Raw genomic sequence first — 144179 nt, 5'->3', positions numbered from 1 at the left:
TCTCCAAGAACAAAAAAGGTTTTGTTTGCAAAATACTGCAGTACCAAAAGTTACACAGAAAACGAACCCTGTCCTTTCCATTGTGTTATCCCCCTATGTGTTTGTGCACCCTTGTGTATTTGTTTTCTTCCTGTCTCTGTGTACTGTTTCATAGAACTTTTTTCTCTTCTAATACTAAGTTACATTCACTATGATGAGGAATACTGTTATCCTCAAATACAATTGGCATTAATAATATGTTATTTACTTTGTAAAGATGTTTAGACATTATTTATTCTGTTTTGTGTTAATGCTCATGTGTGAAGTTGATGTTTCGAAAGCTATTCTGATCTTTTATGTATGTACTCTTGTCATAACTCCTGTAACACTGACATATATGTCTATTTCTATTCTTTTGTAACGCCTGCTTTGCTACAAATGTTATCTGTATTGTTATGTTCTTTAATGATGTATTTTGTACCTTTGTAATTGTATTCTCATGTTATAAAATTGTAATTGACACCAGTTCATCTTATTATTAACTTGTAAGTTACATTTCACTGCACACGTTTCTGTTGGTCATAGTATATGGACAATATGTGAGAAGTAGGGACTGTTAGTGTTTGCACGTGTGTTAATAATTCAGCAAGGGACTGGGTAACAGCATTGCTGGTTCTAAGGACATTTCAAAAAAAAAATTTTTTTGAGTGCACGAGTGGTGGTTTATGGACTTGCTATATTATCGGCAAGACTCTTCAATGGTGATTGTGCACCTGCACAGTCACAACAGATGGCTGCTGGCCATCTCTACAGGGACTACAGTGGGTCTGCATCTTTGATGACCCACCAATACCATTATTTCTACAAGGACTACAGTGGGTCTACACCTTTGATGACTCACCAGTACCATTATTTCTACAAGGACTGCAGTGGGTCTGCACCTCTGGTGGCCCACCAATACCGTAATCTCTACCAGGACTACAGTGGGTCTGCTCTGTGACGACCTACCAAACGATATTCTTCAAAACTTCGATTGACTCCGCTGTGGGTTTGCTCTGTTGTGGCCCATTACCTGTCAGCATGTCAAGCGTCAGCACTGTCTTTTCGTTGGAAGGGCAACACTACTTCTTCAAGACTGGATGGAAATCCACTACTTCCGTGTGCATTTTCTTTTACTGCTCAGAATTTGAGAAAAACACTGATATTTTACCTTGATGAACGATTAGGACTGTCTTTATGGACTGTGAGAAAGTTTAGCTTTTGACCAACATTGTATCAATAAGTGTGTGCATTTGATTTCTTTGTTATTGTAATTATGAAAATTTTTTTAAAAATCTGTATTGGCCACTGCCCAAACCAATTTGTAAAATTTTTTGTGGGTAGCATGGGGGCTATGTAAGTAGGCTGTTTAGGTTTTTTTATTGGTAACGCCACCTCTGTATGAAAATCACTGGCTGTGCTGTGTGCAGTCTGTGGCTGCTTTGCATTGTTGTAATACTCGCCATTGTAGTGTTAGGCAGCTGTCTGTGAACAGCGCGTAGCCTTGCGCAGTTGGAGGTGAGCCGCCAGCAGTGGTGGATGTGGGGAGAGAGATGGCGGAGTTTTGAAATTTGTCATGAACTGCTATATATATATATATATATATATATATATATATATATATATATATATATATATATAGCAGTATAAAAGTGAAGTAACGAAAGAAGTACAGCAACGTATAACAAATGCTAATCGCATGTTCTTTAGCCTGAACAATCTTTTCAGATCTCGGCTGATATCGCAAAAAAACAAGATCCACCTATACACGACACTGGTGAGACCAGTACTTTTATACGGCTGTGAAACTTGGGCAACATCAGCAACAACAGAAGAAGCAATATGTGCATTTGAAAGGAAGGTACTTCGGAAGATATATGGACCCATCTACAATGCCATGGAAGGTAAATGGGAACGAAGAAAAAAAGAAGATTTATACCAGCGGTATGGAAAGCCACACATTGGACGAATATTGGCGCAGAAGAGACTCCAATGGTTTGGCCACATCCTACGGGCAGACGGATCCCTTCCAAACAGAGTCCTCCACTCTCAACCCACAGGAAAACGCCCTAGAGGACGCCCAAGAACTCGATGGAAGGATAGGATAACAACGATCCTGAAAGAAGTGGAACCAGCAGCCGTGGAGGAGGACGCCAACGACCGGATGAGATGGACTGCCATCTGCAACAGCTCCCTCCTCTCGTGTAATTGACAGACACTGCGTGTGTGTTTTTTGTTTCTGTAATGTATCCCTCTTGCCTTTTAAACCTTTGATTGAATGCCCTGTTTATTTTTCGTTTTTCTTTAAGCTGTAATGTATATATGTAACTTTTTACTACTGTATAGTGTACTTTTGTAAGTCATTTTTTTCTTTAATTTTCCGTTTGTTCTTCTTGCTGTAGGCCTTAAAGGCCCGATAAGGCAATAAATGATGATGATGATGATGATGATGATATATATATATATATATGATATCAAGGTAAATACATTGTTTGTTCTCTATTAATATCTTTCATTTGCTAACTATCCCTATCAGTAGTTAGTGCCTTCCATAGTTTGAATCTTTTATTTAACTGGCAGTAGTGGCGCTGGCTGTATTGCAGTAGTGGGAGTAACCAAGATTTTTGTGAGGTAAGTGATTTGTGAAAAGTACAGGTTAATGTTAGTCAGGGCCATTCTCTTGTAGAGATTATTTAAAGTCAGATTGCGTTGCGCAAAAAATACTGTGTGTCAGTATAAGCACAGTCTAGTAAAATTGTTCAGAAGGGGACGTTTCACCCTCTTCCCACTTAGCAACACGTTCGATGGCACCCACTCGCCTTTACTGAGAATTTGAAAAAATACGTTTACAAAGAGAACTTTTAAAATAGTGCCAGGCACCTGCAGGAAAGCAGCTGGCATTTGTGGGGTATCAATAGGTTGCCTGTTTACAGGCAGGAAATATCATGTGCACACGAAAATCCAGTTTTGCCAATAAATATTTGTTTTGGTGGGACGTAATCATTTAAACGCTTTGTACGTAAATCAAATATTTTATTATTTTCTAAAAATCGTAATCTTAAAAACATTACACTACTAACAAAAAGTTGTTGAATAATTATTGAAAATTTTAGAATGCAGACTTTTCAAAAATGTAGCATTACTATCTTGCATCTCAAATTTACGTATTCAAAACTGTATAGTTTCACTAGAAGAAACATGTTAGCTGAAAAAGTACTATTAATATAAAAGTAGATTGCACCTGTGATGTAGCGGTAGCATCCTTCATTGGTATTCAAGAATCAGAAGAAGAGGAGTTGTACTTTGAAAAGAGTTTCAGTTAGATTCCATCAGGATCAGACAGACATTCCGAAGTCAGATAGTGAATTGTAAGGCGTACCCCGGAGCAGATACAGACGCAGATCAAAATATATAATAGGCTGAAGTTTAAGACACTAATCAGGAAGTATCAGTACGCAAAGAAGTGGGATGCGGAAATACTAAGGAATGAAGAGATACGCTCGAAGTTCCTTATGGATATAAATACTGCGATAAGGAATGGCTCACAGAGCATTTCAGTTGAAAAGGAACGGACATCTCTAGAAATGGCTATCACAGAAGTGTGAAAGAGAAACATAGGCACAAAGAACGTGACTGCGAAGAAACCATGGCTAACAGAAGAAATACTTCAGCTGACTGGTGAAATAAGGAAGTACAAAAATGTTCAGTGAAACTCAGGACTTCATAAATACAAGTCACTTAGGAATGAAATAAATAGGAAGTGCAATGAAGCAAAGGTGAAATGACTATATGAAAAAAATGAAGAAATAGAAAAAAGAGTGATTGTTGGAAGGACTGATTCAGCATACAGAAAAGTCAAAAAGAAGTTCCGTGAAATTAAAAGCAAGGGCGAGTAAGAGAGAGATAGGGGTTCCAGTATTAGAATAAGAATTTGAAACAGCTTTAGAAGACTTATGGCCAAATAAAGCATAAGGGATAGATAACATTCCATCAGAATTTCTAAAATCATTGGGGGAAGTGGCAACAAAACGACTATTCACGTTGGTGTGTACAATATATGAGTCTGGCGACATACCATCTGACTTTCGGAAAAGCATCATCCACACAATTCCGAAGACGGCAAGAGCTGACAAGTGCGAGAATTATCGCACAATCAGCTTAACAGCTCATGCATCGAAGCTGCTTACAAGAATAATATACAGAAGAATGGAAAAGAAAATTGAGAATGCGCTAGGTGACGATCAGTTTGGCTTTAGGAAAAGTAAAGGGACGAGAGAGGCAATTCTGACGTTACGGCTAATAATGGAAGCAAGGCTAAAGATAAATCAAGACACTTTCCTAGGATTTGTCGACCTGGAAAAAGCGTTCGACAATATAAAATGGTGCAAGCTGTTCGAGATTCTGAAAAAAGTAGGGATAAGCTATAGGGAGAGACGGGCATATACAATACGTACAACAACCAAGAGGGAATAATAAGAGTGGACGATCAGGAACGAAGTGCTCGTATTAAGAAGGGTGTAAGACAAGGCTGTAGCCTTTCGCCCCAACTCTTCAATCTGTACATCGAGGCAGCAATGATGGAAATAAAAGAAAGGTTCAGGAGTGGAATTAAAATACAAGGTGAAAGGATATCAATGATACGATTCGCTGATGACATTGCTATCCTGAGTGAAAGTGAAGAAGAATTAAATGATCTGCTGAACGGAATGAACAGTCTAATGAGTACACAGTATAGTTTGAGAGTAAATCGGAGAAAGACGAAGGTAACGAGAAGTAGTAGAAATGAGAACAGCGAGAAACTTAACATCAGGATTGATGGTCACTAAGTCAATGAAGTTAAGGAATTCTGCTACCTAGGCAGTAAAATAACCAATGACGGGCGGAGCAAGGAGAACGTCAAAAGCAGACTCGCTATGGCAAAAAAGGCATTTCTGGCCAAGAGAAGTCTACTAATGTCAAATACCAGCCTTAATACCAGTCTGGAGTACAGCATTGAACGGTAGTGAAATATGGACTGTGGGGAAACCGGAACAGAAGAGAATCGAAGCATTTGAGATGTGGTGCTATAGACGAATGTTGAAAATTTCGTGGACTGATAAGGTAAGGAATGAGGAGGTTCTACGCAGAATCGGAGAGGAAAGGAATATGTGGAAAACACTGATAAGGAGAAGTGACAGGATGATAGGACATCTGCTAAGACATGAGGGAATGACTTCCATGGTACTAGAGGGAGCTGTAGAGGGCAAAAACTGTAGAGGAAGACAGAGATTGGAATACGTGAAGTAAATAATTGAGGACGTAGGTTGCAAGTGCTATTCTGAGATGAAGAGGTTAGCACAGGAAAGGAATTCGTGGCGGGCCGCATCAAACCAGTCAGTAGAAAAAAAAAAAAAAAAAAAAAAGGCAGCAAAATAACCCGTGGCGGAGGGAGCAAGAACGACATCAAAAACAGAGTACCACTGTTAAATAGGGTAATCCTCGTCAAGAGTAGTCTACTAGTGTCAAACATAGGCGTTAATTTGAGGAACAAATTTCTGAGAATGTACGTTTGGAGCACAGCATTATAGTAAAACATGGACTGTGAGAAAACTGGAACTTACGAGAATCGAAGCATTGGAGATGTGGTGCTACAGACGAATGTTGAAAGTTAGATGAACTGATAAGTTAGGCAGTGAGGAGGTTGTGCGCAAAATCAGAAAGGAAAGGAATGTATGGAAACACTGGGAAGAAGAAGGGACAATGTGATAGGAAATTTGTTAAGACATCAGGGAATAACTTCCATGGTACCAGAGGGAGCAACAGAGGGTAAAAGCTGTAGAGGAGGACAGAGATTGGAATACTTCCAACAAATAATTGAGGACGTAAGTTGCAAGTTCTGTCCTGAGGTGAAGGGGTTGGTATAGGAGATGGATTCGTGGTGGGCCGTATCAAACCATCCATAAGACTGGTGACTAAAAAGAAAAAAAAATTGTCCTGGCAGGATGTTTCTCTTTACAGCTCATTAAAACAGAACCTTGTTTCAACTACTGACGACATATGCCGTGCGTATACAGATCAAGTTTAACAAAGTACGTTCGTGGTCGTTTCCATCTTTGCCTTTTATTGTGTTATATCCACTTATTTTGTATTTAGATATTTTGTAAAACACTGCTACGACAGTCATTAAATAGTCACAGTTGACAATGCCAAAGTCAGTCGCCATTTAGTTTTCAATGAAAAATGTCCAGTTTGTGTAATATGATATTTTTCGTTTATTACGCAATTGCAACAATTTTGGAAATTTTTCGACACCATTCCGCCCATAAGAGTCCTAGGACTGCCTTATCTAACCAGTTCATTTTGTCCAGATGGCTGAAATTGTCCTAGCCGTTCCGGAGGTGTGGAAAAAGGTTACCACTGTACTACCTCTTTCCTCACAAATATTAGTACTTCGAGTATTTTACTCGCACAGCAATTGTCTTTTAATGCTCAGTCGGATATATGTTTATATTTTAGGAAGACTTTTCTCAAGGCATTTGTCAGAGTGTTGCTTTGTACGGAAGTGAGACAAGAAGAGAATAGCAGCTTTTGGAATGTGGCTCTACAAAAGAATGATGAATATTACATGGGTGGATCGTAAACTAAAGATGAGGTAGTGAACTGAATTGGGAAGAGAAGTAATGTTTGGAAGAACTTTACTAGTTTTTACAGGACACATCCTGAAGCATCAAGAGATTGTTAGTTTAGTATGTGAGAGACCTGGGGCCGGCCTGAGTGGCCGAGCGGTTCTAGGCGCTACAGTCTGGAACCGCGCGACCGCTACGCCTCGGGCACGGATGTGTGTGATGTCCTTAGGTTAGTTAGGTTTAAGTAGTTCTAAGTTCTAGGGGACTGATGACCTCAGCAGTTAAGTCCCATAGTGCTCAGAGCCATTTTTTTGAGAGACGGGGGGGGGGGGAGGGGGGAATGTCGAGGGGGTTGTTGTGGGGTGGGACCAAGGCTTGACCACAGCGATCAGGTTCAAATGTGTGTTGGCAAAAATAAATGGTGTTGCACGGGACGGAACTGCTTGGATAGCTGCACAATCCAGTTACCAGACTGAAGACAAATACAACACTAACTCAAATGAATACGAATTTTGGTTTAAAATGCTGCAGGCATTTAAGAGCAGTCCTGGAATACCTCGACGAGTGCAGTCCTCACAAAGGTGTCTCCAAATCAACCCAGTGGTTACAGCTGAAGCAGAAAGGCGAAATCAGCCCTATGACGTCCGTAGACAACTAGGAGAATTACGCTGCATGTAAGATAACGTAATCTAGTATAGGGTACTTAATGGTTCTTTGCAAGTAAAGTGAAACCACCAGTCAGCGCAGAGAGGTATAACGAGTGTGTTCCCTAGAATTCCTATTGAACAGTATTAAAAAAAATCCCCCAGAATGGATTCGCAAGTAATAAAAGTTTGAGTAGTCCACCCTTCGCACCAGTGAACGAATTTAAGCGAAACATGCGGCTATTGTTGTCCGATCTAATTTTCTGCTGAAATTTAATACCCTCGGCTGCTGCATATTAACAGCGTTATAAAGTAAATGCAATGAACAAGCAATCTGTAGCGCCTGTCCACACGCAACTGCGTGAACCACGTCAAAGCCGCCGGGGTTAAAAGCCGGAATTCTCATTTTAACTGCGGCATTTGAATAATTGTGACACACGCAGCTCCGTGTCGCAATTAACTTTGCCGCTCCTGTAACCGAAATCTGTTCCTGTAATTACTTCATCATGTCCCTACTTTGCCTGGCAGCAACCAAAAATACTTTCAATAGTTGCCGTGTGTCACACAGTATTACGATCATTCCTCAAATTTTCTGTCTTTCTAGATGACGATGGACCCTCTTCGATGTCATTGATTATCACTGAAGTGATAAAATTTGCCCGCATCTCGTGGTCGTGCGGTAGCGTTCTCGCTTCCCACGCCCGGGTTCCCGGGTTCGATTCCCGGCGGGGTCAGGGATTTTCTCTGCCTCGTGATGGCTGGGTGTTGTGTGCTGTCCTTAGGTTAGTTAGGTTTAAGTAGTTCTAAGTTCTAGGGGACTTATGACCACAGCAGTTGAGTCCCATAGTGCTCAGAGCCATTTTTTTTGATAAAATTTTAAAAACTCTCCGAGCATTTTGTTGCTATTTGTTGATTGGCTGTAAGGAATCCACTAACCGTTATATAAGGTACAGTAGCGACGTCTAAAGCCAAAATAGAGTACTGCGTCTGGTACGGACTGATGTTAAAGGAGCGACTGAGACCGAGGAAACTGACACTTATTTCATTATTCCCTTATTTTAGAATATAATTGTCGATTTATTCTTTACAGATATAGCGGATTTGCCAGTGTGGGTTTTATATTGTCTCTGCTTCGACCCTCAACAACATCTCATTGTCAAAACATCAGAACTCATCTACTGCCTTTGCTGTCTAATTTTCTAATGTAATGCCTTCAACATTAGCTAGTTTAATTCTACTGTATTCCATTCATTATCCTTGCCCCACCTTTGTTGATGCTTGTCCTGGGAGTCTTTCGTGGCGGCATGCCTGAATAAAATCTTCTTGGTTTTCAAGCCGCGTCAATTGGAATAAAATTCTTGACCTTTCGATGGCCATCTCCGCCGTCGTCGCCAGGAATAAAACCACTTAATGTCAGGGCGGTTATTTTTCTTTATTGTTACTGCAGTTCCCTACAACGGGGCGGACAGCGCACAAAAACCGCTCTTCAGAAAAAATGGCTCTAAGCACTATGGGACTTAACATCTGAGGTCATCAGTCCCCTAGACTTAGAACTACTTAAACCTAACTAACATAAGGACGTCACACATGGCCATGCCCGAGGCAGGATTCGAACCTGCGACCGTAGCATCAGCGCGGTTCTGGACTGAAGCGCCTAGAACCGCTCGTCCACAACGGCCGACAACCGCTCTTCAGTTAAAGGTTACAAATCTGTATTTTAAAATGGTTAAAACAAATAAATGATAACAATTACAGACCATATTGTAAAAAATACATAGCTGGACGATAGTGACGATTTTTGCATAGAAGTAAGTAACAAGAAATTAGGATTTGTAAGATACACATAGATGAAAATAATGATGGTTTTTAAAACTCGTTCGACGATTTTATATTACAGTTAAAATGCAGTCACTCTTCAACGTGAATGATGCCATGGTGTAATGGTGATGCGAGGTGACACACGGAGAAATTATCATGATGATGGTGCAATGATGAGTATGACTGTATGTAGCGACTAGAAGTCAGCAATGTGAATGAAAGGGGGCAGAGAAAATTGAGGGTTAGTGTGAGGTGCAGAGCTCTGATTAGTGTTGTAAAGAGGGCTACGTCTCGGGACGGATTTCATCGTTGGGGAGTGGGAGTTGGTTAAAATTCCAGTGGTGATTTGTGGGCGGGAAATTGGGTTCTGAAACTTGGTTCTGCGATTAATATATCGGATCCAAAGGTAATCTACGAAGAGAAGAAACTGTGGGAAGTGGATGAGTTGTTACAGTTGCGAATTGGGGTAGGTCGGCGGATGCGGAAGACGACGCGGAGAGCATGTCCGTCCAGGATTTCAACGGACGTGTAGAATTTAGGTATGGCAGAAATCCTGTCAACGTTAGCGTGGGTTAAGATGGGGTGGATGAGGAATTTACAGGTGAGGATAATGCCAGCAGGATGTAGACCCCAGGTGCGGCCTCTTAGTAGTTTTAGACAGTGTTGGGCTTTTTGTTGGATGGTAAGGAGATGTGCGTTCCATGCCGCTTATCTGTCATTAGTTAGCCCTAAATATTTTACTGTGTTAGTTAGAGGGATGGATTGGTTGTAGAAGGAGGGATGGAAATCTGGACCACAGAAACGCCAAGTGATGCGACCAAAGATGGTGACGTGGCTTTTCTGCAGGTTGACTTGAAGTGTCCACCTATTACGCCTGCTCGACTGGGAGACTCAGGTGGCGTTGGAGGGAGGCAGGGAAGGTTGAAGGGTATGATGAGTAGCTAGGTAGGTAGTGTCATCAGCATATTGCAGGAGGTACAACGGGGGGAGCTTGAAGAGCAGCTCAGAATGCCATACCCAATCGGAGGTAGTTTTGGATATCAAGGGAGACAAAGACGGTGGAATTACGTTTATCTAGTTCAGGGGCGATTATGTGGGTAAGGTAAATAAGTTGATCGTCAGTGGAATAGTTGGGACGAAAGTCACACTCAGTATCGGGAATAGGTAGGCGAGCTGGAAGGTGCTTATGGATTGGTTGGGTAAGAATGGTTTCAACGATTCTGTAGAAAACTGATATGAGGCTGACAGGTCGATGTGGTGAGATCTGCGCAGGTGGTTTATCAAGTTTCAGGGAGAGGAAGAATATGAGCATTTTCCATTGCTATGGGTAATAACCTATGTACAGGATGGTAGTGTACATAGCGGTGAGTGTTTCATGGTAAACTCTGGGACATTCCTTGATGTGGAGGTAGGTAATTGTATCGTGACCAGGATCTGTGCTCCGCTTTTTAGCGGTGGTGTGTATAGTGTCAGCAGCTGTTATTGGCGTGTATAGTCCTACTCGTGGAGCGCTGTATAAGTACTGGAAGATTGATGTGAGGGATGGGATAGTTGTTTTGGCACATTCATACATATACGAGTTCAATTAAAGTTGGGATTATGTGGGATGGTGAATGTGTCTTCCATGTAGGACGCAAAGCGGTTGGCTTTGGTGAGGTTGTCTGGAAGTGGTGTGCTGTTATGTAGACGGGATTATGTGGGAGTGGGATTGTTTCCAGAGAATGATTTTCAATACTTTGTTGAGTTTATAGGTGTTTCGTTTAGTTGAATACATGTTGTTTGCCCGTCTCGACGTCGTTTGACTTGTAAGTAACTGCGAACATGTCGCTGGAGCCATCGGTGGCGTGTGCGTGCGTCTCGGTCACGAGTAGTAAGGAATTATCTGTATGTCGATGGGATACTTGGAGCAGCACAAGTGTTATTGGAGGAAGACTAGGATGGTTGTAGTAGAGAGTTAGTGGGATATTGTTGGAAATAGCACCCGATACGGTGTGATGTAGGAAGTCACCCTCAATCCTCATTTCAAATGTCATCAGGATTTTGGGAGTTTGAATCATGGCTTTCGATTAAGGTCTGAATTTGGGCATGGTAGGTATTCCAGCCTGCATGGGAATAATCCTGGGTATGTCAGCGACGTTGATTAGGTGTGTTGTGGGTTGGGTTGGGTACATGGTATAAAATCAGGAGGACAGACTGGTGATTACTCCCAACTGAATCTCGGACTTGTATTGTGGGGCGCCTCAATAGGTAGGGGGAGACAATACTGGCATCGTTGGTAATGTCTGTGTGAGAATGTGTGTGGACAGATAGATAGAAATTGTGTCCACTGACACTGTTGATAGACTGACGCCGCCACCATTTTGCTTCAGGTGTGAGAGAAAGGTTAATGCAGGTTGCGATTATGTATGTGGTACAGGTTTGATCTACATGGGTCAGGATGGGATGGTTATAGCGGATTTAGATATTGACAAGAGTTATGTGAGCTTTAGGAGACACATAGTGAGGATGAGGTGCTGAGTTGGATGATTGAGGAGCGGTCGGGGGAGTAGAGGAGATATTTCGGAGATGGGCGATGGCGACTCCGCCATGAGCAATAGGATGGGTATTATCAGTGCGATGTAGGAAGTAAGGAGACATGCGAAGGGAGTGGTGGGGTTGGAGGAAGATTTTGTTGAGGAGGAGGGCATGGATTTGATGTTGTTGGAGGCAGTGGATAAGAAGATGTTTATTAGAGTGGAGGGAATGGAGATTTTGGTAAAGAATGTTGTAGGGCTGCTGTGCGATTTTCAATAAAACAAGGAGTTAGAGGTTTAGGCTAGACTAGTCTTCCCAGACGATTTGCAGGTTTAATGTTATGAATTGGATCCCATCTCCAGTGGAGGGTGGACGACGAACGGAGTTGTTTGTATAGAGCGGCTGTCCAAATGTGCATATGGGTATGTTTAGGCTTTTGGGGAGAGGGCTTAGATTTGCATTTACGGGAGTAGATGGTGAGAGGCAGGTTGCAGGTGTTGCAGGTGGATGGGGAGTCTACATTCGGACATGGCTTGTGAAGTTGATTTTGCTTGCAATGAGGACAGACGGGTGGGTTTCAGCATCTGTACACTTGTGTATTGGATCGAGATGCTGCTAGAGAAAGTTTCCCCTCAGTAAGTCATGACCCCATGGTTATCACTGTTAGCATTCAACCGCGATTCTTATACATATTTTAACAACGCGTTTCAAGAGACAATGCTCTCATCATCCGGTTGTAAAATCTATGTCACGAAATTAAACGGACTAAAAAGACAAAATACCATCACCAATAGTTGGTAAGTCCATAGAGTAAAACAGAATTAAAAGTATATTGGACTGTGGGTCCTCGTCTTACATTGAAGTTGTTGACACAAGTCAATGGCCGTCCCATAGCTACCAAATATGCTGTCGACTGCGCCGGCTCGGGAGCTGTTGTGGACTGACGTGCCTAGGTGTTGTGGCGTGGTTACAGCCGTGTGCTTGATGGTAACGCTATGCTATTGGTCGCCTCATTTCCTTATTGCATTGGTCTGCCATCGATAGCCTCTCGCAACTCCGTCATTGACATGCTACAAGTTTAAAGTCGCATGCCTGCCCTAAAATAATTCTAAAAACCCGCTAAAAAATCTCATTTCTTTAAAGTTATCTTGTACATTTAGGATATTGCTTTGTTTCTTTTCATGGATAGCTATCTCGAATTCCTCTAGTAAATCAAGTTTCCTCCCTTTCTTTTCTACATGCAATATTTCTACGTTGTCTTCTATGCTATTAAGGGGATGGCCTGTTTCATATATATGGTTGGCAACAGCTGATTTGTCATAATTTCCTAACCTGAACGCATCTTTATGTTCTTTATACCGGATCGCGAATGATCTTCCTGTCTGCCCTATATATTTTGCATCACACGTTCTGCACTGAATCTTATAAACTCCCGATCTTTCAAACTTATTTCTCTTCTCGCCAATATCGTGCTTAAGGCTATACCTCACTAGGTTATTAGTCTGAAAAGCTAATTTGACATCGTATGGCTTAAAAATATTTGCTATCTTTTGTGAGACTTTTCCGTAGTATGGCATCGTGATAATTTTCACTTTCTCTCCATCAGGTTTATTCTTTTTGCGCTTATTACTTTTCCGTAACAGCTTTTTAACCATATCTATTCTGTAACCGTTATTCATCGCTATTCTCTTAACGGTATTAATTTCAGTCTCCCTATCTTTTTCACTCATAGGTATATTGAATGAGGGGAGTTGGAATGCCGGAAAATGGAAAAAATTCACATTTTCAGTTTTTAACCTTATAACTTAATTTGAAATTTTCTGCTTAAAATGGTGCAAAATTTGTTAAGAAATTCCAATTGGAAGTATTTTTATTTAATTTTTCAAAATTACATGTGCGCCCAGCAAAGTTACCCATCTTGTGATTTGTACACATTTAAATCTTCGCATTTCCGAAAACATTACATTTAGAAGGCTGTGGATTTCACTCTTCAGTTGTAGAATCTTTGATCCTTCCATAGGTACCATTGTTTTTACGACTAGCTGTGTTTATTGTTCAGTTTTTGATCTGTGAGTGTTTGTTTTGAGCCTCGAGTTTAGTTTGTCGCTCATTTGGAGTTTGTTATCTGTCTTGTTTTGACTTTCAGTGGTGAGTGCGTAGTTTCTACGATGCCTAGGAGTGCATCATTATTTAAAAAGCGAAAGTTTCGCGGTAATAGATTTACAAATAACGTTTGTTCAAGTGATTCTGCTTCAGCACCTGTTGATGCTGGTGAAAGTTCTGACGTTTGTACAGCTGAGATGTGTGAAGGAGACACGCCCACCAGTGCATCAAAAAAGAAGTTATCAAACTGTGCAAGTGAAATTACAGATGAAGCTTCTAATGAACAATATGTTTTAGTCGACTTTCCTGTTTTTACTGAGTTTATGAAGAAATGTTTGTGTTGTAATCTTTGTGGAGGTTCTTTTGATATGAACATAACAAACTCTATAGGACTTTCCTGCAAAATTGCTATAGTTTGTGCCAGTTGTGAAAATGAGACCTGTTTTTGGAGCTCTAAAACATGCAGTAGCAATTTGTTTGAGAGTAATATCAGGCTAATGTATGCAATGAGAGCAATTGGTAAAGGACATACTGCTGCTCAAACATTTTGTGCCATAATGAATCTTCCACCTCCACCTGCTAAAATTGACAATTACACTGAAGTGATAGGAGATGCTGTTCAGTCTGTAGCAGATTTATCAATGAAAGCTGCTGCCAGTGAAGCAAAATATATAAATGAAGGAAACCCAGATATCCCTGTTGCTTTTGATGGAACCTGGCAGAAAAGGGGTCACACATCCAAAAATGCTGTTGCTACTGTTACTAGTGTGGACAGCGGTAAAGTTTTGGACTATGAAGTGCTCACTAAACATTGTTACCATTGTGCATCTGGTAAGAAAGAAGCAGCTCACATATGTAGCAAGAATTATGAAGGTACGAGTGGAGGCATGGAGGCTGCCGCTGCTGTGAAAATGTTTAGCAGATCAGAAAAAGAACGGGGAGTATTTTACACAAAATTCCTTGGAGATGGGGACTCCAAGGCATACAAAAGTGTTACAGAATCCATGCCATATGTCAATAAGACAATAACTAAACTAGAATGTGTCGGTCATGTTCAGAAACGAATGGGCACTCGTCTAAGGAAACTGAAACAGAATCTGAAGGACAAAATTTTGTCAGATGGTAAAACCATTAGAGGTCGCCTGTCAGATAAAATTATAAATGAATTACAACAATACTATGGTATGGCAATAAGAAATAATGCAAATAATTTGCAGGAAATGAGACAAGCTGTATGGGCCACATATTTACATCGATCATCAACTGATGATAATCCTCAACATTTTGCTTGTCCAGATGGTCCTCAGTCATGGTGCAATTATAGAAAATCTCAAGCTACTGGGGATCCTTATCACCATAAAAATTATATTCCATTGGCTGTTATGGAAGTAATTAAACCAATATATAGAGACTTGGGGCATCCTGATCTTCTGCGAAAATGTCTTCATGGTTGTACCCAGAATCAAAACGAGTCGTTCAACAACCTCATTTGGACTCGTGTACCTAAGAATGTATTTGTTGGGATAAAAACATTGAAATGGGGAGTCAGTGATGCTGTTATTTCATTCAATGATGGTCATATGGGTAGGCTAAAGGTCATGGCAAGGCTCGGCATTGCTCCTGGTATCAACACCATCAGAGGTCTTCAGCTTCTGGACAGCGTGCGAGTAAGGAAGGCTCAGTATGCAGCTGAATTTAATACAAAAAAAGCAAGGGCAGCAAGGAGAAGAAAGCTTCTAGGTGAAGAAGAAGAACTAGAAGATGACCCTGATTACTCTGCTGGACACTTTTGATAATAGAATAAAAGGTATTTGTGAATTTTCATAATAAATTACTTTAATCGCATTTTCTGGCATTTGACATTTTTAGTGTTACATGTACCTTTATCTCATAAACCACTCAACCAACAACATTCAAATTTTCAGAAATGCTGCAAAACAGTTCAAAGAGGCCACTGAACTAGAATCATGACAAGAACTGGCTTATTCTCTGAACTAGGGAAGTTTATGTTATACTTTTTCCAATAAAAAATGGCTTAATGGTAAAAAATTCATAAATACTATACCAACAAAAAGAAAACATTGGTTCTAGTTCAGTGGGCTCACAATATATGCTGAAAACCTCTGCCAGAATTTCAAAGTTCTGAAGATAATAGTTCCAAAGAAAAAGGTACACAAAGTTAGCAAATTTAACATTGGCGAGATAGGGCATTCCAACTCCCCTTAACGGTATTAATTTCAGTCTCCCTATCTTTTTCACTCATAGGTATATTGAATGCCCTATGCACGAGACTACGGAAAGCAGCTTCTTTATAAGCCTGCGGATGGCATGAATCATTCGGGATCACGGCATCAGTCGTAGTTTGTTTTCTATAAACGGAGAACGCATGTTTGTTGCCCTGCTTTTTTATATTCAGGTCCAGGAACTGTAAACAATTGTCAGTTTCATACTCCACGGTAAATTTTATTTTATTATGTGCGTCGTTGAACTTTTTTACTATTTCCTCAATGTCCTCATTCATGAATCCAACGGCCCCCAAATTCGTCCGATTGTTAACGGTCGAAATAGTCCAGCATATAAAATAACGAAAATGTTGGACCAAATTCTGAAAAAGACTTACGTGTATAATAATAATTATTCGGTGCGTGGTAGAATGACCATGATAGGTGAAATTAAAGATACGCCAGTCACTGACACTTCCCGTTTGGTTTCGTTGGATGTTAAGAACTTATACTCCAGTGTTCCGGTTAACGAAACTATAGAAATCATTAAGAGAAATTTCTTGAAATACGGTAAAATTTCAACGCAAGAGGCAATTGAATTTATTGAACTCCTACAGCTCATTACAAGTTTTAATTATTTTACGTTTAATAACAAATTTTATATTCAGGACGATGGGTTAGCCATGGGGTCCAGTATTTCTGGAACTATGGCGGACATTTTTATCAATGACCTTGAAGATAAAGTTCTAAATTCTGACGATAACATTATGGATAAAATTGTTTATTACAAACGTTATGTTGACGACACTCTGTTACTTGTCGATGGTTCCCGTGAGGACATTGAGGAAATAGTGAAAAAGTTCAACGACGCACATAATAAAATAAAATTTACCGTGGAGTATGAAACTGACAATTGTTTACAGTTCCTGGACCTGAATATAAAAAAGCAGGGCAACAAACATGCGTTCTCCGTTTATAGAAAACAAACTACGACTGATGCCGTGATCCCGAATGATTCATGCCATCCGCAGGCTTATAAAGAAGCTGCTTTCCGTAGTCTCGTGCATAGGGCATTCAATATACCTATGAGTGAAAAAGATAGGGAGACTGAAATTAATACCGTTAAGAGAATAGCGATGAATAACGGTTACAGAATAGATATGGTTAAAAAGCTGTTACGGAAAAGTAATAAGCGCAAAAAGAATAAACCTGATGGAGAGAAAGTGAAAATTATCACGATGCCATACTACGGAAAAGTCTCACAAAAGATAGCAAATATTTTTAAGCCATACGATGTCAAATTAGCTTTTCAGACTAATAACCTAGTGAGGTATAGCCTTAAGCACGATATTGGCGAGAAGAGAAATAAGTTTGAAAGATCGGGAGTTTATAAGATTCAGTGCAGAACGTGTGATGCAAAATATATAGGGCAGACAGGAAGATCATTCGCGATCCGGTATAAAGAACATAAAGATGCGTTCAGGTTAGGAAATTATGACAAATCAGCTGTTGCCAACCATATATATGAAACAGGCCATCCCCTTAATAGCATAGAAGACAACGTAGAAATATTGCATGTAGAAAAGAAAGGGAGGAAACTTGATTTACTAGAGGAATTCGAGATAGCTATCCATGAAAAGAAACAAAGCAATATCCTAAATGTACAAGATAACTTTAAAGAAATGAGATTTTTTAGCGGGTTTTTAGAATTATTTTAGGGCAGGCATGCGACTTTAAACTTGTAGCATGTCAATGACGGAGTTGCGAGAGGCTATCGATGGCAGACCAATGCAATAAGGAAATGAGGCGCCCAATAGCATAGCGTTACCATCAAGCACACGGCTGTAACCACGCCACAACACCTAGGCACGTCAGTCCACAACAGCTCCCGAGCCGGCGCAGTCGACAGCATATTTGGTAGCTATGGGACGGCCATTGACTTGTGTCAACAACTTCAATGTAAGACGAGGACCCACAGTCCAATATACTTTTAATTCTGTTTTACTCTATGGACTTACCAACTATTGGTGATGGTATTTTGTCTTTTTAGTCCGTTTAATTTCGTGACATAGATTTTACAACCTGATGATGAGAGCATTGTCTCTTGAAACGCGTTGTTAAAATATATGTATAAGAATCGCGGTTGAATGCTAACAGGGATAACCAGTATAACGACAACTGCTACCTCGACTTCATAATGGATTATATCAAATCATGACCCCATGTTTCAAAAGTGTATCAACGGTGTTAAGTGATTCGGAGAACGCTAGCATTAAAATGTGAGCTCCATTTTCACTTTGAATGCCGATTACCTAGCACACATTGATTCCCTGTTACGAGTTGAGTTCACTTTCGATCTCTTCGTCGGTGTACTCTAGCTTGACAAATTTGAACACTGCTGTGAATGTGGGGGTGGGGGCATGGGGTTGAGATTGTTTAAGCGAAGAGTTTGCAATGGCTGAATTTGTAGCATTTCCACCAAAAGAGGAAGTATGTGAGAGAAGGGACGAATGGCAATAACGATTGTTAGTTTTAATGGTGGCTGAATCTCTCTGAGAGATTAGTTGCTGGGTTTTCATTGCTGGTGTGTAGCGCTAAATGTGAGTTAACAGTGTCTTTGGTTTGAAAAATGTGGGGTCACATCTGCTGAGCAAAAGAAGGAGGAATGTACTAGGTGTTGCTGTTCTGGGATAATTTCGTCCTTCATGTCGTCAGTATCTGGGAGAGTTAGCTCGTCCTTATACTTTTACCCTGACGATCACTGGCACTTAGCGTTTTGTTAGTTTTAGCGATAGGTTTTGGCTGCGTGTGGAAGAAAAATAGTTGAATGACTCGTATGCGTTGTTGCTGGTGGTGTGGCTGGCGATGTTTGGGTTGCTCCAGCTGGTGGTGCGGTTGCTGCTGTTGCTGACGATGCTGCGGCCGATGATGCTCCTGGCGATGATGTGTCTGGTGCTGAGAAAGCTGATGGTGATGGTGCTATGTTATGGACTCGGCAGCGCTGTTGTTGGTGCTTGTTTTTTTTTTTTTTTTGGTCATCAGTCTACTGACTGGTTTGATGCGGCCCGCCACGAATTCCTTTCCTGTGCTAACTTCTTCATCTCAGAGTAGCACTTGCAACCTACGTCCTCAATTATTTACTTGACGTATTCCAATCTCTGTCTTCCTCTACAGTTTTTGCCCTCTACAGCTCCCTCTAGTGCCATGGAAGTCATTCCCTCATGTCTTAGCAGATGTCCTACCATCCTGTCCCTTCTCCTTATCAGTGTTTTCCACACGTTCCTTTCCTCTCCGATTCTGCGTAGAACCTCCTCATTCCTTACCTTATCAGTCCACCTAATTTTCAACATTCGTCTATAGCACCACATCTCAAATGCTTCGATTCTCTTCTGTTCCGGTTTTCCCACAGTCCATGTTTCACTACCATACAATGCTGTACTCCAGACGTACATCCTCAGAAATTTCTTCCTCAAATTAAGGCCGGTATTTGATATTAGTAGACTACTCTTGGCCAGAAATGCCTTTTTTGCCATAGTGAGTCTGCTTTTGATGTCCTCCTTGCTCCGTCCGTTATTGGTTATTTTACTGCCTAGGTAGCAGAATTCCTTAACTTCATTGACTTAGTGACCATCAATCCTGATGTTAAGTTTCTCGCTGTTCTCATTTCTACTCCTTCTCATTACCTTCGTCTTTCTCCGATTTACTCTCAAACTATACTGTGTACTCATTAGACTGTTCATTCCGTTCAGCAGATCATTTAATTCTTCTTCATTTTCACTCAGGATAGCAATTTCATCAGCGATTCGTATCATTGATATCCTTTCACCTTGTATATTAATTCCACTTCTGAACCTTTCTTTTATTTCCATCATTGCTGCCTCGATGTACAGATTGAAGAGTAGGGGCGAAAGGCTACAGCCATGTCTTACACCCTTCTTAATACGAGCACTTCGTTCTTGATCGTCCACTCTTATTATTCCCTCTTAGTTGTTGTACATATTGTATATGACCCGTCTCTCCCTATAGCTTACCCCTACATTTTTGAGAATCTCGAACAGCTTGCACAAATCCTATGAAAGTGTCCTGATTTTTCTTTAGTCTTGCTTCCATTATTAGCCGTAACGTCAGAATTGCCTCTCTCGTCCCTTTACTTTTCCTAAAGCCAAACTGATCGTCACCTAGCGCGTTCTCAATTTTCTTTTCCATTCTTCTGTATATTATTCTTGTAAGCAGATTCGATACATGAGCTGTTAAGCTGATTGTGCGATAATTCTCGCACTTGTCAGCTCTTGCCGTCTTCGGAATTGTGTGGATGATGCTTTTGCGAAAGTGAGATGGTATGTCGCCAGACTCATATATTCTACACACCAACGTGAATAGTTGTTTTGTTGCCACTTACCCCAATGAGTTTAGAAATTTTGATGGAATGTTATCTATCCCTTCTCCCTTATTTGACCGTAAGTCCTCCAAAGCTCTTTTAAATTCCTATTCTAATACTGGATCCCCTATCTCTTCTAAATCGACTCCTGTTTCTCCTTCTATCACATCAGACAAATCTTCACCCTCATAGAGGCTTTCAATGTATTCTTTCCACCTATCTGCTCTCTCCTCTGCATTTAACAGTGGAATTCCCGTTGCACCCTTAATGTTACCACCGTTGCTTTTAATGTCACCAAAGGTTGTTTTGACTTTCCTGTATGCTGAGTCTGTCCTTCCAACAATCACATATTTTTCGATGTCTTCACATTTTTCTTGCAGCCATTTCTTCTTAGCTTCCCTGCACTTCGTATTTATTTCATTCCTCAGCGACTTGTATTTCTGTATTCCTGATTTTCCCGGAACATGTTTGTGCTTCCTCCTTTCATCAATCAACTGAAGTATTTCTTCTGTTACCCATGGTTTCTTCGCAGCTACCTTCTTTGTACCTATGTTTTCCTTCCCAACTTCTGTGATGGCCCTTTTTAGAGATATCCATTCCTCTTCAACTGTACTGCCTACTGCGCTATTCCTTATTGCTGTATCTATAGCGTTAGAGAACTTCAAACGTAACTGATTTCGGAATCTCTGTCTGACCATGATGTAATCTAATTGAAATCTTCCCGTATCTCCGGGCCTTTTCCAAGTACGAGGTGCGGCTAGAAAAAAACCGGACTGATGCTGGAAAAAATATTTATTTACAATTATTTACAATTTCATGTTATCTCTTTCAATATACTCTCCTCCTCGGTCTCTACACCGCTCCATACGAATTTTCCACTGTTAATAGCAATGCTGCAGATCATTTTCGGTAAGTCCATACATTACTTTCGTCGCTTTTTCTTTTACTGCTTCAACAGTCTCAAATCTAGTTCCTTTCAATGCTGACTTGACTTTAGGGAAAAGAAAAAAGTCACAGGGGGCCAAATCAGGTGAGTAGGGTGGATTATCTAAGATGGGAATGTTGTGTTTTGCCAAAAACGTCTTCACTGACAACGCACTGTGAGGTGGGGCATTGTCTTGGTGAAGGATCCATGACTTTTTTCTCCACAAATCGTTCCGTTTTCTCCGTACTCGCTCACGTAGGGTAACCAGGACGCTAATGTAGTAATGCTGATTCACTGTTTGTCCCTCTGGTACCCAATCAATGTGCAAAATCCCTTTGATGCCAAAAAAAAAAAAAGTCATCATTGCCTTGAATTTCGATTTTGACGTTCGTGCTTTTTTTTGTCGTGGAGAGCCAGGAGTTTTCCAATGCATCGATTGGCGTTTAGTTTCAGGATCGTAAGTAAAAAACCACGATTCATCGCAAGTAATGACATTTTGTAAGAAGGTGGGATAACTTTCAATGTTTTCCAGGATGTCAGAACAAATCATTCTTCGGCGTTCCTTCTGTTCAATTGTGACACACTTTGGAACCATTTTTGAACACACTTTGTTCATGTTGAAACTTTCATGAAGAATCTGCCTAACACTTTCCTTGTCAACTCCTGTTAACTAAGACACTGCTCTGATTGTTAAACGGCGATCTTGTCGAACAAGTTTACCGATTTTTTCAATGTTTGCATCAGTTTTTGCTGACAATGGTCTGCCAGTGCGAGTGTCATCACTGGTGTCTTCGCGGCCATCTTTAAATCGTTTAAACCACTCAAACACTTGTGTTCGCGATAAACAATCATCGCCGTACACTTGATGTAACATTACAAACGTTTCACTTGCAGATTTTCCTAGTTTGAAACAAAATTTGATGTTAACACGCTGTTCTTTCTGTACACTCAACATTTTCCGACGCACAGACAAAACGTCAACTACTTAAAACAGACGCCACGGGCAGACTGAGTGCAGGAGGCAGATGAAACTCGAGCAGTAGGCGGAGCGAGAGTCACGTGACAGGCCACGCGACTTTCAGCCTTATTGCATTCGTTTTATTGTTTCACCAGTACTAGTCCGGTTTTTTTCTAGCCACACCTCGTATACCTCCTCCTCTTGTGATTCTTGAGCAGGGTGTTCGGTATTACTAGCTGAAACTTGTTACAGAACTTAATTAGTCTTTCTTCTCTTTCATTCCTTGTCCCAAGCCCATATTCTCCTGTAACCTTTTCTTCTACTCCTTCCCCTACAACTGCATTCCAGTCGCCCATGACTATTAGATTTTCGTCCCCCTTTACATACTGCATTACCCTTTCAATATCCTCATACACTTTCTCTATCTGTTCATCTTCAGCTTGCGACGTCGGCATGTATACCTGAACTATCGTTGTCGGTGTTGGTCTGCTGTCGATTCTGATTAGAACAACCCGGTCACTGAACTGTTCACAGTAACACACCCTCTGCCCTACCTTCCTATTCATAACGAATCCTACACCTGTTATACCATTTTCTGCTGCTGTTGATATTACCCGATACTCATCTGACCAGAAATCCTTGTCTTCCTTCCACTTCACTTCACTGACCCCTACTATATCTAGATTGAGCCTTTGCATTTCCCTTTTCGGATTTTCTAGTTTCCCTACCACGTTCAAGCTTCTGACATTCCACGCCCCGACTCGTAGAACGTTATCCTTTCGTAGATTATTCAATCTTTTTCTCATGGTAACCTCCCCCTTGGCAGTCCCCTCCCGGAGATCCGAATGGGGGACTATTCCGGAATCTTTTGCCAGTGGAGAGATCATCATGACACTTCTTCAATTACAAGCCACATGTCCTGTGGAGACACGTTACGTGTCTTTAATGCAGTGGTTTCCATTGCCTTTTGCATCCTCATGTCGTTGATCATTGTTGATTCTTCCGCCTTTTGGCCCAAATGGCTCTGAGCACTATGGGACTTAACATTTTAGGTCATCAGTCCCCTAGAACTTAGAACTACTTAAACCTAACTAACCTAAGGACATCACACACGTCCATGCCCGAGGCAGGATTCGAACCTGAGACCGTAACAGTCCCGCGGTTCCGGAGTGCAGTGCCTAGAACCGTATGACCACCGCGGCCGGCCCGCCTTTAGGGGTAATTTCGCACCCCTAGGACAAGAGAGTGCCCTGAACCTCTATCCGCTCCTCCACCCTCTTTGACAAGGCCGTTGGCAGGATGAGGCTGACTTCTTATGCCGGAAGTCTTCAGCCGCCAATGCTGATTATTTATGAAAATTTAGGCAGTGGCGGGGATCGAACCCGGGACCGAAGACGTTTTGATTATGACTCAAAGACGCTAGAGTGTTGTTAACAGGTCCTGCTGACTTTTGACAGGTAGTTGTTGCCCATGTTGTTGTGCAGGTAGCAGACGGTGCTGTTTGGATTGAGCTGTATTTGTCGTGGCAGCAATACCGGGCGATGTCTTCATTCTCAAACCTTGGTTTTATAGCAGTCCGGCGATGGAGACAGCGTGAGTACGCGACAGAAGAAGCTAACATCTCGGTGACGATTTTGTAAACACTTCTGGCGACGGATGTCGCGTCGGCGGTGACAGTCCGATGCCGTAATAGAGCGTTTTTGGCTAACAGATTCCGAATCTGGAAGAGTAGATTCTAGCCAGTCTGCCACTGCCGGTTAAGGAACTCCAATAATTGCTGTGCCGGGGCGGGAACGGCTTTCAGCGTGTACAGCCACGAAACGACGCGTACGCGGAAGCTGATAGAGCCGCTATAAGCTGCCCAATCACTTTCCTCTGTCGCGTCGTTTCGGCCCTCTGATTAGTGCCAGAGGCCGCAATCGTGCCTATATACGCGGAAAACTATGCCAGCCCCAGCAGTCAGTTGTTTCACTCCTCAAGACATGATAGAAATGGCCATCGAAAGCTCAAGAATCTTATTCGAACTGACGCGGCTCGAAAAACGAGAAGATTTGGTTTTGTGCGTGTTCATATTATTACCTCATTCCAGGACTATCCACTCTGTTCAGCTGCTCTCCTCGATTTTCAAATTCCTTTCCAAATTTCCCCGTGGTTTCCTTTACTGCTTGCTGAATGTACGGATTGAACAACGTGGGGGATAGGCCACATAACTGGTTCCCTCCCGACTCAACTACTGCTTCCCTTTCATGTCTTGCAACTCGTAGGCCTGTAGTCTTGCTTCTGTAGAAGCTTCACGTAACATTTGGTTCGCTGTGCTGTATTCCTGTCACCTTAACATTTTCAAGTGGTATATGCAACACATTGTCAAAGGCATTCTTAAACATACAAATACTATAAGATCTGGCTTTCCTTAATCTACTTTCTTATGTAAGTCGCAGGCTATTGCCTTGTGTGTCCCTACATTTCTCCGGAACACGAACTGACCTACGCCGATGTAAGCCTCTACCATTTTCTCCATTCTTCTGCAAATAATACATGTCCGATTTTACAACCATGACTTATTAAATTATTTGATCGGTAATTTCCACTCCCATCGGCAACTGCCCCTTTTATTTAACAATTATTTTTTCTTGGAGTCTGGCGGTATTTCGCCCTCCTGTTATATTTTACACGTGAAGTGAGTTTTGACATGGCTGGCTCCCGTAAGGATCTCACAAATTGTGAGGGAATGCCGTCTACTCCAGTGGTCTTCTTTAGACGTAGATCTCTCAGAACTCAGTCAGATTCGTTTCTTAGTATTTCATCTCGTCTTAATTTACTTCCTCTTCCGTTTGTATATCATTGTCTTCAAATTAATGTCCCTTTGCGTAAGTATTTACTGTATAATATATTCTTCCTCACTACTATGCGGTATCACTCTCCGACTCAATCATAATCATCATCATCATCATCATCATCATCATCTTCTTCTTCTTCTTCGTCTCGTGCATTTGCCCGCCATCGGCGCAGGTTCGGAGTGGTTATTAATGGATTCGGCATGTTTAAGGGATGGCTGGATGATTGTCCTGCCCCCATATGGTTCCCATACTGACGAGCAGTATTCAAGTATTGCTCTGACGAAGTGTTTACCAGTTGCCTCCTTCGGGGATTGACTATACTTTCTGAGCATCTCCAATGAATCTTAGTGTGGCATCTGTCTAATGTGCGATTAGTTATATCTGGTCCTTCCACCTTAAATCATTCCATTCGCATACTTACAGACATTTAATAAATGTGTTTGCATCCAGTAATTGTTCTGCAGTAGTGTAATTACATAAAAATGCGTATTTCTGCTTTTTTATGTACAATATGTTAGGGCCGGCCGCGGTGGCCGAGCGGTTCTAGGCGCTTCAGTCCGGAACCGTGCAACTGCTACGATCGCAGGTTCGAATCCTGCCTTGGGGATGGATGTGTGTGATGTCCTTAGGTTAGTTAGCTTTAAGTAGTTCTAAGTTCTAGGGGACTGATGACCTCAGATGTTAAGTCCCATAGTGCTCAGAGCCAGAGCCACAATACGTTAAATTAATTTAATGCTAAGGGCCAACTGGCAATCCCTGTACCATGCGTCGGTCCTCTGCAGTACTTCCTGTATTTCACATCAATTTCCTAGCGTTGCGACTTGTCTCTATACAACAGAGTCATTAGCGAAAAGCCTCACGGAACCGACGACTAGCCCACTTATACAGGGTGATTTTTTTCACCATGTACAAATTCTAGGGATTGATCGATGAGGGGATACGGAACAAAAAAGGTCTAATGAACTTCGGTCTCGAAATGCATGGTTTCCATGCAAGAGACCATTTATTCAATCATAAATTGTTACAGATTCTCGCCTTGATGGAACGCAAGTGTCCTACATCAAATTGTTCGCCTCGACGTCCCCTACGACACAGTTATCCTTTTCTTCTTATATTGCAGCCGGCCGCCGTGGCCGAGCGGCTCTAGCCGCTACGGTCGCAGGTTCGAATCCTGCTTCGGGCATGGATATGTGTGATGTCCTTAGATTAGTTACGTTTAAAACTCTAGGGATTGATCGATGAGGGGATACGGAACAAAGAAGGTCTAATGAACTTCGGTCTGGAAATGCTTGGTAAAACTCTAGGGATTGACCGATGAGGGGATACGGAACAAAGAAGTTCTAATGAACTATCGGTCTCGAAATGCATTGTAAAACTCTAGGGATTGATCGATGAGGGGATATGAAACAAAAAAGGTCTAATGAACTTCGGTCTCGAAATGTATGGTTTCCATGCAAGAGACCATTTATTCAATCATAAATTGTTACAGATTCTCGCCTTGATGGAACGCAAGTGTCCTACATCAAATTGTTCGCCTCGACGTCCCCTACGACACAGTTATCCTTTTCTTCTTATATTGCAGCCGGCCGCCGTGGCCGAGCGGCTCTAGCCGCTACGGTCGCAGGTTCGAATCCTGCTTCGGGCATGGATGTGTGTGATGTCCTTAGATTAGTTACGTTTAAAACTCTAGGGATTGATCGATGAGGGGATACGGAACAAAGAAGGTCTAATGAACTTCGGTCTGGAAATGCATGGTAAAACTCTAGGGATTGATCGATGAGGGAATACGGAACAAAAAAGGTCTAATGAACTGCGGTCTCGAAATGCATGGTTTCCATGCAAGAGACCATTTATTCAATCATAAATTGTTACAGAGACTGCGGTCTAATATGTACTGTACCATGCAGTCACTGTTACAGTTGGTGTTGAAAATGGTTTCCATGTGCCTCAATATATGCGTGTACGAGCCGTAGCATATTCCGTCTCACACGTTCATCGGCCAGGCTGCATCCGAACAGTGTCAAAGGCAGCATGAATACGCTGCTCCGGTGTCTCCACATATTTAATGAGCTCTGCATACAAGATAGTTTTGAGACGCCCTCATGACCTGAAACTGCACGGGATGAAATCCGGTGAATGAGCAGGTCATGAAACTGGACCACCCCGACTAGTGAAGACACGACTGAGATGGGTCCAGACGTTAACGGCGAAGTGGGCTGGAGAACCATCATGTAACAGCCACATAAGCCTTCGAACCGTTAAAGGCACTTCTTCTAGCGGGGGAGGCAACTTCACCAGTAAGAAACGCCGATAGTTCCAGCCTATTAGGCGGGGGAAGGAAAACTGGTCCCAAACACGGTCGCCAATAATCCTGGACCACACATACCAGCTGCACCGATGCTGATGATTCGCTGACACCATACCGTGGGAGGTTCTGCATACTATCCCACAGAAGACTATTATGAAAGTTTTAGATACCACTCCGTGGAAAGGTGGCCTCATCTGCGAATAGTATGCCTGACACAAATCCCGGAATTTGGTTGCCTGATGAAGAAACCAGTGACAAAACTGCTCCCGATGTGGAAATCCTGTCGCTATTAATCCCTGCACACGCTGTAAGTGGTAAGGGTAGTAAGACTGTCGTCTGGCCTACGCTGTACTGACGGGCCAACTGCCTGGTACTGACACGGCGGTCCTCCGAGTCTGGTTCCTGAACATTTCGGGTAAGTCCTTAATGATTTCCTGCTTCCGGAAATGACCTTGTCTCAGACAGACAAGCTCTCGATTCGAATACGTGACCACTGTGTACAACGCTGTATCACATCCACTACAAGGTGAGAGAGCAGCAGCAGTGAATCGGACACAACTTCACAATTTTACCAATTACCATGGCATGAGATGACGCTAGGGCGCGAGGTATGAGGAACAATACCACCGTCTAGGAGGAAACCATGCATACTGTAACTGTGGCCGCATGGTACAGCGCGTATTAGGCCGCAGCCTCTGTAACAAGGTGTGATTGAATAAATGGTCTCCAGCATGGGAACCATACATTTCCGGACATAAGTTCACCAGAATTTTTTGTTTCGTATCCTCTCATCGATCAAATCCTAGCGGAAAAAGCCACCCTGTATATACCGTGAACAGTACTGGTCCTATAACAACACTTCGGGTATGCCCGAAGTTACTTTTACGTCTGAAGATTTCTCTCCGTTGAGAACGGTATGTTGTGTTTCATATAAACCCTCCGATTCAGTTACACACCTAGTCAGATAATTCGTACGCTAATATTTTGTTCACTAGGTGGCACCGCGAAACTAACCTTCCGGAAGTCAAGGAACACGGTATCTATAAGGGCGCCGATACCTACAGCTTTCTGTGTCTCGTGAACGAACACAGCATGCTGGGTTTCATATGATCGTTGCTTTGGGAACCCGTGTTGGTTCCTACAGAGGAGATTTTCTGTTTCTAGAAATTTTATAGCTCGCTAGCCTAAGAAATGTTCCAAAATTCTATACAGGCTGATGTCAGAGATATACGAGGTGCGACAATAAAGTAATGAGACTGATTTTCTTTGCAAGATTTGGCAACCCTGCAGGCTTGTGTAGGCAAAATATCTTTGACCTTGGTCTATAAGCTGCTTCTAGTACAAGCGTCACATCGATGCAACTGCTCAGTCGTGATTTGGGCTGTAATAAGTTTAAGTTTACACATGTTTGCGTCTCTCGTCACGGAAATGGAACCACATAATATTGTGCAAGGGTATGTCATTTCTTATTGCGTTAAATTGGGCGAAAACGCGAAGAAAACTTACGGTAAGCTTCAGAAGGCTTTTGGAAAAAAAATGGTTCAAATGGCTCTGAGCACTATGGGACTCAACTGCTGTGGTCATCAGTCCCCTAGAACTTAGAATTACTTAAACCTAACTAACCTAAGGACATCACACACATCCATGCCCGAGGCAGGATTCGAACCTGCGACCGTAGCAGTCGCACGGTTCCGGACTGCGCGCCTAGAACCGCGAGACCACCGCGGCCGGCAAGGCTTTTGGAGAGGAGGTTATGTCAAGAGCTCAAGTTTTTCATTGGCATAAATTGTTTAGTGAAGGCAGAACGAATGTTGAAGTCAAAAGTGAAATGCATGCTTGTGTGTTTCTTTGATACCAAGGGAATTGTTCAAAAAGAGTGGGTGCAACCTGGACAAACAGTTAACCAATATTACTACAAAGAAATTTTAGAAACACTTTGTAGAAGAGTTTTTCGTGTCCATTCCAACATGGCTGATAATTGGACTCTGCGTCACGATAATGCGCCATCCCATACTGCTCTGTCAGTACAGCAATTGTTAACCTCAAAACAAATTTCAGTATTGCCACAGCCACCTTATTCACTAGATATCGCTCTGTGCCACTGTTTTCTATTTCCAAGAGTCAAAGCGGCGGTCAAGGGACACCATTTTCAAACAACACAAGATGTCCAAAAAGCTGTGACGAGGATCTTGGAGGATATTACAGAAGATGAGTTCTAGAAATGTTACCACACAATGGCAGAAGCGCTGGAAAAAGTGTGTGCAGTCAGAAGGGAACTACTTTGAAGGAGACAACACTAAACTTGACTAAAACGGTAAGCAACATTTTGTTTTCACATAGTCTCATTACTTTATTGTCGCACTTCGTAGGCCTATAGTGTGTTTGTTCGATGATCCTTCTTGAATGGCTTGCACTTTCTTTCAATCACTAGGAGCGGTTCGCTACTGCAGAGGCATATGGTACACTCTTGTTACAAGAGGAGAGTGTTCTTTCGCATATTCTCTATAAAACCGTACTGGTACCCCCTCAGCTCCAGAGGCTTTTTATTTATTGTGATATTTTAAGTGCTCTGCTATCGCGTGGTCATTTACTTTGGTATCTGTTATTGTGGCGCTAGTGCGACGTTTCAGACAAGTAACCACATTACGATCTTCTTCAGTGAAATAGTTTTGAGAAAAGAGGTTTAGCATCTCGGCCTTTTGTCTGTCGTCCTCCAGTTCGATGTCATTATGTTCACAGAGTATCTGAACGGTTGGCTTCGCTCTGTTTACTGATTTAAAATAAAGCTGAAACTTCTCAGGATTTTCTGCAGAGTTGGTAGATAGAATTTTACTTTCGAATTTGTTGAACGCTTTACGCATGGCTCTTCTGGCGGTGCTTTCCGTACAGTTTTTGTTTGTATGATAGGGTATAAATTTTCAGTGAAGCTGTCTTGTTTTCTTAGAAGCTTTCTAATACGGGTGCCGAACGACATCTGGTCTTTTCCATGCCTGACAACTTTGCTCGGTTTATGCGTATCTCAGATGTATTTATATAAAGTTCATCATTTTTGTCCCTTAATGCTCAACATTGTAATGCTAGAGATGAAATTCACATGTTGACCGCTCAGGTAATCTGCAATATCGCTCTGAAATGTCGTTCTTGCTAAGCAGATCGGCCTATCTCTCTTTGTATTCATATTTAGAGCCGTATTCGGTGATGCGGTAACTGATTCCCTGTTCTGTGCTGAGTAGAAAACTGTAGTTCATCTTCGTCACATACTATATTAACTCATTCACACTTTAATAATGCAGTAAATATCTCACTCAATTTGGTTATCTGTAAATATTGATTCATATAATATCTATACTGACGTATGAAAACACTTCCATAGTGCGTTAATAACTTGAATCCATTATCTATGTTCGTAAATATTTTAGTCTATAAGTTAATGCATCTCACCTCAAAAATCGCGATGTAGCGAAGGGTGATAGTTAAAGTGTGTGTGTGTGTGTGTGTGTGTGTGTGTGTATGTGTCAGTTGGTAAAATGTACTTTATCGGAATGAATTTGTCATGGATGCCACAAAGCACTGCAGTGTAACTATCCTAAAGCGTAGCCATTTCGTTTCATAAACATTTCGGTAATTTATTTTCGTTATCTCCGCCAGCAGCACGGCAGTTACGTCTAGCCGTACTTGGCCCCAAATGTAAAGTTCCTGTACTATCTCCATCTGATAATGAGTCTGCAGTGGTTCGAATGGTACAATAAATCGTACCTATTTCAAAAAGCGACTGGTTGTACATGGACTTCCAATTTAAATCACACTCGCAATTCGTCAACCACAACTGATATAGTGAACTATTGTCCAGCTTATTTAATATTACTTTGATATTAGTTCTTTTTTACGCACTTGCAATAGCTATAACAACTTCGTTAGTCTGATGTAGTTTGAGGCACCATGTCACGGACTGTGTGGCCCCTCCAGCCGGAGGTTCGATTCCTCCCTCGGGCATGGGTGTGTGTGTTATTCTAAGCATAAGTTAGCATAAATAGTGTGTAAGTCTAGGGACCGTTGACCTCAGCAATCTGGCCCCTTAGGAATTCGCACACACTAAGTGTTCTATGAAAATAAATGTGTATTAGGATTAAAAAAGCATAATCCCTGCGCGTTTACACTAAATTTAAGATAACAACTTGGCATTTCCGCTAATCTGGCACCCATATGTGCAAGGAAAGGCAGGATTAGAAAGAGTCTATTATAATACAAAACGAAACATTTCATTTGATAGTAGTACATAGCTTTCGACAGGAAATGTGTCTTTACCTGTGCTAGTCTGCCTTTATGTTACCCTTACTACGTCCGTCGTATGTTATTTCGCTTCCAGGGAAGCAGAATTTCTGTGCTTCGTCTATTTCGTGATCCCTAGGTTTCATTATTGTACTGAAAATCTCATTTCTGCTACTCATCATTACCGTTGTCCTTCAGTGGTTCGCTCTCTGTCCATAGTGTGTGACCATTAGATTGTTCTTTCGATTCATCAGATTCTACGACTCTTCCTCACTTCCACGGAGGACAGCAGTGTCATTAACTATTATAATCGTTGATATCCTTTCGCCCTGAATTTAACTTCCACTCTTGCCACTTCCTCTTATTTCCGTCATGGCTTGTTCGATTTACAGATTGAACAATAGGGGAAAAAGACTACATCCCCGTCTTCTAACCATTCAAAACCTGAGCACCTTGTTCCTGGGCTTCCATTCCTATTTTTCACTCTTATTTCTTGAACACATCGTATGTTATCCACCTTCCCATATAGCTTACACCTTTATTCAGTTCAACGAAAAACCATCAAAAGTCGCAAATTTCACTGTTTTTATTCGCTCGATGACGAGTTCTCTACAGGGACTCATTTTCAGATCATCGTAACAGAAAATCAAATTCGTATTTCCGATAATGCAGTAACAGCGTAAAAAATGTGGAAACATACAGTTACAGCGCATACACCTATATTGTTGATGATGTACGAGGGGCGTTCAGTAAGTGATGCAACACATTATTTTCTCAGCCAGTTGAGGTCGCAAAAATGTGGACTTTGTTGTGGGACATCGTCGAATATCGCTTCAGCCCCTATAGCCACATGAATGTCAGACAGCTGGTGGCGCTTTACATAGCCATCAAAATCGCGATTGAAACGGAGGCGTCCTTGAGTGTCTTCTGGTGGAACAGCAGAGCATTGCAAATATTCATAATATCTTGCAGAATGTCCACGGAGACCTGGAGGTGAACAAAAGCACTGTGAGTCGTTGGGCGAGGCGTCTGCCATCATCGCAACAACGATGCACAAACCTGTCCCACCCCCCTCGTGCCGACCCGCAGCACACAGCCGTAACTCCTGTAATGTTGAAATGTGCGGAAACGTTCCAACATCTAGATGATGGACGGATCGCAGTGAAACACATCACTGTTCATCCGGACGTCTCTGTTGATAGTGCTAACACACTCGACCACCAGTTGGTGTACTCAAATGCCTGTGCCTGCTGGATTTCTCGTCTTCCGACTTCCATCTGCTGGCCCAATAAAGGATGCACTCTGCAGGAAGCAGTACATGAATTATGAGATTATTGATGCAGCAAGACGTTGAGTCCGACGACGACCAGTAGAGTGATACCAAGCAGCCATACAGGCCCTCTCAGTAAGGTGGCACCTGACGGTGTGTGACGGAGGGCACCTTGAGTATCTCTATCGCTTCTCCCTTCTATTCCATCTCGTATTGTTCGTGGAAAAAAAGATTGTCGGTATGCCTCTGTGTGGGCTCTAATCTCTCGGATTTTATTATCATGGTCTCTACGCGAGATATACGTAGGAGGGGGCAATATACTGCTTCACTCCTCGGTGAAGGTGTGTTCTCGAAACTTCTACAAAAGCCCGTACTGAGCTACTGAACGTCTCTCTTGCAGTCTTCCACTGGAGTTTACCTATCATCTCCGTAACGCTTTCGCGATTACTAAATGATCCTGTAACGAAGCGCGCTGCTCTCCGTTGGATCTTCTCTATGTCTTCTATCAACCCTATCCGGTTCGGATCTCACACCGGTGAGCAGTATTCAAGCAGTGGGCGAACAAGTGTACTGTAACCTACTTCCTTTGTTTTCGGACTTCATTTCCTTAGGATTCTTCCAATGGATCTCAGTCTGGCATCTGCTTTACCGACGATTAATTTTATATGGTTATTCCATTTTAAATCACTCCTTATGCCTACTCCCAGATAATTTATGGAATTAACTGCTTCCAGTTGCTGACCTGCTATATTGTAGCTAAATGATAAAGGATCTTTCTTTTTGTGTATTCGCAGCACATTACACTTGTTTACATTGAGATTCAATTGACATTCCCTGCACCATGTGTCAATTCGTTGCAGATCCTCCTGTATTTCAGTACAATTTTCCATTGTTACAACCTCTCGATATACTACAACACCATCCGCAAAAAGCCTCAGTGAACTTCCGATGTTATTCACATGGTCATTTATATATATTGTGAATAGAAACGGTCCTACGACACTCCCCTGCGGCACACCTGAAATCACTCTTACTTCGGAAGACTTCTCTCCATTGAGAATGACATGCTGCATTCTGCTGTCGAGGAACTCTTCTATCCAACCACACAATTGGTCCGATAGTCCATATGCTCTTACTTTGTTCATTAGACGCCTGTGGGGAACTGTATGAAACGCCTTGCGAAAGTCAAGAAACACGGCATCCACCTAGGAACCAGTGTCTATGGCCCTCTGAGTCTCGTGGACGAATAGCGCGAGCTGAGTTTCACACGATCGTCTTTTTCGAAACCCATGACGATTCCTACAGAGTAGATTTCTAGTCTCCAGAAAAGTCATTACACTCGACCATAATACGTGTTCCAAAATTCTACAACCGGTCGACGTTAGAGATATAGGTCTATAGTTCTGCACATCTGTTCGATGTCCCTTCTTGAAAACGGGGATGACCTGTGCCGTTTTCCAATCTTTTGGAATGCTACGCTCTTCTAGAGACCTATGGTACACCGCTCCAAGAAAAAGGGCAAGTTCCTTCGCGTACTCTGTGTAAAATCGAACTGGTATCCCATCAGGTCCAGTGGCCTTTCCTCTTTTGAGCGATTTTATTTGTTTTTCTATCCCTCTGTCATCTATTTCGATATCGAAATAGTATTTCGGCCTTTAGTCTGTCATCCTCTATTTCAGTACCATTTTGGTCACAGAGTGTCTGGACATTTTGTTTTGATCCACCTACAGCTTTGACATGAGACCAAAATTTCTTACGATTTTCTGCCAAGTCAGTACATCGCATTGAATGGAGATTGTGGTGAAAAATACGGTTTTATAGCCAAAGATTGGTGAATAATATGGTGTATTGGGAACGTGAATAAAACCATCCTCCTTTCAGAAAAAAGGTTTTGCGTTACTTACAGAGCGCCCTTCGCAGGATTTTATAATGTCGAATGCTTTTTCTGGGTCGACAAACACTAGGAACGCGTCTCGATTTTTCTTACTTGCATTATCAAGCAAGACGTCAGAGCGGCTCCTCTGTTGCCTTTACCTGCCCTAAAGCCGTCTTACGACACAATAACCATTATGGTACAGTTACTGGAATATATTAAGTAGGCATTTACAATTTAATTTTGTTTATGGGACAATACGCAGTTGCTGCCAGAGAGTACATGCACATTTAATCGAAAACCCTCAGGGTTTGCGACACAGCACTTCTGCACGTTTGCACTGCGCCCTGCTGCTGATGGAGAGATGTGGACAAACGTATTGTGCGCTTCGCAGCGGCCAGCCTGTGGCCGTGTAAATTAACACGGTCGTGGGGCACGTGCTGGGCGGGCGCGCGTGTTGAGTTACGGCAGCAGGCAGTGATTACCGTGTTAATAGCGAACGCGCCCACCAGAGCCCTATAGCCTCGCTGTCCTCACGTCGCTTATCGAACCCATCAGGTGACACGGTGTAAATTGCAGCCTCGTGTTATCTGGCGGAGTGGGACGCTCTGCAAATAGTGCCTCGGATTAGGGAGACAGTAGTTCACCTACCTTTGACCTCGGTGTAGTCCACGCACGCTGTCATTGACATAAACTGATTAAGACACTTTTTATCCGTCATCGGTCTTCTGAATAGCTTGATGCGGCCCGCCATGATTTTTCTTCTGTGCCAATCTCTTCATCAGATTGTCAGAGTAGTGCTCATCATCGAAGTTCTCATTTGTTCTATGGGGCAAACCAACATTACTCCATGACATACTTCATTTTATGATGCTGATAAGTTCTTTGTCCTGAAGTAAGTTTGGCCTTCTACACACAGTTACGACCGCCCTCATCAAATGGCAGGTGTGTCTTCACACAGGAAAGACATTCTGGGCAGGAATGAACGCTGTGTGCGGAACATGTAGTTTATTGTTAGTTGTGACGAAGAAATACGTCAGTTGCTACGGTGGTCCTGTAATAGAGCTTCATTATGGTAAGTTGTTCATGTAATTGCTTAGACAGTTATATGCAGTTGTATTACCAATGGAACATACTTATAAACTTAGTCATCATTGTTGGATTTAAATGCCTTGTTACACAGTCATTCGATTAGAAAAACAGCATCAACTCTTAAGTTCTTGTCCACTTCAGAAACAATGGCTCCACCTCCAAGCAAATATATGGAGATGAAGAAGAAGAAGAAGAAACAGCAGCCAAAAATGGGTTACGTGTGCAAGAGAACTGATGGCCTTTGGGGAACACTTCAGAACGTATTGGAGGAAAAGTTGTCGAGATCCATAGCTGCTAAGCGTTTATGAATTCCTTAGAGTGCTTCAAAAGACTACGTAGCCGCAGAGATGGTGACAAACACAATGTGACCTTTGGAAAAATGGTTATAGTGTTTGCCTTTACGAATGAACTGGAAGTTACCTTAGTTAATTTCTTAATACAAATGCAGGAAATAGGGTTTGATCTGAACGTTAACCGAATAATTCACCAACCATTTAGGACAGTGAGAACGGAAGGCGAAAACCGAAATAAATGATGACATTTGCGCCACTTCTAAAGAGATATATAGCTGTGCAAAGAATAGAAGTGCTTGGATTCAGTGGTGTCTGTGTGCGATGGTTCCTTGAAAATTGTCAGTCCCTCGAGTCACCTGCTGATAAGGTATTTATGTGCAATATTTGTGCAGACGTCAGCGATAGTGATACCGACGCTGAACATGAATGAAAAGTACGTTAAGTGAATTTTAACGATGCAAAAGAAAATTATCATGGAATTAATCATTATCACAAAGTTAGGCATATAGTGTCTCACAATTAGGTATGCTACAAGGAAATTAGGTAACATGTCTACTTTGTGTACTACATTTTATAACTTCAACAGTTTTACATTTCTAAATGTTCTGTCTCATGGGTTACTAGGGCAATTTGTTGTTCTCTTACGTGTAAATTATAAAATTTTCAGATTGAGTATTTGCTTTGTTTTTCAATTCACAATCGTTAATATGTCGAAGCCAAGTAGGTTACAATTTCTTCCCGTTATGTGTGCTTCTAGAATGGAAGCTAATTGCCGCTGTCTTAAAACATACCCAGTCTTTCATCTCGTTTTTCTAGTTAATTTTCTACAGATTCCTTCTCTCACCAATTTATAGGAACTATTTCATTTATTATATAATCAGTTTAGTTCATTTTCAGCATAAATCTCTAACACCACATACATGAAGCATTTTTCTCCTCATTACTTTTGTTTCCTTCGGTTTACTCTCTAGCCATATTATCTAATCAGTAATCTGGTTATTGTATTCGGCACACCGCATTGGATTGCAAATGGGTAGCAACCGACCAGCGATCAAAGAGAAGTCGGCAGATGATTGTGATGTGAATCACCATTCCCTAGGCACACAGCTGAGGGCACCTACCACGAAAAATAGATTTGTTTTCTCTCACTGCTATGCCCGGACGAACCACAACGTGTATTTCGAGGGATGCAACTCTCATCAGACGTGCCAGGCTGTCTGTCTCTTCCAGAATGAACAAAGGGTGTTTATCCAAAGATAGCAGATGCCACTAATGTTGCAGCCACATGCAATTACTTACCAGCAAACATTGGCTGATTTCATAAAGTCTCTCTATCTGTTTGTCCCTGAATCTTTTTCTCCCTCATGTAAGTAAGGAAAGGGGATTACTATACTTTCAACTACTTTTCAAGGTCACCATACTACCCACTTTCCACATTCAAAATACGTGCACATGAATCGTTGTATACAGGACATATCTTAGGAATTTTGGTGCGTTAGCGAATTAGACAACCAAATATTCTAGTACAAAATCTTTATTACCTTTGGCATACACATTTACATACAGAAGACAACTCTTTTCTTATTTTTCTTCGGTGCAGTTTCAATAATGCCCAATGCTATTTTTAACTTATAACTGAAATACACATATGAATCACCTACTTCTTTTTCCAGCCAGTAATTTGGCAAATACAGAGAAGGTGTATTCTCGAATTCAAAAATGTATCTAATTTTTTTCCTGTAAACACTTCTATTACCCTTTCAACAATTAGTTCTGTTCCTTCTGGCAGTTCTTCTAGAAGAGTGCTTTGAGAATTTTAATTTTTCCTCTTATTTCCTACATAACACTGTTGTTATAACATTCCACATCCTCCTGGGCGAAGGCTGCAAGATCTTCTGCTGCACATTGTTGTGGAATTTAGGTGAAGAACTTTAAGTTTACAACTTTTGAAGGTTGTTATTCCGTTTGTTTTAAGCTCTGCAAATGGTTATTTTGTCGGTGAGTGTATGATATGAAGCCTACCACATTTCGATATGATGTAACCATCCTTTTTAAGCAGATCCAAGGAGGAATGAAGTCTGAAAAACAGATTTTTCGTGTATCCTTTAACATAATAAACGTGCTCCAGTCCTCCATTTTCGGCAAATACTGCAACATATGGCCACTTACCACTACTCTTTACAGTAAATGTTATTATCTTGAATGCACTAATCGTAGACAGATTTCTCCATAGAGTGTGGTTAAAGCCATGTGTAAACCTGGTCTGCTCATCCACAACAGCCTCTTCCTTTTTCATTTTCAGTTTATATTCTTCCTTCACGTCTTCTCCACGTACTCCTGTTTTCTTTTCTTTACTTCGATCTCCTCCATATCAATTTTCCTTTTCCATGCTCATTGTACATTAACTGTTCGTGGAGTTGTAATTTCTTTAACGGGGAATGGTTTAAGTCCATTAGACACATTGGCTCTTTTCCTTAGGACTTGTGGTATTACACTGTCCAGGTCAGCCAGTCCTGATTCTGCAATGTCTACATTGGACGGTTCTGTGGAGAACAATGTTCTAGACTGAGAAAAAACAATTTTCTCTAACTCCATCATAACACTTCTGTATAATGATTTGTTGCAGTCAGAGTTAAAAATCTCCACATAGTTTACAGGTAGATAACTAAAACTGTATGCAGACAGATCATAGCTGATGAGCTTTTCTCCGTATTGAATATTTGGAAGACACTTGTACACCTGTCAATTTCTGGGTACTCTTATTACCCCGTACAAAAACTGCAGGACATCATTAAACACAACACAACAGCTCTTTCGTAAGTATTCTGTTATTTGACAGCTCATGGACGCAGTTTGCGCAGAGTAAAATTGGGCACACTGTCAATACTGTTTTTTGGCGTGTGATACACGAACACTCTTGTACGAGGTCAAATACACGATCCATTCTGTAGTTGCATATTGTAGCATTCAGCCTGGTAATGCCATGCTGCTTAGCCAAGAAAGACCTAAAAGTTTCTCGTAGTCGCATCTCAGGACACTTTATAAAATCTGTAAAGTTGTTACCGAAATCTCTGTAAACTCCAGGACTTGTGATATGACATATTAATTTGTTACGTATCTTAACTCCACAGTTGATGCTTAACCACATTAGACAATCTATTCCAACTGTCTAATTGCTGTACACAATCACATTGCTGTCTCCCTCGCGATCTCCTTCCGTGCAGAAGTCGTGGTTCAATATTAAGCAGTCGCACATCTCCAGTGTATTAAAAATTCCGGCAAAGACTTGCGTTACGTCCAAATCCAATAGGTAGTAGTCGTTTGCACTTACCTGTCGCAGTATTCCAGGAAGCACTTTCATTATAACATCTATTTGAACAAAGCTAATTCCACTTTATGTGGTACAACCAGAGGTTTTATATTTCCTCGAAATTATTTTCAGTGCTTACTTGACGATTTTTCTCTGGCAGTCTCCTTGCTGTCACACTGTCGTTCCTGTGTAGGAGAAAAGGCAGCTTCACCTTGACACCAAGTCTCGCAGTGACAAAATTGAAGAATCTTTTGGGACAACGATTTGCCATTGTGCCCCTTACACGTGCTGCATTGTGACTAATTGATTACGAGTGCTGTTTATTCTTTTCACGGCAATTTCGATGCGCAATTAGGACAGTGAAGCATTTTGTATCAGTTGTGGCGTGTTGGCTTCGATTACCTGGGCTGCAGAATGATTGATGAGCAATGCCAGGGGAGGCGTCTGTAGCGAACTCTAACATCAAACACCGACAGATACAGTTCTCCGCTGTATGGTTACAGGTAATAAACTGATTAAATTCCACACCAGCATCTCGTCACTTGAACACAATTTCCGTCACAAATTAATATAGTGCGTTCCACTGCAGCCCTTTTCTCACCAGCTTGTAGGAGGAGGGTGGAGTTGAGTACATCTGCCACTAGTTTCTAGTGCTATTGTATAATTTTTTCCCAGCAGACCTGTTGTATGGCATCATCAATTTTTGAGCTGTATTACGATTTTAGTCGCTCCTTGTGTAGCGCCATGCATATCTGGGACTGATCTTTATGATTAATTATGTAATTAGCACCGATGTTTATTTCATTTCCCCAACCAAAATAAATAAAGTACACTAACCTAACCTTTCTCTGCTGCATCTGGACAGTTTCCGTTTGTTCGGGGGTGTATCCCAGAAAGCGCACCACCATTTCTAATTTCCGCCAGTTCGAGGGTGGGGAGTGGGGTGGGACGTCACTACAGCCCTGGCACAAATAAATTTCCATCACCATTCGAAATTTCCGCCAAAATTTGAAATTCCCGCCAAAATTCGAAATTCCCGCCTAAATTCGAAATTCCGCTAGCAGGGTAGGTAGGGGAGGTGGAGGGTTAGGTGTGGGGAGGGGGATGAGATGGGGACCCATGTGCCAGCTGGCGAAAACACATGACATCATGTGCACGTGGGTGGAGGGTGGGAGCTAATTAAATGATAAATTTAATTAATTTGCCTGTCAAATTGATATCATGATTGCTCTCAGAGCCCCATCTCCTCACTACTACTGTTCACGCTGTATCTTCAGTTAATAAGCTGCAATCTGATAACGCGTTTAGTAACTGCAAATGCAGAGTATTCTTATCACCTTTCCTTAACGAAGCTATGCTGGAGAAAAAGAGAAAGAGAAAGTGTACAGGACGAAATTTTTATTTTCATTTGCCTTTGAGTGCTTAGGTATTTTCATTTATTTCTGTGACAACATTGCATGGCTTTATTCTAAGGCCGTTAGATTCTATGATTTTAAACAGTTTCCCTCCCATGAAGATATTTGTTTATTTCGGAAAATGTTCTGAGCTTATTTTCAAAAATTTACCCAACTGGAACCCATCCTTCAAAGCATGCTCAATGTATTACAACTGTCCCATGAGTAGGAGCTCATGGTGACGTGTCAAGGCGAGCCAAGACCAACAGTCAAACACAACCACTGCTCTTCAAGACGCTTCTGCCACCGTTTGTGCATTTGATACTAATGTTGACTCCTGCAACAAATGGCTGTAGTCTGGCGCATCAGACATCAGGTAACACGGCATTTAAACTATTTTTATTGGCATATACAGGTCCTCACCAATCTGTTAACCTGTGACTGGCTCTTCTATTGACATTGAAGAAATATTTGCGAAGTGGGGCCTATTTCCATTCATAAGTTCAATTTGCTGCTGTCAGACATAATTTTTTTTCGATATTTCAAGATGTCAAATCAAAGCTATATACAAAAAATTATCATTTGCAGGTTCTGAATTGGGAATGTAAATTTTGTTTTGAAAATGATCAATGTACGATATGAAGTATTACACGACAACCGGTATAGAGAAGTAAATGGGTAAAATGGCCAAGGTCCCAGCGCGAAACTGTCTCGCTACATTACGGCAATGTCGACACGCGGCGGCCTCAATGAAGACATTTCGTCACCTTGGTAGGGCAAAACTCAACATCGCCGTTTTTGGCGAGCCAGGCAGCAGACTTCAGCAGAATGTAGTGGGTCAGAACAGCCAAACAGTCTCATGTCACCCTCGTTATGTGGCGAAAGAAAGGCTAAGGCGAATGCAAGGAATGGTACTAAGAGCTTTTGCAAACATGTTCGATACTATATCGAACTCGTTAACCAAGCACGGCAGAAGGAAAATCACTGATACCTTCGTAATACCAAGCGCTTGGCAGTCTGACGAAAGACTGCCCGGTAAACATTAGCCACTTCTCCCAGCAGTTTAGCTCGTAATGCAGTTGGTCAGCTGACTGTAGCGAAGTGACGTCTGGCACAAGTCTGTTGTAGATTTCCTGCACGCTATGGAAAAGAACAGCCGCTACTGGGAGAGATGGCTACCTCGCCATAATCACCAGTCACAGAGTTCAGCACCACAGTCTGTCCCTGTTGGAGATGGGAGGACCTGGAGGTCTTTCCTTTCCTGCAGAATCAGGACACCAGCGTTCCTGACATTCCGGCAGACTGAACAGGGCCTACCTGGATGGCAGTCCGGTCTCGTCGAACTTCACAGGTACACGGCAACCGCCATCATGGAACGAAGAATGACAAAGAAGGGCTGTGAGCGGGAGGGGAAAAGGGACAGAGCACCTCCCAGGTCGGTGTGTGTAAGTTCAAAACTCGCGCTGCCATCAGTCAATGCTGCAGCATCGCGGTACAGTCGGTTCTTGACCCACCACACGTGGCGAACTGCCATTGTAGCAGCCATATAGAACGAAGTTAGTGGTGTCAACTGCCTTGAGCAGGCTGAAGGCTACTAAACGGTGCGATTCTCCAGCGGGCATTGACAGATGATGATAACGAAGAGTCAAGACGCTACTTATATTTTTGTGGAAATAAATAGTAAATTCTGAATCTGGTTTCAGTGCGCCTACTGGCGACTACAGGTACCTTCCTTTAGAGGAAAACTGGCAAGGAGTGAACTGGGAGAGTCCCTCCTAACACAGACCCATCTTTACCTAAGCCCTACCAATAGTCCCCTCATGCAGCAGGCTCACTAATCCGTGACTTACTTATCATGCACTTCCCTCACATAAATTGAAAAGGATCAGCATAGTCTAAACCCTCGTCTTTACAATATTATTTGCCACTCACCTGGCCACACGAACAAACGCATGTATCTGCTAAAGCAGTATAATGCAAGGACGCTGGCGTATTCATTACATGTCAACAGCCACCAAGGCCTCACCTGGAAAATAACAGGGCGCACACGGAACACTAAAAAGTCTATCAACAAGACTAGAATTTCTGAATTACAATCTTGTTCATGGCATGGTGTAAATCACAGGAGATGCGACTGTTGTATCATAACGCAGGTTGTAATTATTGCAAAAAGACCAAACACAGGGCTGAGGTGCGCTAAATGAAACACCAGTGACATAAAGAGAGACTATTCACCATATGACAATGGTTAATAGTAAAAAGTCAGGTACTGTTAAGAATTTTTTGAAACATTGTCCTAAGGAAAAACAGCGATCAGTAAAAGTACGTTAAAATTATTTCAGTGAAACATTCTTGATCGCATGTGCGTTGAACATTTCGTCTGTTGACCTGTTTCGGTCTCTTATAAGGCCATCAACCATTTTTTACTCTTTGAAGAAAACTGTTGTTTACAGAGTAAAATATGGCCTGATGATGCTGTTATAAATGAGCGAAACCGTTCATTAAATGAAATATACAATACACATGCGATCGAGTCTGTTTTATAGAAATGATTTAGTATAGAAAAAGTGCTGTTAATAACAAAAATGTGCCAACTTGTGCAGAAACTTTCACATCAATTTCATCTTTGCTGGCAATAACAAGTCGTTAACGTACCTCTTCGAATTATCAAAGTATCGATCAATTTTCGGACTGACACAGGTTCATCGGTTTCAACTGCTAACCTGCAGCCGTACCGAAACTTAAGAGTGCAAAAGGTAACAGATTTTCAGAATTCGCTGTTCAGTTAAACGAATAAGGAGATTCCAATAAAACGACATTTTCAGTAGATATGTCGTACGAACAATTTACGAAGCGGTCTACATTCGTAGTTGTAAATTCAAATAAACTGACAAATATATTAAGTCAGGACCTCTTCAGCGGGTTAGGGCTTGATTGTTTACAAGGGAGAGAATCAAATTCAAACTGGCGTGCCGAATAGAAAGTTAACTCCGCTGTTCCAAGGATACAATGATATTTTTCCCAGACAACAAGCTATATCAAATATATTAAGAAACTGAAAACCCGCCTCGATTGCAAAAAAAGCACCTAGTATTAAGTGTTAACCCAGGTTTCGGCGTTAACACTTAACACTAGGTGGTTTTTTCGTAATTGAGGTGGGTTTTTAGTTTTTTAATATATTAACCAACGATTGCTGACGCACTGCGATGTTGAAGGTTCTTAGCAATATCAAAGGTTACAAGGCCAATGTTACGCTGAAGCCGAATGTGGAGCCAGGATTTAGCAAAGCATGCAATATTCCTTTGGCTTTAAAAGATAAAGTAAATCAGGAACTAGATCGTCTTGAACAGAATGAGATTATCAAAGCCATAAAAAGTAGCCAGCGGACAATATCCATCGTAGCTATACAGAAACTGACAGCCTGACGTCACAACTGCGGAGATTAAAGCATTGTTTGGTACTCAATCTATTGTTTATTCATGTCTTATTCCCAAGCCGGAAGAAATGATGTCGAAATTAGCTGATGATGTGTACTTTGCCAAGCTAGATGTCAGACGGACTCGTTTTCAAATCCCTTTGGATGAAGATATACAGAGACTCGATGGTGATACATATTCCACTTGGTCTCTGCTGTTATAAACGGTTACCTTTCCGAGTGGCCAGTGCACCCAGTTTGTTCCACCGATATTTAGAACAATTAATTTGGAAAGCTCAGGATCTGTGAACTACCTTAACTATGTAACTGGCTGATGCACATCACCACACAAGGTGCTACTAAGACTGACTCTATTAAAAACCTTCCTGCTCGCACGGATGTGAAGTAGTTAGGGTCCTTATTGGGACAACTAAATTATCATAAGTAGTTTCTTCATCATACACGTTCCATCAGTGAACCACTGGCCAAACTGTTTCGATAAGGTACCAAAAATGGTTCAAATGGTTCTGAGCACTATGGGACTTAATATCTGTGGTCATCAGTCCCCTAGAACTTAGAACTACTTAAACCTAACTAACCTAAGGACATCACACACATCCATGCCCGAGGCAGGATTCGAACCTGCGACCGTAGCGGTCACGCGGTTCCAGACTTAAGCGCCTAGAACCGCACGGCCACACCGGCCGGCCCGATAAGGTACCAAATGGAAGTGGAACAGTGAATATCAACGCGCATTTAACAAATTAAGACAGTGTTTGCTTGATGCCAAATGTCTTGCGACAAATGATCCCGACAAAGGTGCTCACAGATGCTGCGGATACTTCAGACTATGGCATACGTGCTGTTCTGTTATATCGCCATGATGGTTCTGAACGACCAGTTGCGTTCGCTTCAAATACTCGGGAGATCCACAAAGAAATTAGATTCACTTCGAGAAGCAGTGTCTCGCGATTATGTTTGAGATCAAGAAATTTCATGATTTCATTTATGGACATAAATTTGTCCATCTCACAGCTCATAAAGCATTTCTTCCTGTCTTTCGATGGAATAGCCAGCGCGACCTTTGCAGCTCTGGCGCTACTTCTGTCGAATTGCGACTTTGAATTTATATCCACGTTTGCGGCTCAACATGTGAACACAGATGTGCATTCCCAGTTATCAACAGACCAACAGGACAAGACAAAAAGTTTGACTGTCTAGCAAATATTCTTTTTCAATAGATATAAGCAGTCAAGGCACCGTGGAACATTTTGCAGTAAACTCTAATTTAATTACCAGCCTTGTGTTTAAAGATCCTGAGTTGTCTTAGATAAAATAGGACTCTGAAATGGAGTGGCAAATGATAAGAAGTTATTTAATCAACCATGGACTAAATCTAACTACAATACGAGGCATGCACTTATAATGCACAAAGGGGTCATTCTGGTATTTGAATCAGTCAAGACACGAGTGCTTCCGTCTATGGTACTACAGATGAAATATCAACAGCACGTAGCAAACACTATGCCAGAAGGTATTGCTACCGGGAAAGTGTTGACGAAAACATCGAAATTATGTTGGCTGAATGCTGCTTATGTCAAAAGTACATGTCAGCTCCGCCTCGATAATATTTTCAGTGGTTAAAAGCATCAGAACCTCTGTCACATATGCATACTGTTTTTGCGGAACCATTACTCGAAAGCTACTGACTCGTCCTCATCGGGGCTTTCTCCAAATTTCCTTTTAGATGTCTATATCTTCAAAAAACACTTTTCAGGCTAAGGTCTTCTCTATTCAAGGTTTGCAAAATCTATAGTCATTGACAGAGGCATACAGGTTTCTTCTGAGGAATTTAAACGGTTTAGTGGAACCAACGGCATTTCACACTTCAGGAATGCACTGTTTCATCATGAGACCAACAGACTCTAGTTCAACTGCACAATAAAGGGAAAGCCTTACTGATCTTTCTCCTTCTGCACAGAGACACTCCACAGGGTGTACAGTCCCCAATGGAGAAAATGCACTAACGACCATACCGAACATTAATATCGATATCAAAGCCATTAGTGCATCCAGCCGCCGAGCTTCAACAACAGTCCAAAAAACAATTTTTAAACTTAATGATCCGGAATTCATTCAATATACAAGTATGGAAAACGACATGGAAGGTGTCAGGCATAGAAATAAGAGACTCGGCAACATTATGTTTAAATTAAATGTTGACATGGAATTGCAAAGTACCATAACAATCAAATCGCGCACTCCTAGACTTTTACAGAATCGTAAGACCTGTACGCAGCCAGCCGGGCGTTCCTGCAGCATGCCCAGCTACATCCATCCTGCGACAAACAGATGGAAGTGGATCTCGCGGATCCCACATCAGACCAGCCTACAGACGTCGACATGGTAAACTCTTGAACCATTTTGATACTATGTGAGAGCTTTGAATGATGTATTTGGTATGGGATCATGATTTTTAAAGTACGTTTGAGGTAGATGACACTATTGAAATGAGCAGAGAATTTTTTTTTAGGTTTTTAAATTACTGCAGAAAGCTACGACGTTTTTGAGATTTAACTGAGGTTTTATGATGTTATTATTACGACGACGATGTGTATTATGTTGTTGAGGTATGTTTATTATCAATGAGATGATGCTATATCAGGAATCTGATTATGCTATGTATTTATTATGATGAAATATTGAAGAAGTGTCGACGAATAAGGTAAGGAATAATGAGTAGTGGTTAGGGACTCTGGTTTGTGAAAAAGGTGGTTGGAAACCAAGAATCATACTTTAAGAGTTATGAAATGTATGTAAATGCGTGAATGTATTACAATGCCGACGAAAATTTTTTGGACACTGTTATATCAATGGGATTTTGTTTCTACAGATTTGTAACGCAAATTGTTGACCTGTGAAATTTTTTATATGAGACTGCCACTGTAGCGGAAACTGCTGTCGTAAATATTTCAGTAAGAAAGGTAAGTGACCTTGACGTAATGCGTTTTGGGCGCCCAGCTGAGAGGTAGTCGTGTGACAAAAGAAAGCCATTAGGTGGAGAGAAAAAAAAGGGCCATTATCCTCGCTATTGACGTTCCTTTGTAGAAAGCATCGCAAATACGACACGCTCATAACTTGGAAACATTCTTACATCTGCCCACCTGATTAGGACAAGTGTCTATCTACGAGAATTGAGAGAATTTCTACTAACTTATGAAATGCCTCATGACTACTGAATGATTATTTTATGCTTTACTTTGTACATAGTTGCTTATTTCATTTGATATCTGGTTTCCAGCTGTGTTGCAGCATTTGTTTTATAAAATAAAATTAAATGCATTTGCTAATGTCAACACTTTCTGTCAACAGATCTATTAAATAATTATTTTATGATCCACATTCTTCGAAAAAGGAGCTCTTGGAATGGAAAGAACAATAAGTAGGGACTTCAAATGGTTCAAATGGCTCTGAGCACTATGGGACTCAACTGCTGAGGTTATTAGTCCCCTAGAACTTAGAACTAGTTAAACCTAACTAACCTAAGGACATTACAAACATCCATGCCCGAGGCAGGATTCAAGCCTGCGACCGTAGCGGTCTTGCGGTTCCAGACTGCAGTGCCTTTAACCGCACGGCCACTTCGGCCGGCAAGTAGGGACTAATAACAGTAACTGCATATATAATTTTCTTTTCAAGTACTTGGTAATTTTTTGTAGAATTTTTTGTGGTGCACCAATTTAATTACATAGACATTACGATGTAAATATACATTTCCCTTGTCTGCATTGTTGGCTTTAGTGTAATATTTTTTTTCTGCTTGAGCTTTGTCATGTTTAGATATAAGCTATTGCATTTGCTGCTGCTGTTTGCCAAGCATAGTGCTACTAAATTTCAGTTTGTATTACTCTGTTAAGCCAGTTTTACTACGAATTTATTTTTCTTGTTTGCTGCGCATTTCCTTATATTAGTTGTAATATTGCATTTGCTTTGCTAATTCATGCTGCTTGCTTTGCCTTTTGTATTTTTTTATCATTGCTGTTTGTGTTAATTGTTTTGTGCTGCTGCATTGCCTCGTCCCTTAGTTTAGCATCTGAGCTCAGTAGATTTAAGTTAGCTTAAGATGGGGTACGCCATATAAGAGAACAAGTTGTGATAAAGTGGAAGTAATGCATTGAGAAGCTATAAGAAAATGGTTTGGCCAAAAAAGTATTTTGAAAGAGGATATGAACCAAAAAAGTAGGGTTTAGGGACAACAGGTTTAGGTAGGATTTTCTTGGCAATAAATGACGAGGTAATATAATGGAAAATAAATAATGAGGTAAGAAATATGTGAACATAAAAATACAGAAAACATGCTTGGATAGGATTTTTTTGGTGGAAACAAATGTTGAAATAAGACGAAAGATCTATGGAATGAAGTTTTGCATTGGACTGCAGTACCAAATGTTACACTGAAAACAAACCCTGCATTTTCCTCTTGTGTTATTCTGCTATGTGTTTGTGTACCCTTGTTTATTTGTGTTTTTCCCGTCTTTATGTGTTTAGCTGATGAGAGTTATGTTATAGAATTTTTCTAATACTATGTTATTTTCTTTGTAAAAATGTTTTGACACTATTTATCTGTTCTGTTTTGTTGCTCATGTGTGAAGTTGATGTTTCAAAAGTTATTCCGACTTTTTATTTATGTACTTATGTCAGAATTCCTGTAACACTGATGTAAATGTTATTTCTATTCTTTTGTAAAGCCCATATTACTACAAATGTCATCTGTATTGTTATGTTCTTTAATGATGTATTTTGTACCTTTGTTATTGGACTCTTATGTTATAAAATTGTAATTGACACCAGTTCATCAAATTAAGTAACTTGTAAGTTACATTTCACTGCACACGTTTTTGTTGGTCATAGTATATGGACAATATGTGAGAAGCAGGGATTGATAATGTTTTCACGTGTGTTAATAATTCAGCAAGGGACTGGATAACAGCACTGCTGGTTCTAAGGACATTTCAAAAAAAATTTTTGTGAGTGCACAAGTGGCGGTTCATGGACTTGCTATATTGTCCACAAGACTCTTCGATGGTGATTGTGCACCTGCACAGACGCAACAGATGGTTGCTGGCCGTCTCTACAAGGACTACAGTAGGTCTACACCTTTGATGACTCACCAACACCATTATCTCTACAAGGACTATAGTGGGTCTGCATCTTTGATGGCCCACCAATACCGTAATCTCTACCAGGACTACAGTGGGTCTACTCTGTGATGACCTACCTACCAATATTCTTCAAAACTTCGACTGACTCTGCTGTGGGTTTGCTCTGTTGTGGACCATTCCCTGTCTGCATGTCAAGAGTCAGCACTGTCTTTCTGTTGGAAGGACAACACTACTTCTTCAAGACTGCATTGAAATCCACTACTTCTGTGTGCATTGTCTTTTACTGCTCGGACTTTGAGAAAAAAACTGCAATTTTACTGTGATAAATGATCAGGACTGTCTTTATGGACTGTGAGAAAATTTTAGCTTTTGACCAACATTGTATCAATAAGTGTGTGCATTTGATATCATTGTTATTGTAATTATGAAAAATTTTTTCAAATCATTATTGGCCACTGCCCAAAACAATTTGTAAAATTTTTTGTGGGGAGCATGGGGGCTATGTAAGTAGACTGTTTATGTTTTCTTATTGGCAACGTTACGTAGCGCTCTGCATGAAAATCACTGGCTGTGCTGTGTGCAGTCTGTGGCTAGTTTGCATTGTTGTCTGCCATTGTAGTGTTGGGCAGCTGGATGTGAACAGCGCATAGCGTTCCGCAGTTGGAGGTGATCCGCCAGCAGTGGTGGATGTGGGGAGAGAGATGGCGGAGTTTTGAAATTTGTAAGACTGGATGTCATGAACTGCTATATATATTATGACTATTAAGGTAAATACATTGTTTGTTCTCTATCAAAATCTTTCATTTGCTAACTATGCCTATCAGTAGTTAGTACCTTCAGTAGTTTGAATCTTTTATTTAGCTGGCAGTAGTGGCGCTCGCTGTATTGCAGTAGTTCGAGTAAGGAAGATTTTGGTGAGGTAAGTGATTTGTGAAAGGTAGAGGTTAATGTTAGTCAGGGCCATTCTTTCGTAGAGATTTTTGAAAGTCAGATTGCGTTGCGCTAAAAAATATTGTGTGTCAGTTTAAGCACAGTCATGTATAATTTTTCTAAGGGGAAGTTTCACGTTATCCTTTCGTTGGTTATTCAGTCTTTTTCTCACGGTAACCTCGTCCTTGCCAGTCCCCTCACGGAAGTTACGAGACAAAGACACTACTATTTTCCACATTTCTGTGGCCTAACTATCAACTTATCTAAGTTGAATCTTTAAAAAAAGTCAAAGATACCCCTACTTGATGCCGCCACCTTTTACCCTTCCATAAAAGAATTAACTCTCTCTCTTCAGGCGTTGCCCCTAATTGTTCCCAAAAATTCTCCCAAGACGATATGAGCCTCAGTCCTGTAATTTTTCTTAATCTTTTACTTAATTATAATTAGTTATTGTGCGCACGTGAAAATACTATGAAACATAACGTTACAACAAGGTGATACTCAAAGGATAAAAAATAACATTTGTACATTACTTGTGCAACGTCAGTTTTTAAAGGCACATTTGCATGCTGAGCTTCTATTAGCAGAAAACGTAATTATAAGTAATGAAATAAAGAAATAATTTCAGCCACAGATAAAGTCCACGACTGCATAAATATTGTATGCTGCCTCTGGAAACGTTTGAAGATTTTTGATCGTCTTATCATTAGAACAAGAGGCACCTTTTGTTTTCTAGGTCTTGTCCAGATTGGACGCATTTTGCCACACTGCCGTTAATATTACATTTTTTTATTAATACATTCACGAGTTGCAACCAAACGGCACTCGTAATCGCATAATGTGTGTACTTTAAATTGTGTTTTTATGTCAGAATATACTGTTATTACTAACCTATGTATGTTTTATTTTGTATCTTTAGTCATTGTAGGATTATTGGGCGACTTGGCATGGCAAAAGGTTCCGTACCTTTAAGCAAAATGTCATCCAGCTCGATCCACCGTCGTCTTTGGGTGCCGTCATTTCACGAATTCTGATTTAACATAGAGAATGAAACACGGTTAAAAATACATGAAAGGATCTTTAACAAAAAAAAAAAAAAAAAAAAGCCATGCTCAAGCGCCGAGAGTTTCTATGAAATTTTTGATATTCTTTACTATAATTCATTGTATTGTCCCGATCCAGTTACGAATGAGCCAATAAATAAATAAATAAATTTGCTACTTAGTGTCCGGAAGCATTGTTTTATATACTTTATCGTCTTCCCTTTGTTACCAGTTTATCGGAAAATAAAAACTGGTTAAGAGACCGGAGCACATTGAAGTAAGACGAATTGTATATCGACATCTGAAATTACGCTGCAATTGCCGATACAAGGTCAGGCACCGCATCTTTCGCATCTTTACATCAGCAACCTTGCCCAAGGGCTTTGTATTAGCGTAGCTTGCTTGGTAGATCCATCACAATTTGCCGTTTCCGTAGCAGTGATTTTAAGCTACATCGCGGTTTGCAAAATTATTTTCATTATTCATACAGTGCAACGATACAGTTTTATCAGTTCACAATATGGCCGACTTTAGTTCTGTGCGACGTAATATGGCGTGCAGCCATTAATGTTCGAAATGCCACTATTACTTACGGCGATTATTTTCTTGTTCAGAAATTTTGGCATAGCGAGATTAATTCTTATGTTTATTCTGATTACCCATGCGAGTTAAAATTTTTATTGTGTCATACATTACGTGTGGCATGGTACTGACCAGAAAACAATTAGCAAAGATGGAGAACCAGAGACGGCAAACACAGACGTAATCCGACGCTGACATGTCGTTAAATAACGAAAGTGACGTTACAGTTGACTCGACTACTAACGAACGACATCTTATTGACTATTCTGGTGACGTAAATATAGAAAATAGACCATCCACGAGTAATGTGCGTACATCTTAATCCGAACCCATTTTGGTGTCTGAGATCATGGCGGGGGCGGAACAGTTGCACATAACCAGTATTGCCAGAATGTTAGATGTTATGATGAATCAAATGACACAACACAAATAGGACATGTGACGCCTCATCCTGTGGCTTAGGCTGTTGTTTGTTTCAAGTTGTAAGGAATGGAGGACAAGAACACGTGAAAATTATTAGTTTTGTGAGCCGCACACTTAGTGAATGTGAACGCACTTATTCTACCACAGTACTTGAAACACTGTCCATAGTGTTGGCCTTTAAGAAATTCAATTACTATTAGTATGGTAAGCACACTAAAATTTATACTGACCACCAAGCTCTCACATTTCTGTTACCTTATAAACTTGTACATCCCAGTTTATCTTTGCAAAACTATTCCTTTGAAATTGTATATAGTCAGAGTAAAGGCAACATCACTGCCGACGCTCTGTCTCGTCTGCCTCAAGGCTTGAATGAGTGTAACTCTGACCTGGAGAAATGGTTCAAATGACTCTGAGCACTATGCGACTTAACTGCTGAAGTCATCAGTCGCCTAGAACTTAGAACTAATTAAACCTAACTAACCTAAGGACATCACACACATCGACGCCCGAGGCAGAATTCGAACCTGCGACCATAGCGGTCGCTCGGCTCCAGACTGTAGCGCCTAGAACCGCACGGCCACTCCGGCCGGCTGACCTGGAGAATGTGAATGATTACCGAAGACTTCTTATGCAGGATAAGCGATATCACCAGTGTTATATCGACTTACGTGGAAGTATGTCAACGTTGCCGAAATCTGATCCTCACTGGAATAAGGTAAGAGTTTTACTCACAAATCAACCTTACCATCCTCTGTCCAAACGTTATTTGATACATAATGATGTGTTTTTTTTTTATCACCGTCATCCTGAAACCACTACTTGGTACGTTTGTATTCCTAAGGAATCTGAGCGCAACCTAATTTGGCACACTCATTTTATTCGGGGTCATTGTAGTACCAAGAAGTGCCTAGCAAAGCTTAGTACCTACTGTTACTTTAGCAATATGGGATGTAAGATACACAGTGTACTCAAAATATGTGTGATTTGTCAAAAATCTAAACCGCTTAACTTGCCTATTCTACCCAGTAAACCTCTAGAAATTGTATGTTCTTACATGAGTGGTCCGCATTCTACAAGCAGTGGTGGTGTGAAATATATTCTTGCCTTTTACGATGTATGCTATAAGCACGTTAAACTGTATGGTGTAAGATCTGCTACTGCCACTGCCATCATTCATTGTTTCTCATGTGATTACATTCCTCACGTGGGAAAACCAAAAGCTATTTTATCCGACAATGCTGCATACTATACTGGGTACAAGTGGCGTAAATTTCTCAAAGACCATATCATTAAGAGTCTTTCTATCTCAAGGTATAGTCCCCAGTGTAATCCCAATAAATGTGTGTTCTGTGGGGTTAACAGATTTATGAGAACCTACATTTCTACCAAACATACCAGTTGGGTAACATATTTGTCTTTATTTGAAGAGGTACACAACAACTTCAATGTTTATGAAACTCCGTACACTAATAATGAGCTCATGTTCGATCGCAAAGAAGACAACGATTGGAGAACGTCATTACCAAAACTTTCTTTTCAACAGCGCGAAGTGGCGTCTGCTGTACGACGGTCCTTATGTTATTGTCAGACTTCCGCACCCTGGTGTGTATCTGCTGCAGCATTCTAAGGCAGACAGAATTATTGGGCTATATGCTCACCGTGATCTTAGAGTATATTATTCTCAACAGTAATCACACCTATGGATCATGCTTAAGTTATACACAACTATTAAATGCACCTACCTCACAGTGCTTCTGCAGAGGAGCTGCGTAGTATAAGAGCTTTATTTCAGCTGTTCTTGTCAGCAGCAGAAGGAGAAAGAAGAGATTCGTCTTCGTCGAATACTTATAGCAGCCACTTAAAATTTTAAAGCAAATTTTGTACTAACTTTTATACAGGTGCGAAGAAGATATATTTTCAACCTACGAAATTGACTATCTGTACCTTAGTCTTCGACTACTAACGTATGATTGAGTTGAATACTTAATCATTCTACACCCTTCCACTTTCACCTTGAAACCGATTGGACACGCATCTCACCGTTGAACACGCACACTTACGAGTAGCTTAAACTGCACACTTACACTCGTGTCGCGAGTACTTTTTGTGCTTGATGTTAGTTCATTGCATTTGTTATTTTCTAATTTGTAGTTGTGCGCTTGGTCTTATTGCTGGTGTGGGATGTCGTGTCTAATCCTCCTCTGTTACAGGTGACATCATTTGATCTAAACTTGCAATGATTGTGAATACTGTAAATATTGTAAACTTATATATAGCTATATGAAAAATATTTCTATGTGACCAATCATATTTGTGTTAAGAGACGAGATATATATTTCTATGTTTATGTAAAGCCAATATGTAATATGTTTGGATGTATTTGTACCTATGTAAGAGCCTATATGTGACATGTTTCTATGTATTTATCCGTATTTAGGTAAAGCTAAATGATGTATGCTCACTTGTATATAGTATCTGTACTTGTTACATTTGCCCATATGGGAAAATTTATGAGACTTGCATAACCTGAAACTATTTGTGGACGTTTACTACACATCGCTGAACTTGTAACTACGAGGAAACTGGTGTGCAAATCCGCATAATTGAGAAAAACTATTCATGATATGTTGGTATGTATATAGACATGATGAACTATTTTGATTGAAATTTGTTTACAAACTGTTAACGTAAAGTCGAGTTAGGAATTGTTTTCGAATAGACCTGACAACGGACATCAGTTCTACGCCACAACTACTTGTTTATGAATATTTGTATATCGCCTGACAAACTGAGTACGTGAAAAAACTGTCACAATGAAGTGCTCCGACACTTTTGAGTGCATCGAAAATTAACATTTAGTGCGCTGCATCTCTATATATCTGCATCTCTGCAAGTGTGAATAGCAAGAACTACTTCACTACTGCACCTACGGTCGCTATGCTCCGAAACTATGAAGACCACTCGACGGGTGGAGGAACTTTGAAGGGTCCTCAGGGAGGAAAATGTTCTCGGAAATGACGGACACTCTTATCGGTCTAAACGAGGGTCGACACCAGCATCGTGCCGTCCGAGGTCCTGTTTCCATGCCTTCTCGACCTTATGCTGTGGAATGGGAATCCACCAGCCTTCTATCAGGCGATGTACAACATAGGGCAAAAAACAGTGACATCAGTCTAAATAAACAGTGTAACCAGTGAAAAAACATAAACTGTGCCACGAGCGATCGTGCAAACGCACCTGTATCAAAACTGTGAACTGTACATTTAACTGCCGTAAACAATATTCACCTTTATAATGTTATCGTATGTTCATGGAACTGTGAAGGACGACACGTCGTAAAAAGACGTTATGTCTGAAACAGAAAGACATTTCAAGCAATAAGAATTTGTAATTTTATGTTAACGAATGTTGTATCTTTAGGACTTTGTACCTGTTTTACATGTTAATGCACATTTGTGAAATCCATGATGATAAATGTTGTCTCTGCGTCGTCTTGTGCACATGAATACACGGAATGAGTATAAACTGTGTGTCGTGTGATGAACTCGCTTCGCAACGGCCGCGCTAGAACTGCACTTCACGCGACCGCGCATGCGCGGTAGGCGCAATACCAACATAAAACTGTCATAGGCGTACGCGCCACATTCAAACATTGAAAATCTGTTTTGTATAAGTATTACGTTATGATATGTGTGTTATATATGATATGTATGTGTATTTTTAAACTTATGTATGCAATATACCAACATAAAAGTAGACTTATGTATGCAATGTCCTTTGGAGTGAGTTGCTCGCCTGTAGGTGTGTCCTCTCGCCTCGCAACTCAGGGGGCAGTTTAAAGGCACAATTGCATGCTGAGCCTTCATTAGCTGAAAACGTAATTACAAGTAATGAAATAAAGAAATAATATGAGCCATAGATATAGTCCAAGGCTGTATAAATATTGTATGCAGCCGTTGGAAACATTTGAAGATTTTTGATCGTCATATCGTTAGAGTAAGAGGCACCTTTTGTTTTCTAGAACTAATGCAGATCGGACGCATTTTGCCACACCGCTATTAATACTATATTATTTTGTTAATACATTTACGAGTTGTAACCAAATGGCACCCGTAATTGCACAATGTAAGTTGTACTTTAAATTGTGTTTTTTATACAGAATGTACTTTTATTACTGACCTATATATGTTTTATTTTGTATCTTTATTCATTGTAAGATTGTTGGGTGACTTGGCATGGCTAAAGGTTCCGTACTTTTAAGCAAAAAGTCGTCCAGCTCGATCCACCGTCGTCTTTGATTGCTGTCTTTTCACGAAGTGTAATTTAACACAGAGACAAGAAACATGGTTAAAAATACATGAAAGGGACTTTAACAAAAAAAGCCATGATCAAGCGCCGAGAGTTTGTACGAAATTTGTGATATTCATTACTATAATTCATTGTATTGTCTCTATGCAGTTACGAATGAGCCAAGAAAAAAGAAAATTAAAAGCTAAAAGACTTCTGCATCAAGAACTGGAGTTTTCTTGTACATTGCTATTGGCGTTTTCTGTTTCCAACAACGCGATGTAAAATCATGTACAACAGATTCATTCTGCCTCGCTAACGCCTCAGTGAATGCAGCATTCCATTAAACAGCCAATCTATTTATTTCCTCACTGCTTAAACTTCAGGACTTTCTGTCTCCAATTTGATGCTGCGCGGAACGTCAAACTGAGTCTGTTACTCCACAACTAGAGGGGGAGACAGGTGGGCGGGAGGGGGGGGGAGGGGGTAGGAGTTAACGAAAACGCTGCGTACATAATTTGTGAAGAACTTGCTGCACCTCGTTGAGCGTTTAAGGGCGTCGTGAGCGTTTTTCAGGTACCCTCAGTAATCAAGCTCCACTTTCTCTCCTTCACCGAAGACAAAGACGATCGTCATTCCCTTGAACTACGTAATCGGATGATATTTGCTGGTGGCAGAGGAGGGTCCAAGGTTCAGTCACATCAATCGTGACGTTGAGGTAGTAAGCTGAGATATTCTGTGTCAGTCGTCAAATACCAGACGATAACACGCACGTGGAGTGATGTTCATCGGGGTCCAAGTGGTGACAGTTAGGGCAAAGGATGGAATCCGTTAACCCGATAGCATGGAGCTGGTATCTCGTCGTATATTGTTTGTTGGCTACTTGACACTGCGTGGCGCGCATGGTGGTGGACGGGAAGTGGAGGTGGATCGTTTTCTACGCTCACGTGCAATGGACAGTTGACATCTACCATGTTACGTGGGAATGCCCTCACCCCATCGGCGGACGTGTCGCGGAGACATCCGACATCACATAACTGTATTCTAGAATGAATGTTAGTATTTGGGAGATTTATGTCATGAAGTCGGCCACCGACATCGAGGGCACGTGAGAGAACAACGTCAGACCCTGCAGTAGACGATCCGTGAGGGAGCAGTGTCAATTGGTCCGTGGTTTCCACATATTACTCATATAGAGGGCCTGTGCCCAGACGTTAACCATTCCGAGCCCTCCGACGTGCAGGCGGAGCCTGAGGGTGTCGTAACGTGTTATAAATGTATGTCATGTAATAACTGAAGACCGCCTGAAGTCTGCGACGCATCATGGCTGGTGGAGTGAGGACCAGTACCACATGATAGAGGTTTGACGCTACATAGTGGTTCACGTATGTTGCTGCTGGTTCAGGACCCAGCGTTAGCTTTTGCGCAGTATCACGCGTACGATCCGTAGTTGCCGTCGATATTTTGCCACGTCTGTTCCGCACACATCGAATTCACTAAGTGACAGGAGGGGGCTTATGGGTCGAGCGCCGCCTCGACGTTTGCTGGCAGGATTTCGAAGGGTAGTTCGAATATGTGTATACTTTAAGTGCCAGTACGGCTTTGTTAACTTCGATGTTGTCAACATATCCGTCTGTGTGACGCAAGCGGAATCCTTGCTTCATCTCACGAAGGATCTAGTCGCATGTAGCGTAGTTAGTACATTTCATATAGGCTACAGTGCATAAGATCGAAGAGTGAACGCCGACGATGTCGGCAGCCAGCGTCTTGGTCTCCTCCTTTAAAAAAGCTCGACACTGAGTGCCTTTTGGCCTGATAAATTCACTGAGAGGAGCAAACCACAGTGTTGATTTTCTGTATTGATTCGCCATGATCAAGTCACCCTAAGGCATGACGATACTGTAAAAAAAGCGATCCATCTCGCGATGCAGGCGGAAACACAAAGCACGTCCGCTCTGCTTGACTGTTAAGGCTGGATTGTCCCCTAGACCATGGTGCCCTCATTTCGCCCACACCGGCGATAAATGACATTACCAAATATGTATCTCAGTAGATGTGTCTCACTAGTCTCTTTAAACTGACACATCGATCGTATTTGTGTCTCATTTGGTGATACAGTTATTATTTTATAAAATTTCTCCAGCCACTTCACTTCCTTTCACTAAGTCACACAGTGTGGTTCTTTCCTATAGCACACACGATTATTGTGGTCTGAATGTACAGGGTGGACCAAAATTTGCACGCTCACATTACAGACAATTATTATTTACACACTAACAATACAAAAATGTCGCTAACAAAATGTTGTCCCGTACATGCAAATTTTTTGCAGAAAATGGCAACTTGGCAACACTGGAATCACATGTACGACAAGTATCTTCATTCATTGTTCTCCAGCTCTGCCGCCCTGTTGGTGCAGAAGGTAGAATACTCCAGTTGAGGAGTTCGATTCCGGATTTAGCAGTACTTTAGTTAATTCCTAATTTTAGATTACGTGACTTGGCCACTAGCTTCTTAAGTGTTATACAGCATTTGCAACAAGTTTGACGTGTAAGTACTTAATACCAACATAGAAATGAGAATACGATTATCGTGCCGGATGTTCAGTGTACACTGACGTGGCGTGCCTGGCTGGTGGCGGCCGGTGGGGACGTGGTACAGAGAAAACAAATGGCTCTGAGCACTATGCGACTTAACATCTGAGGTCATCAGTCCCCTAGACTTAGAACTACTCAAACCTAACTAACCTAAGGACATCACACACGTCCTTGCCCGAGGCAGGATTCGAACCTGCGACCGTAGCGGTCGCGCGGTTCCGGTCTCTAGCGCCTAGAACCGCTCGGCCACATTGGCCGGCTGGCGTTAATGGGCTATGGCAACAGACGACGGACGAGAGTGCCTTTGCCAACAGCATAACATCATCTGCAGCGTCTCTCCTGGCCACGTGACAATATCGGTTGGGCATTACTTGATTGGGATACTGTAGCCACGTTGAATGACGCCCGGTTTCGGTTGGTATGAGCTGATGGTAAGGTTCGAGTGTGGCCCAGACCCACAGACCCATGCCATGGACTCAGCTTCCAACAAGGCACTGTACGAGTTGGTGGTGGTTCCACAACGGTGTGGACTGTGTGTACATGAGGTGGACTGGATTTTTTGGTCCACCGGGATCGATCATTGACTGCAGATAGTTGCGTTCGGCTAGTTCGTGACCATTGGCAGTCATTCATGGACTTTGTGTTCCCATACAACGATGGAATTTTTATGGATGACAATACCCTATTTTAACGGTCCACAATTGTTCGCTACCCGTTTTAAGAACATTCTGGACAGTTCAAGCAAATGGTTTGATCACCCATATCTACCTACATGAACCCCATAGCACGCTTATGGGACATTATCGAGAGGTCAGTTAGTGCACAAAATCATGAATCGGCAACACTTTCGCAATTATGGACGGCTGTAGAGGCAACATGGAGAGTATTTCTGCAGGGTACCACCAACGGCCGGCCGGAGTAGCCGAGCGGTTCTAGCCGCTACAGTCTGGAACCGTGCGACCGCTACGGTCGCAGGTTCGAATCCTGCCTCGGGCATGGATGTTTGTGATGTCCCTAGGTTAGTTAGGTTTAAGTAGTTTTAAGTTCTAGGGGACTGATGACCTCAGAAGTTAAGTCGCATAGTGCTCAGAGCCATTTGAACCATTTGAACCACATGTTGAGTCCATATCACGTTGATTTGCTGCATCACACCAGGCAAAAGGAGGTCCGACACGATATTAAGAGATATCTCATGACTTTCGTCACCTCATTGTACTCTGGAATGACGACAATGAAAATTTGTGTCGGACCAAGACTCGAGCTCGGGTTTCCCGCTTTACGCGAGCGTAGTCTCAACCGCTTTGCCTATCGGCGCACGTTTGTCAGCCAGAGCCAAACTTCCTTAAGTCGTCTTTCATGCATCACGACCTGCACCCGTACACATTGTGTTATTTCTGTGAAGGGGAGAGACTTTATAACTGAAAGTGGTTGCCGGGTATGGACGGGTAAATACGATATTGCAGTGCCTTTGTTGTCAAAAGGATACAAAACAACAAAAGTCTAATGAACTTATGTTCGTAAATACAAGCTTTCCATGCCGGAGACCATTTAATCAATCATACTTTGTTACAGAGACTGCGGTCTAATACACGCTGTACTATTCAGCCACATTTACAGTATGTATGATTTCCTCCTAGAGGGTGGTACTGTTGCCCATACGTTAAGCCCTAGAGCCCTCTCCTGACGTAGTAATTGCTAATGTTGGGTCCGATTCACTTCTCTTGGTGAATCACCTTGTAGCGGACTTGATACAGCGTTCTAAGTAATGGTTCCGTATTCGAAACGAGGGATTACCGTCATCGCGTTTACTTACGATAAGGTAAATTGAAACGGGCGGCGGCAGCAAGGTTGTATCAGGACACCTATGCCCGCCGGCAACAACCACAGCATTCAATATTTGGAACAGTGTTTCGACGTTTGACCGGGACAGGGTCATTTCAGAAAGACGGAAATTATGAAAGACGTACCCGAAATGTTCGGACACCAGACTTGGAGGAAAATATGACTAACATTGTGGAAGGCGACTGCGGTGTCAGTACTAGGCAGTTGGCCCTCTAGTACAGGGTAAGCAACACGACTGTTTGGAGCACTTTCCATGAGAATTCTTATTGTCGTTATCTGTAGCAGCGTGTGCAGGGCTTAATAGCTACAGACTTTCTACATGTTGTTGTTGTGGTCTTCAGTCCTGAGACTGCTTTGATGCAGCTCTCCACGCTACTCTATCCTGTGCAAGCTTCTTCATCTCCCAGTACCTACTGCAACCTACATCCTTCTGAATCTGCTTAGTGTATTCATCTCTTGGTCTCCCTCTACGATTTTTACCCTCCACGCTGCCCTCCAATGCTAAATTGGTGATCCCTTGATGCCTCAGAACGTGTCCTACCAACCGATCCCTTCTTCTGGTCAACTTGTGCCACAGACTTCTCTTCTCCCCAACCCTATTCAATACTTCCTCATTAGTTACGTGATCTACCCATCTAATCTTCAACATTCTTCTGTAGCACCACATTTCGATAGCTTCTATTCTCTTCTTGTCCAAACTATTTATCGTCCATGTTTCACTTCCATACATGGCTACACTCCATACAAATACTTTCAGAAATGACTTCCTGACACTTAAATCTATACTCGATGTTAACAAATTTCTCTTCTTCATTAACGCTTTCCTTGCCATTGCCAGTCTACATTTTATATCTTCTCTACTTCTACCATCATCAGTTACTTTGTTCCCCAAATAGCAAAACTCCTTTACTACTTTAAGTGTCTCATTTCCTAATCTAATTCCCTCAGCATCACCCGACTTAATTCGACTGCATTCCATTATCCTCGTTTTGCTTTTGTTGATGTTCATCTTATATCCTCCTTTCAAGACACTGTCCATTCCGTTCAACTGCTCTTCCAAGTCGTTTGCTGTCTCGGACAGAATTACAATGTCATCGGCGAACCGCAAAGTTTTTACATCTTCTCCATGAATTTTAATACCTACTCCGAATTTTTCTTTTGTTTCCTTTACTGCTTGCTCAATATACAGATTGAATAACATCGGGGAGAGGCTACAACCCTGTCTTACTCCCTTCCCAACAACTGCTTCCCTTTCGTGTCCCTCGACTCTTATAACTGCCATCTGGTTTCTGTACAAATTGTAAATAGCCTTTCGCTCCCTGTTTTTTACCCCTGCTACCTTTAGAATTTGAAAGAGAGTATTCCAGTCAACATTGTCAAAACCTTTATCTAAGTCTACAAATGCTAGAAACGTAGGTTTGCCTTTCCTTATTATTTCTTCTAAGATAAGTCGTAAGGTCAGTATTGCCTCACGTGTTCCAATATTTCTATGAAATCCAAACTGATCTTCCCCGAGGTCGGCTTCTACTAGTTTTTCCATTCGTCCGTAAAGAATTCGTGTTAGTATTTTGCAGCCGTGGCTTATTAAACTGATTGTTCGGTAATTTTCACATCTGTCAACACCTGCTTTCTTTGGGATTGGAATTATTATATTCTGAGGGTATTTCGCCTGTTTCATACATCTTGCTCACCAGATGATAGAGTTTTGTCATGACTGGCTCTCCCAAGGCCGTCAGTAGTTCCAATGGAATGTTGTCTACTCCGGGGGCCTTGTTTCGACTCAGGTCTTTCAGTGCTCTGTCAAACTCTTCGCGCAGTATCGTATCTCCCATTTCATCTTCATCTACATCCTCTTACATTTCCATAATACTGTCCTCAAGTACATCGCCCTTGTATAGACCCTCTATATACTCCTTCCAACTTTCTGCTTTCCCTTCTTTGCTTAGAACTGGGTTTCCATCTGAGCCCTTGATGTTCATACAAGTGGTTCTCTTATCTCCAAAGGTCTCTTTAATTTTCCTGTAGGCAGTATCTATCTTACCCCTAGTGAGATAAGCCTCTACACCCTTACATTTGTCCTCTAGCCATCCCTGCTTAGCCATTTTGCACTTCCTCTCGATCTCATTTTTGAGACGTTTGTATTCCTTTTTGCCTGCTTCATTTACTGCATTTTTATATTTTCTCCTGTCATCAATTAAATTCAATATTTCTTCTGTTACCCAAGGATTTCTACTAGCCCTCGTCTTTTTACCTACTTGATCCTCTGCTGCCTTCACTACTTCATCCCTCAAAGCTATCCATTCTTCTTCTACTGTATTTCTTTCCCCCATTCCTGTCAATTGTCCCCTTATGCTCTCCCTGAAACTCTGTACAACCTCTGGTTCCTTCAGTTTATCCAGGTCCCATCTCCTTAAGTGCCCACCTTTTTGCAGTTTCTTAAGTTTTAATCTACAGGTCATAACCAATAGATTGTGGTCAGAGTCCACATCTGCCCCTGGAAATGTCTTACAATTTAAAACCTGGTTCCTAAATCTCAGTCTTACCATTATATAATCTATCTGATACCTTTATTATCTCCAGGGTTCATCCATGTATACAACCTTCTTTCATGATTCTTAAACCAAGTGTTAGCTATGATTAAGTTGTGCTCTGTGCAAAATTCTACCAGGCGGCTTCCTCTTTCATTTCTTTGCCACAATCCATATTCACCTACTACGTTTCCTTCTCTCCCTTTTCCTACTACCGAATTCCAGTCACCCATGACTTAAATTTTCGTCACCCTTGACTATCTGAATAATTTCTTTTATTTCATCATACATTTCTTCAATTTCTTCGTCATCTGCAGAGCTAGTTGTAAAATAAACTTGTACTACTGTAGTACGTGTGGGCTTCGTATTATCTTGGCCACAATAATGCGTCCACTATGCTGTTTGTAGTAGCTTACGCGCATTCCTATTTTCCTATTCATTATTAAACCTACTCCTGATTTACCCCTATTTGATTTTGTGTTTATAACCCTGTAGTCACCTGGCCAGAAGTCTTGTTCCTTCTGCCACCGGACTTCACTAATTCCCACTATATCTAACTTTAAGCTATCCATTTCCCTTTTTAAATTTTCAAACCTACCTGCCCGATTAAGTGATCTGACATTCCACGCTCCGATCCGTACAACGCCGTTTTATTTCTCCTGATAACGACATCCTCTTGAGTAGTCCCCGCCCGGAGATCCGAATGGGGGACTATTTTACCTCCGGAATATTTTACCCAAGAGGACGCCATCATCATTTAATCATACAGTAAAGCTGCATGCCCTCGGGAAAAATTACGGCCGTAGTTTCCCCTTGCTTTCAGCCGTTCGCAGTGCCAGCACAGCAAGGCCGTTTTGGTTATTGTTACAAGGCCAGATCAGTCAATCATCCAGACTGTTGCCCTTGCAACTACTGAAACGGCTGCTGCCCCTCTTCAGGAACCACACGTTTGTCTGGCCTCTCAACAGATACCCCTCCGTTGTGGTTGCACCTACGGTACGGCTATCTGTATCGCTGAGGCACGCAAGCCTCCCCACCAACGGCAAGGTCCATGGTTCATGGGGGGAGGACTTTCTACATCGGGGATCAGTTTAATCACTGGTTTTTTCACCAGACGACCACGATTCCGGGATCCGTGTCATGGAAGCTATTCACATATGAGGCCGTCTTTATACGGAGTGTTATTTCCAGCTTTCATAACAGTCTTCTGTCGGATAGTATGCAGAGCCCCAATGCTACGATGACAACGAATCATCAGCTTCGGTGCAGCCGGAATGTGTGGGCCGGGATAATTGTCGATCGTATTTTGGGATCAGTCTTCTCTCCATGTCGCCTAACAGGCCGTAACTATCGGCGTTTCTGGCGGCTGAATTTGCATCCCCAGCTGGGAGAAGTGCCATTGGTGATTCGAAGGCTTATGTGGCTGCTGTGTAATGGTGCTCCAACGCACTTCGCCGTTAACGTCGTGTCTTCCCTGGTCGATGTATCGGACGAGGGGATCCATTTGCATGGCCTGCTCGTACACCGGGTCTCAACGCATGCCATTTCTGGTTATGGGTCCACTTCAAAAGTGTCATGTATGCAGAGTCCATTCCAGATGTGGAGACACTGGAGCAGCATATTCATGCTGCCTTTGACACTGTTCACATGCAACCTGACCGATGTGAATGTGTGAGACAGAACTTGCTACGGCGCATACACTCGTGCGTCGAGGCACATGGAAACTGTCTTCGACACATCCTGCAACTGTGGTTGCATGGTATAGCGCTTATTAGACCGCAATCACAGTAACAGTGTATGACATAATAAATGATCTCTAGCATGGAAAGCATACTTTTCCGGACATAAATTCATTAGACCTCTTTTGTTCCGTATCCTCTGTGTGATCTATCGCTAAAGTTTGTACACGGAGGAAAAAATCACCCTATATGCGTTGTTTCGTACAGGCACTGCAGTATCGTGTCTCGTAAGTGTTTCTATTTTCCGTCAGTGAAGCTGAAGGGCAGTATTAAGAGAAGATGGGAAATCAATGCTAATATTTAAAGTTTTCTACGCACTGAGGAATTTGCTCAACTAAGTATGTAGGTCGGACTTTATACATGTAAAAATAAAAATGCCGTCACGTTTGGGTTCCACCTTACCAAACAGCAAAAGATAATTTATTGGAGATTTGTTGTTTGGATTCGCAAGCGCTACTAGTTTATTAATAATGGTGAACATAGGAATATAAGTATGTCATTCGACAGCGTGTGTTCCGGAACAATAATTTAGGTTTAGCTTTGGAATGAGAATAGTTTAATTTCCTAAGATTAATTCTGTTATCGGCGGAAAGCCGTAAGGTTTCTCTACGATTCGTGACGTATGACTATTTTCCCTTCGCACAAACGCAATTCAGTCGTTCTCAAAGACTGTGATGACAAAATAGCAAAGAATATTCAACAGGAGATTGTCAAGGGGTTTAAAATAGGTACGGTGAGCATTTGGCATGAATTCACAGCTATAAATACGGCTTGTGTTGCAACCTTTTCCATGTTTTGTAATTGATGTCATGGTATCCTTTTTAGTGTGAAATTATTTATTTTCACAAAGCACTACGCCGGCCGGTGTGGCCGTGCGGTTCTCGGCGCTTCAGTCTGGAACCGCGTGATCGCTACGGTCACAGGTTCGAATCCTGCCTCGGGCATGGATGTGTGTGATGTCCTTAGGTTAGTTAGGTTTAAGTAGTTCTAAGTTCTAGGGGACTGATGACCACAGATGTTAAGTCCCGTAGTGCCCATAGCCATTTGAACCATTTGAACAAAGCACTACTACAACTTCGGCCCTGTGACCATTATCATGTGGAAATAATTGTGATTCAGCACATGTCAGAACCTAAAATTTATCAGACATAATGTGTTTGATGGTCAGATCTGTAAGATGGGTCTTTAATTATACCGTTGTTAATAACTTTTAGTTAGTAGTATCAAATCTGTATCGTGCAATCGTATACATGTTGTCTTGTATAGGCTGTACATTAGTAGTGATTTGAAGTGATTATGTAAAAGATGTTAACAACGTTGTACAGAAAGCTGTTCACTATAATATTACTTTTAGCTTAAAAAATAGCGTAATATTATATTTATCTCATTTGTTTGTGGCAAGCTTCTAAAATGATAAAACGGGGCATAGAAAATTTTTACTTGTGAGTGATGAAATAATATATTCCGCCAACCAGCATCAGATTCCCATCACACCGAAGAGAACGTTGACCGAGGCATTGTTTATAGGCTAATGACCGATCAAAAAATTACGCAGTTTGCGTAATTACATTGCCAGGATACTGATAGAAAAAACCGGCAAAAGATATCTCAGGAACGCTGAAATAAAAGTTTTTATAAAGAAATAGCCGTTTGAACACTAGTGGCGTTCGGCTGTGGCCACCAAACAATTCGTCGGCAACTCTCCTTCACTGCCGCCTGAAAAAGTTCTAAAATGCAGCATAATAATTTTATATGTGGAATTAATGGAAAAGTAACAGTCTTAGTTAAAACATGGCTTTTGAAATTAAATTAGCTTAATTATTTGCCAAACGTACAGAGCGACACTTATGTTTGTAAAACAGCCATCGAAAACAAACGAGAGAGCTCACAGCTACAGCTTTTATATAATCAAAAAACCAATTACGGCGACTGCCTGCAACATGCTCTACAGTTTCGATACATAAACATTTCTCTAGAAAATTCTTTAGCTGAACAGCAATAAAATAGATTCCTTTCATTAAAGCGTGACCTTTTCTCTTTACTTTGCGCATTTATTTATACATAAAAAATGAATTCTTAATGTATTTTAGCCCTAATTAAATGATTGGGGTATATTCTATTAATTATTCAAAAAAAAATCATTTCATTGCTCCCTTGAACACTTTTCCTTATTTTGTCCCTAGGAATACAAAACAAGAGTTCAACTGTGGTAAGATTATTGTGCATTCTGCTACAAAGGAGTAAATGAATATCTTATTCCAACAGAATTATTAACAAAATACACTGTCCATTTGACAGTTCTTTTAGAGAAAATGTTTGGTACATACACTTTAAACTTTACTGTCTTTGTGTGCCTGTTTTTTAAAGTTTCAAAAAATGATTCTGAGCACTATGCGACTTAACTTCTGAGGTCATCAGTCGCCTAGAACTTAGAACTAATTAAACCTAACTAACCTAAGGACATCACACACATCGATTCCCGAGGCAGGATTCGAACCTGCGACCGTAGCGGTCGCTCGGCTCCAGACTGTAATGCCTAGAACCGCACGGCCACTCCGGCCGGCTTTTAAAGTTTGTTCAAATACATTTATCTTTTAGAAAATGTTCATAAACTTTTATTATTAAATGTACAGACATAAATTCTCTCTGAGTTTGTTATCTCTTTTCCGTTTTTTTACTGATTTTTATTATTATTTTTTAATAAGAATCTTGACGCACTTGTCTGTAACTACGAAACACGCGCGGCGTTCCCGGATGACACACCACTGTCTACAGATCATGGCATATTTTCAAACTGAGTGAGTCGAGTTCTTGACTGCTGACTTAACAAACAGTACTCGTTTTTGTCTTTTTGTGTTCACCTCAGGCATTTCAAGAACGTCTCTGCAGAGTCACTGCTTAGAATTGTTACATAAAAAAAAAAGAAATTCACTCAGTGTATAACTGCAAAGTTTGTGGGCGGCAACAGTTAGGCACGCTTTCACACGGTGTTTGTTTATTAACGATGATGGTTTTTTACTTATCCATAACCTTGACAATTTTCACTAAGTCAATTTTGCATGCGGATATATGTATCAACGTCCGCGTACACACCGAAGACACATCATGTGCACAGGACTTCTCACTGCGTTGGCTGGCGTGCACTTCACAACGGTGGGTTTGACATAAAAACTGTTCACTTTTTGTAACACTTATCTACCTTATATATTTTGGATTTCTGAAGTCAGTCGTTTGTGTGTCCTATTGCGGCCATTGTCCACCAGTTCACGTTGCAATCTTCATTTATAAAAACACTCAAAAGTAAATGAGTCCCTTTTTATTATCCACACAAGTCTGTTCGCTCCCTGGATCGCATTTACTTCTTGTACAAATTAACCGACATAGTTTTTACGTTTGTGTTTCTTACTTTGCATGAATAATGTGTCTCTCGTGTGTTTTTGGTATGTTAAGCCATATTTGATACAATGCATTGCTCGTGGTATAGTGTTTACAAAATTATTTACTTCCCTCATTATATATTTTACAGATTGAGTATAATTACCTAGGTTGTCGTACTGTTACCATGTACCTATGAAATAATCCCGTTCTAGATACGGATCGGCAACTATCAAAGCACAAACAAAATCCAAACAACACAGACCGCGATCACGAAATTAACACAATCCTCCGAAATCTCATGTGGCAAAATCTAAACTCCTGCTCCCCATAAACTCACATAACTCATGGTCTCACATCATTTAACGTATAATGGATTATGCTGATGAAATTGTGACAGTACGCCTTTGCATAGCAATTCTCTAATTCAAAATAAAATTCATATCAACTCACATGAAGGTGATAAGCAAGAGATTAGCATACACATAAATATTCACATACAAAATAAAATACAGTCCAGTAGCACCTTGTACTGGCTTTTGCTTGACTTATATATCTGAGTATAGTTATTACATGGGCTGTAGCTGTACATACTCCTTTCACTAATTGATCAGCTCAGTTTAGTGTCATCCCATATAGCACAAGTGTGACAAGAGAACGCACTCTGTTTGCATATAGTTCACTGTCAGGTTTAACTAATTGTCCTTTACTTGGAAGTATTCAGTGTATAAGTGCATCAGATACGTATTTCGTAGAAAATAACCTTGAAAAAAAAAACGTTTACCACAAGATAACTAGTCACACTCAATATTATTGTCTCTTGCTCTATATACACTTAGTTGCTGGTAACAGTTCATCTTTTCACGTTTGCACTAGGCAGCAAATTATGGAAACATAACTTTAGTTTTCATTTGGCTCTTTTTTTATCACTTTCCCTTATCCTATAATTTAAATGATAATACAGAAATATCTTCCATAATAAACTTGTCAAACTTCTAGACTTCATATAACTAATGCAGAAAATAATCTTTTCACTGACAAAATACTCAGTCCTCATTTCCAGATTTCACAGTTTTAGTGTCATAGTGATACTTTGTCATTACATAGAGCCAATTTTGACAACATAAACATACTGTCATGAAAACACACAGAAAAACTTCCTAACTACTACTTACATTAAGCAGATACTTAAAACTAAAAGTTCATTATTGCTTCTAATGTCTAACAAATGTCAGCAGTTTTATCACCTTCTAATGCTATCTATACATACATATCATTCGTAATATTTATGGCCATTAGCTTTGGTACACTAGTTTTAGTACAGTAGTATACGTTCTTCCTTGTGCAATAGATTTCAATAGTATGACAGGTTCAGCATAAATCACCATTCAGAGTGGTACATAAAATATAAAATACTTTGGCATCTGTACTAATATCCTTACTGAAGATATTTCTTCAGATCCTATTAGTGATAATAAAACTTCTGGTCTGGTTCTTACGGGAACAATTATTTTGTTGACAAAACAAGGTGCTTCTCTCCGCCTGCCTCGCCCACAGCTAATAATGGGCTGCTGTATAGCGAAAGGGAAGGCTCTGTAACACGCCACTGCATCGTATTCTGGAGCTCCTGTTTGACAGCCTCCCTTTTGCACCACGGGACTGAATAGGTTGCTTGGCAGTAAGTTTTATACGGTAGGACTTCCATTCGATAAATATAATCCTTAATCACGATAGTCTTTAATAAAAATACCTCTAAGTATGTCTCTAGTAACATACATAATTCAATTTTCTGTTCGTCCGATAAGGTTTCCGCTTCATCGGATTTGCATCGTATGAGCGAAGTATCTATTTCATTTTGACCACCTTTCTTTAGTTCAGGCGTAAGCTTCGTACACTGTGAATGATGTTTCACCCACAGCACCTTATTCCTGATAATTTTAACTTATATTCCTTGGCACCGTCTGCTGTGTTTCGCTTTTTTCTCTATCAGATTCGCCGCCCGCTGTGGCAGAGCGGTTCTAGGGGCTTCAGTCCGGAACCGCGCTGCTGCTACGGTCGCAGGTTCGAATCCTGCCTGGGGCATTGATGTGTGTGATGTCCTTAGGTTAGTTAGGTTTAAGTAGTTCTAAGTGTAGGGGACTGATGACCTCAGATGTTAAGTCCCATAGTGCTTAGAGCCATTTGAACCATTATTTTATCAGGTTCAAAACAAACTCCTCACCTCCTAACCTCATATGGCATTTCCCATGTGGGAGGTCGATCATTTCGTCCCGTTCCCGCATGAATTCCATGCCTACGAGACAGAACACGGTTAAATTTTCCACGGCGAGAAACGTGCATTGATCCGCTCCGTTCTCGAATTCTACACCTATCCGTGCCTGCAACGTACCAGTCTGGCCGCTGGCACCAATAGCACCAGGTACCACGCAATTTTGAACTGGCAAAATCGGAATCTATTTTCTTAAAAAAAATTTGCTCCTATTACGATTACGCTTGCACCGGTATCTGAAATCAATGTCGTGGGAATACCTCCCACAACTGCTTGAACAGCGGCTTATACGTACCCCGAGGGACCTTCAATATTATTGTCTACCTCATTAAATAACTCTTGACAGATGTCAGTCTCGTTATAGCGGAGCATGTTTATCTGTTCATTCAAACTATGGCCTCCATTCCGTCCCGCGACTGGCCGTCGGTGGCGCTAAAACTCCCTCGACTATCCGGACGTCCTGATCGTAGATATTCCTATTTTTGTTTACCGGCGTACGCTGCTCTCGATTATTTTGCGACCACTGATTATTGTGGTGTTGATTCATATTGTTATTTTGTCGGTTCCGGTTTCAGTTATTTTGATAACCGGCATGGTACCTGCCACTGAAAGAATGCCTGTACGCTTAGTGGACCACCATTGTTGCCGTTCTGGTGTGCGTGTACGGAATGCGACGTGCCGCCGTTACTTCGCGACCCGCCGATACGGTGTTACTGTGGCCGTGTCCGCTCTTTTTCGCGGACTGCGAGCCATTGTTGCCAGTGCTGCTTTCGCATCTTCTTGTATTAGGTCCATGGTATCAGGCACTGAAAAACAGTGTTCAAGGTCAAAATCCGGGTCTGTTATTAACTTTTCCCTTATGTGGAGAGGCAACTTTGCCTTTAAGATGCGCAATACAGCTTTGTGCGCGACCGGCTTGTCCCAGTATCTCGTTAAATTAATGTATTTTTCGAAATACTTCCTAAGTCCACACTGCTTTGGGTTGAAAATTTCCGGGCGGAAGACCAGTTTTCTAAGAAGTTCTTGTATGCCCACTGACCAGTACTTAGCCAGGAGAGCCTTTTCAAATTGTTCATAATGTTTACAGTTCTCTGCGCCCTCAGTAGCCCATAAAACACCGTCTCGTTATATACGTGAGGCAACGAATTGTATTCTCTGCCTCTCATTCCATAACCTGTGCAATACGGTGCGGAAAGAAGGTATGGAAACTACGGGATTGACTTGTTTTTTGTCTGGGGTAAAGACCTACAAATTGTCTGTATTTTAACAGGCTTTCTTCCTGAAAGATTTCTGTTAAGGTGGCACCTGCCTCCATCTCATCACGCGGTTGATGTACAGCGGGGATTACAGGCTGATGCGGTTCGAAATACGAGTATGTAAGCGTCCTGCATTTGCGTATCGATAGTCGGTGCTTCTCGTGACGGCTGTGGTATTGTTTCCACCGCACGTCACACTTCTCTTAACTGTGACGAAACTTCGTCTCGCCACTGTGGAAGGTCGTGATGTATCATGTGCTATATGTGGTCTTTTTCAGAGCGGAGTGTTTGTTTTGCACTGCCGAGTTCGGCCATCGCTTCGCTCCCAGTGCGTCGTATTGCGCCTTTCCACTCTGAATTTATTTTATCGGTGAGTATTTTGTGTTTCTGCTCAAGCCACTTGGCGAATTCGGTATTTAGCATGGTTTTTAACACTTCTTCTTCTATAATAAATTATAATTAATTGAAACCCTCAAATGCCGACAGGTGTTCTACATCTACATCCATACTCCGCAAGCCACCTGGTGGTGTGTGGCGGAGGGTACCCTGAGTACCTCTACCGGTTCTCCTTTCTATTCCAGTCTCGTATTGTTCGTGGAAAGAAGGATTGTCACTATGCTTCTGTGCGGGCTCTAATCTCTCTGATTTTATCCTCATGGTCTCTTCGCGAGATATACGTAGGAGGGAGCAATACACTGCTTGACTCTTCGGTGAAGGTATGTTCTCGAAACTTTAACAAAAGCCCGTACCGAGCTACTGAGCGTCTCTCCTGCAGAGTCTTCCACTGAAGTTTATCTATCATCTCCGTAACGCTTTCGAGATTACTAAATCATCCTGCAACGAAGCGCGCTGCTCTCCGTTGGATCTCCTCTGTCTCTTCTATAAACCCTATCTGGTACGGATCCCACACTGCTGAGCAGTATTCAAGCAGTGGGCGAACATGCGTACTGTAACCTACTTCCTTTGTTTTCGGATTGCATTTCCTTAGGATTCTTCCAATGAATCTCAGTCTGGCATCTGCTTTACCGACGATCAACTTTACATGTTCATTCCATTTTAAATCACTCTTAATACCTACTCCCAGATAATTTATGGAATTAACTGCTTCCAGTTGCTGACCTGCTATTTTGTAGCTAAATGATAAGGGATATATGTTTCTATGTATTCGCAGCACATTACACGTGTCTACATTGAGATTCAATTGCCATTCCCTGCACCATGCGTCAATTCGCTGCAGATCCTCCTGCATTTCAGTACAATTTTCCATTGTTGCAACCTCTCGATACACCACAGCATCATCTGCAAAAAGCCTCAGTGAACTTCCGATGTCATCCACCAGGTCATTTATGTATGTTGTGAATAGCAACGGTCCTATGACACTCCCCTGCGGCACACCTGAAATCACTCTTACTTCGGAAGACTTCTCTCCCCTCCCTTGAGAATGACATGCTGCGTTCTGTTATCTAGGAACTCTTCAATCCAATCACACAATTGGTCTGATAGTCCATATGCTCTTACTTTGTTCATTAAACGACTGTGGGGAACTGCATCGAACGCCTTGCGGAAGTCAAGAAACACGGCATCTACCTGTGAACCCGTATCTATGGCCCTCTGAGTCTCGTGGACGAATAGCGCGAGCTGGGTTTCACACGACCGTCTTTTTCGAAACCAATGCTGATTCCTACAGAGTAGATTTCTAGTCTCCAGAAAAGTCATTATACTCGAACATAATACGTGTTCCAAAATTCTACAACTGATCGACGTTAGAGATATAGGTCTATAGTTCTGCACATTTGTTCGACGTCCCTTCTTGAAAACGGGGATGACCTGTGCCCTTTTCCAATCCTTTGGAACGCTACGCTCTTCTAGAGACCTACGGTACACCGCTGCAAGAAGGGGGGCAAGTTCCTTCGCGTACTCTGTGTAAAATCGAACTGGTATCAGGTCCACTGGCCTTTCCTCTTTCGAGCGATTTTAATTGTTTCTCTATCCCTCTGTCGTCTATTTCGATATCTACCATTTTGTCATCTGTGCGACAATCTAGAGAAGGAACTACAGTGCAGCCTTCCTCTGTGAAACAGCTTTGGAAAAAGACATTTAGTATTTCGGCTTTTAGTCTGTCATCCTCTGTTTCAGTATCATTTTGGTCACAGAGTGAACATTTTGTTTTGATACACCTACCGCTTTGACATAAGACCAAAATTTCTTAGGATTTTCTGCCAAGTCAGTACATAGAACTTTACTTTCGAATTCATTGAACGCCTCTCGCATAGCCCTCCTCACACTACATTTCGCTTCGCGTAATTTTTGGTTGTCTGCAAGGCTTAGGCTATGTTTATGTTTGCTGCGAAGTTCCCTTTGCTTCCGCAGCAGTTTTCTAACTCGGTTGTTGTACCACGGTGGCTCTTCTCCATCTCTTACGATCTTGCTTGGCACATACTCATCTAACGTATATTGTACGATGGTTTCTAACTTTGTCCACTGATCCTCAACACTATCTTTACTTGAGACAAAACTTCTGTGTTGAGCCGTCAGGTACTCTGAAATCTGCTTTTTGTCACTTTTGCTAAACAGAAAAATCTTCCTACCTTTTTTAGTATTCCTATTTACGGCTGAACTTATCGATGCCGTAACCGCTTTATGATCGCTGATTGCCTGTTCTGCGTTAACTGTTTCAAATAGTTTGGGTCTGTTTGTCACCAAAAGGTCTAATATGTTATCGCCACGAGTCGGTTCTCTGTTTAACTGCTCAAGTTAGTTTTCAGATAAAGCACTTAAAAAAATTTCACTGGATTCTTAGTCCCTGCCACCCGTTATGAACGTTTCAGTCTCCCAGTCTATATCCGGCAAATTAAAATCTACACCCAGAACTTTAACATGGTGGGGAAATCTACTCGAAATATTTTCCAAATTTTCCTTCAGGAGCTCTGCCACAACAGCTGCTGAGCCAGGGGGCCAATAGAGACATCCAGTTACCATGTCTGAGCCTGCTTCAACCGTGACCTTCACCCAAATCATTTCATATTTCGGATCTCCGTCAATTTCCTTCGATACTATTGCACTTCTTATCGCTATAAACACGTCTCCCCTTTCACTGTCCAGCCTGTCTCTGCGGTATACATTCCAGTCTGAGTTTAGGATTTCATTACTGTTTACGTCTGGTTTCAGCCAACTTTCTGTGCCTAGTACTACGAGTATATGGGCGTTGTGACCGTTTATTAATGATAGCAGTTCTGGGACCTTTCTATAGACGCTCCTGCAGTTTACTATTAGCACATTAATATTGTTATTCCCTGTTGCATTTTGCCTACTCCTACCTTGCCGCGTCTCAGGAGGCGTCTTGTCGGGCCTAGGGAGGGAATTCTCTAACCTAAAAAACCCCCATGTGCACTCTACACGTACTCCGCTACCCTTGTAGCCGCTTCAGGCGTGTAGTGCACGCTTGACCTATTCAGGGGGACCCTACATTTCTCCACCCGATAGCGTAGGTCGAGAAATTTGCACCCCAGATCTCCGCAGAATCGTCTGAGCCTCTGGTTTAAGCCTTCCACTCGGCTCCAAACCAGAGGACCGCGATCGGTTCTGGGAACGATACTACATATAGTTAGCTCTGATTCCACCCCGCGAGCGAGGCTTTCCGCCTTCACCAATTCCGCCAACCGCCTGTACGAACTGAGGATGACCTCTGAACCCAGACGGCAGGAGTCATTGGTGCCGACATGAGCAACAATTTGCAGTCGTGTGCACCCAGTGCTCTCTATCGCCGCCGGTAGGGCCTCCTCCACATCTCGGATGAGACCCCCCGGCAAGCAGACAGAGTGAACACTTGCCTTCTTCCCCGACCTTTCCGCTATTTCCCTAAGGGGCTCCATCACCCGCCTAACGTTGGAGCTCCCAATAACTAATAAACCCCTCCCCCCGTGTGCCTGCTCGGACCTTGCTGTAGGAGCAGCCACATGTCCACTCACAGGCAGAGCGGGCGATGCCACACGGCCAGCCTCCACATTGACCCTCCTCCTCGTGCGCCGCGAACGCCGCTGAACCCGCCACTCCCCTTGGGGAGAGGGTGGCCCAACCGCGCCCGGTAACCGCGAAGATGTCTCGACAGCAGGGTCAGTGGGTGAAGCATGTAACACCTGGGGTGTACCATGCGACGCACCAGACTCCCCACTGCCGCTACACTCCGAGGCAGCAGTCTGAAGACGGCTGACCGCGGCCATCAACACGTTAGCTGTTCACGAACAGTGGCCAGCTGCTACTGCGTCCGTATACAGCAGTCACACATCCTATCCATCCTAAGAAATCAATTTACTGTAGAGAGTTAATCAACTTTTAACTAGACTGATAATTCACTAAAGGCGGCTGATAGTTGACTAAACTGTGGTTGCTAGACACTTCTTGTAGAAAACAATGAAAATAGCACTACCTGTCTCTGGACTGTATTGAAAACAAACACTAGCACTACTGGCACTATGGTTGACTAAAGGGACTCTCTCTGACTGTATTCAAAACAAACACGAAATCTATGGAACACAATTAATAGCACTCGACAATTAAAGCTTCCTAAAAACAAAGACACACGCAAGAATAAGTGACAAGTAAGAAAAATACAGTTAATACTTAAATTAAGGTAGCTCGCTGCACAGCAGACGTGAAGGAGACGGCGGTTAGGACGATACTGACATACCTTGATGGGGATAGCTGAAAAAGTGTGCCCCGACTCGGACTCGAACCCGAGATCTCCGCCGGCCGCGGTGGTCTAGCGGTTCTACGCGCGCAGTCCGGAACCGCGCGACTGCTACGGTCGCAGGTTCGAATCCTGCCTCGGGCATGGATGTGTGTGCTGTCCTTAGGTTAGTTAGGTTTAAGTAGTTCTAAGTTCTATGGGACTGATGACCTAAGCAGTTAAGTCCCATAGTGCTCAGAGCCATTTGAACCATTTTTTTTGAACCGAGATCTCCTGCTTACATGGCAGACGCTCTATCCATCTGAGCCACCGAGAACACAGATAAATAGCGCGACTGCAGGGACTTATCCCTTGCACGCTTCCCGTGATACCCACATTTCCAACTGTCCAAAATCTACATACGTCATGTGTCTAATAGATATTTGCGCATCCACTCATTACTCGCACATACTAAGGTGACAGGCTGTTCCTACGGACAGGCTATCGACACGTTGTGTTAATTCGCGCATCGTATCTTCCATCGTCTTCTGTGCTGATTGTATTGCTTCCTCATCTTTTGATAGTTTGGAAACAGCTTCTGGTAAATTCTTACAAGCCTCTTTTAGACTGGTAATCTCAGATGCTATTGTTCCTAAACCAGTGTTTAATTTTTTTACTAACTCCTCATTTACCTGAGTGATTTGAGATCTCGCGCTACATCTCTCTTAGCAAGAGTTGTATTGACCTCCCTAGAGATTTCAGAAAAGGTGTTGTTCATGCCTGAAGCAAGCGCTTCATCGCGTTCATTTAACGTAGTATTTTTGCATGAAGCAAGCGCTTCATCGCGCTCATTAACTGTCTTTATCAGTTGCTTATCGCGAGCATTAATCATCTTAGCAATTTTATTGAATAACGGAGAAAAGCGATCTAAGACGGGAGGAGGAATTGCTTGACACTTTCAGTTGCTTGTGCCGGCGTAATAGCTTCTGCCTCCACATGTTGAGCATCGGATTCTCCCACCGTCGGATCGGTACTATTGTTACCGCCATCGACGCTATTTTCAGAAACAGTATCATTTGCGGAATCCATGTTTTCAAAAAAATCGTTCAAATGGCTCTGAGCACTATGCGGCTTAACTTCTGAGATCATCAGTCGCCTAGAACTTAGAACTAATTAAACCTGACTAACCTAAGGACATCACACACGTCCATGCCCAAGGCAGGATTCGAACCTGCGACCGTAGCGGTCGCTCGGCTCCAGACTGTAGCGCCCAGAACCGCACGGCCACTCCGGCCGGCCAACCATGTTTTCAGGTTTACCTATTTTTATCATAACACAAATTGAAAATATACTTCGAAATAAAATCTCTTGGCAACACATTGAATAGTTAGCGCAAATTAACCAGAAACTAATTGCTGTATTACTAAAATGACAATATGAGTGGTTCAAACTAAAACAATCCATTATCACACGTTTTCATATCGCTTGTGCGCAACGTAAAAGTAGCCATCTTAATATAGCGCTTAGCAACAATGCCTACTGCAATTACAAACTATGCAAAATGCATAGAATCCAAAATTGACCATGAATTAAATGAGCTACGTGTTGCAGACTACAAAAGCAGAGGCAACTGGTAACATGTTGATAACCATACCTATTTTTTCCGTGTTGCTGCTTGGAGTCTGCTTTAATTCCATTACATTAATTCATTCATTCATTCATTTCATTGTTGCCCTTATGGACAGTGTTTGAACTCGAAAATCACATGATGACACAATTTTCACTTCTTTCCTCTCTTCCTCTTCTCTTCCCAAAATCTCTTCATCCTTTGGCTGTGCTCCTGTTTCCTTTGCTCTGTCCATAATGTTCCTGTCTTCTTTCTCTCCTTTACAATAAATTTTGCACTCCTAACTTTGTTTCTGAAGTATTTCCTGTCTCCTATCATTTGCCTGTTGATCCCTATCTGCCTTAAGTCTTCGTCTATTTCATGATACAAATTTGTTTTCTTGCTTGAGCTGTTTACTACGAGGGTCAGTCAAAAAGTAATGCCTCCTATTTTTTTTCTACGTTTAATTGTCAGGAAATTTAAATGCAATTACATAGGTTGAAAACCACAACATTGAGGATCATTTTGTCATTTTTCAATGTAATCTCCGCCCATCTCTACAGTTTTGGTCCATCTTTGAACAAGGGCATGTATCCCAGCACGGTAAAAATCACAGCTCTGCTTCCTAAGCCATTGACGCACGGATGTTTTGACGGCCTCCTCATCTTCAAAATGAATCCCACGATGAGCTTCTTTTAGTGGCCCGAACAGATGGAAGTCTGATGGTGCCAGGTCAGGGCTGTATGGGGGATGAGGCAAAACTTCCCATCCAATTTTGACAATCTCGTCAGAGGTGTGACGACTGGTGTGTGGTCTTGCATTGTCATGCAAAAGAAGAACATCTGCCATTGATTTTGTTGGGCGAACTCGCTGAAGACGTGCTTTAAGTTTTTTGAGGGTTGTGACGTATTGAACAGAATTTATTGTGCATCCCTGCTCCAAAAAATCAACCAGAATCACACCCTCTGTATCCCAGAAAACTGTTGCCATAACTTTCCCTGCCGATCGCACAGTTTTGAATTTTTTCTTCCTCGGCGAGCTTGTGTGACGCCACTCCATTGACTGCCTCTTTGATTCGGGTTCAAAAAAATGCACCCATGTTTCGTCCCAGGTCACAATTTTTTTCAGAAACTCATCTCCCTCCAAACGGAAGCGCTGCAAGTGTTGGGAGGCTATTGTTTTCCTTGCCTCTTTATTCTGATCGGTTAACATTCTTGGAACCCACCGTGCACAAACTTTTGAGTACCCCAATTGTTTAATAATCGTGATCACACTGCCTTTACTAAGAGAAATAATGCGACACACTTCATCTGCAGTCACCCGACGGTCACCACGAATGATGTCATCAACTTGCTGAATGTTGTGTGGAGTCACTGCACTCACCGGCCTGCCGCTCCGCTTTTCGTCAGTCAACGGTGTTTGCCCTTCAGCTTCCTTACAACGACGAACCCATCGTCTAACAGTGCTGACATCCACTGTCACAACACCATACACCTTCTTCAGTCTTTCATGAATGCGTATGGGCGTTTCACCTTCTGCATTCAAGAATTCAATCACACAACGCTGTCTCAAACGAACATCGATGTCGGCCATCTTACAAACTTCTGCTGTGCTGCCACCTGTTGACACAGAAAGTTACTACTGCAGTGGATTGCAGAAGAAGGTTTGAGGAATGGCGCCAAATTCAAATTTTTCACTTAACTTAATTTCTTTAAGTAGAAAAAAAATGGGGGGCATTACTTTTTGACCGACCCTCGTACATCAAAAATTTTCTTTGTAAGTCGGTTGTTGTCCATTCTCTGTATGTGCCCATAGAAAGTTAATCTGCGTTTTCTGATCGCATTACATTAATTAATTTAATTTATGTTTCATGTAGCCGTCATCAGTTTTTTCTTGTCTCCAACAATACAGTCGATTCATGAAAGACAGAACAAACAAGCATCAATTAACATCATACAATTGTTTGTTGGAGCCCCATGTTTGCTGCGCCAATATAATATTACTTTTATTAAAAAAATAGTGTGATATTATATTTATCCCTTTTGCTCGTGGCAAGCTTCTAAAATGATAAAATGGTGCATAGAAAGTTTTTACTTGTGGATAATGAAATTATATATTCCGCCAACCACCATCAGATTCCCACCACACCGACGAGAACGTTGACCGACGGCATTGTTCAGAGACCAGAAACCGATCTAAAAATTACGCAGTTTGTGTAATTACATTGCCCGGATACTGACAGAAAACACCGGTAAAAGATAGCTTAGGGACGCTGAAATAAAAGTTTTATAAAGTAATCGCTGTTTGAACACTAGTAGCGTTCGGCTGTGGCCACCAAACAATTCGTCGGCTACTCTCCTTCGCTGCAGGCAGGAAAAGCTCTAAAATGTAGCATAATAATTTAAAATGTGGAATTAATGAAAAAGGAATGTACAGTCTTAATTAAAACAGGCCTCTGGAAATTAAATTAGCGTAATGATATGCCAAACGTTACAGAGCGACAGTTACATTTGTGAAACAGACATAGAAAACAAATGAGAGAGCTCACTGCTCCAGCTTTTATATAATACAAAAACAAATTACGCCGGCTGCCTTCTACTTGCTTTACAGTTTCGATACATAAACATTTTTCTAGAAAATTCTTTAGCTGAACAGCAATGAAATACATTCCTTTCATTAAATCGTGATATTTTCTCCTTACTTTGCGGATTTATTGACACAAAAAAATAAATTCTTAATGTATTTTAGCCATAATTAAACGATTGGGGCGTATTCTATTCATTATTCAAGAAAACAACAGTTCAGCAGTATTTAGTAGTTTGCATTTTCAAGAGGGAGAAACAACTGAGCGATAAACGCCAAGTCCACAGATGCAAGTTAAACAAATATTAAAGAGGAAAACACTTCCTAAAGTTCTGAAAAACTGATATTAAATGAGTTGCACATCGTGTTTATCTGAGTTTGCGACATTCAATTGTCACCCTACTACAGGGGATACGCTGTCGACCTGCTAGTGTTGCCTCGTTCCGCCTGTGAAGTCCGCAGCGTACTACACTGAATCGAGCGATGTGGACAGGCTGCGGACAGTGTTCTGAACACAAACAGTTCGGCGGCGCGGCGCTGGATATCGAGCCTCTCCCGAAAGTTACTAAACTGAGATACTTGGAAATGACATTTACGAAGGATGTCCGCAGAATGCCCGCGCCCGATATTCAGCGCCATCGACTTGGTGTTCATAAGACTGCCTGCAGCTTGTCAATATTGCTCGATCTAGTTTAGAAGGCTGCGAACTTCATAGGAGGAATGAAGCAGCAGTAGCAGGCCGCCGGCGTACGCAGTCCATTCTTCTGCTCCTCCCCCTACAACAGCGTCCCACTCCCTCGTTTTCCATCTCCCTTCACGTACTGAACTAACAAATTTTTTATATCTCTTTATCTTCTGATTTCGAACTTGGCGTGTATACCTGCAATATCACTGTCGGCGTTGTTTGTTGTCGATTGTGACGAGAACAACCGCATAACAGCACTGTTCACAGTAACTGAATCTCTATCCTACCTTCCTGTTCATAACGAATTCTACGCGCGTTATACCATTTTCTGCTGTTACTGATATAATTCTACACTTATCTGACCAAAAATCCATGATTTCTTTCCATTTCATCACTGAACGCCACTATATTTATCTCGAGCTATAGCATTTCCGTTTTCAGATTTTCTAGCTTGCCTGCCAGTCCCGAATTCCACGCTCCGACTCATAGAACATTAATCTTCCGTTGGTTTTCAATCTTTATCTCTTGTTCACGCCCCCTTGGCAGTCCCCTTCCGTAGGTTCGAATGAGGAAATAGTCTGGAATCTTTTGCCAATAGACAGATCATCATGACACTTTTTCAAATACAAGGCACATGTCATGCGAAAACATTTTAAGTGTCTTTAATGCAATGGTTTACATTTCTTTCTGCATCCTGATAACTGGTGATTCTTCTGCCTTCTAACGGAAGTTTTCCACCCCAAGGGCATGAGAATGCCTTGAACTTCCGTCCACTACTTCGCCCTCTTTGACAAGGCCCTTGGTAGACTTCTTGGCAGCGCCACTTTCTCTACTATAGCGAAAAGTAAACGGACTATCCCTCTTCAGGTGTTGCCCCTAACTATTCCCAAGAACTCTCCCAGGGCGAGAGGCTCTACTGGCCCATAATTTGCTTTTTATTTATTTATTTATTTTTATTTACATGAGTATAATTAGTAGATATGTACAAATGAAATTGCTATAAAACAAAATGTAGCAATAAAAATGTCGTTCAAAGCATAAACGAAAATATCTTTGTATATTGCTTGCACTACCTCAGCTAAAAGACTCTTTCTCCAAGAAACCCTGCAGCTGGAGTTTTCTTGTCCACTGCCTCTGGCGTTTTCTGCTTCCAACAATGCCATCTTAAATATCTACAACAGACTCATGAGGGATTGCCAATGCTTCAATAACTACAGCGTTCCTGAAATCAGCCAATTGCTTTCCTTTCTCACTGCTTGTATTTTAGGTCATTGTGATGCTGCGCGGTACGTTACACTGAGCCTCGCACTCCCTAGCTAGCGGGATTTTAGGAAAACACCGAGTAAGTTATGTTCAAAGAGTGTACGGTACCTCGGTGTGCGTTCAAGAGCATCGTCAGCGTTTTCCAAATACAGCCAGTAGTCAAGCTCCACTTTCTCCCCTTCGCCGAAGATGTAGTCGATTGTCATTCCCTTGTTCCCTTGAACCATTAAGCGCATTATGTTTGGCAAGAGGAACGTAATAGTCATCCCGATGCTAAAGGGGCCGCATGCTCTCAGGTTCGACACACAGCAAAATAAAAGAAACACGTTCATTATATGATGACAGGATCCACGAAACCTAGACCTGTCACTGTGAGGTTCGTGCCATAAAGAAAAAAAGTCCGAAATCTTCAGAGCGAAGAAGAAACTCACAAAGTCATGACTAACTATACGTGAGGATCTCACCTCTGAAAGACTTAAGATTCTGAACAACGCGATCTCGAGTTTTGGACTGCAAAATGTATGGGCAAACGACGGCAGAATAATGGTGAAGACCACAAATGGGAAAAAGACAGTTTGCAATGCAAATGAACTCTGAAGCATGTGCTTTAGCAGCTAGGAACTTGTAAACTCTGCTGCCCATAGCTCATTTGTTTTATTTTTGTACCTCTGTTTTGTGAAGAACTAAGTTATCTCATTGTACTTTCCTTATAACAGTTTCCTGCTATAATTTTAGTGCTAGTTATAATTTTTCTTTTAGTTGTTTTAATTTTCAAAGTCCAGTATTGTCACTATTTCACCCTTACTTCACTACTCTCATAGGTCTCTGATTCTAACGATCAAGTTACCGTAAATATACTACTTTATTCATTAGCAACTCAATCCCAGATATACTGTTTTCTCCATCCTCCTTTTACATTATTACTCTACTTCGCATTCATTTTCTGTGGTTGTTTCCTTTTACAATGTTATTTTCTTTCATTACTCATTTTCTTGTACTTAAACAGCTCACTGTGTCTCCATGTCTTGTAGATCTCTGTAAGATTCAGGCACTCAGTACTGCCACACTATCTCAGCGTCCAGGTGCCCGTCCTTGAATCTCACCCCTCCCCCCCCCCCCCCCCCGGCCCTGTTGCCATTGTCACGGCTTCCACCCGCTGCGTCCCCATCCCGTCCTCCTGCATTCAGCAAAGCGCTTGGCCATGAATGGCTCTGACGCCCCAGTTCCTTCCGTCTGCCAGCTTATAGCATGAAAAAGTCAGGACGGTGCTACACTGCAGATCGCCCATACTAATGTTCAGACTTTACCAGCCCACATAATTGAGTTCCGCTGCATATTCCAGGATCACAAGTTCCACGTTATACTCCTATCAGAGACGTGGCTGAAGCCGTGTATCCCTTCTGGCTCTGTAAATCTTGATGGTTACGTCTTTCTGTGACATGACAGATGCCAGAGACTGGGGGGGATGTAGCAGCATGTATAAGAGCAAACTTGTTCCCCAAGATTGTGCTCACGTCTCAGAACGAAGACAAGCAGCCTGAATACATGTTCATTGAAATTGAAACTTTAAACAGAAAATGTCTCGTCCGTGTTTTATATAATTCCCGTAAAGTTGGAGAGCTCTATAGTTTTGAATCTGCACTCTCAAATCCAGAATGCCTGTACGAACACGTAGTAATAGCTGGAGATGTGAACATAAATTTACTAAACAACAGTCCTTCAGCGTCAAAATTGACGCACATTCTTTCCTGTTCAAATCTTACATTTATTTCGCTCGGACCTACTCACCATACAGTAGACACTCACATGTTTATAGACATTTTCGCTACTAAAATTCCGAACAGAGTTATTCACACGGACCAGATCTCGGCACCTGACCTGTCCGCCCATGATATAATATTCATGACCTACTCGCTGCAGTGCCCGAAAACCAAACTGCAAGTGGCTGCCTTTAGGGCTTTTAAGCGCATAAATATATCTGAGATTATAACTGTTACCTAGGATATCTCTTGGCAGGCAATGTCTGGAAATAGTTCCGACATAAATAACGATGTGTCTCATGTCACTGAGATCATCAATAAATTGGATGATAAACATGCTCCCTAAAAACAGTGAGAGTAAGGAGAAAACCTGGTCCATGGTTTAAAGATCACCTCAATCACCCAGTGAATGTCAGAGACGCAGGACATAGGACATACAAACGGCACTCGACCTCTGATAACTATTCCACCTACAAGCAACTACGCAATCGAGTCAGTCAATCTGTGAGAAATGCAAAACTCAGATATGCCCACTTACTAACTGAGGACATCCATAGGTCTGCTGTATTGTGGAAAAATTTTCGAGGTGTAGGTATAGGCAAACCTAAATCTGCTGATGAACATCTAGTTGCAGCTGAGGATCTAAATGGTTACTTTGCCACATCTCCACACGACCAAGACATAAGGGCTCGAACCATAGATGCCCTGGGCCTTAACGTTTCAGTATGTGGTACAACCGGAAATTTTTTTTCTGCAGCCGGTAAGCCCTAACACGGACAGGAAACCCATAGCGCGAATTCATTCGGCACTTGTAGTACATGATAATATAATCGTGCAAATGATGAATTTTCTTGTCGACCCATTACTGCCCAAAATATCCGACATCTTTAACAGCTCTCTGACGTCCATCATTTTTCCTACTGTGTGGAAGAAGGGGCTCATAAAACCATTACCAAAGAAGGAATCTGCCAAACAGCCTTCTGATTACAGGCCCATTTGCATTCTACCAGCACTGTCCAAGGCGTTGGAATATATAGTTCACGAACAGGTTACCAATTATTTAACATTGAATAAACTCTTAGATGAATACCAGTCTGGTTTCCGGCAAAATCGCAGCACAGCGACTGCTCTTATAAAAGTAACTGATGTATTAAAACATGCCACGGGCAAATAACAGGCTACTGTTATGTGCTTCCTGGACTTCAGTAAAGCTTTCGACACTGTTGACTTTGACATACTGCTTGCTAACATGACACTTCAAAAATTTTTCTTCAAGCACTGTACAGTGGTTCCACTCACACCTTACACCCTGCCAGCAGTGTGTAATGGTAGGTACTAAAAGGTTGCAGTAGAAGGATGTCTTATCAGGGGTCCCCCAAGGATCAGTATTGGGTCCATTACTTTCTCATCATATGTTATGATGTGTCAGCTATTATCTCCCACTGCAGATACCACCTATTTGCTGATGACCTTCAGTTATATCTCAGTGCAAGTCTAGCAAACGTGCACACAGCCATCGATGATGTAATTGCTGACTTACTTGCCTTATCAGAATGGTCGTAGACCTTAGGTCTGAAACTAAACCCGTCCAAAACGCTAGCAGTCTTAGTCGCCCACAAAACATACAACACAGTACAGAGAATGTCTTCCATGCTTGATTTTAAATGGCACCGATTTCACCTTTTCTCCTTCTGCAAAGAACTTGGGGATAATCCTGGACCACCACTTAGACTGGACTGAACACACTACTGCAGTCTGTAACAAAGTTTCTGCATCCCTTCATTGTCTACAGAAATATAAAAAAGTATTTCCATTCGAGCTTAAGAACAAGCTTGTAAAATCTCTACCCCTCCCTATTCTCGACTATGGCGATGCTATTCTTCAAAGACTTTCGTACTGGCGATGAATGCTTGCGTAGCATACATTTGTGACGTTCGTTATTACGATTATATCACTCCAGCCTATGAACATTTATCGTGGCTACGTGCTGATAAATGATAAACGTAGGGACTACTATAATTTTAGTCCATTGTCTTCTTAGACTTCCTCTTACTTATCTTCAGCCATTACATTACTATCTGAACAGCACAGCAGAAATACTCGTTCTCATCAAAGTAAGATCCTCTCAGTACCACCACACAACACAGTCATGTTTTCTAAATTATTTTCTGTATCTGGAACCCGACTTTGGAACAATCTTCCTCAAAATATCAGAGAAATTAAATCACTTCCAGGCTTAAAAAGCAGCTAATGGCTCACCTTCTGTCGCAATAGCTATCTCTCCCACATACTGGTCTGCAGCCCACACTCTGCAATCCCCCCTCCCCCTACAACTTTCCCTTCTCCTCGCTTACAGAGTTATCTACTTAAATCAAGTCCTCTCCTAACAGCCACTATCACGGTCATTCCAATTTTCTTGTTCTTCATCCTTTATTTTTCTGACAATACTAAACATAATTTAAGTTGTTCTTAACTAGTCTATATTATTTTTAATGCACTTTCCTTTATTATTACTGTTATTATTGCCATTTATCCTTACTTTCATTATTGTCAACTATTATTATTATTATTATTATTATTACTATTGTTATGCTTATTATCATCTCTAAGATTGTTATCATTTTCATGAATGTTTTGGTAATATATCTATATGTGTTGTTCCTGGTCAGATGTAAGAGAGGGCCTTCAGGCCCTAATCTGGTCAGGCTGAATAAGTAAATAAATAAATAAACATACCGGCTGTGCACACATTTTTTATGCGTATGTCTCTACACCCCCCTACCCACAATGAACCGTGGACCTTGCCTTTGGTGGGGAGGCTTGCTAGCCTCAGCGATACAGATAGCTGTACCGTAGGTGCAACCACAGCGGAGGGTTATCTTAAGAGGCCAGACAAACATGTGGTTCCTGAAGAGTGGCAGCAGCCTTTGAGTAGTTGCAGGGGCAACAGTCTGGATGGTTGACTGATCTGGCCTTGTAACACTAACCAAAACGGCCTTGCTGTGTTGGTACTGCGAACGGCTGAAAGCAAGGGGAAACTACAGCCGTAATTTTTCCCAAGGGCACGCAGCTTTACTGTGTGGTTAAATGATGAGGGAATCCTCTTGGGTAAAATATTTCGGCGCTAAAATAGTACCTCATTCGGATCTCCGGGCGGGGAGTATTCAGGAGGACGTTGTTATCAGGAGAAAGAAAACTGACATTCTACGGATCGGAGCGTGGAATGTCAGATCCCTTAATCGGGCAGCTAGGTTAGAAAATTTAAAAACGGAAATAGATAAGTTAAAGTTAGGTATGGTGGGAAGAAGTGAATTTCGGTGGCAGGGGGGACGAGACCTCTGGTCAGGTTAATACAGGGCTATAAATACAAAATCAAATAGGGGTAATGCTGGAGTGGGTTTAATAATGAATAAAAAAAAATTGGAGTGCGGGTAGGCTACTACAGACAGCATAGTGAACGGATTATTGTGGCCAAGATAGACACGAAGCCCACGCCTACCACATTAGTACAAGTTTATGTGCCAACTAGCTCTGCAGATGACGAAGAGATTGGTAAAGTGTATGATGAGATAAATTATTCAGATCGTGAAGGGAGAGGAAAATTTGATGGTTATGTGTGACTGGGATTTACTAGTAGGAAAAGGAAGAGAAGGAAACGTAGTACTTGAATATGGAATGGGGGTAAGAAACTAAAGAGGACGCCGCCTGATAGAATTCTGCACAGAGCATAACTTAATCATAGCTAACACTTACTTCAAGGATCATGAAAGTAAGTCGTATACATGGAAGAGGCTTGGAGACACTGGAAGGTTTCAGATATATTATATGATGGTAAGACAGAGATTTAGGAACCGGCCTTTAAATTGTAAGACATTTCCAGGGGCAGATGTGGACTCTGACCACAATCTTTTAGTTATGAACTCTAGACCAAAACTGAAGAAACTTCAAAAAGGTGGGCATTTAAGGAGATGGGACCCGGATAAACTGACAGAACCTGAGGTTGTAGAGAGTTTCAGGGAGAGCATTAGGGAACGATTGAAGGGAATGGGGGAAAGATATACAGTAGAAGAAGAATGGGTAGATTTTAGGGATGAAATAGTGACGACAGAAGAGGATCTAGTTAGTAAAAAGACGAGGGCTAGTGGAAATCCTTGGGTAACAGAAGATATATTGAATTTAATTGATGACAGGAGAAAATATAAAAATGCAGTTCATGAAGCAGGCAAAAAGGAATACAAACGTCTCAAAAATGAGATCGACAGGAAGTGCATAATGGCGAAGCAGGGATGGCTAGAGGACAAATGTAAGGATGTAGAGGCATATCTCACTAGGGGTAAGATAGATACTGCCTACATTAAAATTAAAGAGACCTTTGGGGAAAAGAGAACAATTTGTATGAATATAAAGAGCTCAGATGGAAACTCAGTTCTAAGCAAAGAAATTAAAGCAGAAAGGTGGAAGGAGTGTACTGACGCTACAACTTATCTTAGAAGATAGATTAAGGAGAGGCAAAACTAAGTTTCTAGCATTTGTAGACTTAGAGAAAGCTCTTGACAACGTTGAATGGAATACACTCTTTGAAATTCTAAAGGTGGCAGGGGTAAAATTCAGGGACTGAAAGGCTATTTACAATTTGTACAGAAACCATATGGCAGTTATAAGAGTCGAGGAGCATGAAAGGGGAGCAGTGGTTGGGAAGGGAGTTGGACAAGGTTGTAGCCTACCCCCAATGTTATTCAGTCTTTACAATGAGCTCGCAGTAAAGGAAAGAAAAGACAAATTCTGGGTACGAGAAGAAACAAAAACTTTGAGGTTCGCAGATGACATTGTAATTCTGCCAGAGACAGCAGAGGACCTGGAAGAGCAGTTGAACAGAATGGACAGTATCTTGAAAAAAGGATTTAAAATGAACATCAACAAAAGCAAAACGAGGATAATGGAATGTAGTCGAATTAAGTCGGGTAATGCTGAGGGAATTAGATTAGGAAATAAGACACTTAAAGTAGTAAATGAGTTTTGCTATTTGGGGAGGAAAAGAACTGATGGTGGTCGAAGTAGAGAGGATATAAAATGTAGACTGGCAATTGCAAGGAAAGCGTTTCTGAAGAAGAGAAATTTGTTAACATCGAGTATAAATTTAAGTGTCAGGAAGTCGTTTCTGGAAGTATTTGTATGGAGTGTAGCCATGTATGGAAGTGAAACATGGACGATAAATCGTTTGGACAAGAAGAGAACAGGAGCTTTCGAAATGTGGTGCTACAGAAGAATGCTGAAGATTAGATGGGTAGGTCACGTAACTCATGAGGAGCTATCGAGTAGAATTGGGAAGAAGAGAAATTTGTGGTACAACTTGACTAGAAGAAGGGATCGGTTGGTATGACATGTTGTGAAGCATCAAGGGATCACCAATTTAGTTAAAAAAAATGGCTCTAAGCACTATGGGACTTAACATCTGGGTTATGAGTCCCCAAGACTTAGATCTACTTAAACCTAACTAACGTAAGGACATCACACACATCCATGCCCGAGGCAGGATTCGAACCTACGACCGTAGCAGCAGCGCGGCTCCGTACTGAAACGCCTGGAAACGCTCGGCCACAGCAGCCGGCTCACCAATTTATTATTGGAGGGCATTGCGGAGGGTAAAAATCGTAGAGGGAGACCAAGAGATGAACACATTAAGCAGATTCAGAAGGGTGTAGGTTGCAGTAGGTACTGGGAGATGAAGAAGCGTGCACAGGATAGAGTAACATAGAGAGCTGCATCAAACCAGTCTCTGGAATGAAGACCACAACAACAACACGTCTAATATATACACAGATATCTCGTAAACGTACAAGCTTACTTGCTCACCATCACCTCTCGTGACAAAATTACTAATAATACGAGAGAAGCAGCCGGTAACAGCTAGTTGTTTTATAAACTCTTATTCTCGTGTCCTTTCTTGTCCCATTATTCAGAGTTCTGTTAGTTGTTCCACATGTGTGTTCAGAACGTTGCATCTTAGTTTCAGTATCTCGATCTTTATTGCAAACTGTCAGCGGCTCGTGGTTTTGTGATCAGCTTTTCTGACTCTCGATCATGGGGCCTGGGTTCAATTCCACTCTAAGACGGGGACTTTTCTGCTACTGGGGATCGGTGTGTATTTGCTGTCGGTGTGCATTTGTTGTTCCCATCATCACTTCACATTGACGCGCAAATCGCCGAAGTGGCATCAAATAAAAAGACTTGCAACAGGTGACAGAATCCCCCGGACGGGGACTTCTCCCCAACAATGCCATAAGCACATTCCTTTACTCTAAAGTTCTATCGACTGCTATATAACGGAAACTCGAGATTTGTTCTTTCATCTGTCGATGAAGACCTTTTAACAGACTGCGTACTTTCCCTGAAATGTCATTAGCCTACGTTTAGATGTTGAAATTTTTAAGTTATTTTCTTCTACAGTTTGTTCAAGTCTATACAGAGATCTGTGAAAATCATTTTCTCACTTTTGTACGAGTGTAAGGTAGTCGACAAATAGTAAAACATGTATTAGTGTATTATGGTTTACTTTTGCAAGTTATTTCTTAGATTTGAAGGAAAAGCACACGCTTCCATTAGAGCTGCATCAGTACATCAATCAGAGAAATAATAAATTTTCACAATATATCTGCTGCAAATGAACACTGTAATGCTTATTTTGGCTTGAATCACTAGAACTACAACAGGATCCTGCACCTACTGCTTGAGTGAATCGTAGTTGAATCACAGCCACAACTAAATTAATAATTAGAGCCTTATGTTTCTCACGATTTACTAACTATAACCTCACTTTGTTATCATTGAGCCTCCTGACAACCCCTAATAATAGTTGGTAACTCCGTATCATTGGAAGGGAGAGTTGTTGCACTCTTTTCCGTTAACCATACAAGTATCTGGTTGAGTCTGTGAGAGTTACTCCAAACGGCGTTCCTGCTACGCAACATGTGAGAAAGAAAGCAAAAATTATTCACGTTCTCCGGGTCCGCTTCGTAAAAAAGAGCTCCACATCCATGTTTGCGCGCGCTGGGTTCGCAAACAAGCTCCGGTGCTGAATGTACACTTTTGCCGGCGCTCGCCTAATTACAAGAGGCCCGGCTGTAGCTTAGCGGGCACAAGTCCCTGAATCCAGCCGCGGACAACTTGGAAAGTTTGGCCCCTAATTAATACGAATTGCTCGCTGACTGTCGGACCGTGACTTATTTACCGAAGGGGTGGGGCAGCCCAGGGCGTGTCACGGTTTGGAGCCAAGTTCTACTCTCTACACTCTCTCTCTCTCTCTCTCTCTCTGTGCGTGTGTGTTGGTGCGTGCGTGGTTTTTCGCGCGTTGCCGGAAGCCCTTCGTTATATTCGCCGGCTGTAGTCCATTATGCAAGACGAGCGTTGCGTACCGCTCAGTGAGTGCAGCTGCAATATTTACATGCTTTCCATTACACCACGCTGCCTCGCTAACAATGAGAATCGATCCCCTCGCTAACTAGACAAGTTAAAATTGAACGAATACTTTTACAGCGTCATGAGAGCCTCCAGATATCCAAAGAACCACTTTTGGATCTTACAACAGACAAAGCCTAAGTGAGCCTACTCTTCATTAACGATTTCGTTCGCATCTGCGGTATACACAGTTCTTGGCCAGAGAGGAAAGTGACGAAAGAGGAAGCTTCAGGTGGCTAAACGCTTAAAAAAACAGCGGCTCGGGCAGAGATGAGCCGTGGTTGGTAGCGTTGTTTTCAGGCAACGGTTGGAGCACCGGAGGGAATACAGAACGGTAATCCGAGAGTCGTAGTGTGCACTTCCTATGCGGAAACAGTTCTTTTCTTTCTTATTTTCAATTCTTACGTTACATAGCTTACAAACAAACCAAATTTACGACCAGTACACTGTTTTTTATTTAGATTTTCGTAAATGCATGGAAAGTAAAGGAAAAAGAAAATTTAGGGTACAAATAAATTTACCGGAAGGGGTTATAAGGTGTACACGAGAACTTAGTATGTAAAACTAAGTACTTTTAAATTATGTAATTGATGATTTACACAGCTGTGGTGATATTCACCGTAAAAACAGAGAAAGCAATAATTTTATCTGCATCTTACACACATTATAAACGTCGCATTCTTACAATTACATGATTGTTTTAAAGTTTCCATAGAAAAACAAACCTCATTTACATACGGAAATGGTTCTCTCTCATCACACAGTTTGGCAGTAAACCACGGTACTGCACCATCTGGCCAAATGTTGCGGAGGATAGCGGGTGACACACAATGGAATGCCTTTTCATTCTGCCTCCTCGCGATGTGATGTCTTTTTATCTCTCGATAACACCAGTTATGAGGCAATTTGTTCAAATTCTTTACCTCATCATATAAATAGATCTTGCGGAGTTGCACTGTCGGAGCGCGTTTCAGGGGAATCACTTTAATACTGCAAGATGGCAATCCTTCTTCATCTCGAAAAAATCTCGTCTTATAATTGTGGGTTCAAAATCGTTCAAATGGCTCTGAGCACTATGGGACTTAATGGGACTTAACACCTGAGGTCATCAGTCCCCTAGAACTTAGAACTACTTAAACCTAACTAACCTAAGGATATCACACACATGCACGCCCGAGGCAGGATTCGAACCTGCGACCGCAGCGGTTACGCGGTTCCCGACTGAAGCGCCTAGAACCGCACGTATAATTATGGGTTTGTTAGCTATTCCCATGAGTCAATTAAGGGCAGAAGTTTTTCTCCTGCACATAGGGCTTCATCACATCAGTCAAAATTTCTTTATGTAAGGCTTTCGTAAGCTTCCCATATTTTGACACAGTATAAGGGGCAATCAAATAAAAAGAGTCAAATGGAAAAAGTAAGAAACTGTTTTTATTTCAAAAGTAATCGCAGTAGCTGTTAACGCATTTTTTCAACTGTGAGGATATACGATCAGTATTCTCATGGAAAAATGTTTGGGAATTTTTAAGGGGAATATGATTGTACCCAGAAGCGTACCTCTTTATCCGAAGCAAATCGACGACCACGAACGTCTTCTTTCAAGATTCCAAAAATATGGATATCACATAGGGAGAGAGTGGGACTGTTTGATGTATGAGACACTTCTGCAGCATATTCGAAACAACCTGGGATGCTCGTAGGCGGGCCCTGCAAACATTCTAAGGGGGACAGGCCAGATTGTCTCCAAAATTGTTTACATAGATTAAGAACACCAAACATTTGTAACTCGTTCTTCGGGGTTGTCAGGTATAATTTCACTTTCACTAAATGATTTCCCAGAAATTTAGACAGCTATGACCTTTTTGTCAAGAAATCAGGAATTCAGTAGCATAGCTGAGCAGTTACGCTATAGGCAAGTGATTTGATTAGAAACCACGTGTGAGAATTGGTGTCAAAAGACATATGGAAATCTATAAAAATGTAATAAATTTAAGTCATCTTTCGATAGCATTCATTACTACTTCTGAATAAAGAGAAAGCTGTGTTCACAAAAACATAACTTTCTAAACCCGTGTTTCTGACGATATCCTGCGTCGTTTTCGGTAGGAGCAGCTCTAGTTGTACCTACTGCAGTCATTGCCTGTACTACGAATAATCGGTCTGTGGTAGGTCGAGCTACGTACGTTATCACGACATTATGTCTGCGATCTAGGAACACTTGTGGCTCCACCTCTTCCGTTGAAATGTAAAGAACTTGAATTTCACCTTGTTAACTGAGGCTGTGAGATGATCGAGAATATTTAATGAAAATAAACATGAGTCCGCAATTCCTGTAACTTAAGGCTGTTAGTGAATGTTTGTGTTCAAAGTGCTGTGAGACAAAATTCCATAACTGAAGTTTGTAACAAGAAATTAAAATTGATTATGATAGAATGTCTAATAATATTATCGATGCGTATGTGAAAGGTGTAGCGTCTGCCAGTTACAGACAACAAGAGACTTGTTTTCCTATAATTTTTGCACAACAGCCAATCTTCAGTGTTAGTTGCAAATGTGACACAATTTTTTAGAGATGCAATTACAAATTTTCACAACTAATAGTTGCTGGTGGGTGAAAATCCTCACGCGCAATTCCAGCTAAGCACCAGCTGTATTTAATACGAGGGCTGGAACTGTATATGATTACCTGACAGGTGCATTATGCATTATGAAACAGATTATTATAATGTAAATTACAGAACAATTTTATGTCTTTTGTCATAATCGACGTTTTTCGAAAAGCTTAATCTGTGTCATTAATGATTTCAGTAATAAAACATTGCACCAATTACGTTTGTTCCTACATAGCATAACACATTACAGAAATTGCACTTGAAAATGGGGATAAATTCCTGAGACTCATCTCGCTATCCATAAAAAAGGTAACTGCTGCAGTTTCTTTTATGAATTAAATCAACCGCTAAATTTATTCCCAAGCGTTATCAATAATTCCTCAAACGTTTATAGAGTGAGAATATTCTGCATAGCATGTTTTTGTCGTTGATTAATACGTTTGGAAAAATTTCGTGTTTTAACATAGTGCGACACTACAAATCTTTAATTCTAGGCATTGGCGGTTATCGAATTCCCGAAACAGTAGTGTGGGGAAACGAAACGCACGTGCGCGCATTTCGGTAAAACTTTCCAGCAAAACTAGAATTTGAACCTATTACGTTTTTATATCTTCTGTGTAAGTAATATCTGTGTTAGTCGCACATCATTTTGGCTGTGTTTGCGATATTCAAGTGTCACTTTGATATTATCACGACTGTATTTATTACGTCGGATACAAACGTCTAAGGGCTCAAAGAATAGTTGCGCTGTTTCTGCCAAATTATATGTACGTTAATATAGTTTATCTGCAGGACAACTGATAATTACCATTGCTGAAACATGTCCTAAAACTTCAATAAAGTTTTGTTCTGTAGTTACTTCGTGTTTAAGTAAAAGTCTTCTATAGAATTGTAATTACTGTTCTGTTCAGCTCTTTCTTTGAGGAAGCGTTAACGGTTACGGCATTATCATTGTCTTTCATGCGTTAACAACGGGCCATTAAGCGAGATATTAAATTATACAGAACTTGATATATTCATTGATAATTTTACAACAATATAATAAACGTAAAATGAAGAAACGCATTCAGAAGTGCATGAGATAGTTACGTTACTGCAGCGGACGCCTTTGTTAGTGGTTGCATAATGAAGTGCAGCGCAGGGGCAGAACGCTTCCCGTGAAACGCCAACAAGTTTTACGCTCCGCTATAATCGTAAAATTCTGCCCGTAATGCGCGACGTTCTCGCTAAATTTCCAAAACGGCTTCCGCACAGCTCTGCAACCCCAGTTTTGCTCCACGTAATATTCTCGTTTGTGATGAATTTCTGCAGAAGTCCTGCGAATGCTCAATAAACTGAAACATGTGGCGTTGGCGGTATGCCACGTCGCTCGGTAGCGAAATAATTCGATGCGACAGCAGGGAGTGAATGAGTTGTCTACATGTTCTGACACGACTGCCTCCTAGTGCTGCGCTCTGCAACTACGCTACGGTGCGTATTACTAGCGAAACTTCGAGAGATGCTTTGTCCACTGACTATGTCGATTGGTATGAATGATTTCTCTGTATACCTTGTAGTTCTCGCGCAATAGTTTTCTAAAATCCCAGAGATACTCATGGAAAACTCTGTATTCTACACCATATAGTAAATGCAGATCAGTAGAGTAAAAGAAATTGGACAGTTGATAGTAGGGATGACATTTTTCGTATTTTTTGATTGTTACTCCATAATTGCACGGCAGACAGACTCCAACTACATCTTTGCTATTCTCAACGATTATGGGAGTCTGCCTCTCTTGCAGTTAAGGAGTAACAAGGAAAAAATGCGAAAAATGAAGATATAGTTGGAGTCCCTTTATCGCACAGTTATGGAGCAGGAAGGAGTTGGGTCCTGTCTGGGTTGCTCTATGAAGCCAACAATATGAAGTAACTGTTGTGAAGAACTTAGATGTTGTAAAGTTGTAGTATGTGTTACCCAATGTTATAACAAGTTTGACGTTCATTAGAAGTTTATGCGTGTATGCATCATAATATTAATTATTATTTTAACGTACATGGTACAACACAACTGTGTCTGGCAGGAAGGTGAATCTACCGTCTAGACAAATAGCCAAATCACAATTTCAACGAGCACGAAGTACGCAGAAATAATAAACTTTTACTAATCTGCCTGCACTTGTTCATGCTAATATACTTTTATCATGCCACTGCATGCAAAGTCAGTAGTTCGTGAACTTTGTTAATTCGTTTGTTACTACGATTATTGTAGACATCAGAACAAGGGACGGATAATATGCAGTAACCCATTAGCATAACAAACCGTTCTCTAAGTTTGATGCCGCACGGGGAACAACCCATGAATTTCCGGAAACGAGTTCCTTCTTGGGCAGTGCTTTCTTCACCTGTTGCTAAAATACGAAGCTCTTCTAAGGCACAGTCTGTCAGTCCACGCTACAGCGATTGTTACCTGGTTGCATGATTAATTTGGGGACGGAACACTATACAAAGAATGTATGAATGCAGAGTCTCGAGGCGATAACATTGAATAAAATGTTCTCGGGTTGCCAACCGCGTCAATTTCTTAAAACTACACGAGCTTTCGGCCAAGCACTCCTTGGCCATTTTCAAGTGATATGACTTCCAGTGGGCTGTTGGTGCGCCCTTATATACGCTCTCTGCCGGTTGTGAAGTCACTGGCGCCCGTGACATTGCCATATACGGGCATGTTTTGAGTCGGCGTTCGTTGTGCCGTCTTCAACCGCGCGATCGCTGGATCCCATGCAGCGCTGAGCTGCAAGCCGCCGTCTCTATTCAGGGTGTTTGCGGTGATTTTTATTTCAAAAGCTTCCTTTATTAAACTGTCCCAGAAGCCGTTAGTGCGAGCCACGACAGAGGTATCGTCAAAATTTATGTGGTGACCGTTTTCTAACGCATGCTCAGCTAACGCAGATTTCTCTGGATAGCGTAGGCACTAATGCCTCTCATGTTCATTCCTGCGTTGTTCCACAGTGCCCACTGTATCTCCGATATACTTCTGGCCACACTCACAAGGTATCTCGTAGACTCCAGGTGTTCTGAGACCTACTGCTTCTTTAACTGGTCTCAGTAATTGACGGATTTTCATTGTAGGCCTGAAGATTGATTTGATCTTGTGTCTTTTCAACAAGCGGCTTATCTTGTCAGACACAGAGCCACAGCTGCCATTTTATTCACTATACAAAGAAGTTTTGAAGCTACCGCCCTCAAACCTTGTCGCCCCAGTACGCCGAAGCTGGCCGTTTCCGGAAAAGGGGTTGAGGGCTGATTGTTAAATCGCCACTTTTTCTATTTTTACAGTTCAGCTATTTCGCAAGCTTGTTATGGGAGCAGAATTGGAAATATGATTTTGTAACCAGTATCGACTACAAACATTGGCTACCTTTGGGAGTTTTTTTTTTTTTTGTGAAGTTTACGGCAAGCATGGTCGGGCACTTCCACGTGTCCAAAGCAATAAGAGCGTTGACGCTGGAACATAGCTTTCAAACACATTTCTGGGAGGCGTGGTGTGATGAAACGAAGACTTGTTTGGTGTTGAATGCGGTGGCCAAACAAAAGTTCAAATGTGTGTGAAATCCTATGGGACTTAACTGCTAAGGTCATCAGTCCTAAGCTTACACACTACTTAACCTAAATTATCCTATGGACAAACACACACACCCATGCCCGATGGAGGACTCGAACCTCCGCCGGGAGCAGCCGCACAGTCCATGACTGCAGCGCCTTAGACCGCTCGCTGCGGTGGACGCTGGGTCGCTCTTGGTGAGATCGTTCATGTCATTGGGACAGTCCGTAGGCGTTGAAAACCTTGCGATGTTGTTGTTGTTGTTGTTGTTATGGTCTTTAGTCCAGACACTGGTTTGATGCACCTCTCCATGCTACTCTACCCTGAGCAAGCTTCTTCAACTCCCAGTACTTACTGAGACCTACATCCTTCTGAATCTGCTAAGTGTATTCATCTCTTGGTCTCTCTCTACAATTTTTACTCTCCACTCTGCCCTCCAAAACTAAATTTGTGATCCCTTGATACCTCAGAACATCTCCTATCAACCGATCCCTTCCTCTAGTCAAGTTGTGCCACAAACTCCTCTTCTCCCCAATTCTATTCAATAATTCCTCATTAGTTATGTGATCTACCCATCTAATCTTCAGCATTCTTCTGTAGCACTACATTTCGAAAGCTTCTATACTCTTCTTCTCCAAACTATTTATCGTCCCTGTTTCACTTCCATACATGGCTACACCCCATACAAATACTTTCAGGAATGACTCCCTGACACTTAAATCTATGCTCGATGTTAACAAATTTCTCTTCTTCAGAAACGCTTTCCTTGCCGTTGCCAGTCTACATTTTATATCCTCTCTACTTCGACCATGATTAGTTATTTTGCTCCCCAAATAGCAAAACTCATTTACTACTTGAAGTGTCTCATTTCCTAATCTAATTCCCTCAGCATCACCCGAGTTAACTCGATTACATTCCATTATCCTGGTTTTGCTTTTGTTGATGTTCATTTTATGTCCTCCTTTCAAGACAGTGTCCATTCCATTCAACTGCTCCTCCAGATCCTTTGCTGTCTCTGACAGAGTTACAATGTCATCGGCGAACCGCAAAGTTTTTATTTCCTCTCCATGGATTTTAATTCATACTCCAAATTTTTCTTTTGTTTCCTTTACTGCTTGCCCAATATACAGATTGAATAACATCGGGGAGAGGCTACAACCCTGTCTCACTCCCTTACCAACCACTGCTTACCTTTCATGCTCCTCGACTCTTATAACTGCCATCTGGTTTCTGTACAAATTGTAAATAGCATTTCGCTCCCTGTATTTTATCCCTGCCACATTCAGAATTTGAAGGAGAATATTCCAGTCAACATTGTCAAAAACTTTCTCTAATTCTACAAATGCCAGAAACGTAGGTTTGCCTTTCCTTAATCTATCTTCTAAAGTAAGTCGTAGGGTCAGTATTGCCTCACGTGTTCCAACATTTCTACGGAACCCAAACTGATCTTCCCCCTGGTCAGCTACTACCAGTTTTCCATTCGTCTGTAAAGAATTCGTATTAGTATTTTGCAGCCGCGACTTATTAAACTGATAGTTCGGTAATTTTCACCCCTGTCAACATCTGCTTTCTTTGGGATTGGAATTATTATATTGTTCTTGAAGTCTGAGGGTATTCCGCCTGTCTCATACATCTTGCTGACCAGATGGTAGGGTTTTGTCAGGGCTGGCTCTCCCACGGCTATCAGTAGTTCTTGCAATATTACATCGTTAATCATTCCTCGAGTACTGACATTTTATGGTTAAAATTTTCATTAACAGTCATTGTGAGACTGCTGTGAACAGCACGAGTGAACTTAAGTTCCCTGTGTCGTTGCTAAACTTCCTTTTCTTTAGCTAAAATACTCGATAAAGAATATCAGTTAATCAGAAGAGTATGAAAGTCAAATTTGGCACCCTTCCAACCCTTTTAAATTATCAAATTATTCGTGTCTTTGTATGATGAGTATGCCTTTGGAATTTACTTATCATTTGTCGTTCGTGTACGAAGAGGGCATGTATTATTCTGTTCACTTGGTTTCAGAAGACAATTATACTGATATTTAAATATTCTCTTTTGTTTTTGCATCCCTCGTCATTTATCTGTTATTCAAATGCATTCACTTAAATGAAACTTTGCAACCATATCACGATCGACGAATGCAGTACGGTGTACAAGTTGATACATTGCAAGTGTTTCATACGATCACATAAATGATAGCATACACCATGCTGAATATTACTTATCTCGCTTTTTGCGCGAGTTTATCAGCAAACAGATTAAGTCCTGTCACTGAGGTGGCTTGTCCAGACGCTGTATTTGACTATAAAGAAGTGTGTATGTTCGATATTTCATATTTGGCTGTTATAATTATAAATCGGGGTTCACATCCCCAGCGCACAGTAAGTTACTGTAAGTCGAGTTTGCTAAAACTTATTAACTATTTCTGAAATAGTAAAGAGGATTTTATCGTACTCACTTTAGTTTCGTGTTGTTATCCCTGTTATTTACAGTTGCGATATTAAAGTAAGTCTTAACTGCTCAGAGAATTTTCTTTTATGAATTTGTGTGCTGTCCTTAGGTTAGTTAGGTTTAAGTAGTTCTAAGTTCTAGGGGACTTATAACCACAGCAGTTGAGTCCCATAGTGCTCAGAGCCATTTGAACCATTTTTTTTATGAATTTGTAGTTCGTAAATCAGTTATATGCGTGGTAGCTTTATCTGTAATAAGTTTTAGCTTTTCAAATCAAGGCGTGTTAGGTAAGTAAACCTAACATGCCTTGATTTCACTAGTAATTCAACTTCCTGCTGAGCAACCTGCTCACAATGTTTCAACTTGAAATATTGTCTGTTTCCCGTCCCACGCTACGTAACAGAGGTCGTCGGTGTTGTTTATTACACAGTGTATAAATACAGAAGTAGACAGCCCTCCCTGCAACGCCAAAACTCACACGTGCTGAATCTGAAGAGCGTTCTCCGCTACATGGAAGCGCAGTACGGCGATCACCTGCCACTGCCAGCTGCGATAGCCTCCGGGCCATTCGTGCTCTCTGACGATTTTCTCACAGCGTAGCCTGTATTTCTGCGAAAAGCAAATTATGCTTATCGTGACGTGGGATAGTTTGCAAGTTAATGGTTCAGAATTGCCCCATAAAATGAAATGAGATTTCTCAACTTTGCTACTGAATTATGCCAGTATTTGTCTTTTACCTCGTCTTGCGTATCAAATCCTTTCTCTTTCAGACCCTACAGACCCGTCATGGCCGTCGGAAATACTGGGTCCTGTTCACGTGAATTAAGTCGTCAATGATGTAGGTGACGTGTAATTGTTTACGTGTCTCATGCTGAATTAAAAAGAATATCCATGTTGAGACGTATTCACGGCAATCATCAGATTCAGTAAATCAAGTGCCTCGTGTTTCGCAATTTTCCTTGTTAATGCAGCTACTGGTTTACTAGTTTCTGGGACTGATTCGTCTATTTTGAGGCATTTTTCAAACGGAACTACATTCTCAAACTTTCTCATCATCGCGCTGTCGATGGGACGCTAAACTCTACTCTACCTTCTTTTTACATTACTGGACCATTCCAGTTATAAACTCAATGAAATTAATTACAGTTACGATAATATCAAAAAATAAAACCTTCATAAACGTACACGGACACGTTATAACGTGGAGAATCACAGCCACGTGGCAAACGATAAACAGCTAGCCTCTTTATTTCCTTGGTTCAAATGGCTCTGAGCACTATGGGACTTAACATCTATGGTCATCAGTCCCCTAGAACTTAGAACTACTTAAACTTAACTAACCTAAGGACATCACACAACTCCCAGTCATCACGAGGCAGAGAAAATTCCTGACCCCGCTGGGAATCGAACCCGGGAACCCGGGCGTGGGAAGCGAGAACGCCACCGCACGACCACGAGCCGCGGACTCTTTTCCTTGGGTCATGGCACTTGATAAGAACAGCTGTGAAAGTTAAACATTTTCTCTCCATAACGTTGCAGATTAATGCACAATATAATAATAATTCTTTCAAGTAATTATTTCCTAAATTACCACTTGTCAAAGAGCATCAGGCTGAAATTAAATGATAAAATTGACCAGAAAATTGAATAAAGCCAACCACATACTAATTTTAAACGGTACCAGTAAAACCACATCTCTGAACACAGTGCACCTGCGAACCACAGGAACCCAACGAACAACCATAAAATGACCAACTTTGTGTAATATAGTTATGTTTAAAAATGCTTGGAGACGGAGAATTAATCATATGAAACCGGGTCCGCAGCTCGTGGTCGTGCGGTAGTGTTCTCGCTTCCCGCGCCCGGGTTCCCGGGTTTGATTCCCGGCGGGGTCAGGGATTTTCTCTGCCTCGTGATGGCTGGGTGTTGTGTGATGTCCTTAGGTTAGTTAGGTTTAAGTAGTTCTAGGGGACTGATGACCATCGATGTTAAGTCCCATAGTGCTCAGAGCCATTTGAACCATATGAAACCGGCAACAATTAACAAAGGACATCCCGTCTAAGGTGAAAAATGGGTTCAAATGGCTCTGAGCACTATGGGACTCAACTGCTGAGGTCATTAGTCCCCTAGAACTTAGAACTAGTTAAACCTAACTAACCTAAGGACATCACAAACATCCATGCCCGAGGCAGGATTCGAACCTGCGACCGTAGCGGTCTTGCGGTTCCAGACTGCAGCGCCTTTAACCGCACGGCCACTTCGGCCGGCTCTAAGGTGAAATTTTACCTACCTGAATTACATTTATTGCTACTAAGCGTCACAGTAACTTCCTTCGTCGTAATTCAGGATGCCATATGAGATTAATAAAATGGATATGCATGTCATCAAGTCGCTGGGGGACTTTGGCACTGTAATTCATATTTGTCACATAGCAGAGTTTCATGTGCTCATGTGGAAAAATAAGTTAATTAATAGACCTAACGCAGTGCCGAACGGATTCTTGTCCGAAGTTCTTCATATTTCCTCATATCACTTCGCACAGACTTATAAGCGAGAAATGTGGCACCTGTGGCAGGACCGTGTTGCTCTTGCTATTTGGTGACGGAAACGAAGATTAACGCGTAGGAATCCTGTTGCCCACATTCTATTCGACAGTGAAGACAACATTCCGTCATTAGAACAGAGTGAAATTTCTAGAATTTTCTGCAGTCTGTGTAGCAAAGTAAATACAGATCATCGAACTGTTAGACTGACTGAGCATCAAAGGAGTTGGAGAGTGAAAATGAAAGATTCCATTTGCTGTAAATGCTCTGAATGAGTATCATTCTTATGGTATCAAATGTGGAGTTATTGAAAGAGGAACTAAGGACAGAAAACTAACATTACTCGACAAATTGCTATCGATGAAACGCAACCAAGGAACCCTGACCTAATTGTAAATGACCAAACACAGTTTTGTTATTCATCCTTGGTAAAGTAGCAACAGCCAGTTAATACACTGGTCAGAGATAACATTATGAGCACCGACCTACTATCGTCAGGCGATAGTCAGACAAACGCACGATGTATGTAGCATCAGTGCGCGTGCTGTCCGTGTATGGATTGGGGACGGCGTGCATTCTAGCTGGGTTTGACCAAGGGTAGATTATGATGGCCCAGAGGATCGGCACGAGCATTTCGGAAACTGCGCAATTAGTAGGGTGTTCGAGGAGTGCTGTGGCGAGTGTCTTCAACACGTGCCAAAAATAAACCAAGGTGAAACGACGTCCAGGAGTCGTGGAGGTGGGCAGCCACCCATCGTTACAGATGTCGGACGTCGTAAGCTGATCAGACTGGCAAAACAGGACAGGCGCGAGCCTCCGGTTCTAGGCTCTTCAGTCCGGAAGCTCGCTGCTGCTACGGTCGCAGGATCGAATACTGCCTCGGGCAGGGATGTGTGTGATGTCCTTAGGTTAGTTAGATTTAAGTAGTTCTAAGTCTAGGGGACTGATGACCTCAGATGTTAACTCCCGTAGTGTTTAGAGCCATTTGAACGAGGACATGCGGCGAACTGTGGCGGGACTAACACGAGACTTCAAGCTAGCCATAGTACACGTGTGTCTGATCACACAGTGCACTGAACACTCCTAACAATGGGCCACCGCAGCCGACGACTCGTGCATGTGCCAATATTGACAACACGACATCGGCAACTCGATCGAAATGGACACGTGATCATCGGCACTGGACGTTGGCACAGTGGCAGATCGTTGCATGGTCTAATGAATCACGATACCTTCTTCATCATGCAGATGGGAGGACAAGAATCCGTCTCCTTCCAGGGGAAGAGCTCCTTGACACCTATACAGAGGGACGGAGACTAGCTGGCGAGAATTCCATTACGCTCTTGAGAATTTTCACATGGACGCCCATGGGTCCAATGGAGTTCGTGCAAGGTACCATAATGGCGAAGGAGTATCGTACACTGGTTGCAGGCCACGTACACCCGTTCGTGAAGTTCATTATCCTGACAGCAGTGACATTTTTCAAATGCGCCATGACAAAAGGCAAGAAGCGTTAGAATAACGAAATGGCCAATTCCAATTGATGTGCTGGGCCCCCAACTCGCCAGATCCGAACACTATAGAACAAATCTGATTGCCATCAGGTCATCGATCCCTCCGTGGAATTTACGGGAAGTACGTGACTTGTGTGGGCGGATATGGTGGCAGCTCCATCCAGCGACCTACCAGGCGCTGCAGTCATGGACTGTGCGGCTGGTCCCGGCGGAGGTTCGAGTCCTCCCTCGGGCATGGGTGTGTGTGTTTGTCCTCAGGTTAATTTAGGTTAAGTAGTGTGTAAGCTTAGGGACTGATGACCTTAGCAGTTAAGTCCCATAAGATTTCACACACATTTGAACATTTTTGACCTACCAGAGCCTCGTTGCTTCCATATCAGGCTGCGTAGCCGCTGTTGTCCGTTCCATATGTGGACATACCGGCTGTTAGGTAGGTGGTCATAATGTTATGGCTGACCAGTATAACTTTCTGACCATTAAATAACGTGCTTGTTAGAACTTTTCCGTATCTATATTTTATAGACACCTTTGGTCCCTCAGCCCCCACCCCATTTTTGGGCTGTTGATAGCATTCATATGTTGATTTGGACATATAACATAGCAGGCTGTGCCAATACTCTCTTGGACACAGCTTTTAGCTAATACATTCCTTTAGTCTTCATCTTCCATTATAAAGCAATGTAAGATTTATTTGTGCAGATTTTCTTTTTGTTCCTTCTCGATGACGAGTTGTAAAATATCACATACTTCTGGAAAAACAATATTTGCACAGCTATGAAATATGGCTGATGTGTGTGGATGATCTTTTTAGTCTCAAGTTTTGTAAGGATGGCGTAGAAAGCTCAATGCCGGTTAATAATCAACTATTAAATACACTCGTGGAAATGGAAAAAAGAACACAGTGACACCGGTGTGTCAGACCCACCATACTTGCTCCGGACACTGCGAGAGGGCTGTACAAGCAATGATCACATGCACGGCACAGCGGACACACCAGGAACCGCGGTGTTGGCCGTCGAATGGCGCTAGCTGCGCAGCATTTGTGCACCGCCGCCGTCAGTGTCAGCCAGTTTGCCGTGGCATACGGAGCTCCATCGCAGTCTTTAACACTGGTAGCATGCCGTGACAGCGTGGACGTGAACGGTATGTGCAGTTGACGGACTTTGAGCGAGGGCGTATAGTGGGCATGCGGGAGGCCAGGTGGACGTACCGCCGAATTGCTCAACACGTGGGGCGTGAGGTCTCCACAGTACATCGATGTTGTCGCCAGTGGTCGGCGGAAGGTGCACGTGCCCGTCGACCTGGGACCGGACCGCAGCGACGCACGGATGCACGCCAAGACCGTAGGATCCTACGCAGTGCCGTAGGGGACCGCACCGCCACTTCCCAGCAAATTAGGGACACTGTTGCTCCTGGGGTATCGGCGAGGACCATTCGCAACCGTCTCCATGAAGCTGGGCTAAGGTCCCGCACACCGTTAGACCGTCTTCCGCTCACGCCCCAACATCGTGCAGCCCGCCTCCAGTGGTGTCGCGACAGGCGTGAATGGAGGGACGAATGGAGACGTGTCGTCTTCAGCGATGAGAGTCGCTTCTGCCTTGGTGCCAATGATGGTCGTATGCGTGTTTGGCGCCGTGCAGGTGAGCGCCACAATCAGGACTGCATACGACCGAGGCACACAGGGCCAACACCCGGCATCATGGTGTGGGGAGCGATCTCCTACACTGGCCGTACACCACTGGTGATCGTCGAGGGGACACTGAATAGTGCACGGTACATCCAAACCGTCATCGAACCCGTCGTTCTACCATTCCTAGACCGGCAAGGGAACTTGCTGTTCCAACAGGACAATGCACGTCCGCATGTATCCCATGCCACCCAACGTGCTCTAGAAGGTGTAAGTCAACTACCCTGGCCAGCAAGATCTCCGGATCTGTCCCCCATTGAGCATGTTTGGGACTGGATGAAGCGTCGTCTCACGCGGTCTGCACGTCCAGCACGAACGCTGGTCCAACTGAGGCGCCAGGTGGAAATGGCATGGCAAGCCGTTCCACAGGACTACATCCAGCATCTCTACGATCGTCTCCATGGGAGAATAGCAGCCTGCATTGCTGCGAAAGGTGGATATACACTGTACTAGTGCCGACATTGTGCATGCTCTGTTGCCTGTGTCTATGTGCCTGTGGTTCTGTCAGTGTGATCATGTGATGTATCTGACCCCAGGAATGTGTCAATAAAGTTTCCCCTTCCTGGGACAATGAATTCACGGTGTTCTTATTTCAATTTCCAGGAGTGTAGATATTATTGAGGAACGTTGGTGCTATGTCTATGGTCCTCCATGTACCAATGGAATGTTTCATAAATATTAATGATGAACAGTTCATAATGTGTTTAAATTAGTGTATCACATTCTACATCTACCTAGCACTGCTTCCAAGGGGATCATGTAATCAGGAATAAATGACTTATGGTATGAAAAAAATCGGTCTTGTATTGGTCCATTGATTATACACGAATGACCATCTATCTACAAAGGTATTGGCCCTGATTTTTCAACACCAACTAAAACCCGTCCAGCGATCACAATTAGTGAATCCAAAATGTCATGAAGAGGACCAGAAACTGATCTGAGAATGTTATTGGATATGTAAGTGTAAATGTACCATAGTTTTCACGTGTTTTGTAGCCTTCTCATTTCTCAAACAACATTGGCAATTCATTATCTAATGACTGTTTGTATACCAAATAACACGATTTAAGCTGGTCGGCTACTTATGTTTAGCTGTGTCAAACATGCTGTGTTTTATCTTAAGCTTCACTATCTCCTTTAACAGGATTCTCCCGTTTCTTATCGTTTCGTAATACACTCAAGCGTCAAAGAAACTAGTACAGGCATGCGTATTCAGATACAGAGATATGTAAACAGGCAGAATACTGCGCTACGGTCGGCAACACTTATATAAGGCAACAAGTGTCAGGCGAAATTGTTAGATCGGGTACTGCTGCTACAATGGCAGCTCAACAACATTTAAGCGATGAAGTGGGGATTTTCCCGTACGACCAACTCATGAGTGTACCGTGAATATCAGGAATCCGCTAAAACATCAAATCTCTGATATTGCTGCGGCTGGAAAAAAGTTCTGCAAGAACAGGACAAACGAAGACTCAAGAGAATCTTTCAACGTGACAGAAGTGCAATCCTTCCGCAAATTGCTGCAGATTTCAATGCTGGGCCATCAACAAGTGTCAGCGTGCGAACCATTCAACGACACATAATCAATATCGGCTTCCGGAGCCGAAGGCCCACTCGTGTATCGTTGATGACGACACGAAGCTTTAAGCATTTTCTAGGCCAGTCAACAACGACATTGGACTGTTGGTGACTGGAAACATGTTGCCTGGTCGGACGATTCTCGTTTCAAATTGTATCGAGCGGATGGACGTGTACAGCTATGGAGAAAACCTCATGAAACCATGGACTCTGCATGTCAGCAGGGGATTGTTCAAGCTAGTGAAGGCTCTGTAATGGTGTGGGGCGTCTTCCGTTGAAGTGATATGGGATCCCTGATACCTCCAGATACGACCCTGACAGGTTACAAGTACGTAAGCATCCTGTCTGATCACCAGCATCCATTCACGTCCATTGTGCATTCCGACAGACTTGGGCAATTCCAGCAGGACAATGCGACATCTCACACGTCCATAATTGTTACAGAGTGGCTCCAGAAACACTTTTCTGAGTTTAAACTCATCCGCTGGCCACCAAACTAGCCAGACATGAACATTATTGAGCATATTTGGGATACCTTGCAACGTGCTGTTCAGAAGAGATCTCCACCCCTCGTACTCTTACGGATTTATGGAGAACCCTGCAGGAGTCATGATGTCAGTTCCGTCCAGCTCTAACTCAGACATTACTCGCGTCCATGCCACGCCGTGTTGCGGCACTTCAGCAAACTCACGGGAGCCCTGTACGATATTAGGCAGCTGTACCAGATTTTTTGGCTCTTCATTGTATGGCGCAGGATCCCTTCGAAGTGATCATTGTGTGTTGGGTCACCATGTCCGAAAAAAATAGGAACTGTTTTAATAGGAAGGAATTAAGATAAAACGCTAGACGCAATTGGTATTTCTTGCATTGTAACCATTAAACAATAGTATAACTGCTGTGAGACGTTAGTAAGCGGGACTCCTTGTCACGACTTCAGATATTATTATAGAGGATAAAGAAGAAAGAACATGCAGCAATCTAATGGAATTTTTCTCGAAGCAGATATAAATTTATCGATACAAATTGCACTGCAACTACTATTATGACACATCAAAACGTACATCAAGATTATGACGCAGTAGGCCCTACATCCGTCAAAGAGAATAAAAAAAATGCCCCCACTCCGCAGTCGGCAATCCACATTTCTTCGAAAGACCCCTCAGTGGTACCGCAGTTCAAGCTCCTGTAAGTGGTATCTGTTCAGAGTGTCAAGACATCTTCACTGTATAAAAGGTTGTCTGCTACACTAGAGCTTCCTTTCCGCTGTCCTCTGCTGCAGTGTGTGCTCAGTGCCACAGCGGGTATGATAACCAGTCGAAAGATAGTGTTGCTCATGCAGTGGATCATTCAATTGATCAAGTACTGCGACTTGTATAAAACTAATGCGTTTGTGTAGTTCTTTAATCGTTAACACGCAAGGCAGAAACATTCCGACGTTCATGGCTCTATGATCTCGACATTGGGCATGATTTACGCGTAGGCCAGTTGGACCCTGTCCGACGTGCTGAGAGGACAGATCTGCCGAAAGACATCGGTTGACCCTTGTAAACTTGGTCAAGCAGTAAAACAAGAAATGCATGTAGTGTGTAAACAAGGAAGGCAAGCCAACTGAAGAGTCGCTAGCGTAGCGTTTCGCTCATTATTGTGTTCAGTTGGAGAAGGACTGTTAATATCGCTGGCCGCAAATGGTGGTGTTTCGCATCGGTTCGTTCATAAGCCAACAAGGCGTAGATAATCAGTTACTGTCGTGGGCACTTTTATTAATCTTTTTAAAAAGATCGTCTATGCAATATGTTGATCGGCACAAGATAGAAACTGAACTACTAAATCCAAAATTAATACATCGCCTAAGGTAAAAGGTTTACTGAGGATTTTTTACCCGTGAAAATACAAATTGAACCACAAGATCTGTAATTTAAACAGAGACTATCCAGGCGAAGTTTTTATGGTGTTTAATGGAAGAGTTGATGTCGCTGAATAGTGTGAAACAGTGATCGTAGACCTAGGAGTGGAGGCGATGTTGTTATTGGTGTTCATACTTTTTACTTTTTTTCTTTCTGCACTAAACCGCAATGATCTTTTTTTTCGTTCTTATTCTAAGATGGAAATAGCTACTGCATTTCCCACCAACGTAGCAATTTCCTGTCCAAAATACTTCACCCCGTAACCCAAGCTCACTCCATCCCTCGCTCCGTAATAGTGTTCTTCTTCAGAGCAGAAAGCAGAAGTATAACTGTAAGATGAACATAACAATCAAGTGCGCAATCTGCGTAAGATACGTTTCTTTCAAGTATTCGGTTACTGCCAACTTTTTTTTTTTTTGCTATATGGAATATAAATTCTTTAGGAATACCAAAAATTGAATGAAATCTGATCAGTCAGAATACAAAAACAAATAAATTGTGTGAAGGTGGGGTCTTCCGTAAATCTGGCCCTGTCTGTTCACTTTGTTGTTTTAGTTAAAAAAGCTTGTCCAACATCACTCCTGCACGACGCCGTGGAGCTGCCCACGAAGTAGCATGTTCAAAATGGTTCAAATGGCTCAGAGCACTATGGGACTTAGAACTACTTAAACCTAGCTAACCTAAGGACATCACACACATCCATGCCCGAGGCAGGATTCGAACCTGCGAACGAAGCGGTCTCGCGGTTCCAGACTGAAGCGCCTAGAACCACACGGCCACATCGGCCGGCAAGTAGCATGTCTGCAGGTGGCGCTCATCGCCTCTCCTTTAGCGTAGTAATACGCAAGCTTCCTTTTGATGGCCAACGCAGTGAGCACGTAACAAAGTCTCACGTAGTCCCCGCCACAGCAGTTTGGCATTTACGCTCCACGTAAACGATGCTGTGCCATACGCGTAGAGACTTTGTTGCACTTAGAGCTGGGTGCAAACAACAGACCTCTACGGCGGTCCGGCTATGGTGTGGCGTCGTGTTGGTATGCCGTGCCCGGTGCGCCGGTGGAAGGTGTTGTTGCGGAGGTAAGATTCGAGAAGTAGGACGTGCAGTGATTGCCACGGACCAAGAGATTATAGAGAACGCTGTTGTGCTACACAGAGTCAAACACCTTGGGGACAAATGAGAGACGGTTTTTCACAATGATCCATTGGTCTCCTGCCTCGAGATGACTGGGTATTTGTGTTGTCCTCGTCATTTCATCATCATTCATGAAAGTGGCGAGATTGAACTGAGCAAAGGTTGGGAATTTGTAGGGGCGCTGGTAAGCACGCAGTTGAGCGCCACACAAACCAAACCAAACACAACGGATCTTTCAGAAGCATTCTGGAAAGAGATTCTGCGAGGGGTCCGCGTGCAGATGGTACAATGGCAACTTTCGCTAACAACAGATTCGTAAGCAGTTGCACCTTCCGTGGCGGTGTAGTAAGAAGACAATGGACACACATTCGTGAAGTGAAGACAGTGCTTCATATCCCCATCTCTACATACAAATTTAAATTTTCCCTTGTTTTCCCTAAATATAGTATATAGGTGTATGCTGGGATTTTTTTTTAAACAGACGACAAGGATAATCGTCGTGTTCCCCCCCCCCCCCCCGTTACCACCCTCCCCACACCACAGCCTCTCCCACTCTTTCCCAGTCCTAGACGTCAATCGCGTTAAATCCCAATATAATTTTCATTTCAAACACTAGGTTTTCGACTGTCGAAAACCGTGCTTTCAATGCTTTCCTTTTTCTAACCATTATGGCACAAAGAAGTTCACAAATGAAGCGAAAAAGTGTTCAGACTCAAAATTTACATGCACTCACAGTATAGAAGACACGAACGACACTGTATAAAAAACGGTTTAAACTGGACCTATCGGGAGTCCGAAGGGGAAAAGAGTTGCCGCCACCGATAAATCGAAAATTTTATCGCCTGGCGGCTCCTTTCGAAAAGTGGTAGATATTAAACTGGCCAATCACTTGTGCTCTGCTCTGTGTGTGTGTTTCAGCGCGAAAGATATTCATCTGCGTTAATAACCACAGTCGCAATTATGATCGCTGCCTGATACGAACAGAGATGTAATTCAAGGGCGCGGTGCATTAAATGTTGGCAGCCAGTGCGTAGTATCCAAGTGAAGTCAACGACTAAAGATCATAAAGACGACATTCAGACTCGTTTCTGGCAGGAAGAACGGCTAACAGAACCTCTGGAACATGTCACAGTCTCAATGATATACGAATATGCCACAATCTCGTTGCAAGAGTTCGGGAACTATTCCAATACGCTGAGAATGATCGTCGTCCATCACAACAAAACTGACCAGGTCAATCACTGCCCACAGGTCTGATCACCAATATCTGACATGCTGTGGATCTAAGACTGAGGGCAACTGGTGCGTATTCTACACATTCGACGCAGCAGTGGGCCGTATCTGTCCACCTAAGGAAGTGGAGCCGGGGGTGTCGTGAGTCGGCGTGTGGCTGAGCTCCTCAGCGGCGACAATGATGCTCCCTCCGAACAAGGAAACTGCAACCAGACAACCAACAAACAATGAAAGAGGGACAGAGCGCCCAAGGAAATGGCAGGGGATGCCCATGGGCTGGAGAATGACGGAGTGACTTGTGAGATGTAACAGTCAAGAAGTGAAGTTAGTACGATAGTAGTAGACGTGAATTTAGTAGTAGGTATCCTTTTTAATTACAGAGAAACAGCTGTTTAATTAATTGTTATTATCGTTAATGGTAGGAATGGTTATATTGAGAGGTGTTAGTATTATGTACGATAATTAAGCACTAATATCTATCGCAAAATTTGATTAAAATCAGTACACCCTGTGTTTAAATTGTAGGTAACAGGCTACAATGGAATAAATAAATAAATAATGAATTACCACATCCGACAGTGTATGTTCCGCTCACGGAGAACTGCAAAACTTATTCAAATGGCTCTAAGCACTATGGGATATAAAATCTGAGGTCATCAGTCCCCTAGACTTAGAACTTCTTAAACCTAACTTACCTAAGGACATCACACGCATCCATGGCCGAGGCAGGATTCGAACCTGCGATTGGAGCAGCAGCGCTGTTACGGACTGATGGGACTAGAACCGCTCGTCCATAGCGGCCGTCTGGTCATGTACAGATGTGTTGTTGAACGAGCATCATATTAATTGGGCCGTGAATTGTCTGTCTTACTCTAAATAGGCAGAACTCAGTTTATGTTCACTCTCACAGGCAGTGTCGCGGGTACCGGTAGATCAAACAGGCGGATCTTGAGCTCGATAACGGCGGAGTTCACAAAGCGAACAGCTAGCCAGAATCAATGTCCAGAGGGCAGCGAGAGCCGTCGTGGGCTTGCGCAAAAGCGGTTGGGGAGCATTCTTAGTGATATCGCTTAATGGACAAGTTACCCTGGTCCAATGCATATTTTCCTACCTAACGTTTCGCCATCCAGTGCTGGAGATATAAACAGAGTGTATAACAGCTCAAAAAGCAGTGACAAACTCAGATACGCTCAGAAAGCCGAATAGTTAACATTTATACACGTAACGGTTGGTTCGTGACATCATCTGATCCTTATCTAAGATCGCGGAGTCTCGTCGACCTGTGTTATCGAATTTTGTTTAATACAAAGGCCTACAACTTGTCTAATTTCAGTTCTTTTCTTTTCTGCTAAAGTTGTTTTTGTGACTTAGAACTTCTATGGCCCCTCTGTCCAGTCTAACCTCGTATTTCGATCTTGATTAAAGCATGGTATCAGAAAAACGAATTCACTCGTTCGCTAGTCCCACCGAACATTTCTTGTTGGTTTAAACGCGGTGTCAATATTATTCTGCTGGCGTGATCTGTGACCGATATTACGAATAGGAGGAAGAATTTCCAGCTGCTTCATTCTGCATTCCCTAGCACCTTCAAAAATTTTCCCAATAATATTGGCACGCGAACATATTCACTTTCTTTTTAATATGCATCAAACCTCTCACTCCCGTAAGCTCCTCTCACTGTTAACTTGCTCACGTCCACTAGTCCATCGCTGTAAGACCCTCATATCAATCTACTCCGACTTGCCCATTCTTACTGTCATCGTGCAACAAACTACTCACTCCCGCAAGCTCCCCTCACTGTTAACTTGCTCACGCCCACTAGTCCATCGATGTAAGACGCTCATATCCGTCTACTCCGACTTCCCCATCTAACTCTTATCCCAACTCATTGTCGCTGTCTCTCCTTGTCTTTCCACCGCTATCTCCTGTTCCACAGCCACAGTCTCCATCGGTCTATCCAACTATGAATGTCTCTCCTTCCACTGTCACTGTCTCGCTCTTGATATATCTTACTGCTGCTGTTTCATCGATTACTTCCCACTGCTACTGTCTATTCTCACAGTCACTGTTTCCCCGTCGTTGTTATTGTCGTATAGACTGTCTCTCATTGTCACGTACACTTTCTCCTTGTTTTTATTCCTCTCTCATGAGCACTTTGATCTTCACTCTTTTAATACTGGTGTTCTGACACTGTCAACTATGTTTCATTGAGTCCCTCTTTTTCTCTCACACTGCCATTCTATCCTTCGCTCTTCTTTCACCACAATCACTGTTTAGTGTCGTTCAGTACTGCCGCTATCTCCTCTCTCAGTATAAAATAAAAAAAAAAAAAGTTCCCATGCCAAACCTTTTAGGAACATTTTTGAAGGTGCTAATGAAGGTAGAATGAGACAGCTGGTGCCCCACTTTCCTTTCCCTGCTACAGCAAATCACGTTACTCATGTGGAAAGAACTGTATGGGTCAGTAAAATTTACCTGTGAATTGAAGTAACGCAAAACTAAGTCATGTTTTTCGTGCAAAATGAATTTCCGTGGGTTTCTGTAGCACAACACTGGGTTCCCAGAACACTTCCGATAATAACGGAGGCACTTTATATCGTATTTTTTCATGTTATGTCACTTTATAATCCGTGTTTTCGCCTCACACTGCATTTTAAGTGCTTATTTTACATGTCCAAGCAGTGTAACTTTAAAGCTCTGTATCTCGGAAACAGATAAAGATATCAATAAAATTTTCAAAGTAGTTCAAGATCTCTATCGTAGGAAAATATCGAAAATTCTTCAGCAATTTTCTGTGCGTAGCAGTGTTGGGACGCGTGGCTTATTTTTGATATGCAATAATCACGTTTTCAGGATGTTTCTTGATAATGGATAAAGATTTTTGGAAACTGGATCATGGAACTTTTAGCTAAATGCCTAGAGAATAAGCCGTTAAAATTTGAGCAAATTGTTGGTGTTCGTTATTGAGATATCAGCTGCTGATGGCGAAAAACGATGCAAAACGCTTTTTACAGGTTTTCTCGGGAATCACCCAATTAAATGGGTCCTCCATGAGCCACTTAACGCACACCGTCGACCACATCTAATGCGGAAAGAACCAACCTATTGGTTCCATTTGCCTAAGCCAATATTCAATATTTGACCTTGTACTGTAGCATATTTATAGTAAGATGATTCTTCTGTTCGGTATACGAATGGTCCCTAGGCCAAGGGCCATCGAAAATACTTGATCCATTCTTTATATCACCAATAGAACCAGAAGTATGAATTACGGAAAAATCCCGTTTTTTAGAGTGCCGTTTTGGAACATCTTGTAACGCAAGAGTCAGTGCACAGGCCCACGTGGCATACCTACGACAACAGCGCCATCCGTATCAAAGATTTCTCTTCGCTGTGACATACTGAGCTGTCTGTATATCGTCACTGACGAACCCTGCTACAGTTTATAGAATGATTCTCTGTCATTCCTTTCAAGGAAAAAGTGTACCTGATACATTCAGACGAATATTGTAGAAAATTCAAGTTTAGTGTTTGTAGAATTATAGTGGTGAAAAAATCATACTAGGCGAATTCCGTATGTTCGTCGAAGTCATAATATTAAGGATCATTGGAGAGTACTTTACAGTGATCTATCGAATAATTTTGAGCATTAGTTACTTCCAGTGACCAAGTGAGACCTCGTGTTAAGCAGACGCTATTTTATATTGTTTGGGAAATGTAGCTTAAGTGATAATTTATTACTTACACTCTCCAACTTGACAAATTAATTTACATTATTACGTTTAACAACAATGAGAACTGCAATTCGTTGTAGCATTTGAAATCTATACCAAAAGTATTATGTTATACAGGATTATAATTGTTCTTATTTTCACAAAAGAGATTTATTGTACAACTCACCTTGGTTATAGTTACCCATAGCAAAATGTAACCTGAAGCGATTAACTCCTTCAGTTATACACTAATAACAAAAAATTATAATAAAAAATGAAGTAGTCACTGCTTCGAGACAAGCAGGGCATTCGCGGCCTATCTTTTACTTGGGTACGCTACTGAATTTCATTTTCAGGCCATGTGTGGCAGGTTTATTTATATCAGGAACTACGTACAGCGTCATTTCTGTTTTTGTGGCAACAGCCTGGGAAGGACTGAACCCATAGCACTAACAGAAATGACTTCATTTGGGTGCCGTCACATCAGCGTTAGCAGTGCAGTGTTCACACCACTAGTATCATTCAGCCACAGCGTCCCGCCAAACTGTCCATGAGATTGTCCTTACACTCAAAGTTCACACAATTGTTTTTTTGTTTGTTTGTAAAAGCCTTTTTTGCGTCGTGCTTAGTTTAGCCAAAATCAGTATATTCAATGTACTGTCCCGTAGTAAATCTTATTGGCTGTTCTGTTCTATTCAGGTAATGTTGCAGGTCCAATAGGCCAACAATATGCTGTTTCTTCAAAATGGTTCAAATGGCTATGAGCACTATGGGACTTAACATCTGTGATCATTAGTCCCCTAGAACTTAGAACTACTTAAACCTAACTAACCTAAGGACATCACACACATCCATGCCCGAGGCAGGATTCGAACCTGCGACCGTAGCGGTCACGCGGTTCGAGACTGAAGCGCCTAGAACCGCACGGCCACACCGGCCGGCTGCTTTTTCTTCAAGACATACTATAGCGCGTGAGATATCTCTTGAAATGTTAGTGTTGAACCAGAAGCTTTCTGTTGAGCATCGGTAATTACTGTAAACTGCTAGCCCATCATTCAGAATTTTTTTCTGTTATTGGTTTCCAACTAGCTTCAGTACGGGGAAAGAGCGTCGGTGACAGCTAGAAGCGATGTTATGTGCTTATGGTGATAGCAAACGTGCTGTAACTGACCATGAGAGACTACAGTTTTACTCTAAAATTCACTTATTTTTCGACGTCCTTCCCCTTGAGGTCAATGTACTTGCTCCATATATTTCAGTGAGTGAATTCTAATCATGTAGAGCAATTTTCCTAGCGCTGTAAAATACGCATCACAGTCTCATCATGGACTCAAAAGTTTTTCTAGTCTCAATTTTCTTGATATTCAAGAGAGTGAATCAAAGTCAGAAGTTATTTTTGTTTTTCACTCACGGGGTCTGAAAGATGTCCGTCCTTATTGCCTAATGAAATAAGCAGGCGGTTAGAAATGGCTGCGAGTTCATTTGGGAAACTGAACGCTGTTTTCAGAACTGTGTTCCCCAAACAGAAAGACTGCAGTCAGTGTTTATATTGCCAACACTGAAACACGGAAGTGAAACATCAACATTTAATGCGCAAACAGCATAAAAAATTGTGTCGGACGTGTATTTATGGTACGACATTGTTCCCCTCATTCCTGTTTTATAGACGAATGGAGCATGCAAAAAATTACTATCAATAAAGCCCCAAATGACATCTGAATTATCTGATATTCTAATCGTGATAATTTCACGAAATGTATCTGGGAGGAATTAATACACTACTGCCCATTAAAATTGCTACACCAAGAAGAAATGCAGATGATAAACGGGTGTTCATTGGACAAATATATTATACTAGAACTGACATGTTATTACATTTTCATGCAATTTGGGTGCATAGAACCTGAGAAATCAGTACCCAGAACAACCACCTATGGCCGTAATAACGGCCTTGATACGCCAGGGCATTGAGTCAAACAGAGCTTGGATGGCGTGTACAGGTACAGCTGCTCATGCAGCTTCAACACGATACCACGGTTCATCAAGAGTAGTGACTGGCGTATTGTGACGAGCTAGTTGCTCAGCCACCATTGACCAGACGTTATCAGTTAGTGAGAAATCTGGAGAATGTGCTGGCCAGAGCAGCAGTCGAACATTTACTGTGTCCAGAAAGGTCCGTACAGGACCTGCAACATGCGGTAGTGCATTATCCTGCTGAAATGTAGGGTTTCACAGGGATAGAATGAAAGGTAGAGCCACGGGTCGTAACACATCTGAAACGTAACGTCTATTGTTCAAAGTGCCGTCAATGCGAACAAGAGGTGACCGAGACGTGTAACCAATGGCACCCCATACCATCACGCCAGGTGATACGTCAGTATGGCGATGACGAATACACGCTTCCAATGTGCGTTCACCGCCCGCGATGTCGCCAAACACGGATGCTGTAAACAGAACCTGGATTCATCCGAATAAATGACGTTTTGCCATTCGTGCACCCAGGTTCGTCGTTGAGTACACCATCGCAGGCGCTCCTGTCTGTGATGCAGCGTCAAGGGTAACCACAGCCATGGTCTCCGAGCTGGTAGTCCATGCTGCTGGAAACGTCGTCGAACTGTTCATGCGATTGTCTCAGGGATCGAGACGTGGCTGCACGATCCGTTACAGCCGTGCAGGTGAGATGCCTGTCATCTCGACTGCTACTGATACGAGGTCGTTGGGATCTAGCACGACGTTCCGTATTACCCTCCTGGACCCACCGATTCCATATTCTGCTAACAGTCATTGGATCTCGGCCAACGCGAGCAGCAATGTCGCGATATGATAAACCGCAATCGCGATAGGCTACAATCCGACCTTTATCAAAGTCGGAAACGTGATGGTACGCACTTCTCCTCCTTAGACGAGGCATCACAACAACGTTCCACCAGGCAACGCTGGTCAACTGTTGTTTGTGTATGAGAAATCGGTTGGAAACTTTCCTCATGTCAGCACATTGTAGGTGTCGCCACCGGGGCCAAGCTTGTGTCAATGCTCTGAAAAGCTAATCTTTTGCATATCACTGCATCTTCTTCCTGTCGGTTAAATTTGGCGTCTGTAGCACGTCATCTTCGTGGTGTAGCAATTTTATTGGCCATTAGTGTATGTTTCCCTACTCTTGTTGGAACGTAGACTCTTTTCGACTATGTCCGTTACGCTCTCACATCGTGTAAACGATTTCGTGACCAAACTGGCTGCTCGTCGTTTGATCTTGTTTATTAATAGGACGTGGCAGGGGTCCCAGTATGATGGACAGATTTCAAGAATCGGTCGAATGAGTGACTTCTAAGCTACTTCCGACGCAGATGAATTACATTTTCAGCAGCACATCTACGGTGCCTCCAGCTAACGTTGGCCTTCTAGCATCTGCTGGAGGTCATCATGTGACCATCGCATACACACTTGACATAATCAAACAACTTGACATTTGCGTGCCTGGCATCATCAAAGATCTTAAATGCATTATGTCGTCAAGACGGCACACGATAGCAATATTAAAAATCAAAGTTTCCGAATGATGGGAAATTTAAAAATTAAAACTGACGAAGGAGAAATATTTAAAAACCATAAATGGTGTAACTAATCTAACTGATTTTCGTAACACCTCTTCATCCTCTCTCCACGCCTCCTTAGTCTGCCAGTCATAACCTGCTACTTTCCAGACCAATAAAATGCAACAGACATTTAGTATATATCCTCAGAGTAAGCCTACCTCGTCTGTTGACTGACAGAGACCGCCGACAGTTGAAGAGGGACATAATGTGTAATAGGCAGACATCTATCCAGACCATCACACAGGAATTCCAAACTGCACCAGGATCCACGGCAAGAAATATGGCAGTTAGGCGGGAGGCGAGAAAACTTGGATTTCATGGCCGAGCGGCTGCACATAAGCCGCACATCATGCCGGTAAATGTAAACAACGCATCGCTTGGTGGAAGGAGCGTAAACATTGTACGATTTAACAGTAGGAAATCTTTGTGCGGAGTGACGAATCACGGTACACAATGTGGGGATTCGATGACGGGGTGTGGGTATGGCGAATGCCCGGTGAACATCATCTGCCAGCGCATGTAGTGCGAACAGTAAAATTCGGAGGCGGTGGTGGTCGTGGTGTGGTTGTGAAGCACCTTCTTGCTTCCCACTGTCGAAGAACAATTCCGGGATGGCGATTGCATCTTTCAACACGATCGTGCACCTGTTCATAATGCACGACCTGTGGCGATGGGCTTACGCGACTATAATATCCCAGTAATGGACCGTTCTGCACAGAGTCCTGACCAGAATCCTATAAAACACCTTTGGGACGTTTCGGAACGCTGACTTCGTGCTAGGGCTCACCAACCGACATCGATACCTCTCCTCAGTGGAGCACTCCGTGAAGAATGGGCTACCATTCACCAAGAAATGTTCCAGCACCTGATTGAACGTATGATTGCGAGAGTGGAAGCTCTCTTCAAGGCTAAGAGTGGGCCAAGACCATATTGAATTCCAGGATTACCGATGGAGTGTGCCACGAACTTGTAAGTCATTTTCAGCCAGGTATTTCCTCTACTGGTGATGGTGCTGTGAACCACTGAAACGCGTATTGAAAATAATAATTGCATGACTCCGCCGGTTGTTTTATTTGTATTTATTTATGTCGCAATCTTCATGATGCCGTCTGTTATGAATGGAACGATTAATATCTGTAATTAATAAACAATGACGTGTCAAAGAGGGATTGGCGACTTCGGCGGCAAAGTTAACTATTTTACATCAACGGGAGGGACTTAAAGCCAATCTTGACGTACGCAGGAATCTGGCCTTCACACCGTTGAAGTGTACAGCTTGCCTCTTGAGACGCCCAATGAGGCTGTACAACATTCGCTAGCATCTCTCGAATCTGTCCTGCAAATACTTAAGGAGAAATGATCGACAAAGAGACGTTTCACTCTATATAATTGTATGCGAGGTGTGTGGATAACTTTGAAGAAGCATGTTGCTTCATACTTGTCAGTAAATCGTTCTTAAACTCCTAGTATATGAGAGGACCAGCCCTGGAAAGGCGTGGCATGTGGAGCTTTAGATCACTTACACACTCGATGCCCACCTACTGCTTCAGCGCTTAGTTCCTGTGGGCACGGACGAAATCTATCCTCGCGGGGCTGGATATTCTTAAGCAGCCCGGTTATGGGACGCCCTGTGAATCATTAGAGGCAGAGGACGTCAAAATTGGTAACGTCACAGTAGTTGAAGAAGTGAAAGAATTCTTCTTTCTAGGAAACAAGACTGCATGGGATTTCCGAAACAAGGAAGATATCAAAAGTAGGCTGGCACGGATAAAAATAGGAGTTACATCAGGAATTTGTGTTGAACTGAGGAAGAGGATAATGAATGTGTGCGTCTGGAGCATAGCATTCTATGAAAATGAAACATATGGCATCGAAATCCTGTGTAGCTGGATGTCAGGATAGCCGGAGTATCCCATCGCAGGTATCGGTGGTGGTGTGATTACCTGGGCCGCGAGTTTGGTTTCAAGCGGAGGTCCGATGATTAATCACAGAAGTAGACGTCGTATTCGTTTATTATTTCATCAGGCACAGCTGTTGTGTTACTGTAGACAGCTGCCAGTGTCGGACACTGGCCCTACAACGTGTCTTTGGTGACAGCCTGCCCACAGCATAAAGCAGGCAACGGAAAGCACACCTACGCCATTGGCATCAGAGACCTGGCTTGGCAGCAGGCAGCTATGTCAGCCCCTGCGAAGATCGGTCACATTGTGTGGCAAGGAGTTGCAGCTCAGTGCAGAAAACACTCGAGTACGCAGTGAAGAAAGAAGGACTCCAGAGTAAGCAGGAGCAACAGCGATTTGCAATCGTAGAGTGCGCCTACACGAGGCAACGGCGACTCGGAAACAAGCCAGGCCCGGGTAGGAACCATGGAGCCCCAAGTCAGCGACCTGCGGTCAATAGAGGGCAGCCGGCAGGTGCAAACAGGTACCATTTCGCCTCCCGGCGACATATGGACTTCGGTGCAGCTCATGACTCCGATACTATACGGCTAAAGAGGGCTGTATTTTTGCGGACTTGGCCTGCTACTGTTTTGTCACTCCTTGTCACGTACGACAGGGAATGAGACCGCTGCTGGGCCAGGTCCTTTGGTAGCACATTTCGTCGTTATTACAATCTGGCTTCCGTGTTTGCGCCCTGATCATTTCCTTTTTCAGCATTAAATGTATGTTTCTATACTACATGCATTAAAAATATGTAGCCTGTATCCGTGTGAATTGTCATTACACTCATTACACTACAGTGTACAAATTTGAAGTAAATCGGTCAAAAACTTATCTAATATACCATATATAATAGAAAACACTGTGGCGCATGTCTTTCCGACTGTTATTTGAGTATTGCGCAAAAATTTCTACATCTTCATCTACATGCATACTCCGCACGGGGCGCTGCGAAGGTTACCTCGTACGACTACTTCTCATTTTCACTCTTACTCCACTAGCAAATAGAGCGAGGGAAAAACGACAAAACCTCGATACGAGCTCTAATTTCTCGCATCTTCATGCTCCTTACTCGAAATGTACGTCGGCGGGAGGAGAATAATTTTGCATCTGCCTTAAATGTCTGTTCTCTAAATTTGCGCAATATTGTCTTGCAGAAAGAGCATCATCTTCCTCCAAGAATTCCCATTCGAGTTCCAGAAGCATCTCCATAATACGTGCGTGATGATCGAACCTACGAATCTAGCAACCGCCTCTGAATTATTTCGATGTATTCCTAGCTGATGGGGATCCGAAACACTTGAACAGCACTCAATAATGGGTCCCAGTAGCGTTCTATACGCCATCTCCTTTATGGATGAGCTACACTTTCCTAAAATTCTTCTAATAAAACGAAGTTCAACATTCACTTTCCCTGCTATCAACCTGCCGAACTCACTCCATTTCATATCGCTCTGCAATGTTACACATAGATATTTAATCGAAGTGATTTCGTCAAGCTGCACTCTAGTCACATTGTATTCGATTGTTTTTCCTATTTACCTGCATTAACTTCATTTTTGTACATTTAGAGAAAGCTGCCATTCATCACAACAACTAAAAATTTTGTCTAAGTCATGTTGTATCCTCCTACAGTCACTCAGCGACGACACCTTTCCGGACACCACAACGTCATTAGCAAACAGTCATAAATTGCTGCTCATCCTCGAATGGAATCTGTCTGCGCCCATCTATGACTTGTAAGGTATCATTTTATAAAAAGAAAGCTGAGTTTCATACAGGCGATGCTTTCTCAAGAAATTCTATTATATTGGAACTCAGAATGGCTCTGAGCACTATGGGACTCAACTGCTGAGGTTATTAGTCCCCTAGAACTTAGAACTAGTTAAACATAACTAACCTAACGACATCACAAACATCCATGCCCGAGGCAGGATTCGAACCTGCGACCGTAGCGGTCTTGCGGTTCCAGACTGCAGCGCCTTTAACCGCACGGCCACTTCGGCCGGCTAGCTCAGAATGTGTCCAAGAGTTCTACAACTAACCGATGTTAAGCATATTGGTCCGTATACATACATACACAGGTCACCCGCTGTTTCTTTTTCCATTGTCTTGTGTCTTCCCACTGGGCGAGAGGTTTGTGATGAATGCAGGATAAGTAAGGGGCCAGCGCCACAGAGCAATCTCTGTAAGATTTAACTGGAACTCCATCTGGACCTGGTGACTTATTTGTTTTCAGCTCTTTCGGTTGCTTCTCTACTTCAGGGATTCCAATTTCTATGTCGTCCATGCGGGAGTCTGCGGCCCTCCTGCTTGAATGATATCTTAAAAACGAAATCTGGAACTTCAGCTTTTCTTTCGCTGTCTTCTATTGCCACCCCAGACTTGTCAACAAGTGACAGGACGGAAGCCTTCTATCCACTTAGTAATTTTACGTGTGACCAGTATTTTCAGGACCCTCGGCAAGACCTCTCGCTAAGGCATGACGGCGGAAGTAGTTGTATGCTTCGCGTATTGCCCTTCTTACGGACGCACGAATTTCTACTAACTTTTATCTTCCAATATTTACACTCTCTTTATCGAACCGAGAGTGCACCAAGCTCTACTTCCTCAGCATTTTTCGAAGTTGACCGTTAAACCACGGTGGGTCCTTTCCATTCTTAATCCTCTTTATTGGCATATACGGCTGCAGAACGTAGTTTACAATCAGTTTCAACTTGGCCAATAATCCCTCGACATCCGTCATACTGGAGCTACGTGATGTCCATTCATTGTTTAAGAGTGGTGCTAACAACTGCTTGTCTGCTTTTCTTAGTACAAACACTTCCTGACTTCGTGACGAATTTATTGACTATAGGAACCATCGTCGCTATGATATCATGATCAATAATCTCTGTTTTTATATTGACACTGTCGATGAGGTCAAGGAGGACTGTTTGTAGCTAAGGTCTAAAATATTTCCATTGCGTTGGATTGTGTAAGTAGCTGTTCGAGACACTTTTCACAAAACGTGTTCAGAAGCACTTCACAAGACTGTCTGTCCGCATACCTGCAGTGAACTATAGACGTTCGACTCTGTACTCTCTAGTTTAAAGTCACCTCCAGTTGATATTAAATTATCTGGATATTTCCGGGACAGTGACCGTAGACCTTCCTTGAATGACTCTAAAACTGTCACATCGGAATTTGGTGGCCGGTAAGAACATCCAGCAATGAACTTGAATTCACCTAGATCTATTATATACGTCAATATAACGTCACTGTCACACCCAAACTCGATCGTAATAAGAGACGATATTTTCTCAGATGAAATGAAGAAATCCCTTTCGGTGCCGTCTGATCAGTCTTTCCGATATACGTTCATAGCTCGCAAAATATCTATGAGCTTGATAACTCGGCCAATGGCCTTGCCGCCGTGGTAGCACCGGTTCCCGTCAGATCACCGAGGTTAAGCGCTGTCGGGCTGGGCTAGCACTTGGATAGTGAACATCTCGTTTGCCGAGGGTGCAGTCAGTCCTTGTGAGGCAAACTTAGGAGGTACTTGACTGAGAAGTAGTGGCTCCGGTCTCGTAAACTGACATACGGCCGGGAGAGCGGTGTGCTGACCACATACCCCTCCATATCCGTATGCAGTGACGCCTGTGGGCTCAGGATGACACGGCGGCCGGTCGGTGCTGTTGGGCCTTCCAACGCCTGTTCGGATGGAGAGAGAGTTGATACCTTGGGTTTGACCCAGCTCTCTGGCCCGAGAATATTTCTGAGAGCGAAACATTTCCTGGAGGGTAACAAATTCAAGAACTTTGTTACGAATGCTTCGATATTCTACTGTTAAAATTTTGACTGTGGAAGTGTCTATCTACTTTGTAAACTATCTGATTTCGCTCTGTGCATGTCAACTGGTGAGCTTTCATCGGTGCCTAGCTTAAAAAAAACGCATTTACGTTCCGCAAGTATTCCTCTGCTCGCGTTGCTGCTTCCTTAGTGTAGTGCACCGCTGACTGACAGGTCTGGACCCTGTAACATAGGTACAGAAATTTGCAGCCGTGATCGTCACAGAATCGAGTAAATCGGTAGAGAAGTTTTCAAGGCTGGTGGCGACCTTTAAATATTTTCATATATATATTTTATATATTTAAAATATATAGTATCCAGAAAAAAATTGAAGCGAATCTGTCAAGAACCTTTCGAGATTTTTGGTAACAACGTTAAACGGTGAGGTTCTAAATATTCTTGTTGAGTTATGTAAGTATCCAATTCTACGTGTATAAAATCTGAATATTCATTGTACGTCTGTAGTTTTATAAACCTGTCGCGGGCCAGAATCAAACTTTGGTGGACTGGTTCAATTACATGCAACTCATCTAATCAGCTGCTTTCTTCGCTTTTGCTTTTTTTTACTTGTAACACCACGTAAACATTTGGCTACATTACGGCCATTAGACGTCGCTCTCGTGATCTCCACGTAGAAAGAAGGGGTGACTTGTGGGTGAGGGGTCTTATGACAGCATTGTGATACTGTGACACGTCCACGGTGACATTGGGCAGAATTGTGGCGAAATGAGGTACCAGTGAGACATCACTAACCCACCTTACACTAAACATGAACTTCAGAGCAGTAGCACTTTTTTCGCATTTAACTTTTTATACCTGGGATTCACAGTCATGTAGAACTTTATAAAAAACATCCCAACATTTTTGTGGCTTTAATCCATGTCAACTCATTTTAAGTTAACATGGCTTAAAGCCACAAAAATCTGCACTTGATAATGGCCAAAGGCGTAAATTGCAATCGTGAAATGAAGAAAGTGTTACAGTCACAGGCGTAAATATGATGTCCTTTATAAATTTTTCGCATTTGTGGACACCTTCCTGCTTGAAGCGTCCTCGAGCCAGAGGGTGATGTCGCAGAGCGCCACGCTTTTGCATCGTTACAGAAAAAGGTTGTACGCATCTCTGAGCCAAATTTCAAACTTAAGAGTCGTAATGGGTGTGAATTACAGGTTTTCGAGACAGTGATCCTTTAATTATATCGTGCAGTGTATATAAACGGAGCAGGACGGAAAAGGGACTATTGTAGAAACGATGTGAGTCGGAATGGGTAAATCTACTGTCATAAGCAACTTTTGCAAACGATCGATTCTTATGACCTGACGCCTGGGAACGAGCACCTCGGAACCTGATCGATTCTGCAAAGTAGGGTAGGCGGCGAAATGTGGCAGATCTAAAGACAGCACACAATTCTGGTCGAGGCATACGTGTTTTGAAGCCCAAAATTCAGCACACATTGTTTAACATGGGGCTTGTCACCACACGACAGAGACATGATACCATGTTGACCCTACATCTTCAGTTTGATGGCGGAAATCATCAGCGTTTGACTGTGGACCACGGACACATGTCAGATGGTCATACGAACCACGACCATTGATCCATCAGGTCGATGGTCGAGTCAGGATGCGCTGTCGTATAGACGAACAGCTGCACCAAACATGCAGCACGCCACGCAAGCACACCCGGCGGCGGCAGACATTGCTGGTGCAGGCACAAGTTTTTCGGAGCCCACAATTCAGCACACATTGTTTGACATTGGGCTCCACACCAGACGAGAGCGGCATGCTCCCATGTTGACGCTACATCGTCAATTTGATTGCTGAAATGATCAGCATTTGACTGTGGACTACCATGATATGGAGGACATGCACTTGGACTTAGGTGCGGCTATGGTAGTAATCGAAAGTGCCATGAGCCTGCTGTGGTGGCCGAGCGGTTCTAGGCGCTTCAGTCCGGAACCGCGCGACTGCAGGTTCAAATCCTGCCTCGGGCATGGATGTTTGTGATGTCCTTAGGTTAGTTATGTTTAAGTAGTTCGAAGTCTAGGGGACTGACCTCAGATGTTAAGTCCCATAGTGCCTAGAGCCATTTGAACCATTTGATCAATGACAGTTGTGGACTATGTGAACATTGTTGCCAACCACTTTCCTCCATTCCTGCTTCATATCTACCTCAACGGTACTGCATCTTCTAGGAGGATAGCAAGGAAAATCATAGTGAACATTCGTTGATATGTTGTCCAACAAATTCGACCGTTTAGAACTCGACGGAATACATTTGAGAGTTCATAGCACGCCAGCTCCGCAGCAACAGTCCAACGGGAATTGCGTCACCTGTGCTTAGACATCTGCCACCCCGTACCTCCGGAAATCTACCAAAGAGTTGTCGAATCCATGTCCCGCAGAATCGCTGCCATATTGCGTTTCAAAAGTGGACCAGTGAGCTATTAAACAGATGATCTTAATGTTTTAGTGATTGGTCAGAGATCGCTTACTGCCAAGCAGACTCACGTTCAGTTATCAGTACAGTCAGGGATTTTATCTCTATGAATGGAGTGAAACGAACTTTACTCAGCCTCGTGATATCACTTTAGGAGCTTCTTGAATCAGAACTAGTGGCTCCAATGTCTGTAAGGTCGACAACGTCCGGGAGAGCCGTATGTTGAACTCACAGCCCTCCATACCGTGTTGGCTGAGGATAACACGGTGATCGGTCGGTCTAAGGTCAAGAACAGAACGTCGGAGTTTTTCTTTGCTTTCCATAATGTTTTGGCTCACCGTGTATTCATTTCTGTTAACGATGTGGGCCTGAAGAAAGAAAGACCTTAAACAAATACACTGCTGGCCACCGTAAATGCAACACCCTGAAGGAAGCATCCGAATCAAGTGAAATTTACACCATGGGTTTGCAGCGATGAGATATGCAACTGATTAGAATTTCAGCGCAGACGCACATCACGCGCGCCTGTGGCGCCACCTCATAGCGCCATTTAAGGCTTGGCGATTTCGACGAGTGTACGTTCGGCACGTGTGTTTACCTTGTGGTTGTTTCACAAGACGATCAGTTATGCCTCGTAGACAACAGCGAACATCTTTTGATCAAGTATCCGAGTTCGACAGAGGAAGGATAGTGGCTTATCGAGATTGTGGATTATCATACAGAGAAATCGCTAGTCGTGTTGGACGAAACCAAACAACTGTAATGCGGATATGTGACCGTTGGATGCAGGAGGGTACGACGGACCGACGTGGTCCATCGCATGCACCTCGGTGCACCACTGCACGTGCTGATAGGCAAATTGTGCGCATGGCAGTGACGGATCGCTCAGTGACATCCCGAGCCATAGCACAGCACACTGCGTCTGTAACGCATCATCCAGTGTCTGCGCGTACCATTCGACGCCGTTTACAGCAGAGTGGTCTGTCCGCAAGACGTACATTGCTTCGTCTACCATTGACGCAGAACCACAGACGTCTCCGTCGCCAATGGTGTGATGACAGACGGATGTGGACGGCAGAATGGAATGACGTTGTCTTTACTGACGAGGCACGCTTCTGTCTGCAGCACCACGATGGTCGGATTCGAGTGTGGAGACACCATGGAGTGAGGATGCTGGACAGCTGCATTATGCACCGCCACACTGGTCTTGCACCGGGTGTTATGGTATGGGGCGGTATTGGATATTACTCTCGCACGCCTCTAGTACGCATTGCCGGTACTTTAAATAGCCGGCGCTACATATCCGAGGTGCTGGAGCCAGTTGTCCTTCCTTACCTTCAGGGCTCGGCCACAGCCATATTTCAACAGGATAATGCGCGACCACACGTGGCACGCATTGTCCAAAGTTTCTTCGTCAATAACCAGATTGAATTGCTTCCCTGGCCGGCTCGCTCTCCGGATCTTTCGACGATAGAAAACATGTGGTCCATGGTTGCTCAACGAGTGACCCAGATTACATCCCCAGCTGCCACACCAGATGATCTTTGGCAACGTGTGGAAGCTGCTTGGGCTGCTGTACCCCAGGAAACCATCCAACGTCTCTTTGACTCAATGCCGAGACGTGTGGCAGCGGTGATCTCCAACAATGGCGGCTACTCTGGCTACTGATTCTGGCAGGAACCACATGTCACAGACGTCTGTAAACGTTATCATTTGATATTTGGTCAACATATTATCTACAAAATAAATTTTGTTGTGCTACCTCTTGTCTTTCTTGGTGTTGCATTTACGGTGGCCAGCAGTGTACAAGTAGCTGAAACTTAAACCCTCAGATCGGTAACATTTTACAGAGAAAGATATAAAAATGTTAAATAGAGAGTGATTATCTTTAATAGTAAAAGTGACATAAAATAAATTAGGAACAACATGTTCTACGAATGCAAGAGAAAATTATTACGAAACAAATATTGGATTACAAATCTCCGGGTTAAGTTCCATAGTGCTCAGAACCACTTGAACCATATGAACAAATCTCCGGAATAAAAATCTGTGAAAGGTTCCAGAATACTGTGGGGAAATCGAAACAGGCTGAACCTGGGAAGTCAGTAGAAGAGTATATCTAATAATGAGCGCAAATAGCTAATACACAGCATATAGAATAGCCGAATCGAGCGGCTTGGCTTTTGTGAATGGTGAATGATTGCGGAGAAAGTTTTCTACATTCTGACTTCGCTTAAGTGAGTACTGAAGTGAGTTAATACAAACGAATCAAAGAAATGACACCCAGGAATGGTGCCAGATGAGGCAGGGCTGCCAGGTTCATAAAGACGCTGTACGCAGCAGGCGAATATTTTCGTCGCAGGGCGTAATCTCGTTTCGGCGCTCATTCGGTTGGCCGAGGGTGAAGATGAGGGTGCACTCGGCGCGCGAATTCGATTTCAGCGGAGAAAAAGTCTGGCCTGGTCCGCCCCCTCCGTCAAAAAGGCCGTGGGCTGCGCAGAACTGTAGCACGGCAAGTGCTGTGCTCGTTCTTCAACAGAATCTCAGGCTATCGAGGCTGTATAGCGCTGATAAAAGCACTCAGTGAGTGACAAAGAAGTTACTACCTCACCACGCAACAATGTCATTGTACAAATATCCAGACACTTCTAGAATAAGACCTCAGTTGTTTATGTGTTTTGCATACCCCACCAGCTTGAGGACTGGCAGAAGCCATACTACCGCTCGTCGGTCTTTCAATACTGAATTTAAAAGGCATAAAAATACATTGATAAGAATAAAACCGATAATTTAAAGTTGTGGGAGATGTTGTGTTGTGTGTAGTTTTGAATCATATGTGCGTGATGGAGCTGTAGGTCCCTGATAAGATTTTCTAGGGAAGAGATATGGCTACAGCTGGAACTGGATGAAAAGTGGTACGAACAAGGAGTTAGGACGTATGCTGAGACGTTTAGTAGACGGATTGTAGGTGGAAGCAGGTTCATGGGATTGCAGTGATGTCACAGAAATTATTTCACGTTGTTGGAAGGAAAGATGGTTGAAATTATCAAGTCCAAGTGCATGAATGGTATGGAGATGTTAGGAAGACGTTACTTGGTGATGAACCACGGCAGCAGACGGCGGTTCATAAGGCTGACCGATACTGTGAAGCGTTGGCATTGCATTTTGTGAGAAGTAGAGAACTGACGAAAGTATTCCATGTGTTTTAGGAGGTGTGGGAGGAGTACATGACGCTCAAGGATTTGGACGCATTTCAAAAACTTAGTAAGACCCGTGCAACATTTTCGTATTGAATGAGGGATGGATGGGGGACTTAGAGCTATGTTTGATGGTCGCGGGGTATAGTCCCCCCATGTTCGGCTGTTTGGTAGGTTTTAGTCGTTATCTGCAAGATACATTTGCTCAAGATGCCTTCAGCTAAAATATCCGTCATTAATCTTGAAATAGATGTAAGGTCCTTGAAGATATGCTGCAATGATCAAAAGCGTTTAATGTGCAGCCTTCTTGCAAGAAATAGAAGAAAAATCAATTTCAGATTGTCATACATCCAGCCATACATCTCATTTCGAAGGCAAGTGTTAACTACCGAGGATGGCACAGACATGAGTTTGATATGAATGAAATATGGTTATTACTTTATTGGTAGATGTTGCGCAGTTACGTATATCAAATGTCAGCTACAGTTCCCTGAATAACATTTATTTAATACAGCTTGTTGAAGTGGTGTACGTTTCCGTGAGATGGAGTAACTAGAAAAACGTTTTAATTCCCTGTTTGGACGATTTATTTCCGACGGATATTAATTCGTAGTGGGTCGTCGTCCATAAAAAATCATAACAATTACAACATTAAATACATCCGAAATATATACTTCTCTCCCTGTTCCCCCCTACTCATGTTCATTGTTGCTAGCGCTCGTAGTTTAGGCCTGCCTTTCAGAGATTTGTCTTTATTGGAAAGTGGAAATTTGTGGTAAGTGGGATCAAACTGCTGAGGTCATCGGTCTCTACGCTTACACACTACTTAATCCAACTTAAACAAACTTACGCTAAGGACAACACACATACATCCATGACCTAGGGAGGACTCGAACCTCCGACAGGGGGAGCTGCGCGAACCATGACAAGGAGCCAAAGACCGCGCATCTACCCCGCGCGGCTATCCTTATTGTTGCACTTCTCAAATGTGAACTACCAGTTCATAAATACCCATAGTCACCTTGGCTGAGTATGTATAGTCGCCCTGGGTGAGTATGTATGGTGTTTGATTCCTTAAAAGGAATAGTTTCCCATTGCCCTAATCCTACCAAATTTCTAAGCTTCGATGTCTACACGTATAATTATTTTTAAGAAGGAAAATATGCATTGAGAGACAACTTTCTATTTGTTTCTTTTTACGAGCATCACAGTGCAATTCAGTAATAGGAGGGCCATCAGTCTAAAAATCAAATATGTGAGAAATCTTATGGGACATAAAGTCATCAGTCCCTAAGCTTACACACTACTTAACCTAAATTATCCTAAGGACAAACACACACACCCATGCCCGAGGGAGAATTCGAACCTCCACCAGGACCAGTAGCACAGTCCGTGACTGCAGCGCCATAGACCGCTCGGCTAATCCCGCGCGGTGCCATCAGTCTGTTACCATGCATTCACAACATAATGTCTGTAGCAAGGATCATCCTTACAAAAAGAATATCACTCTTAAATACTTGAGGTAATCGGTAAAATCTGAGTAAAATATTAGATAACAATGTATAAATTGTGTAGGAAACGGATAATAGTCCATAGCGTTCTGAAATATTTTTCAGCTAGTAATAGTGAATACTCTCTTCAAGAATCAAAAGAGGAGGAGGTTTACTTGGAAAAGGCCAGGATAAATAGGATGATTTCAGTTACATTACATCATGGCTAGGCAGAGGTTCCAAAATCAGCCTCTGGATAGTAAGGTGGGCCCAGAAGCAGATATAGTCTCAGATCACAAATTAGTAAGGATAAAGAAAGCTGAAGTTTGAGAGACTAGTCAGGAAGAATCAGTGGTAGCAGAAATGGAATAAAGAAGTACTATGAGATTAAGACATACGCTTGAAGTTCTTGAGGCTGTGGATAGTATGATAATGAATAGTTCATATGAACAGAAATCGACTTTTCTAAGGAGGTCAATCACAGAAGATGGAAACAAAACCATAGGCACGACGTAAATAACTGTGAAGAAACCGTGGGTGACACAAGAAATACTTCAGCTAATCGATGAAAGAAGGAAGTGCAAAAATTTGCGGGGAAATCAATGATAACGGAAGTAAATGTCACTTAGGAGTGAAATAAATAAGAAAGGCGGTGCAACTAAGGGGAAATAGCTGCATGAAAAATGTGAAGGAATACAAAAAGAAATGATGGTCAGAAAGGCTTATTTACCATATAGAAAAGTCAAAACAACCTTTAGTGAAACTAAAATCAATGGTGGTAACATTAAGAGTGCAATGGGAATTCCAGAGCAGAGAGTGTGTATGTGGAAAGATTACATTGAAGGTCTTCATGAGGGGAAATCTTGTCTGATGACGTGAAAGAAGAAGAAACGGGAGTCAATGTAGAGAAGATAGGGAAGCTGCATTAGAATCAGAATTTAAAAAGCTTTGGAAGATTTAAGATAAAACAAAGTGAAAGGGATAGATAAAATTCCATCAGAGTTTTCAGATCGTTGGGGGAAGTTTCAACTTTACGACTATTTACGTTGGTGTGTGGAATCCCTGAAACTGACGATATACCATCAGACTTTCGGAGAAACATCACCCACACGCTGCTGAAGATTGCAAGGAGAGACAAATACTAGAGTTGTTGCACAATCAGCTTAACAGTTCGCGCATCGAAGTTGCTGAGAGGAATAATATACAGAATTATGGAACAGAAAATTGAGGATCTGTTGGACGTCGATAAAAATGGCTCTCGGGAAGGTAAAGACACCATAGGGGCAATTCCGACGCCTAACTGGTAATGGAAGCAAGAATAAAGAAAAATCAAGACATGTTCATAGGATTTGTCGAACTGAAAAACGTGGTAGACAATGTGAAATAGTGCAACATGTTCGAAAATATTCGAAGAATAGGGGTAAGCTACAGGAAGAAACAGGTAATATACTATAGGTACCAGAACAAAGAAAGAACAATAAGAGTGGAAGACCATGAATGAAGTGCTCGGTTTAAAAAGTGTGGAAGACAGTCTTTTGCCCATACTGTTTAATATATACATCGAAGAAGGAACGACCGAAATAAAAAAAGATTCAACAGTCAAATTAAAATTCAAGATGAAATGATACCAATGATAAGAGTCGCTGATGACATTGCTATCATCAGTGAAAGTGAAGAAGAATTACAGGATCTGGTGAATGGAGTAAATAGTATAATGAGTACAGTATATGGATTGAGAGTAAATCGAAGGAAGATGAAAGTAATGTGAAGTAGCAGAAATGATAACAGCGAGGAATTTAACATGAGGGCTGTTGATCACGTATCAGATGAAGGTAAGTAATTCTACTATCTAGGTAGCAAAATAACCCACGACGCATGGAGCAAGAAAGACGTTAAAAACAGGCTAGATTTGTGAAATACGGCACTTCTGGCCAAAAGAAGTTTACTAGTATCAAACATAGACCTTAATTTGAGGAAGAAGATTCTGAGAACGTATGTCTGGAACACAGTATTGCATGTTACTGAAACATGTAAAAGAAGAGAATCGAAACATTTGAGATGTTGAAAGTTAAGTGGACTGATAAGATAAGGAATTATGAGGTTCTCCGCAGAACTGTCGGGGAAAGGAATATATGGAGTTTACTGACAATATGAAGGGACAGAATGATAGGACACTTATTAAGACATCAGGGAATAACCTCCATATTACTAGAGGCAGCTGTAGAGGGTGAGAAGAAACTAGGTTGCAAGTGCTACTCTGAGATGAAGAGGTTGGCACACTAGAGCAGTTAATTGTGGGACACATCAAACCTATCAGAAGAAAAAAAAAAAGGAAAAGCTTTCAGACTACCATATGTTTCTGTAAATTTCTTATAAATGTCTAATAGCCGTTTACAGTTGTTTCTAGCTTCCCGCCAGTCAAATATGTAATTAGCATTAACGTGTTTCTCCATCTCCTTTTCAAAACTATAGTCACCTAGCTGACTCGTTGTGACATATCTGGTGATAATTAGTTCCAGAATACTTAGGCTGCCTGGGGTCAGCAGATTTCTTGAATACACCAATACCTTTAGTCACCATTCTCCTTTAAGAGTGACTTAACGGATGTGTGCAAAATGTGGGCAGATCCTTCAGCGTTTCAAACTTGCAGTAGACACTTGCTGTCATAATACAAGTTAACAATCAGTTTTGTTGCTCTTTATTTATGGGGCTCAGAGTCAAAGATCATGACCTATTCATTTTACATGAGCTATAGAGATGAACTGACTGCAGAGTTCAGCGTATTTTTTTTATACCGCAAGCAAAGATGATATAATACTTTTAATGTGTTATATTTGTGTACAGTGATGCTCAAATGATATGTATTTACTGTAACTGACGTGTTAGAACTCTCAAAGTGTAAACTTGCCGAAATGCATAGCAACACTCCTCACTCGAAGATAGCTACCATATAAAAGAGTGCATATGTTTTTAACGGTTTTACGACCGCACAGTACTTTGTTATCATCAGCACTACGCTGATGATGATAAAAGAATTATGTGCTCGCAAAAAAGCTAAAAACGTGTGCAACTCTTAATTTTTGCTTTTTCTGTGCAGGTGAGGTGAAGTCATCACAGCAGCCATCTGATGTGTGATGTGACTCATAATTTAAATATCAACAGTAGTAAACGTGTCAGTGTGGGAATGATCTCCGATCACAAGTTCTACCCAATGATTGCTTTCGGAAATCTTGATATCAAAGTCGGATTATCAATGAAAGGGTTGATTCGTCTGTATGACTCATCAATGCAAATTCTCTCCGTGGAAATGGGCACTCTCCCTCAGTGAGAATGGCTGATTTTACAGTTACTCCTTCGGACTTCCCACAAACAATTAAATTCTTTAATCTAAAGAAGTACACTTTTAAAAAGCTAATTCACGCCAGTTAATGGCTCAGCACGCTCTAGACAGTCGATTAAGCTGGCAGCTGTATGTGTACTGAATATACAAGAAAATATGAAGTAATCTGTTGGAGTTAGCGCACGAAACTATTCATTCATCGGAAAACACCATGACAAACTTACTGCTCTTGTTTTGCATCTACACCTATAGATATGTGTGAACCAAGTATTCCAGATGTTGGCGTATAACTATTTAGTTATTTAAATATTTTCATATACCTGGCTATATGTAAGAATTTAAAAAAAGAAACAAAAAGTATACTGGTGTAAATTTCAGTCGTCACTGTGAATCAGTGGACGATACACCTCTGCCACTAGGGCCTCACACTAACCGACTGATCCTGCAATGACAAACAATAAAAACCTCAGCTTGCCACTCACTGTAAAGATGACACGTAGAGTTGCAGACAGGCACAACGAAAAGACAGTTACACAGTTACAGGAAATTGGAGAAAGAGCGGATACTAAGAAGAGTAATAGCATTACTCTTAACAGTGCCCATTCCTTCTCTTCTTCCCTGTGACAGTGTAACTGTCGTCTCTTTATGCCTACCTGCAATTCAATGTTTCATATGGAAAACCAGAATAAGAAGAAGAATAGATCAATAAAATATGTGCCATAATTGTAGCGGCATCTGACTGTATGAAGAGGAAAGCTGTTATTGTTAACACACCCTGAGGGAATCTGGCCTGAGCATGTACATATATTTTCAAAAATATTATTTCAGTCCAAATACCAGCTACTGGAGGAGATTTTGTACAGAACAGTGGAGAAAGCTGCCAGACGTTCTCTAAAAGCAGAATTTTGAAGCAACAGGAATGACGCAGAAGCATGGGTATAGGATATAAAATTGACACATTCAGACATCAGTATATCACACCGTGTTGGAAGCACAGTGAAGTAACAGGGGAGGATTAAAAGTTTCTTAATTCGAAAAGACTTAAACCATATAATGATATCACTTAATAAAAGAGTTATAGTCAAAAATAACAATCGAATACTTCAGCACTAATATTTTAGCCACAAACCCTTTGCTTCAGCGACATTTTGTAATAACGATGAGATAAGGGTTGACATTCTACACCAATGTGATCCAACAGTTCCGAGCAACAGTTCTATATACCCGGAAGAACATTTATGAATAAGCCCTAACTAACATTGTAACTTTAAGTTTTGCATTCACATTTCTGTTTCAATAAATAAGATACAATCTTAATCGTATCTAGATCAACCGCATAAAGCATGCGGGAATCACATTGACTCTCAAACCATACATTTCCACTTCAGCCTCAGACTTAAATTCTCTACACAATGCTGGATGGTTCATATGCATGTCAATAAGTGTTCCACTTAGTTTGTATTTTCAGCTCAAAATGTTTATTGGGTTCCTTGAAGACAATAAAGACATCATCATGAAAGTTAAACAACAAGTTATTTTGGTTTCGAAGTACAATAGATAATAACTATCTAGAGAGAGCAAGAAAAGAATATAATTGTGTTGGAAAAATTAGTGTGGAGATTGCGTCATACTTCTGCAGCAGACCAAGATGATCTGAAATTTTTACATGCACTGCATTCAAATATTCAGCTGCCACTTAGTTTCATTTCATGGGAACTGTTTGAATATCCAATTCTGCTGATGACATCGAAATAGATATGGACCACTATAACGGCAGTTCAACTAGAAACACTTGATTCACTATTCGAGTGCTGCAAATTGCCACAAGGGGAAATATGAAAAAGGATTCCATAATATTCGACCAGTGTAATCTAAGCAAATAAAAGAGCTTACTCAAGTTCTGAATTTTACCCATATGATAAACAACAGCTTAACTGAGATAGTAACAATATTGGCCCACAGTATGAACATGTATGCATAATTTCGCTTTTCTTACTGTGAGGGCAATGAATTAGGACGTTCACTCAAACCACAGCAATTTAAAGAATTACCACTAGTATTATTGAGAGTCACGCCGCTTGTTGTCGCTGGGGAGGCCTGTGTGTCTCAGCAATACAGAGAGCCGCACCCTAGGAGAATTGTCTATTGAGAGGCCAGAGCAACATGTGGCTTCTGAAGAAGCGCAGTAGCCTTTACAGTAGTTGCAGGGGCAACGGTCTGGATGATTGACTGATCTGGCCTTGTAACATCAACCAAAACGGCCTTCCTGTGCTGAAAGCAAGGGGAAACTACAGCTGTAATTTTTCCAAAGGACATGCAATTCTACTGTATGGTTAAATGATGATGACATCCTCTTCGATAAAATATTCTAGAGGTAATGTAGTCCTCGAGTCAGATCTATATGTGGGGACTACTAAGCAGGATTTCATTATCTACAGAAATAAAACTGGAGTCCTGCGGATCAGAGAATGGAATATTAGATGTCTTAACTGGGTAGGTAGGTTACAAAAGTTAACAGTGATATGGATAGGTTAAAGTTACATATAGTGGGAATTACTGAAGTTCAGTGGCAGGAGGAACAGGACTTCTGGTCAGGAGAATACAAGGTTATAAATACAAAATCAAATAGGGGTAACGAAGGAGTAAGTTTAACAATGAAAAGAATAGGCACACAGATAAGCTACTATAAGCAGCATAGTGAACGCAATATTCTAGCAAAGATATATTCACGAAGTCCACACCCACCACAGTAGTGGAAGTTTATATGCCAACTAGCTCTGCAGATGGTGAAGAGATTGAATAAATGTATGATGAGATAAAATAAATTATTCAGATAGGTAGGGAGATGAAAATTTAATAGTGATGGGCGACTGGCATTCGACAATAGGAAAAGGAAGAGAAGTAAAAATAGTAGGTCGCTACTAACTGGGGGAAAGGAATGGAAGAGGAACTCACCTGGTAGCATTTTGCACAGAGCATAATGTAATCGTAGCTAAAGCTTATTTTAAGTGTCATGATAGACTGTTGTATATGTGAAAGAGACCTGGAGACACTGGAAGGTTTCAGATGGATTAGATAACAGTCATACAGACATTATGGAAACATATTTTACATTGTAAGACATTTCCATGGGAAGATGTGTACTCTGAGCACAATTTACTGGATAAGAACTGTCGATTCAAACTGAAGAAAGTGCTTAAAGGTAGGGATGCAAGGAGATTGGACATGGATAAAGTGAAAGAACCAGAGATTGTAAAGCGTTTCAGAGGGAGTATTAGGGAACGATTGAGAAGAGCAGGGAAAGGAATACAGTGGAAGAAGAATGGGTAACTTTGCGAGATGAAATAGTGAAGGCAGAAGGACATCAAGTAGGTAACAAAATAAGGGCTTGGAGAAAACATTTCGTAACACAGGAAATATTGAATTTAAATGATGAAAGTAGAAAATTTAAAAAATGCACTAAATGAAGCAGGCGAAATGGGAATAGAAACGTTTCAAAAATGAGTTTGACAGGAAGCACAAAATGGCCAAGCAGGAATGCTTACAGGACAAATGTAAGGATTTAGCAGCATATAGCACTAGGAGAAAAAAAATTGCCGCCTACAGAAAAATTAAAGACACCTTTGGAGAAAAGAGAACCACCTGTATGAATATCAAGAGCTCAGATGGAAAATCAGTGCTAAGTAAGATAGGAAAGCAGGAAGGTGGAAGCAATATATTGAGGATCTATACAAGGGAGATATACTTGAGGACAATATTACAGAAATGGGAGAGGACGTAGATGTAGATGAGATGGGAGATATGATACCGCGTCAAGAATTTGAAATACCTCTGAAAGACGTAAGTCGGAACAAGGCCCTGGGAATAGGCAACGTCCCGTTAGAACTCCTGATAGTCTTGGGAGAGCCAGCCATGACCGAACTCTTCCATATGGTGAGCAAGATGTATGAGGCAGGCGAAATACCGTCAGACTTCAAGGAGAATATAATAATTTCAGCTCCAAAGAAAGCAGGTGGTGACAGGTGTGAAAATTTTTGGAATATAAATTTAATAGGTCACGGTTGCAAAATACTAACACGAATACTTAACAGAAGAATGGAAACACTGATATGGAAAACTGGTAGAAGACGACCTCAGGGAAGATCAGTTTGGATTCCAGAGAAATGTAGGAGCACACAAGGCAATACAGACACTACAACCTACCTTAGAAGATACGGTAAGGAAAGGCAAACCTACATTTATAGCATTTGTAGGTCTATAGAAAGCATTTGTAAATGGAATACTCTCTTCCAAAATCTAAAGGTGGAAAACACAGGGAGCAAGAGGCTACTTACAATATGAGCAGAAACCAGATGGCGGTTATAAAAGTCGAGGGGCATGAAAGGGATGCAGTGGTCAAGAAGGGAGTGAGATATTCCAGATGTTATTCAATCCGTATAGTGAGCGAACAGTGAAAGAAACAAAAGAACAATTCGGAGTAGGAATTAAAATTCATGGAGAAGAAATAAAAACATTGAGGTGTGACGATGACATCGTAATTCCGTCAGAAGCAGCAAAAGACTTGGAAGTGCAGTTGAACGGAATGGACAATGTCTTCAATGGTGGATGTAGGATAAAGATCAACAAAAACAAATCGAGGATAACAAAATGTAGTCGAATTAAATGCGTTGATGCTAAGTCAGATACTTAAAGTAGTAGATGAGATTTGTTCTTTGGGTGGAAAAGTAATTGATGATGTTTGAAGTAGAGAGGATAAGAGGATATAAAACGTAGACTGGAAATGGCAGGAAAAACGTTTCTGAAGAAGAGAAATTTGCTAACATCGACATAGATTTCAGTGTCAGGAACTCTGCTCGAAAATATATGTATGGAGTGTAGCGATATATGGAAGTGAAACATGGACGATAAACAGTTTACATAAGAAGAGAATAGAATCTTTTGAAGTGTGGCGCTACAGAAAATGCTGAAGATTAGATGAGTATATCACGTAACTAATGAGGAGGTACTGAATAGAATTGGGAAGAAAAGAAATTTGTGCCACAACTTTACTAGGAGAATGATGTATTGCCAGGACGCATTCTGAGACCTCAAGGGATCACCAATCTAGAACAGGTTGTGCTGTCTTTTAAACCGTGTTGTGGATGCGTAAATTTATCAACGTGCAACACAAATAAATTGTCATTCAGTTACTGCATTACCTGGCTGAAATATGAAATGAGCATGAATGTGACCTAAATTGAAACACACAACCGTTTTCATATGTTGTATGTAAAGAAGTGTATCTGTTTAAAATTATTCAATAAGGTTCGTTGACTACTTTCATACAAACTTAGTTCATTCTTGAATATCTCTTCACTTTTATAACGCGGAGACACACAACACCGGAATCGGCGAATTTTACTGAAAAGATTTCTGAGCTTTAGCTGAGAAAGTTCTATGCTCCGACACCAGCAAAGAATCGTAGATGTTAAAATAGCATAGATTTCGTTACACAATCGAGTTACCTTTACGTGGATCCTTTTTACAATGGCATATATGTCTTAATTATTCGGCAAATTAAACTCGCTGCGTAAGGCTTTCATGAAATGGTGGCAGATAAATGAACGTCGGTGTATCACAGAATCGATTTGTTCCGATAACATGAAAATAACTGACTCAATTCGATTTGAAAAACGTTAATCAGCATTAAATAATTGTTCTCAGCGTTTTCATTCTGAAATAAAACTGAAGCTCTTGCCAATAAAATCATATAAATATATTACCACTAATGGAGGTGTTGCAGCTCGTCCGCAGGGAAGCAAGGATGGAATGAATAGGATCAAGATTAGTAATATTCTTACAGAAAATATGAGATAAACTTGAATAACATTATTCTCTATTTTTCTCCAATAATTTACAATAGGTAGTTTACATAATAATAATAATAATAATAATAATAATACCAGACTTTATCGTTGGCGGCAGGTTAAAGTGCGTCTTGCTAGCATCATGGCTACTCAAACAAGAAGAAAGAATGCAACAAAAAATCAGTGATAATAATAATTGTTCTTGTAATTGAAAGATATCATTGTTTTCAGTCTATATTCTGTGGCTTGTGAAGATACTGCTATACCATCTCTGCACTATCAAAACCAAACTGTTTCTCTGACAACACGCTTGTCTCTCACGATATCACATATTAAAAAATAATAAAAAATGTTTTTATCGACTATAAAATAGGCGCGTGGATGCTATAAGGTATGAAATGTGGTGGGGCGGGGTTGGGGGGGGGGGGGGATGGTAGTAGTTAAGGGAGACCTAGAGATGAATACAGTAAACAGATTGAGATGGATGCAGGTTGTAGTAGTTACTCAAAGATGAAGAAGCTTGCACAGGATAAAGTAGCATGGAGAGCTGCATCAAACCAGAAGCCAAATGTAAGTGTAAAAATGAGCCAAATGGCATCGATATTGTATTATTCTTATGCTATCATCTGCATATTACGATAAACTGGTAACCACAGCTGCTTATATAAATGTATTGGTTTTGCTTTGCATTTGACACATTTTATGACGACACCACCTCAGGGTGTGAACATCATAGTCGACATACAAAGCTTTTACAACGAGTGTGGACAGATTTTGTTTAAAGATTTTGCAGTGGTCTCAGTCAGAGATTCTGGACATGTAATAAGATAGTCTGTACGTTCTTTACTTCAATAAAATCATGTAGAACAGCAAAGAGCGCCAAGACTCGTAAAACTACCACATGGCTAACGCTTTTCCATCATGAAATTCACTGGAACGATTTTGAAGTGATGTATGAAGTTAGGGTAAGATCGTTCGGGATATTTGACCACAGGAAGCATCGTTTTCGTCAAAGGCCATTAGAAGATGTCCTGTATTTGTAAGATCAAGAATGTATCTATTTGGATTCTTGATTCATACAGATGTCCGTCTATTTGACAACTCAAGTAAATGTATGGTGCATAACATAATTGTTTTATGTGTGCTTCTGACGATGTATGGATACTTCAAAGTTGAAAAACTGGTTACTGAAATGTTTTAAAAATTTATTTGAGTTTGTACAATACTTCCTTCCTTTTCATTTACTGCTGATAGGTTTCAGGTAAGTACGTATCACAGATTTCCTATGGAGTTCATCGAGGACAGATGAGAGAATGTCAGTTATCTCTTCTATATGACACCGGAAACGCCAAAAGTCCATTTGTGTCTGTTCGCCATGGATCTGTCTAGGCTGCTTTGTAAGCAAATTGTGGGTTAATTATTGTGTGAAGTGGAGTACGCACCTCATCTGGAAAATGCGGTTTCTTCTTTTCTACTACCACAGGCAAGTCTGATAAAAACAACCCCTGTCCAGACTTTTTACGGTAATGGGGATTGGTGTGCATCTTATGCACCAGTCCCTGCCGCCAGCTGGCGTGCACCATAATATCAACAGACACCTATGTATGATCCCGTAGTAGAGAAAGTTATCCAAGTTATCCACACTACCTGTAACCTATAACGACATGTCTTACGGCGCCCCAGTGGAAGCGACAATTTTTTTTAATCTTATGGGACTTAACTGCTAAGGTCATCAGTCTCTAAGCTTACACACTACTTAACCTAAATTATCCTAAGGACAAACACACATATCCATGCCCGAGGGCGGACTCGAACCTCCGCCGGGACCAGCCGAAAGCATTTTTTTTTTTTTTTTTTTTTGGGTCATCAATCTTCTGACTGGTTTGATGTGGCCCGCCACGGATTCCTCTCCTGTGCTAACCTCTTCATTTCAGAGAAGCACTTGCAGTCTATGTCCTCTATTATTTGCTGGATGTATTCCATTCTCTCACTTCCTCTACAGTTCTTGCCTTCTACAGCTCCCTCTAGCACCATGGAAGTCATTCCCTCATGTCTTAACAGATGTCCTATCATCCTGTCCCTTCTCCTTATCAGTGTTTTCCACATATTCCTTTCCTCTCTGGTTATGCACAGAACCTCGTCGTTTATTACGTTATTAGTCCACCAAATTTTTAACATTCGTCTGTAGCACTACATCTCAAATGCTCCTAGTCTCTTCTGTTCCGGCTTTCACACAGTCCGTTTTTCAATA

This window comes from Schistocerca nitens, chromosome 5 (assembly GCF_023898315.1).
Source record: "Schistocerca nitens isolate TAMUIC-IGC-003100 chromosome 5, iqSchNite1.1, whole genome shotgun sequence".
NCBI classification, from domain to species: domain Eukaryota; kingdom Metazoa; phylum Arthropoda; class Insecta; order Orthoptera; family Acrididae; genus Schistocerca; species Schistocerca nitens.
The sequence above is the reverse complement of the archived record's forward strand: the minus strand, read 5'-3'. Positions refer to the sequence as shown.